The following is a 144,179-nucleotide window of genomic DNA, read 5'->3' on the forward strand; positions in this document are numbered from 1 at the left end:
GGGGAGACGGGTGTCCCTCCCCAGAGGACTGTCTAGAGGGGAGACGGGTGTCCCTCCCCAGAGGACTGTCTAGAGGAGAGAGGGGTCTCCCTCCCCAGAGGACTGTCTAGAGGAAAGAGGGGTCTCCCTCCCCAGAGGACTGTCTAGAGGAGAGAGGGGTCTGTCTCCCCAGAGGACTGTCTAGAGGAAAGAGGGGTCTCCCTCCCCAGAGGACTGTCTAGAGGAAAGAGGGGTCTCCCTCCCCAGAGGACTGTCTAGAGGAAAGAGGGGTCTCCCTCCCCAGAGGACTGTCTAGAGGAGAGAGGGGTCTGTCTCCCCAGAGGACTGTCTAGAGGAAAGAGGGGTCTCCCTCCCCAGAGGACTGTCTAGAGGAAAGAGGGGTCTCCCTCCCCAGAGGACTGTCTAGAGGAGAGAGGGGTCTGTCTCCCCAGAGGACTGTCTAGAGGAAAGAGGGGTCTCCCTCCCCAGAGGACTGTCTAGAGGAAAGAGGGGTCTCCCTCCCCAGAGGACTGTCTAGAGGGGAGACGGGTGTCCCTCCCCAGAGGACTGTCTAGAGGGGAGACGGGTGTCCCTCCCCAGAGGACTCTCTAGAGGAGAGAGGGGTCTCCCTCCCCAGAGGATTGTCTAGAGGGGAGACGGGTCTCCCTCCCCAAAGGACTGAGAGTAGAGAAGGCATGTGGGTGGAGGGGGCCAACAACACTAACCCAACATTACCCCAAACCCCCCTCATGAAACCCTGACAAACAACTGATCGCTGAGACCCTGAACAATACTAATGACAGAGCGAGATGGAGCAGTGGTGTGACAATTACCAATCCTGCTCCTCTTCATGGCAGGGTCCTAATTAACGGAGACGATCGCTGCGTAGGTGTCCCTCTTAAAAGCCTGACTGTCTCACATTAACAAAAGACTCCTGCTAGGAGTTAACTGGGGTTACAATAATGCGATCTCTGACTAGCTGACCTGCTGAGTCTCTCCTTTAACATTGTTTCCGATTCATTAACAACATTCATTAGAAATGTATAATTTTTCCACTTTAATTGATTGCTCTTTATTTTATCACTTTCAGCCTCAGAATAAAATTGAAGTTTAGTTTTAATGTTGAAAGGACAATAAATGAAAAATTAATTACATTATGTTGGCTATGTACCAGTACCAAATGGATGTGCGGTGGAACAAGGTAGTTGAGGTTTATGTAAATATAAGTGGTGGTTAAGTCACTAGGCAACAGGATAGATAAACAGTAGCAGCAGGATATGTGAGGAGTGTAAAAGTATGTTTTTTTTGTTTGTGTGACTGTGTGTCTGTGAGTGTGTGCACAGTCAATACGTGCTATGGGTGAATGAGCCATTGGGTAGTATAGCAATCAGTCTATATCTTGAGTGGCTACAGCATTTGACATATCACAGTCCATCCTCTGAAACTGTCTGGTGCCGCCGTCTTGGATGACGGGGGAGCCTGGCGTCAGGGATGAACTCTGCCGTTCACAGAACCATCTGAAGCGTATTGTGATCCAGGGAGTTGCGGTTGCCGTTCCATGCCGAGAAGCAGCCAGTCAACAGTCTGCAGCAGCTGTAGAACTCTTTGACAACCAGAGGGTCCTATGCCAAATCTGTCTCCTCAGTCCTCAGGGGGAGTGTGTGTGTGTGTGTGTGTGTGTGTGTGTGTGTGGGGGGGGGGGGGGGGGGGGGGGCACGTTAATTTCTCTGTGATATTACTGTGTGTTTTCTTGTGCGTGTGTTTATGAAGAAAAAGTCTTGGAAGACCTGGTCTCCATCCCACACAATGGAAACACAGCATGACTCACTGTCATTTCTAAGGGTTATTTAACAAGAGGAAAAGACATGCAACACTTACTGGAACTAACTAATTACGTGAAGGCAAACTTTGATGTGCTGGTAGCTGTTATACTGCACATAAACCAGATTTGTCTCTACCAGAGGGTCCCCTGTTGATTAGGCCTTAGTTGGTTCTATTGGCTTTAATGTGTCATTATCTGAACTTCTTGTGATATAAAATATAATAATAATAGAGTAATAGAATTACATTGGAAGTAACTCGTTAATATTCCCTAACCTACAGTATCTGCTATGGCGCCATTTGATCTTTTACTGATCATTATATTGATAATTTAGATCAAACTCTGCGGTGGACAAATTTTGTTTTCATTTTTCAAGTCACTAAGAAAGCAACAAGCAGCTTCTTATGTTTCAGCCACATTTTAACAGAAATCAATTATGGTTATATTCTACAGAAGCAACAACTTGAAACAGCCACCCTAAATAATCAAAGTATGGCCTAGCTAAATCATATGAAGCTATGATACACTTAGGTTTAGTTGTCTGAGGATATCAACATGATACTATGAGTGAGTAATCGGGAGAATCGGGAGGATTCCCTCTGGCCGATATTTGTTGGGCTGTTGAGGGTTGTTAATTTTATCATCGCTTTAGTCTCTCTATAGTTGCGGCAGCGAGGAGTGGGCCACCGGCCAGCCGATTTGCATTAGGACCGGCCCACTCTCCGAGGACGGTTCATACCTCACTTTCTCTCCATCTCACCAAACCACCAAACCTGCGGCCCTAGCCTCTGTCAATCACCTGACCATTACAAGTTTACATCGGAGATGTTGACAAGTGACTGCATAACATGTTAAGAGATGGATAATAAAGTAGGAAATGAATCGAAAAGGGAAATGTTAAAAAAGAAAAAGGCGTTGTAGCAAGTTACGATCAACTTTTAATGGAATTAACCTTTTCTTTATTAGGGCTGTCAAATTTAATACATGTCGAAAACTTGGCCAAATATAGAGAATTTTTTGTCGCCGTTAATGCAGGTTTTTGAGGCTCAGAGCCATCCATAGTTAGTGCTTGGCTTTAACGGCAGCTGTCAGGATTTCAAAACTCTCCTGCACTTATTGTTTAGGCTACCTTAATTGGCAGTCGACTTCACGTGTATTTTCCTCAATATTGTGAAGTAAGCATTCGTGTCGTGAATGCTTGGCTCTAGTTTATGAGTCCTGTGCTACACATCCTTTAGTTCAGTGGATGCGTGGAAATGTGAAAATCTCTTTTTGCGTCCTGCAACCCCTCCTTCAAAAAAAAAACATCAAACGAAAAGGCCGGTTGTGCCTCCTTTAAGTCAGACCCATTTCACTGTGTGGCCTCGAAACGTTGTTTTGCGTGAATCCACTTGCTAACTCCTTGCTTGTGTGTGAGTAAATTGTCATTATTTATTGTTTTTGCTAATCTAAGCTAAGCATTAGACTAATGCCGTCACCATTCGCGTTTCCAACTATACATATTCTAGCATATTAGAAAAACAATTCTAATAGTAGAATTAACCAACAACTTGCGTGCTCTGAATGAATTACATATCTCCCATGATTAATGTTTAATGTAGGTAAACATCCCTTGAAACCTTGACTATATGCCTTTGGCTATTCAAGTAGCCTGTTTAATTGGGTATTATTTAGAGTATTTGGTTGAGGCTAACGAACCATTAGGAAAGCAGTTTACACGCCCCCACCTGAACCCCATTCTAACCACATCAGCCTAAACATCAAAGTACAATATCTTGAAAACCTTAGGTCTGATTTGTGTTGGATGAAATGCCATGCTCTCTTGATAAGAAGAGCTAATATGTGTTTTATGCAGTAGCCTGACGTAGCAGTTGTTGTATTTGGTACATTTATCAAGAGAACAAGAATTCAGAACTCTAGGATCACAGACCAGCAAACTTTTATTTAGATTTACATGGGCTATATATAGATGCTGCCAGTTATTGTGGTAAGTAATGGACTGACATTTAAGAATGTATTTAATTCCAAGTCAAGCTCTGTCTATAGTTTACAGTAAAACACAGTATGTAACATAATGCACTTATTTTTAAACAGAAAAGTGTGTATTATGGGCAACATTTGAACACATTCTAAAATTTTAATGAATGGCAGGATATGAGATTAATCTGGATTGATTATTATACTAGTTTCACATCAGTACTTTTTATGTTCTTGTTATTTGAGTTATTTTATTCAAAGGTGTTTCTGTTTTATCAATATTACATTTTTTATATAATATTTTTAATATGTACACACCTGTGAAAGTGCCAGGTTTTTGTGATGGTTGCACATTTATGCAACCAGGTTATTGTAAGGTTTTTATTTTTCATTTCAGTTTGTTTTTCAATTGAATTGTTCACGTTATAGGTCACATTAAAGATGGAAAAGTTTCTGACATATATCTTTGTCTCATTCTTTTACATCAGAAGAACCTGGTATTTTAACAGGGGTGTGTTTACTTTTTATATTGTTGCAGACTCAGGGGGATGGTGTTCAACAACAAAAACACAGAAAGCACGGTTGGAATGCAGGTGGGGCAATTATTAGGGTCGGGTATACACAGGGTGGAGGAAAATAAAGGGGAGTCCGTCAACCAGTTCATCGTCTTTACTCCGTTCTCGTCGTTCTTGGTCCTTAGTCCCGAGGTAACCGGCACTCACACTGATAGGGTAATCATTACGCACCCTCTCCATACCCCTCTCTCTCGCCCACCCTTTTCCATTCCTCCCTTTATCCCCAAACACTCAGCGGCTTAATGCTGCTCAGCTGTCCCTCGTTGGGGCAGGAAGTCCATATAAGGCCCAGGGGTGGAGCTGCCGGGCCCCCAGGTATCTTCTCTCATTCACCGCACCCCTCACCTCTCCCTGCCATTTGCCACAATATCCACTGTACTATTTCATGTGAGTTCTTTACCTTTGTTTTATAATGTTTACAATATGTTTTCTCCCCATATTCAAAGTTAATTAAAGCCACTGATACATTTTTAGTTACCCCAAAACTATTGGGCAGGTTCTCCTTTCCTGTGCAGGTTTGGACTGTGTAGTGTTGGCTTGTGTCTTTACGCGTGCTTGAGGTCCATCACAATGAAATGTTTAGTTATCAACAGTGGTGGGGAAAAAATTTGAAAACATGTCTATGCCTTCTGATTGGCTGATGTGTGTCCTTGTCTACACGGCTCAGTCAAAGTGTCTGGACGACAGAGTAATGAAAGGAGTGTGTGTGTGAGTGTGCTTGACTGACAACTCCTCTCTTTCTCCTCTTAATTTACACACCCTGGGGTTTGGAGTTGATTACCTCAGCTACGGAGTGCTGAATGACAGGGGTGCAGGGGGACGTGTTTTATTGTGACATCAGACCAGGATAAGGAGCAGAGAGGGGCGGGGTCACTCGGGTAATGATGAAGGATCATGGGTAATGAGTTCACGAGAGATGCTGATGCCATCTGTGTCAAACAAACCCAATAAAGGGAGGGCTATATCTTTATTCCCACCACTGAATTTGGCCCTTGTGTATACTTGTATTGTACTGATGCAATCTGTTTCCAGTGTTGACTGTCTAATTTGCTTCAAGCTTGAATGTTTTTCGAGAAATGACACAGTTACTCTTGTTTTAAAGGTCCTGCTAGCAGGGGAGCGGTGAAGAGGGGAGAGAAGAGGGGAAGTGAACACAGGATAAATCAAAGTAGCATCCCTTGGGATGACAGGTCAGCATAATTGATCAGCAGCACAGTCTCATGGGGAAATCTTGTCCGACAAGGGGGTGGGTTACACCTGTTATCAGGGTCATCTGTCAATCACACAGCGGCAACGATGCAACGCCATTATGAAACAGTACTACAACCAGACAGCCAATGAGACGGGATGTGGCAAAGGATAAAAGGAAAACAATGTTATTACCAAGGTGACTGGGACGGTTGCACGTTGCCATGGCGCTGAGTTGATGGATTGCTGGTCGGCTCGCCGTGGTGTCAGAGGACTGAACTTGATTACCTATATATTACCTCCCTACATGTCAAAGCCACTCCCCCATCAGACCTTGATAAGACGATGGCCTTGGTAAGCAGGCGTTTTTAAGTGTAATAGCTGGTATTATGGTAAAGGGTGGTGAAATGGCGATGGGGGAGAGTGGTATGGGGTGAACAAGGCCTAGTATTCCTGCATCAGAGGTCCGTCCGTGGCCAGCATTGAAATGAGCTCCAAGCGTACCTCGATAATTTGCCCATTGTGGTTGTCACTGGCTGTGATCGGTCTGCCATTGACTCGACGTACAGCTGCGCTCAAAGTCTTTCATTAGCAGTGGAGTCATCCAGAAGCTGCTGAGAGACACACGCGGCGCCGACGAGAGATGGATGAGCGCTACAGCACAGTTACAGGCCCTCGGGGCCCAGACGAGTGGGGGGACAGTACTGAAGAGCTTTCCGTTAATAACGCTGGGCCAAGGCAGGGCAGCGGTTGATAATGTAGAACAGTTCAGATCATCTGCTGCACTTGAGGTGCTCAGGATGCTGCATGCCCATCCCCCATGTCACCTGCACTGCACAAGGCAAATTAGTTTTTGGGGGTGTAGTCATCATAACAGGGTGGCTCTGTGTCCTCGCCGTCGTACATGACAGAGATGACATATATAAAAGGGTAATTGCGTTTCCCCCGTCTTCCTATCAGAGGAGAAATATGATTGTGGAGCGGTGTTCCAGGGAGCTGTCAGAGGGAAGGTGACAGGCACACACAGCCCAGCTGAAACAGACCTGCCCCTTCAGCCTGGTCTGAGAGTCAGAGGTGGTAGGCGTACATGCCGAGGAAGGAGACCGCGCTGTCCCAGTCTGCTGTTATTTCCTCCTCTCTTGTCAAGGACCTCTCCTATCAAGGACAAGCTTAAGCAGAGGGCTCGTGTTTCCCAGATGTCAGGGGAGTTTAACAAATCCAAGAGAAAAATGACTTTGGTATCGGTTTTTGCTTGTAGTGAAAATGGCGCACCATGTTTTCTGACAGTGTTTTGATTGGTATTTTTTATGGTTTGAAAAGGACTCTGCCAGGCCTTGATCACGTTAACTGTTAGAATATCACTCCGGACAGAGACAAACGTTTGCAGTGTTTGGAATGGTGTTTTTTTTGTGTTTATCCTCCTACTCCGTGTTGAAGGGCTCTGTAGATATCAGGGCAAGCCTATATGTCTGGTGCTCCCTATTAAAAGGCCTTTGACATCGAGTAGGAGGATTAAAGCTACCATTCCAAACACCAGAAAGGTTTCTCTCTGCGGTAGCTGTTCATAAAATGTTGTATTTATTCCTGGTTATCCATTATTGTGTGGTTGTATTCCTTGGTGTACTATTTTTACCTGCGTGAAGTTGGCCCCCCACCCATCGCAAAACTTCCGCAAAATAGTTTAAATCGTTTGTGCCATCAACATTTTCATTTGTGCTGCTTTGGTATTTTATATATTAGACATTTAATTATTGGTGATGACGTCACTCAGCCTCCCAACATGCTCCAAATTGAGTCAAGATAGGCTAATTTGTTTGTGCTTCGTTTGTGCTGGTTTGTGGCGTTACAATTTGTTTGTGCTGATGTCATTTTTTAGATATTAAATAATATTTTATAGGTCATTCTGAGGTGACTCAGCCCCCCAACATCCTCCAAAATCAAAAAAGTCTTGTTTGTCTGTGCTTCATTTGTGGTGTTAACATTTTTCTTTGTGCTTCATCTGTGTTTTATATATTAGACATAAAATTTTAGGTGTCACAACCAGCTCCTCAAAATAGGCTCAATCGTGTTTGTGCCAATCTCCCGTGAGATTGACAGACGGATCGGTGCAGCTTCTGCTGTAATGCAGTCGATGTATCAGTCTGTCGTGGTGAAGAAAGAGCTGAGCCGCAAGGCGAAGCTCTCGATTTACCGGTCAATCTACGTTCCTACTCTCACCTATGGTCATGAGCTTTGGGTCATGACCGAAAGGACAAGATCCCGGATACAGGTGGCCGAAATGAGCCTTCTCCGCAGGGTGGCTGGGCGATCCCTTAGAGATAGGGTGAGAAGCTCGTTCACCCTGGAGGAGCTCAGAGTAGAGCCGCTGCTCCTCCACATCGAGAGGGGTCAGCTGAGGTGGCTTGGGCATCTGTTTCGGATGCCTCCGGAACGCCTTCCTGGGAAGGTGTTCCGGTCCCGTCCCACCGGGAGGAGAGCCCGGGGAAGACCTAAGACACGCTGGAGGGCTGGCCTGGGAACGCCTCGGTGTCCCCCCGGAAGAGCTAGAGGAAGTGTCTGGGGAGATGGAAGTCTGGGCATCCCTGCTTAGACTGCTGCCCCCGCGACCCGGCCCCGGAGAAGCGGAAGATGATGGATGGATGGGTGTTTGTGCCACTGAAATGTTTGTTTGTGCTGCTACAGTTTTAGGTACTACATTCCAGTTGGATAGTGCACAGGCTTTACTCTCTTTCCACTATAGCTCTGTCACTATCGATAAATCAGTCACAAAAAAAATACTTTATCGGCACAAAAGGAGTACAAATGATTGAGCCTATTTTGAGTGAATTTGACCTATGAAATCTTATTTAATACCTAAGAAATTATAGCAGTACAAACATTTTTACTGCACAAACCAGCATGAAAGTTTAAGCCTATTTTGCCATAGTTTTGCCCTGGTTGGGGGACCATTTTTACACAGGTAAAATACGTTCAATTGCTTCTGCTCCAGTTGTGCTGCTGTCATTTTTTAGATATTAGTCCTACATTTTTTTTATAGATAACTCTGAGGTCACTCAGCCTCTCCAAATTCACCCATAAAAGTATTGTTTGTTTGTGCTTCGTTTGTGCTGGTTTGTGCCATTATAAGTTTCGTTTGGGCTGCTTTGGTGTTTTAAATATTAGACATTTAATTATAGGGTGTGGTGTCACCAGCCCCCCAATATCCTCCAAAATCGGTCAAAATAGTCTCATTTGTTTGTGATTCGTTTGTGTTGCGTCAGTATTTTATATATTAGACATTAAATGTTTGGTGATGTCACCCAGCCCCCCAACATGCTCCAAATTTAGTCAAAATAGTATCCTTTGTGCTTCATTTGTGCCGGTTTGTGCTGTTAAAAGTTTGTTTGTGCTGAATCTATGTTTTTAATATTAGACATTTGATATGAGGTGAAGACGTCACCAGCCACCCAACTCCAAACTGACACAAAATAGGTTTCATCGTTTATGGTCTGTTTGTGCTGGTTTTTCCAGTTCAAATTTTCGTTTGTGGTGCTATACTTTTTTAGACATTAAAGAATTCTTTCACTGGCCATTCTGAGATCACTCAGCTCCCCGACATACTTCCAGTTCACCCGAAATAGTCTCGTTTGTTTGTGCTTCGTTTGTGCGTTAAAAGTTTAGTTTGTGCCAGCCGCCCAACCTGCTCCAGATTGACTCAAAATAGGCTAAGTCGTTTGTGCTGGTACAGTTTCTCGTATAACCAAATTTTCTACTGGATAGCGCACTTTCTTTCCACTCTATATATGTCATTACTTCAACTGATTTCGTAAGAACGTCACAAAAACTATATTTTAACCGGCACAAACGAAACACAAACGATTGAGCATATTTTTAGTGAATTTGTAGCACGTTGGAGTGCTGAGTGACCTCAGAAAGATCTATAAAATATTATTTAGGACAAAAAATTACAGCAGCACAAATGGAGCACCAACGATTAAAGGTATTTTACCTGCGTAAACATGGTCCCCACACAATGCAAAACTAGGGCAAATAGGCTTAATCGTTTGTGCTGGTTTGTGCCATTACAATTTTTGTAGATATTAAAGAATATTTTAAAGGTCAAAATCACTCTAAATAGGCTGAATAGTTTGTGCTCCATTTGGGTCTGTAACATTTTTGTTTTTGCGACTGTCTTTATAATGGATAATGACAGAGCAAAGCTAAAGATAGTGGAAAGAGTAAATCCATTAACTATCCAGTAGGAATGTAGGCTATTTACCAAAAACGAATGAGTATTCTTTAATATCTATGAAATGATAGCAGCACAAACAAAAATGTTAAAGGCACAAACCAGCACAAACAGTGCACCAACGATTGAGCCTATTTTGGGGAGGTTTTGCGTTGGGTGGGGGGCCAACTTCACACGGGTCTTCTAATTTTTTATTTACTTCTATCTGCATGGATAAGTAAGCATTTTACTATTTACACCTGTTGTTAATGAATGTGAGAAGTACTATTTGATTTGTTGTTTATGATAATAAGACCCAGGGAAGACAGTTTCATAGGAAGAATTTGTTAAAGTTCCTATGCTGTTGTTTTGCTACATCACACTACAGTTCTCTGTCACCATATGGTTTATTGAAGAAATATTTAAACTCTAAGGTTCTTCGTCAAGTCTCCAGTAAAATACCCATTAATAATAACTCATCCTGATTTGAAATAACTCCTGAATTGAGTGAGATGAAATAAAACAACTCCTCCTTCAAAGTCATCCATCAAAACACTTCATCTCATCACAAACAAATCAAACACTCTCTCGAGAAATGATGGGGAATTAAATAACACTACACAATTCATTATAATAATAACTGATCAACCCTTTCATCAAATCTATGAGTGGTTAGTTCCCGAGACCTCAATGAGCTCCTCCTTCCGAAGGCGAAGCTCTACTCATTGATTCAGACCTAGCCATGTGTTTGTGTGTGTCCCGAATCCCATAGCTTCTGGCCAAAACAAGTGCTCCAGTTAGGGGTTAGGTTGTCCTATCTAGTGCCCCACTATCCCATTTGGGATCCCGACCACAACATTAACAGGGCGGCAGCTCGGCCTCGGGTGCTAGTGATGACTAAGCCAGAGATCCATGAGCCACTGATTTAGAGATAAATCCATTTCATTTGCTGAGGCTGGCGTCGGGATGAGATACGGCCGTAACTTTATCGCCCTGCTCCGCCACGCAGAGTTTGCACCCATTTTAGCTGCTGTAAATCAAACAGGAGGTTAGAAAAATTTCAGCACACAATCAGATAGCAGAAAACCCGGTCCCTGTGTAACCTTGATTGTCTATATCGGTTGTATGTGTGTGCACATCTGTGTGTGTTCGTGCATGTGTAGGTGCATGGGTGTGCGTAGGTGTGTGGGTGTGTGTGTGTGTTGGTGGGTGGGTGGATGGCTACATGTCTGTGTGTCTGTACGTGTCCACCCTTCTTCTTTATTTATTTTTCATGCTCATACTTCAGTGACAATTCAATCTGGAGCGTTTTGAACCCTGGAAGTACACCTCCTCTCCCTTTATGCAGCCTGAAACAGTAAAACACCAGCGCACAACAGGACAGCCTGTAGCTCCCTGTCATTAACATTCTCCTGGTCGTGCTCGTAAGACTGGCTCATTAGTGGAGGGCTATGCCCCAGCCTGCTATCTAACAGTCACTAATTAACTGATCCACAGACAGGTGATGGAGGTCAGAGGTTACAGGTCAGAGGTCAGGAAAATAGTCTCTGCTGTGATGGATTGCTGAAAGAGCCCCGTTTTGTCAGTTTGAATGTTGCTCACACACACAGAAATACACACATACATGTCTGTGGTTGCACACCAACAACAAGGAGCTGCTCATTCCTTGGACAACAGGGGTGGAGGGTGGATAGTTTCTGTTGTCTGTCAGTAAAGTGGGGTCTCTCAGAAGAACAGTATTGTACTAACAGGAACACATGCTAACAGAAACACATGCTGCAGCAAAACACAATGCAACAGGACAGTAAAGTAAGACAACACCACACGGCAGCACAACAACACAGCAGAACACAACAACAACACAAACTCCAATAAACCCCACAAACCAGGTCTGGTAAAAGAGCTTCCAGACCAGAGCAGACCAGGTTTTCTAACGGTGCCCATGTGGCCTATCAAACCCAGCAGAGACCCTGTGATCAGACAGAGGATCTCTGGAGGAGAGAGAACACAATGTCAGAGGCGATGGATGAAATGCCACCATAACAACTCTCAGACGATCCTTCACAAAGTTCCAAGAGCACGAAAAACTATGCAAGACTCCGGAATAAAACATCAAACACTTATTGAATGAGCCAGAAGGCATACAACGAACTACGAGTCTCAAGAGAGGTGGGTAACACGCACAAGACGTGTGCTTGTGTGTGCGTGCATGTGTGCGCCTTTGCACTTTCCAGCAGGTAACCTCTGCACTGCTTCCCACGTTAGGCAGCAAAGAGTTTGAAATGAAAGTCAGTAACCTGACTGCCAGGCATGCAGAACTGACCCTGGCTGTAAACTGGAGGTATTTAGCCCCTGGTTAACCATTGAGGAATGCGGCCCTGCCTTCACTGTAATTCAATAGCTGCCCTCGGTTAGCTAAATGAGATATGTGCCCTATCTATTGTAATCTTTCAATGCCTGCATATCTTCCAAACAAATGCTTAGTGTTTCACAAGTTTGCGTATCTTTGTTTGTTGAACACTGCTGTGAATGCTGTTGTGTAATTGTGCTGTTATTCTCCCTCTTCCTCTCTCCTTTGTTAGTTCCTTTCTTCATCTTGTTTCTTCTTTTCCTTCCCTTGTTCAATGTTCTGGGTGGATTCATGTTGTGAGGCATTGTCATGTAGTACACCAACAGGTTAGGAAATAATAAGAACTCTATCACGTTCTATATAACGAAGAATGTTCTGAGGAACGTTCATCAAATCATAATGTTTTCTGTCACATGCTTCGTTGGGCTCTGTTCCAGCAATGCCTGTCACACAAGGATATGTTCCTATGAGATCTCTTTATTTTCCATTATGCTTCACTTGCAGAATCACAACGCATTTCGAAGTATGAGGAATTACATGGTAAGAGAAGTATGAGGTATTACATTTCCTTTGAAAAACAATTATCATTTGAGTCCATAACTACTACTTCCTCTTGCATCTAAACTTTACATCCTACAGTAACCTCGGCATATCATTTCAAAAGGTGACCACAGCCTTTTGGTTGCCTATTCATTCCAGGCCTCAGAAGGGTACGCATTGTGTGTGTATTGTGTAGAAGTGTAGGCAGAGAGTTGTTAAGCTCCCGGTCTTCACTTCTCTTTGTTAAAGCCTTTAGCTACAGAATACTCATTAATAAGTGCTGCGCAGGAAAAGCAGTTGCCTCTCAACATGATCGCTCCCAGTCTGCCTGCCTCCCAAATAAACAAGTGCCACTGACTGACTGTTGTTGATCTGTTGGGAGAAAAAACAGCCCAATCCCAACCGTACAGCCAGCAGCAGCAGTGTATTCAAATGAGTTACATCAAACAACAATAACCACCCACACAAGCTGCTATTCGCAATGTGACAAAACAAAACAAATTGTGTGCGCGCGCGCGCGCATTGTGTGCACGGCAGCAGAGAAGTTGTTGGATTTGTTGCAACTACATATAGTATCTTTACGGAGGTGTTGCCTTAAAACGTTGTCAAAGATGGACACTGGAAACAAGATTCTGAAACTGACAACGACGTCTCCACTCTGTGGTGAACTGCTGGGCTGTAAAGCGATGCTAGCGAAAACGTGTTGGAAAAGTCTGACAACGACGTCTCCACTCTGTGGTGAACTGCTGGGCAGTAAAGCGATGCTAGCGAAAAGGTGTTGGAAAAGTCTGACAACGACGTCTCCACTCCATGGTGAACTGCTGAGCTGTAAAGCAATACTAGCGAAAATGTGTTGGAAAAGTTCTTACAGTGACTCACTTGGAATCGTGTCGGTATTTAGGAGGGTGGTTAAGGACAGAGTAGGTGTATGGAAAGCGAGCCGACTTCACGACTCACGAGCTCTGTAAGCCTCTGTAACCTCGTGGGTGCACAGTAACACCCTGCCCGGCCTGTCTTGACGCCCCTCTGGCCTCAGAAGGTCTCCGTCAAGGTAACTACTCTCCCTACCAGCATAGGACTCGACAGGCATCCAGAGTACACCATTAGTGAGTACACTACCAGTGAGCCAAGGTCTGTTTCTACAACCAAGACTGATATTATAAAGCCTGGTGTTTCATTGACCACCCTCTGACCCTTTAGAATAGAGTCTCAAAGGGTTCTCTAAGGCCATACACTTAACTTAATACCTTTTTTTTTGTAGATGGCAGTGTTGCTTTTCATTCTTTTCATGTATAGTTTGCTTTTGGTTTTTAAGTTCCGTCTGTGTGTATTTTGTTTTAGAATTTTTTTCACTGACAGTCTCAGATCAGAGATGTATCTTTTTAATTCCTGTTGAATTAGTGCTGTATTAGTGAATTATTCCTCTGTCCAGGGGTAGTTAAAGCACATCATCTCCATCTTGTGAGTTAGTTGGGCCAGATACCACAGGTTCTGGTTGTTTACCAGTGATGTCGCAGAGGATCCCTCATAAACATCCTCTGGAACACCAATAGGGAACAAGTTTCAATATGAACGCTCCAAATTAATGTTCAACTGTAATAACTAGATCAATTCTCTGGAGCTTTCCGGACCAATTACAGTGTTTTGATGTTCAACACTCTTATTAGATATTTGCTGTTTAATTACATTACCAGCAGGCTCTGACATAAAGTGTTACGCTGGCTGTGGAGTGCTTTGTTTGCTTCACAGCCATACAAAATAGTTTTGTTGTTAAACAGATAATCTGAACCATATTCAGTAGGACCAACTTCAGTCCATGACTTCACTATTCAATTTACAGTAAATGAGGCTGCGTATGGTAGGAAAATGCAATATGGATTCGGTTAAGTTGTTAACAGTGAGACAACACTCATCTGTAAGTGTGTTTGTCACCATTCCAAAGGAAAGGGCACCATAACCAGACAGAAGATGACTACTGATTTAAAACAGGCTTCCTGTGTCTCCCAAGCTTTCCGTGGTGACAGGAAATGGCAATGATTCCACTATGACATCATGGGAAACCGTCTGGGAGATTCTGGTGACATCACGTAATTAAATATGCATAGCGGTCTGTTTTATACCACGTCGTCATCACATTAGAGTAGTGGGTGAGATGCTGCCTCACATGGAACTTACTCCTCATGAATGTACAATGTATTTGCTATGTTATTCCCTCTCCAAACAACATGACTGATGTTTGGAGAGCCTGTGTCGTGTGTTTACTTTTCAGAAACCGGCTAAAGAGTTCAGAGGGAGATAACATCCCCATTTACCCATAAAGACCATCACCAATGAGTGACTCTGAAAAGGAGTTTGACATACAAGGTTGTTGGGTTAAGCAGGTTTGTGATACGGAGCAGAGAGGAGTATGATTCACTGTCATTCAACTGACAAAGCCTCTGAGGCTGAGCTGAGATGAGGAATGAGCCTTCAAGAAAGAGCATTTTAAAGTTCCTATAAGCTAATTATAGCTATTGTCCAAAGGAAACTGATAGAGGGAAAGGGTGATGTGGTCGAACAGCTGACTTTGGAGGTTGTCTGTCCTGTCTTCTTCATGCTCTGTGGTTTGACAGCAGTAGTTAGGTAGTCTTTCATGTCTTCCCCGTATCGCCCCACAGAGTGTTGGCAGTTCCTGGGTAAAAGGCTGGGTCACCTTGTCTGTCCTGGTGGGTTTGACAGGTACGGTAGGTACTAAACTGCCAAGCAAGACCTTTTCCATCAAACACTGGGGGTTTGTAGACACTGCCTGGACCAGTTGAACTTCAGTCAGACAAGCTCCAGAATTCAAGTTTAATATATGCAGCAATTTAATTAATTTACGCTGGTGTTTGACTGGTGTTTTCGTGCTAATTGTCTAACCTTATCCCATTTGTTTTCAAACCTTCTCAGATCAGATACATTTTGTTGAATAATGTTTAGCTTAGCAGAGCTGAACTGCTGTATGTAAACTGTTTAATTAAGCAACCATGGGGGGATGTGTTGGTTACACCCAAGGCTGGGTCGTTTGCATCATCTACTCATGATGTTTTCTCTTTTTTCTCTTTACCTCTTCCCTGAAGGAGGAAACCAATTTCCACATGCAGTCCTTGCTTTACAGAGTGGTACCCTCCTGACCTGCAGAGGCAGGGAGAGGAAGTGAGAGGCGGGGAGGAGAGGTAGGGTGTGGCAGGGAGAGGAAGTGAGAGGCTGGGAGGAGAGGTAGGGTGTGGCAGGGAGAGGAAGTGAGAGGCAGGGAGGAGTGGTAGGGTGTGGCAGGGAGAGGCAGAAGGAGGCAGGGAGAGGTGTGGGGACACACAACACCCATTCATCAACCGTCTCCTCTCTCACCCCTGTTGCAGTGGGGTTTTATCCAGTTACCAACCTCTTAACATGAAGTCTTGTTTATCGGAAAGTGCAATTCATTTCAGGCACCAGCCGGTAATAGGTTCAACGGAGGTGGAGGTTTTGCAGGAGGAGAGGGAGAGGAAAACAGGTTTAGAAGGGGCATTAGTCCGATCCTCTCTCAACCCCGTTGGACGTGATGGATTCTGGGCCAGGGGGCGAGTGACAGGGTGGGCGTAGCCTGAGACTGGGGTTAACATGGACATTTGGGTTAGTCACGAATGGAGCCCCAAAGCCCATGCTGCTCGGCTCTGCCTGCAATGACCCTGCATGCAATGGCCTGATATAACCCAGGCCGCTCTCCCCCCACGGTCTGCCCTGGTCTCACTAGTCACTCACCCACTACGGTCTGCCCTGGTCTCACTAGTCACTCTCCCCCCACGGTCTGCCCTGGTCTCACTAGTCACTCACCCACTACGGTCTGCCCTGGTCTCACTAGCCACTCACCCCCTACGGTCTGCCCTGGTCTCACTAGTCACTCTTCCCACCACGGTCTGCCCTGGTCTCACTAGCCACTCTCCCTCCCACGGTCTGCCCTGGTCTCACTAGCCACCCCCACAGTAATACTGAATTTGAACTTTTTCAACATAAGATACATTTTGTGCATGGCTAACATTCACTTGAAATAAAGAGAATGAACCCTGTGTCTAGGTTCTCTATTTTCGCACATTTTCAGCATTCACACATACCAGGGACTGCCATTCACACTTTGACGGCTCCATCAATTCACAGGAACTACCCATATTAATTAGGACAGTCTCCCTCAAGAAACTGGAGGACATTTGAACAAACACAACTAATGAAAAACAAGACGTGAAAAAGAACTTGCTCATCTGGAAGTCTACCCAATGTTCTCTCTTCACCACAGCAATGTCTGATGGTATTTTATTTCCTTTACCATAGTGGTCCATGGATCTCTCGACTCATAGTCCCTACGTTCCCTGGAATGGGTCTAAATGGGCTATGACCACTGACCTTTGACCAGTCTCCGCTGGCTGAAGGTTTCTTGTTGTGAAGGTGCTTGAAAAGACCAGTATCTCTGTAATAAGAAACCTTGTCCCATCTCTCCGGTCAGGTTTACTCGTAAAGTGGGCCAGAAACTGCGTGGTCTGTGTGGAGTCAAATGTTGGGCATTCCCTGAATGAGTTGCACACCCAGGATTATACGTCACAGAGCACGCGGAGGACTTGACTTACGAGCAGAGGTCCGTTGCCTAGCTCACATATACCACATTTAGCACACAGCCAGTGTTGGGTTTGGGAATTACACTTGAGATCTTGCAAGTCTGATACCGAGCAAGCTGAAAATCATTGTCTAGTTCAGGACCATTACAGTTATGTTTCCTGTCAATAGGTGCAAGCACAATTTAACCCCTTCAAATTACAGTTGAAAAATGTTACTCTCTCACCCCAAATTCTCAGATATCTTGTTTGAAGTATTTGTTCCTATTTCCAGGAACGCAATCCAAACAGGATTTTCGGAAAAACCTGGTAATTATTTGCCTGGCTTACCCATACATCATTACTTGCCTGGTTCATGTCAAACACCGTGGCCACAAAAGTAATATTTCAGCACAGTCTGAATCTGACTCCCTCCACAACAAATTCCAGAATTCATCCTCAGTCTAACCAATCTGATGGGTTCCATAAACTGAAGGGTTGAGAGCCAAAACACATGCGGTTAAAGTGAAACCGTCAGGAGGACCTCCATCCCCACCACTGGGGGGTGGCTAACTGTAGTCTATGCTTGCTATCACACCCCTGAACTTTCCCTCTGTGGTGATTTTTGATGGTTGGAAGCCATCATTATGGATCCTGCGGAATTAGAGCAGATACCCATGACCCCTGAACAACCAAGGAGCTACGATGGGAAGATTAACCCGGTGGCCCCAGAACATGCGAGTTAGCCCCACGTTTCACATCTATCCGCTACGGAGGGTGGCAGTCAGCACGCTGATGCCTGCCACGACACCACCGCCGGCTCTATTGATGGTAGGCCTGCTTACACTGTCCGGCGCCTGTTGGATAATCGCCGGGCGAGGCTGGGGGTACGGTGTCTGGTGGATTGGGAGGGTTTCGGGCCTGAAGAGAGGTCTTGGGTTTCTGCTCCGGAATGTCCTGGATCCTGCCCCATTTCTGCTGTTGGGTCTACCTACACACACCATCACAGAAACATTCTTCATTTACTTTCATACTGTGGTTGTGGATGATCCAGTGGCAGTGATTTGTACAACACCTCATCATTCTGACGTCACCTCAGACAGCTTCAACAATGGCAGCCTCAGACTGAAAAATGAAGCTATCACAGAGCAGCGAAATAATTCGTTTTGAGTTGACAAGCAAGGGAATGATGGCAATATTACTATCAATTTGCAACCTTATATCATGTAACGGGAATCCAGCCAGAGTCAGGACCATTATGTGAAGACACAAGCCAATTAAACTGGAAAGGTATTTTAGTAAGAGGTTAAAAAAACAAATGAAGCACTGTGACTAATTGGATTGGTGTAGTTATTTATAATGGTGGATACCAGACTAACATTGGATCTTTCTCAAATGAAAATGGATGGCCCTCCCTTCAGCAAACTACACTGAACAAAATTATAAACGCAACACTTTTTTGCCCCCATTTATCATGAGCTGAACTCAAAGATCTAAGACTTTCTCTATGTACACAAAAGGCCAATTTCTCTCAAATATTGTTCATAAATTTGTTTTAGTGAGCACTTCTCCTTTGCCGAGATAATCCATCCACCTCACAGGTGTGGCATATGGTTAGACAGCATGATTATTGCACAGGTATGCCAATAAAAGGCCCCTCTAAAATGCAGTTTCACAGTATTGGGGGGCCCAAAAACCAGTCAGCATCTGGTGTGACCACCATTTGCCTCACGCAGTGCAACACATCTCCTTCGAAAAGAGTTGATCAGGTTGTTGATTGTGGCCTGTGGAATGTTGGTCCATTCCTCATCATTGGCTGTGTGAAGTTGCTGGATATTGGCAGGACCTGAAACACGCTGTTGTATACGCCGATCCAGAGCATCCCAAACATGCTCAATAGGTGACATGTCCGGTGAGTATGCTGGCCATGTAAGAACTGTTTTCAGCTTCTGGGAATTGTGTACAGATCCATTATCATACTGCAACTTGAGGTGATGGTCGTGGATGAATGGCACAACAATTTTGTCACGGTATCTCTGTGCTTTCATAATGCCATCAATAAAATGCACCTGAAGAGAACACCTCCAAAGTGCCAGATGCCATCGAATGTGAGAATTTGCCCACTCAAGTCGGTTACCACGACGAAATGCAGTCAGTTCCGTGGTCTGTGGTTGTGAGGCCGGTTGGATGTGCTGCCAAATTCTCGGAAACGCCTTTGGAGACGGCTTATGGTAGAGAAATGAACATTAAATTCACGGGCAACAGCTCTGGTGGACATTCCTGTAGTCAGCATGCCAATTACACGCTCCCTCAAAACTTGCAACATCTGTGGCATTGGGCTGTGTGATGGAACTGCACATTTTAGAGTGGCCTTTTATTGTGACCAGAATAAGGCACAATAATCATGCTGTCTAATCAGCATATTGATATGCCACACCTGTGAGGCAAATGAGAAGTGCTCACTAACACAGATTTAGACAGATTTGTAAACAATATTTGAGGAAATAGGCCTTTTGTGTAGAGAAAGTCTTAGATCTTTGAGTTCAGCTCATGATAAATGGGGGGCAAAAACAAGTGTTGCGTTTATAATTTTGTTCAGGGTATATTTTCCCAAACACTCAGGACAAAAGGTAACAGCCACATATACGCCCCAAAAAGTATTTAGGTACAGGATGTTTAGGGCTCACAGAAGGAGGGAAGATATTATTTTTTCCTACAGGCAGGGCTTGCATTTCACAGCTTGGTTCTAGTATAATGATGTTAATAAAATGTTATTAAAAGTGCACTCCAGTCTCATGATCACTTTTTTCAAATTGCCAAATTGTCTAAAAGTGCTCTCACAAAAAATCTGAATTCCATTCAAAATGAGGTTCAGATGTGCAGCGTGTCGTTTTTGAGAAGTTTTTTCAATAGGCTAGAACTGATGATCATTCCTATTGTGTTCTTAACCAATGATTCGTTTTCGCGGTGGGATTGTTGCACTGGAAAGAGATTGCAGATGGATGATAATGAGACTGGAGTGTCTCTTGAAAATTATGACACGATAGCATATTCCTCAAATTGAAATGAGCACCAACGCACCATCCATCTCTGATGCGCCATGGCTGCCTTTTCCTTTGAATTAACGTGAACATATGGGCTATAGTATTAATAACTGGAATCAGAATCATTTTAATTAAAATATATTGACCTACGGTAGAACATGCTGAAACATGCTGAAAAACTCTCCACAAAGTGTCTCAATCCCATAGTCACAACCTGTACTGTATAAAAACACAGACTGTGGAGATTCTAACGCAGTTAATTCAACTCCTAAATCAAATGATAACATTTTATAATGAAAAATCAATATAAGGTGATACTGGCCAATTAGCTCTGTGCACACAACATAAGCCCTAGTGCTGGCTGTTTGAATGGTAGGCAGATTGCTGTGTACACACAACATAAGCCCTAGTGCTGGCTGTTTGAAAGGTAGGCAGATTGATGACTCCTTTCAAGTTGATGTAATTACATTTCTTCACAAACAAAACCTTCTCTATCTGCCTGTCTCTCCCTCTCTCTAACCATAAGTGATAGTTTCATCTTTTGATGGGATTTGAATCAAATTTGCTTTCAGGTTGCAGAATATCTGCTTGTGTGTTTGTGTGCCTGTGTTTGCAGGTGTGTATCTGTGTGTGTCTGTGTGAGTGTAAAAGATAGAGCATGTGCGTATTTGTGTGTGTGTGTGTCTGTCTGTCTCTCTTTCCCTCTTCCTCCCTCTAGCAGGATCACAATCTAGGACCATGCTTCAGGACTACCTGGCCTGACAACTCCCAGCCCACCTGTCCAAAACCCACCTGGTGGTGTTGCTGATCTAGATTCTTCCTGATGACACCTGCTGTTGCTGGCTGCAGTCCACAGGGCTGTGTTACTATTTCTGTCTCAACCTTAACACTCATTTATGACAAATGGACTCAGGCCCTCTATATATCACTTTGATTGATATATATATATCACAGTGTCTTGTCTTGGAGTCACCGTCTCATTGGGAAGACAGGCATGTTGTATGTTTGCATGCTTATGACGCCTGTATGTGTGGTTGCAACATGTGTAAACATTTACAGGATGTGTGTGTTTGTTTTTATTTGTGTTTAGGTGTGTGTGTGTGTGCGCTTGCATGTGTATGTGAGTGAGTGTGTGTTTGAAGAACGTACATAGCTTCTGCTTCAGTCAAAAAAAAATAAAAAGATTTGAGAACAACTGGCTGAGTCATTCAGTGTTCTTTGAAACGATGAGCAATGGGCTCAGTTTATTGTTTGCCGGTAGGGAGTCCGGCATGCTCTGGGCGTTACTGACACAACTGAGCAGAACAAGTCGAAAGATTAGTTGTATTTTCTGGCGTTAAGAAACCAACTGAACAAAGTAAGTCAGATGTTGTTCTGTTCTCTGGCTTTACTGACACCTCTGAAAAAAATGAGTCAAAAGATTGTTTTCTTTTTTCCTAAAAGACAAAAAGATTGAGTAATAAGAATCAAACATTTTATGGCTACGTATAGTATATCCTTAAGCAGACCTGTAAAACCAAGTAGTTGGGATCCTACAATAGCCTGGTAGCCCTAACATCTCTGTGTCATCAGTAACACACAAACACTGACATACACGCACACGCACAGTCTTTTGATCCTTTTGAGGATCGGAATCCTGACCCCGAAATGTTTCCTGTTTCCTAGCCCAAGACTTAACCATAACCTTAAACTAACCATAACCCTTGCCATAATAACTTCACCATTATGCCTAAACTTAACATAGTCCCTATGCCTAACCCTAAACCTAACCAGTAATACCTTAAAATGTAAGAGTAACTCCAATTCTAATAGTATGCCCAATTGTTTCGCGAAGCCTTGAGCTGGAAATGACCTTTTCCCTAGTGGGGACCTGCCAAATAACCTTTTGGGGACCGATTTTTCAGGTTTTACTCTCAATGTGGGAATGTCATGTCCTCACATGTACATATAGGTGTGGATCACAGAAACACACACACACACAGACAAAGAAACCCACATGCGGTGACACAGAAAAACACGCAGACAGACAGACCAGCTGACTACAATTTTTGTTAAAACAATTCAATTTCAGTTGTTTAAAGTCAGTACCTGCAGGGAGTATCTGTCGGGAAATTGTCCCTGGCTACCTCGGAAGGCGACCATTGACATTTTCACCTGTTTGCACTATATAATTTATTTTTTATCTTTAACACAAATTTGGCAAAAAGTCTTGTTCATCTAGATAAAACTATTGAAGTGTAAAACTGCTCTAAGTGGTCATTATGTAAATCAGTGGTGAGCATCCAGCAGCAGTTCTCATCCCAGCCTGGAAATATACACACCACCCGCTGAGGAGGTTAAACCACCTCGGAGTATTGGAAAAGCATTTAAAGCTCCCTTAATAATGATTCATAGAGCCAGGCCAGAACACAAAATAGGCTCCTCAAGACTCCCATCCATCACACATATGAAACATGACACTCCATAATGCTTACATTGCATTCATTACTGTAACACTAAGAAGTATTGTTTGATGTGGTTGTTTGTTATTGTTGTTGGACAGCTGGAATTGCTCTTGTTCTAATCAGTTCTGTTTTTCTCATTTTTCTGCTTTGTGAGTGCAGAGAATAAAACAGTGATCATATGCCCAACCTTTTGTACAGAGGTGTGTACCTGTGGCTAGCTGCTAGCTTTTCTCAAAGGCCTGCATGGAAAAAAATAACCTTGTATAGAAAGTAAAAATTGGTCCAGTCCATTACAATGGACTTCTGAGTTGGATGTTTTACATGTTGATATTATCTCAGTGATGGTGTGACATCATTTCTTCATGGGTGTTCAGGCATAAGATAATGGAGAATATTATGGGGTGATTGGTGATTGATTCATTGAATATTGTCCACAGTAGAAGACTTCATGTGGGGAACAGATGTAGAGAAAAGTTCCACAGAGGGGATGAGAGAATGTTTCATCTAATTCTTCCTCTGTCTCTCCCTGGGGACCTGGCCAGTTCATAGGAAACAAGAGGACATTCTGGTGTTGCCTTCACAAATCAGTATGTTTCAAAAAAAGAAATCTGTCCCAAACATGACTCACAAAGCAGTTCTTTTACACACACAAACACAAATAAACACTCTCATATAGTGTGTCCTCACACTCCTCAATCTCCCCACCCCCCTCAAGTTAGTCTGCAAGTAATTTAGAATGTCCAGATTTCTGTCTTCCCATTTATCAGTTATTCTATATGTATGTCTGTCTAATCTGCCCATATGTCTGTACATCACATTTGTCTAAACATCCCAGTTAGTGTTTCTGTCTGTACATCACATTTGTCTAAACATCCCAGTTAGTGTTTCTGTCTGTACATCACATTTGTCTATACATCCCAGTTAGTGTTTCTGTCTGTATATCACATTTGTCTATTCATCCCAATTAGTGTTTCTGTCTGTATATCACATTTGTCTATTCATCCCAGTTAGTGTTTCTGTCTGCACATCACATTTGTCTATACATCCCAGTTAGTGTTTCTGTCTGCACATCACATTTGTCTATACATCCCAGTTAGTGTTTCTGTCTGTACATCACATTTGTCTGGTGTTTCTGAATGTCAGTTAGTCTGTCCATATGTCAGGCTGTCTAAGTGTCCGTCTTTTTCCTGTGTCAGTTGGGCTGTTTCATTACTACACAGTCATCTGCCTGGAACCTGCCTGCTCTGTGCTAAGGCCTGATGTTATGTGGTTACAGAGTGTGTGTGGTAACTGTGTAAGGCTGTATAGGTGGTGTTTATGTTTTAACCACAGGGCTGGAAAAGGAATGCAGCACAATCCTCTGAAATCACCAGCTAATCCACCAGGCTACACACAGACACACAGACACACACCTGATCACTAGCCCTAATCTGCCACAGTGCTGGGTTCTGCAGGTGTTTTCCTCTCTGGACAGTGATGCAAGGCATTCCCTAAAACCACACAATTCTGTTTTGTTTTAGTCATAAAATAACATGTGGTAGCGTTAGCTTAGTTGGTTGGGCAACGGTGTTTGCAGTTTCAACACCATATGATGTTGCTCTCAGTCTCCAACCAAACGTGGTAGACAGACACTGTAAAGGCCATGAAACAACAGGAGGTCCAGAGAAAGGGGTTGGTTAAAGGCCAGTGGGCTTTTGCCTTTCACAGCCTCTCCTCATTTACAATAACATGCTCTCCATGCTGTACAGTGAGCTCATGGACATGCATTAACACAGGCGGTTCCTGTCACATGCTGGAAGCCAGAACACTTTGAGCTGGTCTCACATCATCCAGAGAAATATCACACCCAGGTTTTACATTCCAGAGTTTCATCCCAAAGCGAGTGACGAGGATGTGACAATGACCCGGGACGTCTCGTACCCCTCACTCTCCACACACACATACTTGAACTAACCAAAGGCGGGAACGCAAACACACACTCAGGCACAAACACACACGCAGGCAAGCGCACACAAACACTCAAGGACAGATACACACACTAAAACAAGTGTGAAGTGAACACAAACTCAACACGTTTCACAGGTCCCTGTGGACACCAAGAATACTCTCGCCAACTATTTCCAAGCCTCCGCTAAACCATATCCTACAGCACCCTCCCTCCCACTAGATTCCCACCCCTTGTTGTTTTGATATTCCTCCCCCATCCTCCTTTTCCCCGGCTTCCTGGGTCAGTCGTATCCCACCATGGTCTGTGTGTTTGTGTTGGAACTGTTTAGCTTAGCTGTATAGACCATCTGTAGACTGTCCCTGTGCACTGTAGGCTTTCAATTACATTGCGTTCAAAGGAGCTTATCAGCGTAGGAAATCTTTGTTTACATCGCCAAAGCGAGCGGAAAATGGGAAAAACAGAATGAAAATAATAAAAAACTCAAAATTCAGCAAACAATAAACAAATGTTTCTAAAAGATGAATGTGTTTTAAAAGTTGTATTATTTACAATGCACAGTCCACAATGTGCAAATAACGTCTCAATGGCTACAGGAAATAAACAGACACATTTGAATTATAATATTAGTTATGTTATTCGCGCTCCACTGGTTGCCCTTCTCTCCAAAGACATTTGGGAGATGCCAGAACAACAAGTGATCAAGAGGGGAGTGGGGTTCTGGGGACTCTGAAGGACTGGCACACAAAGGTACCATACAGCATTGCATGCATATTCATATTTAACCCAACCATGCATTTAATACCACCCCACAACCTAACTGCCCCCCTCCAAAGTATCGTACTTTGTTAGACTGCTTGTGTTCATCTACAACTGTGTCTGACACACCATAAAAAAGTATTTCAAGTAAACAAATAGATATGAAACAGTAACACAAGAAATATATTCATAGTGATCCTAATAAGAATGGACAAGGAATAAATGAACAATTATATAAATAACTTCTAACTTGTGAATTTACAGGGAGTACCAGGACAGTTAGTGTGCGATGGGATGGTTGTTTAGGTTTATGTACATACAGGTAGGGCTGTCAAGAAATCAGATTTTCACTACACGATTATCGTGGCTGAAATAATTATAATATCGGTAACGATATTATCACGGTATCTATAGAACATTTGAAGAAAAAAAATCTTCAATTTTGTTTAATATGTTATTTTCTCATTTTTGGCAGATTAATTACACTCAAAATAGGAGTGTATGGAGGTAGAGAGACTCTGTAACCATAACTGTACAAATACAAAAATAAAAATGTACAAAAAGAATGAATAATGAAAAGTAACCAGATTAACTGATAAAAAGATCCAAAAGGCCTATCACCGAGAGGAGTTTTTGGAAAAAAACATAACATTTTTGCCTAGTGAATAGGCTACTTAAAACACTAGTCACTAGTGTTTTAAGTAGTCTGGACCGATACACTGTCTACGAGTCTGGAGCGATACACTGGACCGATTGGTCCAGTGTATCGGTCCAGACTCGTAGTTTAAGCAAATGCATCGTTAGTACATGAATAAGCTACATAAAAACCAAGAGGAGTTTTAGGAAAAACACAACGTCCTTTAAACCATGTGAATAGGCAAAAACAGCACGTCTTTTCGGATCTCTCCCATGGGTTCTAGTAGGGCCAACAAGTTGATTTCAAGTTGATCGTTTGTCTATAGGTGACGTGAATAAGGTATCGACAAACCGAGAGGAGTTTTGGGAAGAAATACAACTTAAGTTTCGCCCAGCAATTCATTGGAATGAATTGAGCCATCACCCCCATTGCAAATATACTGAATGTACCGTACGGTGGCATGCTTTGGTAACATGATTCTTGCCGGCTAATACCAAAGATGCTTAGTGTGGGCTTGGGATATCATACTTTGCATCGGTAAATGATGGATACTATAGCACTGGGTTATTCCGGTTTCTGCATAACTGGTTTAGAGGCAGACAGGTGTTTTGCGGATCATGGAAATCAAATGACTAAATGGGGTCAGCCCTGCTGTACACGTGGAAGCTCAGGTCATCATCTGGGCCTGTGCCTGAGCTCAGCGGAGGCGCTGGGGAATGCGGGGGTGACTGGTTAGGGCGGTTGCTGGAGCGTTCTCCCTGTCACCACTCTAAAGGTGCGATGTGACGTTAGTCTTTGAGAAACATGGAAGGAGGAAAACCTTCCATCAACATTTATCTGAGGGGACGAGGCAGGAGAGCGGAGACCATCAGTTCTGTTGTTGTTTCTGTAATGTGTTGCCATGACTACAGAATCTGCAGAGGGGGAAAGGGGTTAAAAGGGGAGACCTAATATGGTAGGTCTTATCCACGGGATGAAGTGGTGGTTTTAGTGGTTGGACAAAATAGCACACAAAGGAAAACCAACACAAAAGACATGAACACGTAACCAGGCAAAACATGCAGACCCAGACAAACACACAAACACGTTTCACTAAACCTGTGAGAATCTTTTGGAGATCACGGTGGATTTCTGATGAGAATTCTACTCTTTCTAACCCCATAACATTAACCGTAAACACTAAAAACACACTGTAACCCAAACCCTAATATTAACCACCAGCCAATATAAGTTGACTTATGTGAGGTGAAAATATTCTCACTAGTTCTGATTTGACATAAATTGCTATACTAGTGAGGACATCTGAACCTCACAAATATAGAAGAACACACACACAGACACTCACACCAAAAACAGTTTGATAATATTTATAATTCTACAGATTTTTTTCCAGTCCAGACTCTCATCCAGCTGGTCATCTAGCTTTTAACATGTCAGCAAAAAAACACAGCAGAAGAGAGATATTGATTTAGAATCTTTGTGTTTGCATTGCAAATACCAGGCAACTAAACATTTTACGACCCAATATGCAATATAGTGATGAGAATCTCAATGGAAAAATATCAGCTCCCCTTTCTTCATCCATCCTGTCCTCCATCTCCCCCTCTGTCTCTACACCACTCAGAGGTTGATTTACTTGCTTCGCACCAACAGAAGGTGGGATGTGATTTCTAATGAGATAGTAAATTACAGTGTGCCACTAAATGGACATCAACCCATTGCATTTAAATGAGCTGCGATTTGGCATCGTTTCAGTCTACTAGTTAAACCAGCAGCAGGAGCAGGAGGACAGCTTAGGCTGACTGTGACCTGGAGACAGAACTGTCAACTGGAGACAGAACTGTGACCTGGAGACAGAACTGTGACCTGGAGACAGAATTGTCAACTGGAGACAGAACTGTCAACTGGAGACAGAACTGTGAATTGGAGACAAAACTGTGAACTGGAGACAGAACATTGAACTGAAGACACAACTGTGAACTGGAGAACAAACTGTGAACTGGAGACAGAACTGTGAACTGGAGACAGAACAGTGAACTGGAGACAGAACATTGAACTGAAGACAGAACTGTGAACTGGAGACAGAACTGTGAACTGGAGACAGAACAGTGAACTGGAGACAGAACATTGAACTGAAGACAGAACTGTGAACTGGAGACAGAACTGTGATTGTCTCCATCACTGACATGGCTGTGAAGTAATGTACTCGTCTGTAGACATCGACCCATATATAAACACACACACTCTCTGTCTCTCACACACATACATACCCACACAGGAAGTGTGAATCTGTTTCCTTTCCTCTGGGTGGGAACTGGATGTGGGAATAATAACAAACGAGGGGAATCCGTCTCCCTGACCTCTGAGTAGCGCAGGTCAAGGCGAACAGCTGTTTATTGATGCCAGATTATTGGGGGAGAACCACAGTCTGTTTATCCTGAACACAATTTAGGATCATTATGGACTTCCCATATGGTACTTATGCTAAAACAAGACTGAGCTTTGTATGATTTCTCGCAATTCATGGCATTCTATAAGGACATGTTCTCAGGTATTTGTCTTGATTCAGACATTATAATTAATCTGCTAATAACGCTATCTGACGAGTTGAGTGTTTAAATTGCTCTAACTCCAACATTAACCTGAATGCCAACACTCTACTGATGACAACACAAAGTGGTACTTTGACAAGAACATATTAATCTAGTAATGTACTTTGTCCTAAATTAATAGTTTTTCAGTATTATTATACTGTTTTGCTCACTTGAGCAGTTTTGTCCACACTGAATTTACATTTTTAAAACAGATGGAGTTTTCTTTAACTGCTTTAGTATTCTTCACAAGTATATGGTCATTTTTCATTTTTCAACTCTTAACACAAAAAAACACTAAGAAAATGTTGCATCGACTGAATAAAACACATTAGATCAAAGGTTAGGTTTTCATTTAGAAAGACATTTCATGTTGAATTACATGATTTTCATAGGAAGTACTTTCAGACTTTTTTATAGGATTGTGAAAATAACTGTTACTATAACGATACACAACAATTCAGACTCACAAGGTTAGTGTCAGTAGCGTAGTGCTTTTATACCCAGAGCCTCAAAATACCAATCCAATGTTGCATTCACTCTTTTGCCAAAATAAGCTTAGCATTGACATTGTGAGTGAAACCAATGAGAAATGATTGTTTTTCAAACAAAGAACACTGCTGAAAACTATGGTTTAAGTAAGCAATAAGGAATGAGTGGGTGTGGCATTTGGCCAAAAAGGCATGACACATCGCAGAGTGCCTGAATACAGAGCTTAGCCGTGATATATTGGCAATCACAAACCCCAGATGCCTTGTTGCTCTTATAAACCGGTTATCAATGTAATTAGAGCATTAAAAAGTAATGTGATGTCATACCACAACAATCAGCAATCAGGATTCAAACTACCCAGTTTATACCACAGGTATCACACCAGATAACCACCAGGTTACTGGTCTAATTGTGCTGGTATCCAGCTAACGCCAATAAGGCATTTCATGGGGTTTGTGGTATTTTGCTGTATCCAGGCACTCTGCAACGAGTCGTGCCTAAGAACAGCTAATAACCATGGCCATATACAAAACCCACATTACGCTTAAATGTATCAATGTTCTATTGATCCGTCTCACATCTCTTTTATAATGCCTATTATTTGTTGACTTCTTAAACCCCAACACTAACCTTTGCCTTCCTTCCTGCCTTTAGATCACGGTGGGTGACCCCTCTGGCCCGCGTGCCTTCATTGGCCCGTCCAACCCAATGCTGGAAACCAGCGCAAACACTCTCGGCCCTTTCATGTAACTGGGCTGTGGTAGAGTTACAGTTCCGACCTGGCTGCTGTGATTGGCTCTGACTCACAGTAAACAACCCCGAAAGCCACCCCCCCCCCCCCCCCCCCCCCCCGTGTACGGAGGCGGGTGGAGCCGCGGCTTTACGTGTGCCTATGTTTGTGTTTGTGTGTAACGCGGATGGAGGAGGGGATTGACCTTTTTCTCACCCATCGTAATGAGCGGCTGGGAGGGCCGGTACTGTGCCACCACCTGTGATGGTGTCGGGTTGGCAGAGAACCAGGGGGCTGCAGAGACCTGTGAAACCCAGAGTCACATGAATGGACGAGGCTGCACATGGTTACGCGCCCTCAATCAGGGACAAACATGTTCATCCACCCTGGAGCAACACGCACAGGAAGGCACTCATCCACAGGCAGACACTCACGCTACACTTACACCCCCCCCCCCCCCCCCCCCCCACACACACACACACACACAGCCCCCACCACCCCCCACCACCACCAGCACACCCAGACCCACTGCAGTGAGGTAGGACAAAGATCCAGAATGAGGGCTCTTCAGAGAGGCAGGTGGGTGACGGGTTCTGAAGAGTGTGTCTATTGAAGGGGATTATGCCTCCGTCACGGTGGAAGATCACAGTAAAGAACAACTGAAGAACCCCACCCCTTACACACACACACACACACCACACCCCTCTCCCTCTCACTCACACACTTAACCCTACCCTTACACACACACACACACCCACCCACACACACACACCACACCCCTCTCCCTCTCACTCACACATTTAACCCAACCCTTACACACACACACACACCCACCCACACACACACACCACACCCCTCTCCCTCTCACACACACACACTGTGCTGACAGCTACTCTTTTTGTTCCGCCTGCTTCAATATCATTGTGGATGCCCTCTCATCTCAGCTCACACCAACCTTCCAATTAACATGCCCTTTCAAACAGACAGGCTGACCTTGAAACAGATGATGCTCTAATGTTCATTCACATAACACACACACACACACATCCACACAGAGACGCACGCAGACAGATGTCACACACGTCTACTTTCATTTGATCCAATCCACCTTTACATATTACCGGTTTCCATATTGTAGTAACTTAGATCATGTGATCACTTGAAAACATCTGTTTTTTTGAACACTTCACGTTATAATGTGAATATCAGGTTTGGCACTGGGAGAAGGGTGATGGTCGGGTCTGGTGATGGACAGTGAATGTAACCTATCATCAATTTATCCATCATCTAACATCTATCTATATCTGTCACCTATATATAATCCACATCTATCCAACTAACTGCATGCAAACTGCTTGTAAAACTAATAAACATTGTTCAAGGTGCTGAGGGTTACGACAGACATCAAAAGTGATGTTTTAAAAACAACTGAACACTCGAATCACGTGTGGATGAAAACTAAACTGACCCTTCAAAATACTGAGGTGGCTGACTTTGATGTCCTCTCTAGACTAAAATACAGAGAGTAGATAGGGATTCCTTCTGGGTTTCATCACCTGCAGCGTAAGACTAACAGTGAATTGATGACAGACAGGCTGATGCTGGCAGAGATCATAGCTTTAACTGGCTGATACTGGGAGATCACAGCTGTGACTGGCTGATACTGGGAGAGATTACAGATCTGACTGGCTAAAATTGGGAGAGATCACAGCTCTCACTGGCGAAGAGCAAGAGACAATAAACGGGCAGAAAGAGTGGATTTGGGGATGGCATGAGGCTGTGTCAGTAACCTAACCAACAGAAACCCATGATGTACCTGAGGCATATCCTCAGGTGTTCCTCTCTCTGTCAGACATCTAGTCATGCAAACCAGGAGAGGAATGAACACACTCTTCTCCTAAAAACTTAAAAACAGATACAAACGTTCTCCGTAACTATCCTCGGAAGGCTGGTCGTTATTTCATGAAGCAGCAAGTGGAAAATAAATTCTGTATGCTTGAGTTCTATGCTGCCAGTCAAGAGGTTTATCAGCCAATACAGGGACACCGCTCAAGGCCTTCACAGGGCGTATTGACACGACGGATGAAGCTGTGATAAAGCATGTTTCACTCTTTCAAACCTGTGTCACTGCTTCGATATCAACTCTTTGGTTCTGACTTATAACCCCTAATGTTACGACGGGGAACTGTCCACAATGTGATCTGTAGGAATCGGAGACCATATTGAGGCAGACTAGTTTGGAGCCGTTTTACCCCGAGACATCAAAGCTAACAATGTGTGTGAAATTAAAGTGTGTTTGTGGGTAAACACTGCGGCGTGTAACTCCACCTTAAAGCAGCTGGGGAGAATGTGTGTTAAAGGGGACACAGGTGAGCCACTTTAAAGACTGTGAAGATCAAAGGTCAAGATGAAAGGGTGAGTAACAATTCCTGAGTGATGTCATAGTGGCACTCGTTTGTGAAATTATAACTAGATCTGGATTTATAATCCAATTAGGCACCCCTCCATGATTAACATCTATAATGAATACAAATTGATGCACACATTTTTTCTTTTCAAATCACATACACGATTTGGTTACAAGACATAAGCAACCTTTTATTAGCACAACTTCAGCAGAAAGTCAAGCTCCCATGTAAATCCTATGGAAACAATAAGGATGTCTAACCTGAGGTAGATTATTCTCCTTTCATGTGGATTTTTGTTGTGTAAACCATAACAAAGCGGACACCCCACCACGTATTTTGGTAAAAAGTTGAAAACATGTGGCTTAGTAAATAAATGAATAGGTATATGCATGTAAGGATTGACCATCAATGAGATCAATACTAATAAAGACTCAACCATCAATGTTAAACCATGTTTTAATACAATACTGGATTCGTTCTGTTTACAAACACAGAGTAAACCAAGCTTTCATTTTGTGTTCTGATTGGATATGACAGTTAAACAAAGCTGGCATTTATAAACAATATATTCAAGAATCAATGGCTATATAATCATTCAAGAGTACAACAATTGGTATAGCATCTGCAACACACTAGACTATAGACCATACAGGTTTCTCACCACAGCAGCCTGAGGGGAATTCAATATGTTATATATACTGTATATTGCTAGTTTCTCTCATAAATGCCTTCCTCACTAGGATGTGTTTTAATGGTTGTTATTTATATTTGGGCCGGACAGGTTTATTCCATACGCCCACAGAAATCATTATGTTTCCCAATAGGGAGGGCCAAAGCGTTCTCCGTGCTCCGAGGGCATGCACATACTGTATACAGAGCGCACACATGCACACATACACACACGCAACATTCCTCCGGGCCAGATGACTCAGCTGCATTATAATTTCCTGTATTTATCGTGCTTCTCTTCTTCTGAGTAACCTTTTGAAGGGTTAGTAAAACACAGAGAGGTAGTGAGGTATGGAGACACCATACTCACCCTGCTACAGAGACTTGCTCTGCTAAAGAGGCAGCATGTAGGAATGTTGCACTGTAATGTCATCTGCAATAGTGGAATGATAGTTTCATGACATGTATTCACCAGAAATTATTATTGGCACATACAAAAGCATATCCTAAAATACTGAATTTCCATTGGTCAACGGAAGCCAGATGGGCATCTGTAGTCAAATGGGAAAGCTGTACCTCTCTTGTACAAAATACGCAATCATCTCACCTGATGCCCCTCTAACTGCTGGCTGGGGCAAGTGAAATCCTTTATAAATAAACTCTGTCTATAACTAAGTGAAGGAGACCAAACCTACTGTCAAGGATAGTTTCTTTGTAACTAAATGAAGAGGCTAGGAGAGACCGTACCTACTGTATTTCTGTATGAACACTGTATTGAAGTGTTCATTTGTTTAAGCTACACAGCATCATGAAGCCTACCTAATCCATCATAAACCTAACTGTCAGAGCCTGTGTTGCCTCCAGCAACTTTACTAGTGAACAATGTATTCCCTTTGATACTTCCATTGTGTGTGTGTGTGTGTCAGTTTCCCATTGAGAGTTCATCTATATTCAGACCTGCGCGCTGCTCGATTGAACACACGCATGCGTACAACCTGACAGTTAAAACAGCTCGTCGGCGCACAGACATCTTCTCACACACACGCACAGGCGCGCGCACACACACACAAACAGCACCAACATCTGTTCCCATTTCACTGCCTTTGGCAGCCCCCGGCAGGTTGCCGTGGAAACATCAGGAAGTCCCATTGTGAGAGTTCTGGAGAGCCACTGAGACAACCAGGAACACTCTCATTCTCAGGCTACTAACATGTTGTACTCCAGCTAGAAAATACCAATACAACATAAAAATCCTATGACAAACACACACAGAGTTGCGCTAATATACACATGGTCTCAAATCCAATGAAATTAGGTTATGCCACCAGAGGCTCCAAAGCGCTGATAGGGCAAAGGCTAATCTCAGTCTGAGTGGCAGAGCCGGCTATGGATAAATAAGAATAATGGAAACAGCAAAACACTGAAGGGGCTACCTGGACAACATAATGAGATCAAACACTGCACTAAACCCCCTGGACAACCCCAAGTAGGACTGCAAAGAGACTAGCTCGTCGTCCACCTCCACTTCCTAGAGAGATCACAGGAGGGAAAAGGGAGGGAGAGTGACAGGGGAAGAGAGGGAGAGAGGCTGTGTAACGGGTGTGTTGTGTTTCGGCAGAGAGGAAGACGTCATAAAGCTGAGAGTGAAGGTAACTTTCATACACCTGTCTTGTCAACTGCCACCGTTGGCATCTGTGTGTCTGCTCATCAGTGTCAGTTTCTTTACTTGTCTGGGTCTAGTACCCCTTCCTTATGGTATAAGACATGTTTTAAAAAAAAAACATATCAATCAAATGTCTGTTTGCAAAGCAACAGACATTCCATACCACAGGCAGCTTGGCACATCCGCCTGATCCCGAAAGCTTACAACACTCACAGATATCAACCTGGTTGGGCTGTGATTCAAATCTTTTGGGCATGGGGCATTTGAAATGGGCACTGAAAAAGGTTCATTTTAATGCAATTGAATTGATCTTCAACTAATTACACCAAAAACACATGAAGTAGAACCAAATTGCCATAACTCACAACAACAAACAAGCAGATCAGTAAGTGTAGCTGAATAACATTTGGGCATCATATAACAGTCTTTGTCACGAACATTCGCCCATCAAAGGCATCTTAGGCACCTAAACCACACCCATAATTCATGAACGTGTGCTGTTTGATCCCGTTAAACAGCAGACGGTTCCAAACCACTCCTAACTCAAGCCGACTCATCACGACCAGACTGACATCCGTGTTGTGCTTAAATGTACGCTTGCAGGATCAGGTGGCTATGAGGGGCTATCCCACAGGTCACTTCGACAGTTGACTATCCTGGCAGACAATGTAAGCTTGTTTATGTACCATCAGTACATACAAGCTGTGCCTAAATGAGTTCTGGGAAATGCCAGTGACCTAATTTCATGGCAGGTCCCAACACTGTAGGCCTACAATGGTTTTTCATCATTCTATACGCGCCGCAATTAGCCAAAGCCATTTGATGTTCCCAACACTATTCCTCACCAGTTGTCTACAGCAAAGGGACAACAGAAAACCAGGAGATCTTTTGGGGCTCTGACATGGAAATGAATGTCCTGGAAACCAATTGGCTCCCTAAAAACACAAGGAAAAATATTTCTTTGGAGGTACAGCAAAGTACAAAAAAATGTAGATTGCAATGTTGCCAAAATGAAACTACATTATGATATACTGTCAAAAACAATATCAAGATAAATAACTAGAAATGCAGTATATATCCCTATATATTTGTTTTATTACCAGCAGAAATTGTTTTTTTCTTTATTTCCCATGACAGTCAGTGATAAGGAAATGTTCCATATATATTATTCCCTTGTTGTTTCAAGCTGGGCTGAGGTGTGATTGAATATGCACTACTTTTTAAAGCTATACAGAACTGTCCGTCAAGTCACTGAAATGGCTGTCCGTTTGGTGGTTTCACCAATAGAATTACAATGAATTCTCAATGTGTTTATATAGTTTTACTCTCCACTGTTTCATTCTGATTCAGTCTGATTCATGTCTCCAGTCCCATTGGTAGGCAGTGTGATTGCAGCAGCACAATAAACAAATCAAACACACACAAATGATACATTATTCATATTCATAATCCTGGAGACGTAATACATGTAAACCATGTAAAACAAGACAAAAACAAGAGTACGTAACCATATGCCACTGTTATGATCTGGTTTTAATGCATTACTCATAAGATATACAGCTCGTCTGTCTGATAAAACAAATCAATTTATATTACACACAAAAACAGAAGCCAACAAGTACATAAAATAACAATACAAAACTCATATACAATAAATAAAAGGCACTGAATTATAGACATAAAATAAATCGATTCTATCACATATAGACAGACTCTGAACAGGGCTACTGTGCTCTTTTATATGAAGATGAAGCTCCCTATGACGATACCCTGGTGTATAACTGGATACAACGACCGAGGCATCCTACCCCGACACAGAGCTCCAAACATAGTACAAAGAACACTACTTAGAAAAAAGCGCACAATTTGGGACACCCCCGGATCTACTGTTTGTTTAGTCTTTAACGGTGGCTCCGGGACAGCTTAAGCCTGGCTTTCAGGACACGTCATTGGCCAGTGAAGAAAATAACATATTGGTTGTAAAGTAGAACATTAATATTTAAGTGCAACGCTACAGCTCAGAGTAGAAAGCAAGGTCACCTTATACCTTTAAGTGCTAAGAAGAGTAATTTCATCAGTCATCCGGCAAGAATAGCTTAACAAGCCCAACTTGATACTCTTGCAAATAACAAAGCAGTGCTTCGCAATGTAAGGTTTATGAGGTGATACTAGTCTCACTACCCAAATACTCCTGAAACATACAATTAGCTAACATATGGTAACTATACATTATGGCAGGCAAATTTCGAAACTAACTGGACACAAACTAGAAAAAGTAATGTGCAATTAAATACATGCCTTGGATTATTTAAATGAAAATCTGTAAAACCTGACATATACTAAATTGCCCTTATTTTTACGAAACTAACACACCAATAACTGAAGTAACAACATTGCAGTTGCATAGGTATTACTATGTAACTACATGGTAATAACATTGTTACCAAATCAGCTATTGTTCCATTAGCAAAAGAATGTCTATTTGCATTAATTTACTGAATGGTATTCCGTGTGTATCCACTGTAGTTATTACACATGCTTTTGTTCCACTATGTAACTAATGTTAGGTAATTCGACATTTGAAAGTCACTGGTTAATTGCCATGTTAATAGCTAAACATAATAACCTCATGGAGCCGCTAAGACAGGAAATACCAGTGTTGAAACAATCTTGATCTGATTATTTATGTAGGTTAAGACCTGCAGTATATCCAATGTAAGGACAATATTCATACATTTCACATACTGAAAATAACAGTATTTAAATACAGGACGAGCATTGTTACAAAGGTTTTTACCACGTCCAAGCTTAATTAAAGGGGCAATCTGTTTACGAGCTCAGTTCAACTGTCACACTGCATCAGAACACAAAATATAAGCTTTTCTTTAATTGTTTGTAAACATTGTCATTTTGTAAACAAACCTTGTATAGGCTCAAAACATGGTTCAACGGTATTTCAGATATCCGGGATAGTCAGGCCTTGTGTCCAAAGTTCTGTCGGTGAATGGAAAGAGTGGTTTCACAGGAACGTAGGAATAACGTGTGATTGTTTCAACTGCAGATTTGCCCTTTAAGTCATTATATCAAGATAGTTCCAACGCCAGTAATACTTGTGAAGTCTATGTTAGTGGCACCATGTAGTTACATGAAACAACTTCGGGTGACTTTAAAACGTCAATATAACACATTAATTACACAGCGGAAAAACATAATCTGTAATGACATCAGTAACTGCACATGAAAAATAAATTCTTCAATTGAATACAAACTGTGTGTAGAACAAATTGAGAAATAACTGATTCTGCAAACATCTTATTACCATGTCGTTACATAATGATACTTATTTAACTACTATACTTATACTACAGTTATTACTGTGGCTGATAAATACCAACAAGGGCAACTTAAAACAAAGTATAACCTTAGATTCAATGATAAAGAAATACCCCCCCATACAGATCCAATTTGGCCATATTTGGTATGCTTCACATCCAAAGCATTGCTTAAATGCATGTACAGTTCACTTCCTCAACAATTATACAAAAGAAGAAAAACAAATATTTAAAAGAAAGGTTCACTGAAAGCATAAAAATGTTGTGGCCCATGGTTTCCAATCACTATATGTAGTAAATCTTAATAAAATATGTACTTCATATAGATGGTGGTAGTGCAGTGGTCTATAGTGTATCATTGATAGATTGCTACGGTCACAAAATCATTTCTAAAACCACAATACTTTCACTCTCTTTAAAAACAATAAAAAGGCCTTCAGATAAAAACAAATGATACTGGCTGGGCGTAGCCAGAGCCAGACAGTCTGAGAAACGTGGGACCAAATCTCTTCTGACCATGCCGTCTCACCTCATCCTTCACGACTAATGTGTTTTCCGCATCCCGTTCGCCTTGTAAATAGAGCTTGTCTGATGAATGGGCAAGCAACGTTTTATTCCCTGGCCAGACAATCAGCCAGCGACTGACTGGAGAGATTCAGTCTGTTTCAACACTGGTACCAGGCCCCTCTGGTCTCTGACTGGAGAGATTCAGTCTGTTTCTACACTGGTACCAGGCCCTCTGGTCTCTGACTGGAGAGATTCAGTCTGTTTCTACACTGGTACCAGGCCCCCTGGTCTCTGACTGGAGAGATTCAGTCTGTTTCTACACTGTCTGGTACCAGGCCCTCTGGTCTCTGACTGGAGAGATTCAGTCTGTTTCTATACTGGTACCAGGCCCTCTGGTCTCTGAATGCAGAGATTCAGTCTGTTTCTACACTGGTACCAGGGCCTCTGATTGCAGAGATTCAGTCTGTTTCTACACTGGTACCAGGCCCTCTGGTCTCTGACTGGAGATATTCAGTCTGTTACTAACTGGTACCAAACCCTCTGGTCTCGGACTGCAGAGATTCAGTCTGTTTCTACACTGGTACCAGGCCCTCTGCTCTCACTCTCCACTGGCAATAATATTGCACAGACCCCTCAGCATTTAATTTGTGGAGATCATTATTAATAGTGTGGGAGGGAGATGAGTGGACTGAAACAAACCAAGGGAAACAAAACGTTTCAGCCTGATACAGGGAGGGGGGGGGACTGAAACAAACCAAGGGAAACAAAACGTTTCAGCCTGATACAGGGAGGGGGGGGGACTGAAACAAACCAAGGGAAACAAAACGTTTCAGCCTGATACAGGGAAGGGGGGGACTGAAACAAACCAAGGGAAACAAAACGGTTCAGCCTGATACAGGGAAGGGGGGGGGACTGAAACAAACCAAGGGAAACAAAACGGTTCAGCCTGATACAGGGAAGGGGGGGGGACTGAAACAGAGACATGGAGCCGAATATGGGGACATGGGGGGGCAGGCAACAGGGTTGGGATATTTTAGGACCTCGGGCAAACAGGCCTGGCAGAACTCTCGCCAGAGATCCACAAATGTACGCACAGATAACCAAGTTACACACACACGCACACACACACACACACTACACAAACATTGAGAAACATGTAGCACTATGAAAGCATCTCTCATTGACAACACTCAGAGACACATGAGGAAGGCCTCAGACGGCAGGGACATGGCAGGAACCGGGAGTCCACAGTCTAGGCCCGTTCAGTCTCTGACTCCAACCTGCCGGATAGACAGTGGACCTGGATATCAACTGGCCTGGATTCTGAACGGTCAGAACATCATTTCAAGTCTGTGAATCAGAGATTTTGTCAATTCGTTTCAAACCTTTGAGTCCGGGTTATGATCTCAGAGATACACAATGTTCTCCTCTTCCCCCTCCTCCCCATCTCCACTCTGTGTCTCCAGGGAAATGAAGGAGGAGAGGCCCAGCTGGGGGTCCCCGTGATGGGGTACAGCCTGATACTGTCCAGCCGTGGTTGCCACTGATGACCACGTCTCCCTCACGTAGGTGTCTGTGTTTACATCTGTATTGGTGTGGAAACAGATTGGTAAAATTCATACGCAGCACTATTACGTCATTTATCACAGGGAGTCATTAGCATCGTACACTCAAACAACAACCACCATGAACCATTTATCTCAGATACAAGTCAGACATGAACAATAAAAATAAAGGAGAATCCCAGAGGCAAGAAGGTGTTATAAAGGAGAACCCCAGAGGAACGAAGGAGTTATCAAGAACCCCAGAGGAAAGAAAGAGTAAAAAAGAAGAACCCCAGAGGAAAGGAGATATAAAGGAGCTCCCCCAGAGGAACAAATGAGGGAAAGATAAACAAGAAAGAGGTATAAACAGGGAAGAACAGAACCAAAGTATAATATAATAACCCTAGATAGATAAAAAGATAGATAGACAGACAGATGGATAAAAAGTTAGTTAGTTAGTTAGTTAGATAGATCAGGAAGCAATCAGGAAGGATTTGGATGACTGTCCACAACAAAGACCCACTATAACATCTTAATTGTTCAGCCTCATCCATCTCCTCTAACTGAATACGGTACATCAACAACAAACAGCTAAGTCTGTTTCTGTGTGTGTGTGTGTGTGTGTGGGTGAGAGTGTTTATGCGTCAACCATGCAGCTTCAGGCCGTGGTGCGCTGTTTCCAGTGAATAACACTATTTACCCATGGATGACCTCGCTCTTCTCCTTGACTCTCCGAAGAAACACTGACTTTAGTCTCAGCCATCATTATCATTAGGATAGAATGACACCTGGCCCACCAGACAGGATTCTCAGGAGGAGCAAGAAGGGTGTGTGTGTGTGTGTGTGTGTGAGACAGGTGTATGGCCTTGGACTTGAAAGTGTGTGAAAGAGACATGAGACCATTGCATCAGGGAGGGCTGTTTGGTCCATGAGCTGGATACTAGTGGGAGTTCAGGGGTGCTGTTGTGGCTCTCACCCTCTGTGCTAATAGATGGACTATAAATGGCCTCATTGTGCTCCCACAGGAATGTGTCCGCATCTGTCTGAATTATTAGGGAGCTCTATGTCAGCTAACCACTTTGTGTGTGTGTGTGTGTGTGTGTGTGCGCGCCCATGGGTCAGTTTATGTGCATGTGTGCATATGTTGTATGAGTGTGTTTGTATGTTTGTGCTAATGTTAGCCTTGTTCTTAGGCCTTTAAACTGGGCACTGATACGTGGCTTTGTACAGTTAAGCCACAGGACCACTCTACTCTAACCTGTTAGCCTCCTCACAAGACACCCGTAACATAGATCTGTATTAGGTGATGCATGTTGTTGTATTTCACATTTTACTGTTCTATTAGTCTGTCTGCATTTGTTGTTGTTCTTACTGTTGGTAGAAGTAGTACTAGTAGTATTGTATTATTTTTAGTAGTAGTAGTAGTAACATAAGTACTTATTAGTAGTAGTAGTTGTAGTAGAGTAGTGTAGAAGTAGTAGTAGTAGCCAGAGTGTTAGTAGTGCTGTAGTAGCAGTAGGGCAGTGTAGTAGTATGTATAGTACTAGTAGTTCTAGAAGTACTAGTATTAGTAGTTTAGGAAGCGTAGTATTAGTGTAGTATAGTAGTAGTTCTGTAGTAGTAAAAAATAGTGCAGTGTGGTAGTAGTGTAATAGTAGTTGTTGGTGTAGTGTTAGTAGTAATGTAGTATTACAAGTAGTTATAGTAGTAGTAGTATAAGTAATAACTCCTACTAATTCTACTACTACATTTACTACTTCTACTACTACATCATACTTTAACTACTACACCCATTTGTACACCCATTTGTAATCAACAAGAACCATTTACGGTAGAATGATCAAATACATAATACCAACATTAATAAAACATTTCATATAATACAAAGTTAGAATATGCAATATACACAAAAATCAATACTACCCAGACAAGATGTGGTGATGGTTGTATGTATAGGACGGGAGACCTCTGAGTCTTGTGTAAGTCATGGGGTATTGGGTGGGTGTGGAGCTTTTCCTGTCTATATTCTACAGGCACTCCTCTGGACAAGCTGTAGCTCATCAGTGAGGGTTTGTGTGGAGCAACTCACTATACCTTCATAGTCAGCACTGATCTCCATAGCTTTTATCTGTTCTCGGCTTTTATCTTTTTTCTGCTTTTATCTTTTTTTTTTCTTTTCAGAAGCAACACAGTATTTTGGTGCCATTGTTCTTTTCAAAAGACCACACTTATTCAACAGCTAGGCCACATGGGAATTACTCACTGGATTTTTTTTGGATCAAACGTAATTTAAGGAAATGAAATCCTTTTTTCTTTATTGCTGTGCAGGAAGACGTTATGGAAATCCTGAGAGACGGAAGGATCCCAAAGGTCCTGTGTGACGGGGCAGAGATCCTTGGTGAAGGTGAGGGGGACATAAATAGAATCAGACTTCTGATAGCTCTGAGCAACATGCGGACAACTTACATCTGAGATATGATTCTGTGTGTGTGTTTGATTGGATGTGTGGACTAAATGTGTTATTTACCAAGGTGAGATATTGCATTCCCTTATAATATTCTAGTGTGGTATAGAAGGGAAATGGATTATGGGATCAGACCCAGAATACACTATACCACCAAAGGCAATGTATTAAATAGTAATGAATTGTATTGTGGTCAGATCCATAAAAAGTAGGAAGGTGTGGCAACCCGACCCCCCACAGGGGGAATTGTATAGGCCCAGACCCTTAAGGTCCTTACTCCAACGAAGTGCCCTAAGTATGGAACAGGTTGCCATTTGAGACGCGGCCAAACAACTGTTATATACTGCCAACCAGCCAGATAACATGGACCTCTAACACAACAGGACCAATGCATTTCCGGCCCTGTCTGGGGTCACAGAGGGAGGCATTAGGGGCTTTGTCAGGTAGAGGGGGGTCAGAGCATCAATTCCCAGTTAACAACAGACTGGGATTCCCTGGGGGCGGAGATGGATGGGGAGAGATCGTGCTTTGGTCGCAACTTTCAGGAAACCACGCGGAAGTCTATTCCACTCGGTTACTATGGTGATCCTCATTACAGGCTATTAGAACACACCTCTCTGGTGGAGAATCGACACGTGGCCTGGCTCCGACATGGTAATAAGCTAGCTTAAAGTCAGTGTCCAAGTGAGATCTGACAGTAAAAACCTGAGAGGCACAGAGATGCAAACAGACACGGGCTCACACATCAGCCGTGAAATACAGATTCATATATGAGCGCATCTCTCATCCCTCTCTCCACGCCATCCCTCCCTCCCTCCCTCCCTCCCTCCCTCGATCCTCCTACTCTGACGATGACAAGTCGTGCTGTAATGAGTTTTGTAAAGATTTCTCAGATCGATGTTCCGATCCGTCAGCCATAAGCTCTGAGCTGTGATTCACACGCTGTTGTCCGCCCAGGACTTGGCGCTCGATAGATAGAGAACACATTGATTTTTCTCCCTCTCTCCTCGGCGAGAAGGGGGACGGGCCAGCCTGGCGGAGGTTTGAGGTGGGAGTGATCCTTTGTCAGGAGACACTGATTAACTGGGAAAGAAGGGGCCAGCAGGGCCTCACACGGGACAACGGGGACAGCCTTCAGGCTAATGGGAGCTGTGTGTGTGTTGTGTTGTGTACATAGGATGTGTTTGCTCTCTCACAGGTAGCAGCTAGTTCTTCCGCTATCATGCATTATCAACAGAGCCAGGTGTTTCGCCACCAAAACAACCGAAGCGGCCAGTCCTGGTTATCGCAGCTAGCGACAGAAAGAGACAGAGAGGGAGATATTCCCCGGGCTTTGAGAAAAGGGCTTTTACAGATCTCCTTCATTATTACATGAAGGATTAAAACAACCTGTAATATTGCTGACTATGTGGTTGAACTGTAAGGTATTTAGCACCGTTTAACGGCACACTGTATCAGGTATTTCGGATACTAGAATACACAATACGTGTAACTGAGACGGTTTCACCCAGAGTTGGTGAGCAGGTCTTACCGCTGGGCGTCACCTCAGGGCACCGTCCTCCTGGAGGAGCGAACAAGCACCCGGTGTCAACGGTGCCCGCCCCCCAGCCCAGGCAGGCGTGGGCGTCGGCAGGAAGCTGGAGCGTCTTGGAGAGGGCCTGGGGATGTGCCGTTTGTGGGTGGCTGAAGCCCAGCAGGGTGTTCAGGCTGTTGTGGGCTCGGGGGTCGTCTTTGTAACCCAGGGACCCACCTCTCTGCTGCTGGTGCAGGTGGTGGTGAACGTGGCGGTTGTTGAGCACCGTTGCTGTGGTGAACGCCGCCTCGTTGACAAACACTGAGCCGTCGTAGTCAAAATGGCCGCCGGGCTGACCAGGAAGTGAGTCCTGTGGGTAAAGAACAGGGACGCCACGTTAGAGGCAACCATGAGGAAAGCATGAACAAAAACACAGAGAACAAGCAGAATACCAAGGCTTAGTTAACATTACTACTAGCATGGCTGTGACCACCTTATCAATTCCCCAATAACGGTTCCATGTTTCAAGACACTGACATCCACATCCAAAATCACATTTGAGAGGTGATTTCCTTAAAGTAGGTGAATTCAAAGTAAACTGAATGTAATTAATCACCAGACCACAGGCGCCTAGAGCCGGGTTCCCTCTCATGGGAAAGACGCTGTATAATCTGCCAGGCAGACAGGAACCCATCAGAGCGGATCCCTAGAAGGAAGGCTTTCTATCTGCCCCTTGACCCTCCCTCTGCCTGTGGCTGAACATTAGCAGGGAGAAACGGAACACCATGTCAGTACGGAGACTGAGGTCTGTTCCACATGACATCCCCTTTCCCTTTGTACTGTGTTACTTCTGACCAAGGACCACAGGGAACCAAACACGGCACTGCTTCCTTCCAGATCAGCGTGCGGTTATTTCTGTTCACTGTCAGCCAGTAACCGGAGGAGGACTGCAAATTCTACACTGACACAGATCAAATGAGTTGGCCATGAAAACACGTTGCCTTGTCTGGACACAGTCGAGACACGTACGGTGTTAAACCCACGGGCCTGGATGATCAACCAAAACAGAACCAGACACACCAAACCCACCACTGTGGAAATGTTCCAACAACGTTCACCACAGTAAGCTGCCTATACTAAAGAAATGAAATGAAATGAGTCTTCCATGAGTGAATGTTGAAAAGATAAACGACCGCCACGACACTCACAGTCATATCTGCACTTTTAAGAGTCGGATAATAATACTGATCAATGTGGTTTACGCGACAGAAACAACAATTAGTTCTACTAACAACTTACGGTTATTTGTCCATATTGCATATAAGACCACGTATGTCCATCTCATATATAAGAGCCCCATTTATTTAGCTCACTGTGTGTTGAATCATTTCACCTGGTGGACTGGACAACACAAGCCGCCCCCCGATGGGGCCTGTATTAGGGGCCTGTATTAGGGGCCTGTATTAGGGGCCTGTATTAGGGGCCTGAATGCTCTACATTTATTAGATGATTGCATGGTTTCAGCATAGCCTCTCTCCCCATAGGGTCCCATAAAGAGGCAGGCAGAGGGCAGTGTGTAGGAACAATGCCCTCCTTATCCTCCCCAATGCCTTTCCTCTCTCTCCCTTTCCTCCCCGTCTCTCTGCCCAACTCTCTCCGTCCCCTCTCTGCTCTGGGGCATATTTTTACTGCAGGTCTGCCCCGCTCGCTTTTCAAACAAAGTGTCTGCGTGAATAATTAAAGTCATTTTGGAGAGGATTGATTGGTTTGTGGCGTTCATGTGCTTCTGCCTTTAATTATTTTGTCGCTAGAGCTTTTATTTCGTGCCGGTTTAATTATCATCAATCATGAAGTTGTTTATTAGCAGACGAAGCTGCTGAACGTTGAGATGGATGGGACTGAAATTGCTCTCATTACCGCAGGTCGTATATCATGGGCCGGGTGGAGCTGCTCTGTGTGACTGAGTGGGCCACCGTAGTGTGCCTGATGGATATACTTGGTCCTGGCAGAGTGAGGACCTTCTTAATAATGAACTACTGACCCGGGGTGAAGCCTGGTTGACTCAGCACACACCTGATGTCCAACCAAAGGTATGACCATGAAGACCTCACACACACCTGATGTCCAACCAAAGGTATGACCATGAAGACCTCACACACACCTGATGTCCAACCAAAGGTATGACCATGAAGACCTCACACACACCTGATGTCCAACCAGAGGTATGACCATGAAGACCTCACACACACCTGATGTCCATCCAGAGGTATGACCATGACAGGCAGGCTCCGCTGGCGGCTGTGTCTCCAGCTCTCTATCAGTTTCTGCTGGGTCTCCAGACGCTCCCGTTCCTTCTCCACACTCCTCTGGCCCTCCCTCAGCCTCTCCAGGCTCTGCTGGTACTCCCCCAGCTGCTCCTCCAGCTCTTCCCGCTCCCGCCTCAGCCTCTCGGCCTCCAGGAGGCACTGCCTCTCCCTCTCCTCCAGCCTGCTTTCCATCTCCCCCTGCTGGCTGTGGCGAGCCTGGCACTCCCTCTCCCAGCGCTGCCTCTCCTGGGCCCGTGGAGAAGGGTTAAACACAATCAGTCCCTATTACAAGCCGGTTACCAATGCATTTAGAGCAGTAGAAAGTGATGGGATATCATAGCTGTGGTATACAGTCCCGTGTACCACAGCTCTCGGCCAATCAGCACCCAGGATTTGAGTTATTGTATTGCACTCGGTTGATATATTACATGTAACAGGGCTGCAGACAGAATGGGCCACATCAAACCTCCCCACACCGGCCTGCCTACCTGTCTCAGCCGGCTCTGGAGCCGCACGGCCGCCGCCACCTCCTCCCGCCGCTTCTCCAGGTTCCGCTGCTTCTCTTGCTCCAGCAGGGCGTTTCCACGGAGACAAGGGGTGTGTGGCCTTGTTGGGCGGGGGGAGGGGCGATCAATCTCGCGGAGGAGGTGCTTCTGAACCTCGTAGAAACTGTCTTGGATAGTTACTGCTGCCTGTACAGGTGAAACAGAAACACCACACAAATGTGAAGGGCTAGTTACTGGCTGGCTGCATGACTTCCTGGTTGGCGGACCAGCTGGCTGACTGGCTGGATGGCTGACGTTCTGGTTGGTTGGCTGGTTGATTGGCTGACTGGTTGGGTGACTGTCTGGTTGGTTGGCTGGCTGGCTGTCTAGTTGGTTGGCTGACTGTCTGGTTGGATGACTGTCTGGTTGGCTGGTTGATTGGCTGACTGGTTGGCTAACTGTGTGGTTGGTTGAATGTCTGTATGACTGACTGGATGGCTGGCTGACTGGTTGGCTGGCTGACTGTCTGGTTGAATGGCTGGCTGGCTGACTGGCTGGTTGGTTGGCTGGCTGACTGTCTAGTTGGTTGGCTGACTGGCTGGCTGGCATCAAGGCAAATATACAAATGCATCCAAACTGGTCCAACCGTCTATGACCACAAGTGGCACCAAGCCCAGGTAAATGGGGAAAACAGAAACAGGTCATTTGAATACCAAAAGGGATCAGTCAACATTGGAACAGTCAATGTCGACTTCCTGAGAAGCAGTCTACATTAAGGCCTGACGTTGTTAAGCCCAGCAGACCTGGAACACACGTATAGACAAACCTAACAAACATATACTATCAATACATAACTGTGTGTGTTATAGGCTACACACACACATGCACACACGCACAAACATATCACTAAACTTACACAAAAACATACTGTGCACACATCAGACAGAATAGGCTCTATCTATTCCAGCTAAATCAACACATGTAGCACATGGTCCTCTGTGCAGAGCAGGATGAAAGCCTCTCCTCTGGTCTCACGCCCACTAACAACATGATAACTGGATTTCCGTCTCCAGCAGCTTAAAGCCTGGCTGCCTACAGCTTCAAGCTTCAGACAAACCAGCTGATTGTTGGATCTCTATTTACCGAAGCCGTGGAGCATCACGTCAGACACACACTGGGCGACGCACAAAAAGCAGGTCCATGGACAGGTATGCATAGTCAAGAAGCAGATGAACAAACACACGCACGCACACAAATATACAAAGTACACCTGAAATAGGATGTGTCTGTCCCTGCTTGGAAGTCAGTGAGTGTGTGTGGGTGTGTAAGAGGGTAATTCACGTTCCATACAGATGAGCTCACCTGCAGACTGTAGAGTAACTGGGTCAGGCTTTGGACACTCTGAGACACCTGTTATTGAACAAGACAAACACAGGTTACCACACATGACAATCGGTACTGGTCTGGCTCTCATCTAGTCTGAGTCACGTGGCATCGAACAAGACAAAACACGGGTTACCACACGACAACCAGGACTGGTCAGGCTCACATCTTGGAAGGAGACGGGAGTAGCTTTTCAAGACCTCATCTCTCTAACAATTAACATTCCCTAGAAGAACCCTGAATAAAAGAAATGCTATACATATACAATACATGCCAAGGTTCTCTACTGCGGTGTTGGCGGATAAACAGTTGCTTTTCAGAGCGTTATAGAAATTGGTCCCTCTTTATCGCTCAATATTAATGCCATTTAGTCGACATTTTCCTCCAAAAGCTATGTTGCACTATCCCACCGTTTCACTTTCCTAGATGGTACCATTAGCTTCTTCCAGCACTAAGCTCCCGTCAGGGTTCAATGGGCGGGTAAGAGAGCAGTAGTAGTCCATTTGTCTTAGGGAGTCTATGTGGTTATGGGCCTGTAGCGCCACATGGTGGTGTGGTGTGGTACTGTCTTTGCACTCAGTACCACACGGCTTCCAGTCAATACCCCTCCCTCCCAGCAGTCATTGACCCCACAGCCAGGACACACATTGAAATGCTAACGATAGCACAAATGTGACCAAGGAAATTGCCGTACAATTATCTATTTTTAATGACATGGTCCCTCTGAGAGCTAAATCGACCTTATTGTGTATTAGTAAGACATTAATAATTTAGTATGTTGGAGCTGAAATGTAATTAAAAAAAGAAGGTGGTGAATTATTCAAACGAATGTTGGGATTGTCAACCCAACGCCACCGCGGAAGAGAAGAAAGGTGAGAGGTCAAGACAGACAACACTTCAGCAGCTCAACGACCCCAGGGCTTAAACTGCAAAGCCCATTAACAATTAGGGTCTTGTGGTGTGACGCTAAAGAGCCGGACTGTGGTCACAACGACTGGCTGCACTAGAGTAGGCAACCCGGCACAGACGACATACATTCCGGTTGATATTACTGGCGTCTTCGGTGTTGGCATGAGTCTGGGACTGCAATACCAGGGCCTGGGAAGCTGTCCATTCCCCCTCCCTGGTATCAGGGTCTCCTGGAGAGGCTTCGCTGTCAGAGGTGGTTTCCAGTGGGGTAGTGGTGCTGGTGGGTGACACGGGAGGGCTGCAGGATGGGGAGCAGGTCCGTGTGGACAGAGCGGTCCTTAAGTTCTCAGCTGGAGAAAGGAGAAACGTGGTTAGAGATAGACGGGTAGAGGGAATCAATGCAGTGTTTGAATGACTGTAGGGAAAAAAGCCACAGACAGACAAAAAGACACTCAGGAAACAACAGGAAACGTGGCCAACACGTTGAAAAGGAGACGCCTGAAGTTTTCAAATTATCGTATTTCTATGTGTAATAAATCACTGTGTTTCTTTTTTTAAATATAAACCCTTAACATATTGCTTGAGTCATGTATTTCCCTACTTAGTCCTTTAAAATACAAACTCTGGTGGACTTTAGGACAGCGATTTGAAGACATGATTGGCTGATAATGTTGTCTACAGCTCACACCCTGCCCTCAGCTGAACAGTGGTCCGTCTATTATAATCCAACGAAGACATTCAGCGTGTTAACAGTACCACTCCACCCAAACAGGGCTAAAAGTCCACTTTGGTCATTTATTTTTGGCCAAAAAGACCATTCTCACGATTCTAACAACATCCGTTTTTCTTTTTTCGACCGTAAAGTGTGCAAACGGAACCCCCTTGTGCCGCGTCTGGGCCTGGGACTAAGGGATGTCCTCTCACCCTCTCTGAGGGCAGCTTTCAGCAGTGCTGTGGCCTGGGGCACATCCTCCGGGTGTGGCTGGACCAGCAGGCGTGGCTCATGCTGTGCTCCCTTAGCCCCTCCATTCAGGGCAGACAGCTCAGCAAAGATCTGGAGCTTCTCCTCCAGACTGGAACAGATCTGATGGTCCTGACCACTCAGACTCTCTGATAGACACACAAAACACTCATACTGTAATCATACCACAGAATACCGCAGCCAGTCCGTCAATATCAAAATGATACATACGTTAATGGAGTTAAATGAACAAACACACACTCAATCCACACTCAATCCACACACACAGCTTTGCAGTTCTGCATATAGTAGCATGTTCCTTACCTTGTAGCCGATGTATTTTCTGGACTCTGGCTTCAGCTGCTCGTCTGTCTTCCTCTGATTCACTAGTATTGTCCTCCTCTTCCTCTGGACAGCTGTTTAAACAGAGGACAGGCAGAATTAAGCACCTACACACACACACACACACACACACACACAAACACAAACACATACACAATCCTCCGCCCCAGGATCCCTCCCTCTGACCGACCTCTCAACAGCCTCTCTAATGAGTCTCATCCAGGTGTTGCGTTCATCTTTGGACGCGGTGTGGACCTCGTACATCTCCGGGCCGGCGGCTGACGCGCTGATCAGAAACATCCCTCTCTCCTCGTTGGCGACCTCCCTGACGATCAGCTTCTGCAGGGAGATGACTGGAGGCTTCTGGTCCTGAGGTGCACAGACACACAGCAGGACAGACATGGTAAAGTGGAACTATAAAACACAGCAGTTCTCCATAACACATATTAGTCCACACAGAATTAAAATATTAACTTTCACCCTAGCCCCTCTGATATTGTAACTGAACTGGAAACAAATTCTTATTTAAAAAAAAGGAAGGGGTGTTTTCATTAGCTTTTCTTTTCCTGATAAATGTCTGTTGTTTCTCCTGTTTGTCTTTTTATGTTTACAAAGAAGAAAAAAAGCACTGCTATATTTCTTGTGTCCGCAGCTGGTCCAATTTTCAAGTAACATTAGCTCCTGTGATGCTCCTACATAACACGGCTGTTGTCTTGACTGAAGCCAAAACAAAACACTTTGGCATTCAGCTTAGTGCTATCATTGAAATAAATATTCATATTAATAAGTACATTTTCTATGTGACAATAAATCTGCATCACTAAAATAAAATACTCAGAAATGTACCTGACACATATACTTGGAAAACTAATGTTGATAGTTGGCCTACTACTATTTCACTGTTTTGATTTTATGTAATCTCTGATCATTTCTTACCAACGTTAAAGGGTTAAATACCCCATGACAGTCCATCTTTAAAATGTGTAACTAGACCTACAGTACCAGTCAGTAGTTTGGACAAGAGGAGTTTTAATGAATCCATCACAAGACCCTTCGATAGACATACCACAGCAGCAAATATATACTTCTGGTCTTTCTCCTGTAGGAGGATCAGTATGTCTGTGAGGAGCAGAGCCAATACGTCTGCAGAGATAGGAGACAACGAGACAGTTTTAAACAATGCACTCCATAATCAATAAGATCATTATTGTGAAATTCATTGAATGATTGGCTGACAGACTGATTAACTTATTTGCTGACAGACTGATTGACTGGCTGTTTGTTGCCTGATAGACCAGGGGTTAGACCTTTGAGTCGTCCAGTTGCAGTCTTCCACATTAACAGGCCCTGGTGTCGGAGGGTCCGACCAGGTCCTGGAACATCCTGCTTCCGGAAGGTATGTCCGTTCTTCAGTTTGGCAGAGCTGCGGTTCTCCATCCTGTTTAGGACATCCTGTAACCTTTGACCCTGCTCGAACTCACTGACCCTCAGGTCCACTGCTGCAATCACCTCCTTGATCAGAACCAAAGCCCTGGAGAGGTCCCTGTGCTCCTCACTATCCTCTGATAGGGGGAGGTGGAAGGAAGTGGGGAGTCAAAGTGAGTTTGAGAGAGAGAGAGAGAGAGAAGAAATAATACATTTCAACCACAGTGAACGCTACACATCCAGTTAGCAATAATAAAGAAGTGACATTTGAAATACAGCCCATCGTTGTCCGTTAGATTTCATGTTATGTCTGGATGTAACTGTTAGATTCTCACTGATAGCTGATAAAACCACCTTGATTCCGCCATGATAAAACCACCATGATAACTGTCATGATAAAACCACCATGATAACCGGCATGATAAAACCACCATGATAAAACCACCATAATAACCGCCATGATAAAACCACCATAATAAAAACCACCATGATAAACAACTATGAAATAAAATTACCCCGATAACCGCCATTAGAAAAACCGCCATGATAAAACCTCCTTGATAACCACCATAAACCAAGGTTTATAAGGGGCAGACAGACTGACCTTGAGTATACTGTAGAATCCTCTCCAGCAGAACAGGGTACTTAGTGATCCTCTGGGTCACTAACAAGATGCATTCTGGGATCTCTCTTCTTCGTACCAAATAGTTATTACTTTGTTGCTTTAGAAACACACATTTAAAAAATCCATAATTAGCCACAAACGTCATACATAAAAATGCTCATTAAGATAACCTTCAAAATTATAGAAATCTTAAGACTTTAGTAATCCACTAGGCAGACAAGCTCAAACCTTGATGAAGGTCTGAAAGCGTTTGTTGTGCTGCTGTAGCTCTTTGAAGAAGGCGACGGCTTCAGTGTGATGGCTGCAGAACTCGCCATACAACTGCTTCATCCTCTCTGCATTTTCTTCTGAAAACTGCACCAGAAATTATGAGATCCAATGTCCTCAATTGCATAAACAGAACCACAACACCAGTCATATCCCTTGGCCACAAAAAATACAGCATCAATAAACAAGATTATCTGTATATATGCATGTTTCGTCATTAAGACTTGTCTGTATGGTCCTTCTGTTTCCACTGTCCTGACAACTCCGGCAAAGTTCAGGTTTTGTGTTTATCTTCCCCTGGTCATAAGTTCTCATCTCCCAATCAGCTCAGCTGTTACAAATCGTTACGACGAGGCACCTGTTGCACCAGGATATCTCCAACGCGTTCGATGACGTAGTTCCTGTCCCCGTGCGGACTCGCGCTGCAGTGGCGCCGTTCCCTCATGGCGCCGAAGAAGTCGCGGTGGAAGAGGAGGAGCTCGTCCAGACAGGGGAAGACACGACCCACGGCGTCCGCGTCCAGCTGAACCTCCTCCCTCATCCCTCGCCGGAACACCTCGGCCATGATGCACAGGGTGTGGAGGTGATGCATCTCGGTCTGCATCAGCTCTGACGGGACACACAACCATGGGAGTCGGATCCTGAGGCACTGACCCACAAGTCACCTGGCCTCACGGTCATTATTTGCTCAATTTGAGCCACTATCTCACTTAAACCTGTTAATCACGCTGACAGATACACATACAAGTTCAGCTACCTACATTTCCAAAGATGACCAAGGTGCCCTTAAGCAAACCCCATGCCACAATATGAATTGATCAGCTTTTATATGCTACGCTCCGTAACATTTCTCATCGCTCAGAAGTCCTTCCGAACAAATGGACTGTCTGGTGACCCGTGCAGGCGGAGGGGGGTGGGCTCTGATGGGCTCCCTCACCGTAGATAACATCCTGCCTCTTCACCAGCCGTTTCTCCTGCTTCTTGGAGAACTTGTGTTCCACCGTCAGACTCCAGGACTCAGCCTCGTAGTCCAGAGCGTCGGCAGCCAAGTCGATATGGAGCCCGGCGTCCACACAGTCTGTTTGGGTGTTGGAAGGACAGGGGGGGACAAACTGTTAGAAAGACAGAAACCTTTCATCATCATTCTTCTGTAGACAACGGTCAACCGTACATGTCCTGTCCATCCCGGGTCAACGTCCGTCCCTGTGGGTGCCTACCTTCTCCGAGGGAGGAGTCGGTGGAGGTGGAGGACTCCGTGACCTGCAGGATCTCCTCGGATTGGCCAGGGCCCCACCTGCTCTCAGAATCCACCTCGGGACTCTCGTTTAGTCTGCCGGAATAGTGACAATGGAAATGGGATCATCCCAAAAAAAGGCCAGGGTTATCCCAAAAAAAGCCAGGGTTATCCCCATGACAGTCTTAATGTACAGAGAGAGTGAGGTAGAGGAGAGATAAAGACAGAGTGGGAGACAGAGGAGAAGATGGAGGCAGGGAGTTTCTGACCACTTGTCTTAAAGAAAACGCAACCTTAACAACAACATGGTGAAGACAATCAATATTAATCTATTTATTTATCCTTATGTCAATAATTGTCATAACTACTTACACATTTTTCTAGCCCTGCGTATGGCTTATAACTGAGCAAAACGTGAGTAATATTAACTTTTTTTAAATGTTAGTTTTAGCTTTTGCTATATATTATAACTCCAGTACTTTCTACCTGCTTTCACAATGTAGACAATGTTTCACATGTTTTATACATTTAGAACTATTTTGTGATTAGAGAGAGAGACAGAGAGACAGAGAGATGCTGAGCTGACTTGTCAGTGGCGGAGGGGACACTCCTGGAGAGTGGGCTGGGGAGGGAGGGCGTCTCTCTCCTGTCCCTCTGGTTCATCATAGGTAGTGAGGCTGAGGTGGACATCAGACAGGAAGAGGGACTGTCTCGCACTGTGAAGTCTGGAGAGGAACGGTTCTTTTTTCAACATTCCTTCCTCTGTTTGCCTCACAGGATGACCAAAATATATGTGACATCAACGACCCTTGAACCCCGTAATGTGCAACACTCACTCTGCGGGAGGGATGCCGTTCGGTTCTTAACCATGGTAACCGCATACTTATCCTGGAGTTTCTGTCATTTTAAAGAAAGATTAACAAAAGACACGCCAGTGGGACATTAGAGACCTTAAAAACACAACATTCCACTGTGAGCCAGTTCTCAGCATAGAGACAAGTTATTGGTAGATGTGTCACAGCACTACCTTAACCATTAACACTCCCTTAGGTTTTAATATGTGGCTGGGGATCAGGGCTAAGGTGTGCAGGACAGCTCATACCAGCTCTCACTCCACTAACACTCATTCTGTAAACTGTAAACACACAAACACACACACGCACACGCACGAGACAGGCAGGCACTGAGGCTGGAAGTCACCTTTAGACATGGGGGAGCCGAGTCCTTACAACCCTTGTGGACCATGACCGTACAACCTGAGGGAGGATGGAAAAGCACGTTCCATCAGCAGGAAGAAGCACTGACCACACAGGGAATACATTGCTACAGCATACCGCATTACAAATGGACCAAAAGCAAAGGGAGCCTTTGGATAGATGGGTGTGCGTACGGCTCATTAAGCTGGAGACATACACCGCTACAGTTCAATTAGACTCTGTTTTACTTCTCCGTGGGTGTTGGCAGATCAGTGAGACACATCCTGTATGTACATGGCGTTGTTGGACACACACCGGCTGCTTGTTCTGGCTGATGAGAGACCACTGACGACGGCTGGTGACTTACCGGCACAGTGCAGAAGGTCCTTGGCTGTGGCCGGTTTGTCGCAGACCAGGCAGACGATGGGACCAGCGCAGGCGCCCGTGGTGAAACGATGTCCATTCTGCTGTTTGTCTTTTCCCTCCTTCTCCTTCTCCTTCCCCTTCCCCTTGAAGAACCAGGGCCGATACACAGGGCTAAACATCAGGCAGCACCCACTGTGACTCGGTCAAAACCCTTTCTGCCAAAATCCATCCCAGGGTAAACTCCTTCTACTACGGCAATGTAACAGCGTAGGCTGTTTACAGGCTCCACTCGGCCAGTCTTGCCTACGGTCAGTCAGGTTAGAACACAGTCCAGACACAATCGTAGGCTGACTCCATATGAGGCCATATGAGTGGGAACATCCCCCGCCTTGTTTTAGCCCATTGTAAAGTCCACTGTGGCGGAAATGTGTGTGTGTGTTTGTGTGTGTTTTTGTGTGCAAAGATTGTGGCGGGGGGGAGGGGGGGGTGGTAGAAGGGGGGGGGGGGGTTCCCCGCACACAAACATACGCTAATTCAATAACAAAGGGTTGATGATTAAAAGGAAAGAAACGACACAAGAATTTTAGTGACGTTCTGGGTCAAGGTTATTTCCCAAGATATTTCCTGCTTTTGGTGATCACGAGAGGCAGAGATCCTGAGGTAAATATTACAGCATAATGTCAAGGGTTTGGGTGAAAGAACTCATAACAACAACAGCCATCCTCAACATAACAGTACATTGTATTTAGAAAGATCTAAGGCTGTTAATACCGAGCTCTGGAATTTCATATTAATCCCATTAAAACATATTTGCTGTGACAGTTGACAGTGAATGATATCAGTATTTTCAGGTTTTGTCATGCTGTCTAGACATTTTGTTTCAGGGCGTAGTCTACATTCCGTCTGTGTTTATATCATCTTACAAGCCCTTATTGTGTCACCTTGTTCTTGTTGCGAGTGCTGGACATTCGGCTCTTGAGGAAGCTGAAGGTACGAATGACTTTGTATTTTTCTGACTCAACCTTTGACGGGATGTTGTATTTGTCCCACTCCTCTTCTTCAATTCTGTTTAACAGTGTCGACAAACAGAGTTAGAAAAGTCAAATCCAGAATAAAGTTTCAAGGTTTTATAAACACAGAAGCATCTTATGAGCTTTCTTTTCTGCGGTATAGTCATCTTTGTTGACCAACAGCAAAACAATAATGACTTTGCACTTCATCCCCTGTCACTGAAGAAACAAACATTTGGGAAATCAGTAAATAATTTGAAAGAACAATAACAACTAAAAATGTAGTAAGCACAGAATTGGGTTAGTAGGTCAACTGGCCAGTGACTGACATAACAATCTGGATACATTACACAGCCAGAGGACATGCAATATAAACCCTAACCATGGATGTAGAATGCAGAATCAAGATAAACAAATAGCACAGACCATAAGAATCCTCTTTTACTCCAGATTATAGGAAGTTAGGCAACTTCAGAGTAATAGAGTTCACTGTAAGATAACTGTGGGTTAAGGGTTACACAGCATTAGACTACAAGTGCTACTCTAACATGTTGCATTTGTTGACGACAACAACCTACAAGGGCAGTCTGCCAGGGTTATTGGTGCCATGCTAGTGGTGCTGAATGGTGAACACTAGACTTGCTATAGGGTTAGACATCAGGATGCACACAGTGGAGTTAAAATGGCCGACCTGAAGGGGTTAGAGCGGCAGGAGACGGGCTAATGAGCTGGCTGTCAGACCAGGGGTTACTGTGGGGTTACTGTGGGGTTACGGGTTAGGGGCTACCAGCCCAGAAGAGGGCCATGCCCACGTACTCTTTGAGGAACTCTGAGAGCGTGAGGTGCTGGAGGGACTCTGCCAGCTCAATGCTGCCCTCGTCGTCTGCAGACTGGGCGCGCTTACGGAACCTTACCTCCCTAGGGATACACACACACACACGCGCGCGCGCAGACACACACACAGCTCTGATATGTGTACAAAAACACTAACACATGGACACCAGCACGCGCACACGCATGCACGCACGTACACACACACACACCCACCCACGCACAGCTCTGACAGAAACACACAACGACGTCAGGTACAGGAACCATGCTCCAGGGGGCGCTACACATCTGCGACTAGAGTGTGTTCAAGAAAACCCCAACAGATGAATGGGGGAAAGGGACAAAAGCAGTTGGCATAGTTCCTGAAAGCATCTCATCACAATGAAGGACACGGTGAAAAGGGAGTAAAGAGGATGCATTTTCTTTGTCCGTCCTTTTTCTGTTTGAGCTATTCATCCCGAGGATATTCCACGATGAATCCTCCCTGCGTCACAAAGTCTCAGGGCTTTAGCCTAGCGCCATCTGAACGCAGGTCCTGTATTTCAAATATTTGCATTGGACGACATTTGCATTGACAAATAAACGCTGAGCACAATGGGGTTACAGTGCGGTCGATGACAACAACTCCATGCATACCGGCAACAGGTGTCGCAAAGCTTGTGTTTTATTTGGGTGAGTCCCTGAGACACAGGGTTAGTATATCCCAGTACGCCCTGGCTCACTAATGGTAAAGGCTGGAGTCAAACAACCAAAACAAGGACTTGATATAAAGACGAGGGGAGATGAAGAGCACTCAGTCGCCCAGCAACCAAGTAGTCAGTGAGAGCTCCTAGGTCGATTAATCAAGGGGGAGACTGTAAAACTGCCAAACACACTTTAGACACACTAGGACAGGAGATACACACCTTTTTTCTTGAGACTGCTCCGACAGACTGAACGCCCTCTGTTCTGTGGAGAACAAAACAGAGCATGAATCCTCTGTGTGATTTTACATAGCGTGAGTGAACTTATAGATGCACATTTGCGGATTTTTCCACCAGCTCCCCTCTGCCCCGGGCTTTTTTGAGGATGTTGCTGCAGAATGAAGAGGTAGCCAAGAATGGGAAGGACAGCCAAGCCAGCTAAAGCCCCCACCTGTGCCCTCAGCGGAATTATTATGTGTGTTACAGAATCACACACAAGCACACTTTAGACAGGTAGCCACAATGTTGCCATGCCTGGTTTTACAGCACAGAGAGCATTTCTAAGGTGAGCTAATACTTACTACCAGGGTGGAGTAGAGACAGAGATTTAGACAGAGAGAGGGCCTGAAGGAGAGATCGGCTTTGGCTCACACTGTGGAACACACCATCTACAGGGCAGAGTGGACACAGCACTCACAAAGCCACTCAGAGGAACACAAGTCACCAGAGCCACATGGGGGTCAAATGCATTTCCTGGATTCCCTGCCCTCTGAACTTCTCATCCAACGGGAGAATGACATTGTTGGACAGCTAAGTGGTTAGAAAACTGGGCAAGTAAGCAGAGGTGTTGGGTCTGAATCACTGAGCTGACAATGTGACACATCTGACACTGTGCCACTCAGCAAGGCACGTAACCTTGGGGTTTTATATGAGTAGTTCTCAGAGAAGAGATGTCGACAATGCCCAGGGAAGACCTATGGATCGTAACGTTGCAATATAATAACATCCTTTGGGTACATAAACAGCAGCGTAATGCATCGTCTTTGGTTTTGTAGCTAACCATTATTGCTGCTTTAAGTCAAGGAATGAGGGAAAATTCACAGAGATTTTACAGGAAAGATGTATGTCATACAACAGATGGAACAAGAGTATGCTGGAAGATCAACACTCTCAGGCGGATGAGTTAGTTATCTGTTAGTTACAGTAGATGACTATATAGTAGTTACATTTCTATGGTTAGTGACAGCACAGACAGCAGCCTTACCGCAATGCAGTAGAGTAGGACTACTGTTTACTGTAGCAGCCAAACTCCCACGACCAACTAAACAAGTGAGTCATTATGCATGGTCGGTTCATGACCTGTATACACAAACTGTCACACTAGAAGTGCTGAGGTGGGATCAACATTATTTAGACAGGTCCTTGATGAGCATTCTCTGCTCGCAGACATTTTGCGAACACAGGTCATGGTGAAACAGTACAGGACCAAACATAAGAGGAAGAACAAGGCAATGCAAATTATAGGACTGTCAATAACGTTGTTATCAGAGAGGGGGGAAAAAAACAAGAGATTTTTCTATTCCAATGGAGTGAATGAAGTTGGCAAGATGTCTGTCTTTTAAACTGAAAAGGTCTCCCGGGACACTAACCTGGGCTGAGGTCGGAGGGGCCGGGTGTGGCTGCGGTATCGCGGGAGAAGCGGGGGGGTAGCAGGCTGATCTTGGGGGAGGTGTAGGAATAGGAGCGGTGCCTGGTCCCCTGGTCACCCATTTCCTGGGACACAAACAATGAGTTCAATACAGTGGAAAGCAGCTCCACATCTTCAACTACAGTGTATATGCAGCTCCAGAAGAAATTAAGAGACCACTTTTTCTTTCCTTTCCAGAAAAGTCGAAAAGTAAGGTTTTGAGTGAGGAACAGAAGGGTTAAAATTAGGGGACCACTGCAAATTGAATGCTTCTGCTCCTCACTCCAAACTTTCCTTTTCAACTTTTTTGTAAAGGAAAGAAAAAGGTGCAGTGGTCTCTTAATTTTTTCCGGAGCTGTATGTATATATATATATAAATTACACAGTTATATATCTACCCTTTCTCAACAATATATATCCATTACACACTTCCAGTGAGTGTCATCAGTCACTGCTAGAAGACGTATATGAAAAGCTGGAACATGAGTTCAGCACCGATATCTGACACTGCCGCCGGCGTAGCAGTGTATTGGCCCAAATCCACTGAGGGTGGAGGAGAATGTTTCTGCACGGTACCTTTTGGTGTTTTGGGTCCGTGGAGGCGGAGTGTGAGCGTGTGCAGGCGAGGTCTGGGGAGACGCTGTCCACTCTAATGCAAGTGTCAGAGCTCAGGGGGGAGATGAGAGAGAGCGGAGACTTCACCAAAATCACGTCCTCCTCTTCTTCACTTTCCATCACTAGAGCTACCAGACTGGGGCTGTCATGGACCATGTCCACACAGAGAAAACCTTCCATTAGAAGAACATGCTAACTATGTACTGTTGGTAACAGGTTAGAGCTAACAGTACAGTAGATATTCGGTTTATTATCACTGTCCAGTTGCACACAACTGTGACACAGCACTTTTTGCTTCATTCAGTCAACAATACAGATAAGATATCTCAACACTCTGAAACTAGCATTAAAATCAGGAGTGTGTGTAAATGTACTCAGCGAAAAAAAAGGTAATTACGATTATCTTCTCTTCGCCTACAAAAATAAACCAAATGGAATGGGTAACAGGCAGTTGGATGGACGGAGCTGGATACCTGAGGTCCTGGGAATCTAGTGGTGGACTCCCTCTCTTATTGGCGTGGAACGAGTGGGAGAGGCTGGTAAGTCGGACGAGGGCTTGGTCCGCGGGGGAGAGCAATGGGGAGACAGAGGGGGAGACGGAGGGGGAGGTAGAGGGAGACGCAGAGTGAGAAACAGAGGGGGATACAGAGGGAGAGACAGAGGGGGACTTTGGTTCCACTAGTCCAAAGGGAGGTACGAGAGGAGGGGTGTTGGAGGCCTGGAGGAGGATGGTCTCCGTGTCCCACACTCTCCTGTCAGTCACAGAGCTGTCCGTCGTTACCCCGGCAACCCCAACCTCAGCCTTAAAGTCGTCCACATAAGAGAGAAAAAAGGACAGTGATTGAGAGAGCGAGAGAGAAAACAAGAAGAGAAGAAATAATTCAGTAAAGTATCTGGTCATGCAGCGCTGTCAGTTACCATACTGTTATGGTACATTTGCTGTACCTCTGTGTAGAGACTCCTGCCATTGATCATGGAGGCTAATTTGTCTGCAGTGGCAGAGTGAGAGAACTGGCTCTGTGTTCCTCTTGCAAAATCTGTCTGGTGATTCTCTGGCGAAAACAACATAAGAGACAGAGAATAAGTACAGCCAAGAGCGTGGTGGGGAAATCATCATTCAAACATGGGGCTGAATACACACAGCCACAAAGATACCCAGTGAAGTCCTTCATAAACAAAGAGTTATATTTAAGAAAACAACATTGGTAAAAAACTAAAAAACAAAGATGTTCATTTAAACTAAAACAAGCTAGCAGGAAATGATTGTTTTAGCATAGATTCATGACTGTTCCTCCTAGCACGGTCTTTAGAAACAATATTTCACTTAAACCAATAGTAGTTGAGAAGAGACTAGCATAGTGCAGTGTTACGACTACGGAATGCTAGAAAGCATAACTTTCCTTTGACATGGTAGCGGTAGAATAATAACGGAAAATAGTCCTTCCTATTTCCCATTTATCAGCTGGTTGGTTGGGCTCTGATCGGTCTGTGTCAGAGAGCCAACATTTTGACTAGTCTATGACTGGTTAAATGCCAGCAGTCAGGAGTATAAAGGAATATGAACAGAGAGAGAGTCGAAGAGAGTGAGAAAAAGAAAGAAAGAATACATTTCAGTAAGGATAGGTAATTCTTAATGCGCTAGAACCATCCACTTAAGGATCTTTCTTTCTCAGCCATCCATTTTCAGTGTTTGAGAGCTGCAAAATCGACCGTTACCATTTCTCTGGCAGTTGGACAGTCTGCTGCCAGCACAATCACAGTTTCACATTCTACTGTGTATTCCCAACCCCACTTTTAACTTTGGCACATATTATTTTCACTATAAGCTAATATGTAATTTTCAGTCACAGAGTGAGTATTCCATTGGGCCTATGGACGTGGGCGTAGTAGAAAATGCCGCTGGGTATATAAAATCTGGTCCCCCAAGAAATAATACCATATTGAGATTCCAGACCTGCTACTGGGTATTCCCAAACCTACATTTAGTTCAGCACATAGAATATATTTTTTTACTTGAATCTAATATTTAATTTATATGCATAGTTTATTTCATTGAGGCCTATGGAGTAGAAAGCACTGTTGCAACATCATTCCCCAAAAAGTAATGACACAATATAGTTGTTTTACTACAGTTCAATATTGTGAACATACCAGAAATAATAGTTTGTTTTAAGTTTGTTTCTATACAGCTTAAAACATATGAGCATTTTGAGACACACCTGCAACAGCATCTACTATAATGTGTATTTGAACAGTATTTAAAAATACAGTAAAAAAGCTGCTATGATACATTCAGCATCATATAATGAAACAGTCCAGCACTCCAAACAGTACACATGGTTGGTTCGTAGCCCAGACCAAACACACCCAAATAAATTCGTTTTGGTCCTGATTATTTGACAAACTGAAGTAGGAGTGCTTACTCTTGGGTGTACTTATGGTCAAGGTGAGAATTACTGATTTTGTGTTAGTCATTTACAACATTACCAATGTCTACACTGTATTTCTGATCAGCTTGAAGTTCTTTTAATGGACAAAAAAGTAGCTTTTCTTTCAGAAACAACGTCTGTCAGTTTGCATTGACTAGCAATCTTACACACTGGCAGTACTGTCCGTCCCATCCTAAACCACCCTGGCCTAGCAAACACTAGTCCATTCCCATTCGGTAAGTGAAGAGGAGGAGTAAACAAGTAGTGTTATTGTTTAAATGTAGTCTTATTATTGTTAGAGGCAGGATTCTACACAGTGTCTGTGAAATGAATTACTGATGGCAAATCCAAGTACTGTATGTACAAATCAGAAAGTTATACATTTCTTCTAAATAAAATGTAATCGAAATACCTGAGAATATGTACATATGAGTGCATTTAACATTTCTATTTCCACTGCACTCCAGTTGAAATTCAAACTGTTTGCCACATTAAGCCTTTTTGCTATCCTAGACCCATCATGATGTGCCATTGCATTGTCAGCTGAAGTCATGTCTAACTATGAGCCCTTATTGTCGGAAGGATAATATAAACACACTTCTGTTGTCAGAGATAACGCACCAGAAAAGTCAGCATTCTCCAGCCAGGGTTTGATGTGTGTGTGTTAGTTCACAACGCCAGAGCTAATATCAGGGAAATCCTGTGCATCACAGAGGCATTTCCTCAATGTGCTGCTAGTGTTAGCATCATTTCCCTCTGGTCCACTGAAATAAAGACAAAGGCTAGGAACTAACCAAAGCTATACCACATGTGCATTTTTCTACGGGCACAAATAAAGCATAGTGTCAAGAACTAGCATGTCGGTGGGCCGAGCCAACCAAAAGCTAGCTATACATATTTCAGCTAGAGAATTCATATATATTTGCCCTTGTAGTCTTCTAAATAATGGAATATCTAGAAGCTTTTAGAAAGTGTGAATTCTACCCAGCTTGGTGCACGCCGAAATAAGTGCATTGACAGTAAAAGACAACATTAGCAAAAATATCACCACAGAACATTTTCTATGGCACTGAAAGAACATCTAAACAGATGGTTCAGATTTATAGATCCAGTGAGACATGTCTCCTTTCATCTGTGATAACCCTGTAAAGTTAGCAGGAGCATTTCATGGTTCCTACAAACTCACACCCGCCATTAAAGGATCTCCCCTTTTAAACACCTCGTTGAGGTGAGTAACATTACTAGTTCCCGTCAGTTTAATGTGAGTTGAAGTCAAAGTATGTTTGGAACATACTGGGAACGAGCTTATTGGGAAATCATTGGTTTAGATTTTCCTGGAGAGTTTGGTGCATCTTTTCTGGTCTAGTTCAACCTCCCGTGACACTAGCAAATAATGAGCCACTCACTGGTGGGTCCCCAAGGCAAGCATATTGTTTGACCTACTGTTTTCCAAAATGCAAGTAGTGGGAGATGGAAGTGGAAAATACTGTTCTAATGGCAGCAGTTTCATATAACAGAGATACCACTTATGGGTTGACAATACTGACCACTAAACGCAGATGTTTTGCTGATATCAGAGAAAACCAGGCAAGCTTCTTGATGGTCAGCATATAAAAGAAAAGACGGCAGGTGCCAGTTTTGTACGCATTCTTGCAACTGAATAAAATCCAGTCAAGCTCCTGTGCTGATTCATCCTACAATATGTCTATTAGCATATTATTTTGCAACTAGGCATTTTTTATCCCATATATTTATGGCATATATTTTATCCCATATATTATTTTTAATTAATCACAACTTTTTAAGAGAAGACAAGATGAAGTGTTTATAAAATAATTCCCTGAACATTTGGGCAGACTTGGCTAGGCTGTCATGAAGGTCAAAGAGGTTTCAACAAAAAGCGTGCGCTTTATATAACGTGCAACAGGTACTGGCTTTTCCTTCTGCTTTCCCTGACCATTTAATCTGACCAAGCAGCCTTTGTTGACGGAATCAAGTAATAATCAAGCATTAAGGCAGATACAATCGTTTTTCAAATGTCCTGCCCACGAGGAACCCAATCTGGCTCCTCCCAAAACAACACAGCACCGCAAACATCAGACACAAACACAACTTTAAGAAGATATCCACTCTTTACCCACACACACACACACACACACCAACAAACTAAGACAAACCAGACAGAAGCATATGCACACGCACAGTCCAGAACTGGAAAACACGGATGCGGAGATATGACATTTGATAACTAGGTAGCATTACAGTACGTGAACTCAAGAGATTCCATTACAATATTTTTTAACAAATTGCTACTGAATTCACTGCAGATGACGAGGCCCTGTAAAGCATTCCTAACAACAACAACAACAGATAATTTAAGGAACCAGTAAATCCAAATCAGTAGCTGTTTTGGAAGAGGAAAACATTTATTTGGGTTTGAATTTATGTATCATAAACACTCTCCATAAGGTGTCTAGTCTATGTTTGTCTACAGTTAGAAACACCAGAATGATAGATACCATCCTTTTCCTGTTTTCTCTTTTTTACCTGAACTGGAGGCCCTTCTCTGAATACGTATTTTAGGAAAAGGGGGGTACCGAGTAATAACAGGGGGATGTTTGGCCAGTCCTGTTGTGTTCCTATGGTCCCAGTGAAGCAGCAGAAGAGGAAAAGGTCAGCCAAGGCCAGAGAACCAAACTAACGATGACAGGAAATGCCACTATTCCACAACCTTGACTGCTTGTGTTGTGTGCGCTCTTATAAAATGCAGAGCAGAATTGGCAGACACACAGACACAGACACACAGAAAGACAAAGAAGATGCACACACAGACACACACACTATCTCTCCCATCCCTGGTGAGTAGCAGGCAACAGAGTGGGGGACCTGGAAGCAGTTATACGGCTGACTCTCAACAGCACCAGACTCTCAACAGCACCAGACTCTCAACAACACCAGACTCTCAACAACACCAGACTCTCAACAGCACCAGACTCTCAACAACACCAGACTCTCAACAACACAAGACTCTCAACAACACCAGACTCTCAACAACACCAGACTCTCAGCAACACCAGACTCTCAGCAGCACCAGGCTCTCAACGGCACCAGACTCCAGTCTCTTGAGTTTACAACAAACTCTCCATTCTCACTGCCATCTCCCCCTACAACGCACAGGAAATTAGCATTCCCCATTGCCACAACAACCCCCTCAAACTCTGGAGCAGACTTTTTACTGGCACAGTGTCTGATGTGTGCGCGCCACTCTGTGTCTGTGTTTTGTCAGAGGGGAGCACGAGGCTCCAGCCTGGGGAAGGACCATCTTAAATGTCAGCATTCGTAGGGCCTATGACATTTGAGCTTGTTAACATTCCACTTCAATTACAGAGGTCCACTGTCTGTCCAACCAAGGGGTTTGGGGGAGGGGGTGAGTGAGAAGACATGTTTAGAGAGAGTGTAGGACACAATGGGCTGAAGGCGGGGGACGGAAGGTGGGAGATAGGGGGAGAGAGGCAGTGTGCCATCCCAACAATGCGGAACAGGGGGGGGGGGGGGTCTGGACCCATTCCTCCCTTTGTCCGGGTGACAGGGCAGATTCCTGGGCTAGTTAACAGAGAGAGGCTGAGTCATTGTGGTGCGGACCATCCCCTGGGCTAGTTAACAGAAGTGCGTTCAGCCCGACAGGACTGACTGTTCGTATGCGACACGTCTGCTTGTGCTTGAACTGTATTCTCTACTGACAAAAACAAAGATCTGAGAGCATCACGATCTGCTATCACCTCCCGCAGTGAGCCTGGAGACACGCCAGGCTGCCCAGGGTATAATGTTGCCTTGACACTGGAGAGAGCATCAAGCTGAGTTGGCTGTCGTCTGCTTTCTGCTTCAAATACTTGACTCAGAGCAATATAAACCAAAATACACTCACCTAAAGGATTATTAGGAACACCATACTAATACTGTGTTTGACCCCCTTTTGCCTTCAGAACTGCCTTAATTCTACGTGGCATTGATTCAACAAGGTGCTGAAAGCATTCTTTAGAAATGTTGGCCCATATTGATAGGATAGCATCTTGCAGTTGATGGAGATTTGTGGGATGCACATACAGGGCACGAAACTCCCGTTCCACCATATACCAAAGATGCTCTATTGGGTTGAGATCTGGTGACTGTGGGAGTTCACTGTACCATTTCTGTACAGTGAACTCATTGTCATGTTCAAGAAACCAATTTGAAATGATTCAAGCTTTGTGACATGGTGCATTATCCTGCTGGAAGTAGCCATCAGAGGATGGGTACATGGTGGTCATAAAGGGATGGACATGGTCAGAAACAATGCTCAGGATGGCCGTGGCATTTAAACGATTTGCCCAATTGGCACTAAGGGGCCTAAAGTGTGCCAAGAAAACATCCCCACACACCATTACACCACCACCACCAGCCTGCACAGTGGTAAAAATGATGGATCCATGTTCTCATTCTGTTTACGCCAAATTCTGACTCTACCATCTGAATGTCTCAACAGATATCGAGACTCATCAGACCAGGCAACATTCTTCCAGTCTTCAACTGTCCAATTTTGGTGAGCTTGTGCAAATTGGAGCCTCTTTTTCCTATTTGTAGTGGAGATGAGTGGTACCCGGTGGGGTCTTCTGCTGTTGTAGCCCATCCGCCTCAAGGTTGTGCGTGTTGTGGCTTCACAATTGCTTTGCTGCATACCTCGGTTGTAATGAGTGGTTATTTCAGTCAAAGTTGCTCTTCTATCAGCTTGAATCAGTCGGCCCATTCTCCTCTGACCTCTAGCATCCACAAGGCATTTTCGCCCACAGGACTGCCGCATACTGGATGTTTTTCCCTTTCCACACCATTCTTTGTAAACCCTAGAAATGGTTGTGCGTGAAAATCCCAGTAACTGAGCAGATTGTGAAATACTCAGACCGGCCCGTCTGGCACCAACAACCATGCCACGCTCAAAATTGCTTAAATCACCTTTCTTTCCCATTCTGACATTCAGTTTAGAGTTCAGGAGATTGTCTTGACCAGGACCACACCCCTAAATCCATTGAAGCAACTGCCATGTGATTGGTTGATTAGATAATTGCATTAATGAGAAATTTAACAGGTGTTCCTAATAATCCTTTAAGTGAGTGTAAACCAGTAGTAGTGACAAATAGAGATTAGTTTGATGTTTGCAACATATGCTTCAGTTGTTGTACAACACAGTTTCCCAAAAAGTAGGGACGCTCTGTAAAATGCAAATAAAAACAGAATGCAATGATGTGCAAAACATTCATTCCTATATTTATTTAAACAAAATCAAATGTTGGAAAAATACATGCCCGTTTTGAATTTGATGCCAGCAACATGTTTCAGAAAAGGTGGGACAGGGGCATGTTTAGCACTGGGTTGCATGACCTCTTCTTTTAAAAATACTTTGTACTCAGCGTTTGGGAACTGAAGAGACCAAATGCTGTAGATTTGAAAGTGTTTTCCCATTCTTGCTTTTCAGCTGCTCAACAAGAGTGTCGTATTTTTTCTTTCATAATGGGCCAAATGTTTTCAATGGGTGACAGGTCTGGAGGCCAGTTTAGCACCCGGACTCTTTCACTACGGAGCCTTGCAGTTGTAATACAAGCAAAATGTGGTTTGGCATTGTCTTGCTGAAATAAGCAGGGCCTTCCCCAAAAAAGATGTCATCTGGATGGCAGCATATGTTGCTCCAAAACCTATATATTGTTCAGCATTAATAGTGCCTTCACAGATGTGCACAGATCATGCATTGTGCACTAATGCACCCCCATACCATCATGGATGCTGGCTTTTGAACTGTGTAGCCCCTACTCCAACTTTGTGGTAACTGGCATCAAATTCCGGGTGGGCATATACTTTTCAAGAAACAATAACATTTATCAGTTTAAACATTTTATATGTTGTCTTTGTACTATTTTCTAATAAATATAGAGTTTAAATGATTTGCACATCTTTGCGTTGTGTTTTTATTTCCATTTTACTCTTTTTTGGAAACAGGGTTGTTCATGCACAATGATTAAATAGCCAAAATATGAATGTTTTTTTAACTATGCAACTTTTAGAAACACTTTTTAGTGTGGCTCAGTTGATAGAGCATGATGCATACCACACCAGGGTGGAAGATTTTATTCCCACGGAGTAACAGGATGAAAAATGTATGCACACACTACTCATTTATTAAGTTTGGGCTGGTATGTATGCATACCTGATGAGTCAAATGTATTTCAGAAGAACTGACGAGCAATTTGGCATCCACATGAGATCACTCCTATTAAAGTGTTGTGATTATGAAAGCCATTTACACAGTGGCAGTGCAAACACTGATGCTGATCCAGAGAGCATGCTGCGCCCCGATGAGTAACAGTATTCCGAGAGAGAAGAGAGAAAAGGAAAGACACAAAGAGATAAAAGAAGAGGAAGAAACAAACAGACCTAAACAGATTAATAGAGCTTACCTTTCATTAATGCTGGAAGTTCCTCATCATCATCATCCAAGGAGAGAACAAGCTGCTCTTCAAAAACCTATTTGACAAAACATAAATGAGAGTCACAGACCAGGCACCCGAGCACACACACACAAACAAACATACACACAATGACAATGAGGGGAAGGGATGAACGTATGTAGGAAGTCCATTACCAGAGCAGTGCTCAGAATCTCCACAAAATGAACATTAAAGACATCCTAACTAGTTGCTTTGCCTTGGTATCAAACAGGCCTGCATTCTGGGGCCACAAGTCAGCATGGGATCAGACTCCCAAATACCCAACTACTACAAGTCTGCACCAATACCCACTCAGTTATGGTTATTATTTTGTCCTGTGGGGTAGATATGTGGATCTAGCTGTTTTTCCTCATAATCCTGGAGTATTGGACGTTTACCGTTACAACAACTAACCCACTTATACCCAACCTTTAAATAAGTAACAACAGACTTTTAAATAAATAATATTCATTCCCAAAGATTTTTGGATGCTCCACCAACCCAAGGATGTCAGAGCATATAAATCTGTTACCCCTCGAACCGAGGCTCTTGTCATAAACCTGCAATGCAATACAGTCACACCACTAGAAACAAAACAAATACACAACGAGAAACTAGCTCCACGACATACAGATAATACAAGAGCCCTGACTCAAGCCTCTAGAAAATTGGAACGGAAATGTCACCCCACCAAGTCGTAGTCAAGAAGTATTTAGATTAGTGTTATCGAGAAGCGCTCAGTAAAGTGCATTATAGAGAAGCACTCAGGTGATGCTGGCCTGCACTTCAGCAGTGATGAATTCATGAACTTGATCGTTTCAAAACACTCAACCCTAAATAAGCATACTTTTAAACTGTTTAATCATGTACCACCACTTGACATGTTAAATAAAATAGTAATGACTCAAGTATATTAACCAAATGGACCCCAATCCAACGAAACTACTTTAGGGGCTATTTTAATTGCTTGGCCTATGTTAAACATAATCAATTGCTTCCTATACTCTGGATCCATCAACCAATCAATCAAATGTATTTATAAAGCCCTTTTTACATCAGCAGTAGTCACAAAGTGCTTTTACAAAACATCCAGCCTTAAACCCCAAGGAGCAAACAACAGTAGTGTTGAATTTCAGTAGCTAGGAAAAACTCCCTAAAGAGGCTGAAATTTAGGAAGAAACCCAGAGAGGAACCAGGCTCAGAGGAGTGATCAGTCCTCTTCTGGCTGTGCCGGGTGAACAAAAAAAATTGCTTCCTATACTCAGGATGTACCAAACCTTCTAAAGTGGCAATAATAAAGCCTAAACTCAATTGAGGTAAATTAAAGAATTATAGTCCAATTATGAACCTCCCGTTCCTCTCAGAAATTCTGAAAAATCTATTTCCCAGCAACTCACTGCCCAAAGACAAACAATACTTACAAAATGCTCCAAGACAGTTTTAGACCCCATAATACTACAGAGACTACACTCATGAAGGTGGTAAACAACCTTTTAATGTCATCAGACGAATGTTCTGCGTTGAGGTTCTGTTTTGTTCCGTTTTTTTGTTGCTGTTGTCCTTGAAGGTAGCCTGTTCTGATTGGGTTTCGTCCTTTGTTCATGAATGTAGTTTGTCTTTCTTTAGTCAGCCATTTTGTTGTTTTCTCGCCTGCCCTAGGTTATTTTCATTAAAGCCATCGTTGTTTCGTTACCTCTTTGCCCAGCATCCTGCTTACCCAAAACATGACATCTGCATCTTGACCTTACAGCTGCCTTCCCTGATCATCCCTTCTTTAAGAGAGATTAGAGAGATTAGGATCTAATTACGATCTAAAGCAGACACGTTCTTGTCTGCTTTAGATCCTATCTATCAGAAAGATATCAGTTCATAAGTGTGGATGGTCTGTCCTCTGACAACTGTAAATGTGTTCTTTGGTGTAAGGCTGGGTTTTCTGGGACAACTTTTGTTTTCCCTATATTCGTGCCTCTGGGTGACGTCATCCGGAAACACAATGTAATTTAATTCAGACGGCACACATTTGTACATTTCAATGAAATACAGAGAAACCCCCAAATTGCCTACCCAGGAAGCCGGGGTTTCAGACATAAGAAAACTGATAGAACATGTTTTACTTTTAAACTCAGAAAGAAATGAAATGCCCATTTTAGGTACCAAAAAAAACTAACATTTGCGGTCAGATCTCAAAATGAACTTTGACATTGGTGCTACCCTGGACCCTGATCTCTCTTTTGATCAATTTGCTAAATATATTTCAAGTGCCGCTTTCCTCCATCTTCAGAACATTTGTGTTAAACATTTTGTCAAAAATAATGATGCAGAAAAGCTAACCAACACTTTTGTTACTGCAATTACCTTTTCTCTGTTTACTCTGATAAGACACTTAATAAACTTAAATTAGTGCTGAATAGCTGATAGAATCTTAACTAGAATGAAAACATTTGATCACATTACTCCAAAACAGGCCCCTCTACACTGGCTGCCTATAAAGACAAGGACTGATTTTAACATTGCTTCCAATTATCTCTCTGAATTGGTTCTGCCGTATATATATGCACCAACGCTATGGTCACAAAACACAGGTCTCCTTACTGTACCTAGAATTTCTAAACAGCTGGAGGCATGGCTTGCCCCCACAGAGCTCCATTATTGTGGAATGACGTGAAGATTAATATGAGAAATGCAGACGCAGTCTCAGACTGATCTCTTCACTAGGGTCTATGACTGACTGTAGTCTGGCCCAGGGGTGTGAAGGTGAACGGCAATGCACTGGATTAACAAAACCACCCTAGCGGTCTTTGCCTGGCTGGCTCCCTTCTCTCCACAGGGCTCCCTTCTCTCCACAGGGCTCTCCTCTCTCTGCTGGGGTGTCCTTTCTCCAGTAATATTTGGGGGCTGAGTAACTGGTCACTCGTGTTACCCCATGTCATCCTTAATGCCCGTGCGATGGAAGTGAACCTCGTGGCTGTACTCTGTCCTGTCTCAGGGCGTTTTGTGGTTGGTTGGTGTCCCTTTGGTCTGGTGCTTGACAGTGTGGGGAGTTATTTCCTACCTCATTGGCTCTGTCTGGTTATCTTTGGACGGGTCCACCGTGTCTCCAAACCCTGTCTCAGTCCCTAGTTTTGCGCTGTAATAGCTAAGTGCCAGAGGACCAGGGTCAGTTTGTTCTGTCTCAGTCCCAACTGTTTACCTTGGATTAGTTTATGTGACAGGGAACTAGGATCAGTCTGAATTATAAGCAGAGGTATCCTTTTGGATCCAAAGAAAAAAATCTGAAAGATCGAGCTTGTGCCAGATTATTCCTGCTGTCACTGCCCACAGCCCACCTGGTTGTCCCTGTCCTTGTCTACTTGGTCGTCCCTGTCCCTGTCCTTGTCCACCTCATCGTACCTAACCTTGTCCACCTGGCCGTCCCTGACCTTGTCCACCTGGCCGTCCCTGACCTTGTCCACCTGATCGTACCTAACCTTGTCCACCTGGCCGTCCCTGACCTTGTCCACCTGGCCGTCCCTGTCCATGTCCACCTGATCGTCCCTAACCTTGTCCACCTGATCGTACCTAACCTTGTCCACCTGGCCGTCCCTGACCTTGTCCACCTGGCCGTCCCTGTCCATGTCCACCTGATCGTCCCTAACCTTGTCCACCTGATCGTACCTAACCTTGTCCACCTGGCCGTCCCTGACCTTGTCCACCTGGCGGTCCCTGTCCATGTCCACCTGATCGTACCTAACCTTGTCCACCTGATCGTACCTAACCTTGTCCACCTGGCCGTCCCTGACCTTGTCCACATGATCGTCCCACTCATTGTCTACCTGGTCGTCCCTGTCCTTGTCTACCTGGTCGTCCCTGTCATTGTCTACCTGGTCGTCCCTGTCCTTGTCTACCTGGTCGTCCCTGTCATTGTCTACCTGGTCGTCCCTGTCCTTGTCCACCTGGCCGTCCCTGACCTTGTCCACCTGATCGTCCCACTCTTTGTCCACCTGGTCGTCCCTGTCCTTGTCTACCTGGTCATCCCTGTCCCTGTCCTTGTCCACCTGATCGTACCTAACCTTGTCCACCTGGCGGTCCCTGACCTTGTCCACCTGGCCGTCCCTGTCCATGTCCACCTGATCGTCCCACTCATTGTCTACCTGGTCGTCCCTGTCCTTGTCTACCTGGTCGTCCCTGTCATTGTCTACCTGGTCGTCCCTGTCCTTGTCCACCTGGCCGTCCCTGACCTTGTCCACCTGATCGTCCCACTCTTTGTCCACCTGGTCGTCCCTGTCCTTGTCTACCTGGTCATCCCTGTCCCTGTCCTTGTCCACCTGATCGTACCTAACCTTGTCCACCTGATCGTACCTAACCTTGTCCACCTGGCCGTCCCTGACCTTGTCCACCTGGCCGTCCCTGACCTTGTCCACCTGATCGTCCCACTCTTTGTCCACCTGGTCGTCCCTGTCCTTGTCTACCTGGTCATCCCTGTCCCTTTCCTTGTCCACCTGATTGTACCTAACCTTGTCCACCTTGCCGTCCCTGTCCATGTCCACCTGGTCATCCCACTCCTTGTCCACCATGTCGTCCCACTCCTTGTCCACCTTGTTTATCTCTGTCCTTGTCCACCTGGTCATACCTGTCCTTGTCCACTTGGTCATACCTCACCTTGTCCACCTGTGCATCACTGTCCTTGTCCACCTGGTCATCCCTGTCCTTGTCCACCTGGTTGTGCAGCTAATTTTGATTCTGCCTAAAGACTCTAGACACATCCCATCTGGATTCATTGACTCAATGGTCATCCGAAGGATGCAAAAACATTAATGTGGACCAAAAAGGTAATGTACTCTTATAACGTACCCCGAACAACATTAATGTTGTGGCGTATTTGCAACACCAGAAAACAATCTTTCCTCGGAGTCAGTCCAGGCTAATCTGACAACAGAATGTTTATGAATGTGTGTTGTTGGAAAGACCACCTATCTCACCTACCATTGCAATTGCATTTGACTCAGTTTGTACGATACAGAATGGATCACACACACAATTACGCACACACAAACGTACAGAAACACAGAAAAACTGATCAACACACACAACTATTTGATGCAGCAGGTCATTTCATTTCAAAAGCAGAGTAGACTGATATACTCACACTATCCACCACAGTAAGGTCTACGATTGGCGTCCCACTTCCCAGACCTGCAGAGGACAACAACAACCCTTAATAACATCCTTATATGCCTCTCCAACACCCCTCAAATGAGCAGTGTGATTGGCCAGAAGAGCCAGGTGACCTCTCCACTCATGTCCTGTCAGTGTTCCTCTGCCACACTCCAGCAGCATAGCTGAATCCACAGGACAGAGTTTGTTTCCTAGTACAGAGCTATAGCTAGCTGGGGGGGTTAGGTCGATATGGAGCTAGACTTCCTGTCTCTCTATGGACACATCGATATCAAGCCTGCCGTCACTATGGTTACTAGAAACAATGTGTGTGTTTGATATTTTGAGGCGTGTGTGTGTGCTTATGTTCCTGTTTTACTATTTGTGTGTGTGTGTGTGTTAATGTGGGTAGTAATGTGTGTGTGTACAGGTTTTATTATAATTTTGACTCCCAAAAAGCCTTGCAAGAAATGTTAACTGAGGAACATTTTACATTGTGGGTAAAACAAGGTAACCTTTACCCACGTTCTAGGTAAAACAACAATGTGTGTATAATGTCCCTAAAGAAAAAGCAGCCCACCCAGGAGAGGGGAAATGAGTCCCAACCAAACCTCACTCACATGCCTGGTATTCTCACAAAGGGCTTTCTGTGTGTGTGTGTGTGTGTGTGTCTGTGTGTGTGTGTGTGCGCGCATGTGCGTGTGTGTATATGTGTGTTTGTCCCTACAGGCGTGCTAAATCCAACTATTCACAAAAAGAGAAAGAGTTGGAATTTAAACTAGAATGTTAAAGTAAAACACCCTGTTCTCTCCAAGCATCTGTGTAGCTTTCCTAAGAGGCGTCCCAGACTATCTGTACCAGACACAGTGAGACAGCCAAGACAGCCATTATGGCAGACGAAAGGGCCATAGAGTTGACACAGAATCAAACTATGGTAAACGCCTCTTCTGTCTACTGTGTGTGTCTGTACGAGTGGGTGTTTGTGTGCATGCTCGTGTGTGTGTGTGTGTGTGTGTGTGTGTGGGAGAGAGAGTGTGCATCTATACTTTTATACCAGTTCACATTAGGTCATCCAGTATTGTCTCCATTAAGAAGTTTTTACCAGGGAGGCCTTTAAACACAAAAAACCCCAGAGAGGAGCTTTTCCCAGAAATACACACATACACACATAAACCCCAGACACAGACAAACACATTCCCCACAGCCTTATCTTTTTTTATCATCTCGACTGGTTAATAAAAAAGGTATTGTGTGGCTCAGCTGGTAGGCCATGGTGCTTGCAACGCCAGGGTGGTGGGTTTGATTCCCATGGGGACGGTAATAAGACAGCATGAGAATATATTACTCTAAGTCCCCTGAGAACACTGTAAGGCCTCCTCAGACCAAGGCACCGTGACTCCTCAGACCAAGGCACCGTGACTCCTCAGACCAAGGCACCGTGACTCCTCAGACCAAGGCACCGTGACTCCTCAGACCAAGGCACCGTGACTCCTCAGACCAAGGCACCGTGACTCCTCAGGCCAAGGCACCGTGACTCCTCAGACCAAGGCACCGTGACTCCTCAGACCAAGGCACCGTGACTCCTCAGGCCAAGGCACCGTGACTCCTCAGGCCAAGGCACCGTGACTCCTCAGACCAAGGCACCGTGACTCCTCAGACCAAGGCACCGTGACTCCTCAGACCAAGGCACCGTGACTCCTCAGACCAAGGCACCGTGACTCCTCAGACCAAGGCACCGTGACTCCTCAGGCCAAGGCACCGTGACTCCTCAGACCAAGGCACCGTGACTCCTCAGGCCAAGGCACCGTGACTCCTCAGATCAAGGCACTGTGACTCCTCAGGCCAAGGCACCGTGACTCCTCAGACCAAGGCACCGTGACTCCTCAGACCAAGGCACCGTGACTCCTCAGACCAAGGCACCGTGACTCCTCAGACCAAGGCACCGTGACTCCTCAGACCAAGGCACCGTGACTCCTCAGGCCAAGGCACCGTGACTCCTCAGATCAAGGCACTGTGACTCCTCAGGCCAAGGCACCGTGACTCCTCAGACCAAGGCACCGTGACTCCTCAGATCAAGGCACTGTGACTCCTCAGGCCAAGGCACCGTGACTCCTCAGACCAAGGCACCGTGACTCCTCTAACTCCTCTGTGTACTGTGTGTGCTTTGCCTCACAGGACCAACAACGTAGTCAAACTGATCTGGTGCCAGGCTATCATCACCAGACAAAAGACAGAGTACTAAGTCCTGAGGTGTTTCACGCTCACCTCCATCCCTGGAATCACTTCTGTGGACCTCCTCTCTATCACTGTCTTCCAGCTGAACATCACCCCTTAGTGCTGAGATCTGTGACACAGACAGGACAACCGGCCCTTAGTAATCAGATACTGATCTACAAACAGTACATAGCCCATACATTCAATGTCAGTGTTTTGATTATATTATAAAGGTGTGATGACAGGAAAACAGAGTAATTGAACAAACGTAATTCTCACTTCCTTCAGGCCTAAGTATTTCTTTAAACAGCAGCAGTAGTTACAGTTTCTCCATGAATGCTCACAGTCGTACAAACGTTATAATCAAACACAGCAGCTGGTTGCTACAACAGCATTATGCAACCTAATCTTTCACCAGCCATATTATTATGTCACTGTGAACTTACTGTTGTTCAACAGCTAGGTAATAAAACTGTCCCATTTGCGGTAATCATTATTTTTACGACCGTTTGAGTGTATGTAAATATGCTGTATCTTTATGTGCTCACCCTGTAGTTGCAGGAATTACAGAGTCCCAGTCCAGGTGTAAAGAGGCTTTTAAAAGATTGCCAAGTTTGCAACTGGGACTTAATGAATGAATCAACCTAAATTAATTATAATTCACATTTTCCGATGCAGGAAGATGTTCTTGCTGTAGCAAATTGGCTCAAATTCAGATATGTTAACTACAATATCTGCAACACATTCTGTAACTAAACTAAAAATGTTAGCCACATAAAACACTAATAGTTTTTCATCATAATGAATTAATTAGCTAATTACCCATGTACTACATCTGGGCTTCCCCACATGGTCCAGTTTTTTTTCTTTGTTTAGCTTTTTTTATTACAATGTGGTATGTTATACTAATCAACAATGGCACATACAGATCATCTGCAGTGATAAAACTAGCTGTAAAATGCCAGAGGACAGCTCTGATGCAAATGAGAATACCTCTGATTTGTATTTGCCTCAATGACATTCAGGAACTGAGCTACGACTCTAAAGACATACGTGAAAAAGAGGGCCTAGGTTAAGATATTGGGAATGAGTAAGCTTCAGTTGCTTTTGTTTTTCACCCAACATCTACACAACCTTTTCCTCCCTTTCCACTCACCTCCCAAACCACTGGGCTCACCTGAACAGGAGAAACCTGGGGAACCCCCGAGGACTACCCCTTACCTGTGTGAGGATGTTGTCATCTGTCAGTTTCTCTCTGAGGACCAGGATGTTGTCCAGAATGTGGCTATCAGTGCCACCCAGGAAGGTTAGGGTGAGGGAGCGTGACCCAGGACAAACCCTTAGCAAACGGGTCCTGTCGGCCCACAGACACCACGTCCTGGCAGGGGGAGACCCCTGAGATGAAGGAGGGCTGTATGGATGTGAAGTCGGGAAAGTATGCTTTAGTCATATTATCGGGGTCGAAACAATCACTCACACTGATAACTGCTCTTGGGTTACTGCCGTAACATTGAAACTGGTTCTTAGAGACAAAAACATAGACAGTAAATTACAAACTTCGTAAATTCATAAACATTATGGTGATCTTTCCAATGAGAGGGCGGAAACCCACGTGGTGAGTGCCGAAAAGAGAGTATGGTCTCCGTTCCTCTGAGCCAGCTGGAGGGGCGTGTCCCCCTCCTCATTGGGCAGGGTCAGTAGCCTTTGGCCCCTGGGCAGGGATATCAGGAAGCGCGAGAGGTGGAGCAAACCCAGTCGCACCGACAGGTGGAGAAGAGTCTCCCTTGGCTGGTGCTCTATAGAGAGTGCCACAGAAAGGGGTGGGATGGAGAGAGAGACAACAGAGTGAGAACGGGTGGAGACGGAGCAAGAGAGAAAAGAAGGGGAAAGGGTCAAAGCCAAACAAGAGAGGAGGGAGAGACAGATGGCAAAATAACACAGTGAAAAAAGATAAGAGACAACAATGTGTTCCCCCCACACCCGCTCTCTATACATAATCCTGCTGAGATGGTAGGGCTGACATGAATGCGAGTGAATACACTCGGACTGCACACAAGGGAAATGGCATCTCCAGCTAGCACACACCAACCCTACATGCTGTTGCTAGCATACGCAGACATCCCCTATAGGACTCCTGTAGCTAACACACAATCCAGACTGGTGTCAAGCTGAGTGAAGTCTAGACTATATATGGAGAAGGCATTCCAACCAGGGAGGGCTGGCACTTTATGCAGGTGTTATCTGTTATAACAGCTCGTTAGCGTTCCACATGTGTTGTAAGTTGTATTGCAAAAACAGGCTTGTAACTAAGGGCGGGGTCGGTGAGAACAAAATCAGTCTTGCATTAGCCTTGTGTAAATGTACCTGTTTGATTTGGGCAGCTTTCCTAGGCCTGTCCTCTGTAGTGTGCACTCCTATCAATCAGAACTCTGTGGGCCCTGTTCAAACGTAGAGCACTACATGAGCAGTAGTGTGGCATTTGAGACGCCGTGTCAGTCACAGTTTGTCATAGGAGACGGTAAGTGTGACCGTAAGGTTCCCTCCCTCACAATGACAGCGGAGGAAGCCATTAGCAGAAACGCTCAGAAACAAACACCACACACAACCGACTGTGTAAACCTGCTGAGCATGTTTTAATAAAGCCAGTGTTCTGGATGAAACAGGTGACTGCAGGGTGGGGTAGACACAATTCCTTCCTATTTCACTGTGTTTTGATTGGGAGAAAACACCCTGGATGACTTGGTAGTGGCTGCCGACACACTATTCCTGTAGGACAGAGGAGTAGAGTTGCTATGGTGAAGGCTCAACAAATACAGTATACCATCCCTGACTGGAACATTCTCTCCGTAGATTCATCGAAACAGACACCTCTAATGCAGCACAATGACAATGAGTACGGTGTCACTTTGACCACAGTGATTTGTTCTCTACCAATTTGTGTCTCTCCTCACTTCAAAACACACACACGCAGATTGGGGTTTTCTGTTTCCGAGGAACCTTTTCCTGAAATACCCAAATCATGCTGATATTTGCTTAAGGTGTTTCAAGTGCGATTCAAGTGTGATTCAAATGCGATTCAAATGGTACAGACTCATCATCCATGGTACAGTTTTCACAGATAATGCAACAAGAAATGTAATATAAAAAAATGTATAGCTAGGAACAAAAATAAATAGGAACTAATGTCCCTCAGTTGTGGATGATGTTTTTATAGATTTTCCTTCAAATATATTTTATTGAACACAAATAAATATGCAGTACATTAGTTTTTTTTAATCTCTTACATTCTGACGATGTTAGCATTCTGTCACTGATAAACAAGGTCCTTAAACATGGTCCATAAACATGGCCTTACCACCAAGACATCAAGATGAAGGCAGCCTCTTTTTCTGAAGATCTCAGCTGAGATGTTGTGTAAAGGTTAGTGGCCAATCAAGGTCTTGTAGATTAGGTCATTCAGGGAGATTCTGCAGAAGACCACGGCCCACTGGGAACCTGACAACACTGTCTTTCCCCATCCACAAATGTGACCGGCACCAGGGTGCAGTTACTGAGAACACAGTCATCGATGAACTGCATCTCACTACTGTCTGGATTTTTGGGGCTTTTGTGAGCCTCCATTCATTTTCTGTTGGCAGGGTAGATTGTGCCTCAGAACTAAGGTCTGTTTTTTTTAAGGGTATAGGATGTTGGGTTCTTGACAGTAGCTTTGAGAGTTCTGCGTAAGTTCTCTAAAACAGTTAAAATTACTTTCACATTTTCAGTACTGAGGTTTTTGCTCGTGAAGCCATTGGTCTGGGCCACTTTTCATCTATCCCACACTTTAAAGCATGTCAGCTAGTTCACTGTAGGTCATTCCAAACATCTGTGTTTTATAGTTAAGCACAAGTTACTTGCCAGAACCATTTGATGGTCTACCCAGAAGTCTGCTTCTTACATTACACAAATAAGCAGTAAGTCCTTAAGATTACCCTGTCTAAATGTGTGATGTTTTATATCGGATGCCGGTGTTCGAATCGGAGAAGCATCCTTGATGCTGGGTATACATTTGTATTGTTGGAATATCATGTCAGTGATGGTGAAATTGTGTTCTGCACACAGGCTGAGAGGCACTACGCCTTTGGAGGTGATCAGCTCAGCGCCATGATCTCCAGTCACACCATTACAGGTTTGATTGCTCCTCCGACCTTTCTTGTTAAAAAAAAAATCTAATCTTGGAGTTTGGTTTTAAGTTCTGGTCAAGTGCCTAAAAGAAGAAAGTCTTGCCCGAGACCACCTCATTAACTGAACCCTCTTCAAATAGCCTGGTCTTTCGGAATGTTGCTAAATCCACATTGTAGCGCCTTAGCTCATTAGCAATAACTGCCTCTCTATGCCGCTGTTCGAATCTGCGGTTCAATGCCGCGGTTCTATGCTGCGGGTGGTTTGTACCATACCTGACATCCATTACAGTCCTTAGCTTGTATTTCTTTCAACCTTGAGGTTGGATGTCCTGACAGCCAGGTGCAGTTTCCTGTCCGGGCCCAGTGTTAAGTTGAGGCCAATTTTGTCTAGAGCCTTCCCTGGTTGGGCTAAGCAATGCTGACCCTGAAAAGGTCTGCTTGGATGCATGTGCGCCCGCCAAAGCCAAGTGTGACTCCCAGCAATGACCTTTAACCTGTAGCGACAATTGGCCTGAGCTGCTACATATCACTGTAGCGGATATTGGTTCTGGTGAACGACCAGTACCTCCTCACAGGAGATTGACACCACTGGTGCCAGGCTATTTCTGCATGCAGCACAGGTAATAGGCCATCAGGAAGTGTAGATGAAGGTACAATACCTTTCAGGTCAAAGTTCAGTCAATTAATTTTTTTTTATTGACTTGTGTCCAGTAAATGATCTACAAATTCCTTACAGACATCAGATTTACTGTATGCCTCATTTGAATATGCTTTTGTGTTCTGCTTGTAAAGAGAGACAAATACAGATAGAGTGAGAGAGAGAGACGAAAACAAAGAAAGAGAATGAAAAATCGAGAGAGCAAGAGGGACAGATGGAGAGAGGGAGTCCGAGGAGAGAGACAAAGCAAACTGAGAGTCCTGTCCCCTAATAGGGACTGACAATCAGGCACACAAACAATACAGGCCCTTTCTGAGGAGATGACAGAAATTCAACAGCACGATTTAACAAAAACAATCAGCACTCTTGTATAAGAAATTGCGGCTGAACTTGGGTCTGTGGCAAGAGAGCGAAGAGACATTTCTCCTCCCTTCTCTTCTCAGCATGATGAGTTAAACTCCTTTCCTCTGAACGCTTTCAATCACTAAGTGTATTTAGGCTTCATCTGGATCCAGCCATTCTGGTGCATCTGACTGCTGGTCGTGGGGTTAACCTGTCTGACAAGGTCGTGCTGCACTTGTAAAGGCACTGTTTTTGCAATCGAACATAAGAGGGCGTGGTAATTAAGAGGTATTTTCAGTCGTAGCTGATTACCAACTGCACAACCTTGTATTACAAAGAGTGACATAAACAATAATCTGATGTAATTATTCATACTATATCACCCCTCCCCAGACACAAATCTAGCATTGCTATTCAAGCTAACTGGTTGTTTGTTTATGTTGAAATTGACTTGTTTATTGCGTTGAACATTGGGGAGTTACCCAAGTACTATTGCCTTCAAAGAGGAAATATTCATGACAAAATATTGCGTTGTTGCCCAAGCCAGCTTTTCGCTCTTTCGATCAGCATTGTTATCATTTTAGTTGCTATGGTCACTGGGCAAACGACGATGTACTGTTGACAGTGATAAAGCTGTCCGTAGTCCTCCAGTTAGCACTTTACCTGTCTCCATGAGCGAGCACACATTAGCCACGTAGCTAGCAGAATCACTTAAACCTTTCAAAAGAAACCAGAGAGACAGTAGAGCATCAGCGTTTAGTTTCATTTCATTTTCATTTTCTACTTTGTATATACATAAACAGTCTGCTGATGCACGACCTCGCCAATGTAAAAGGAAAGTTGTCTGCCTTGTCCTGACACAAAGAAACGGGCCAATACCAAAGAGACTGCCATTCAAAATAGAAAGAAGGAATTCTATATCGGAAAAGCAGACAACAAGGTTTGTGACAACTAAATAACGACGAGTGTTCGCAAATGAACACAGACTACATTTGAGAAGGACACTAGAAATACGCCCCCCAAAAGATTTCAAATCCACACCCTGAGCTCCTTGGAAGAGTGCGTGTGTGTGTGTGTGTGTGTGTGCAACAAGAGGACCCTATCTATGGTAAGTACACGTGGTGATGTTCAGACCCTCAGGAATACATAAGGGACGCTGTGTGATGTTACACCTCACTATACACAGAACTGTTGCCAATGACAAGCTCTGAAAACCATCTGAGTAGTGATACTTTAAAGTGGCTGTGTATCCTGTAAAGTAGCAATACTGATAATATTTTTAATTGGGGAAATAATATAACTTTTCTTTGTGATCATGGATAACTGTCTCTCGGCATATCCTCCTGCCTGGAGCTGATTGTAATCCATCTGACATAGGCCCTAAGGTGCCAGAAAGCATCAGGGGTAAGCTAGCACACTCGCTGGAACTGCTCCAACTGGGTGGTTCAAGGTCAGATTTCCTCCCCACGACAACGCAGAACACACTGACCCCACCACACGGCCAGGGCTCCCCCACTGCCACACACGGCCTGTTTTGTGGGGCCTTTTCTGTGTTAACCAAGACGGATGGTTGGTTACCTTCTGCAAGTCGGCTGGCCTTGCCGCGCCACTCCGAAAGGTTGTCAAGGTTTGCCACGGCCTGGGTTATCTTCGCATCCATCTCCCTGAGACGAATGTCCACCTCCGGAGACAGCCTGGGTCTGCCACCTCCGCCCTCCCCCTCCAGGTCTGTGTCCTCCAGACGGATCCCTTTTCCTCGGCCAGCGCTCCCGTCACCCCCTCTGTCCCACTGCCCGGGAGCTGCTGAAACCCTCTTAAGGACCTCCACGTGGCTCCGGGGACCCAGACAGTCGCTGTTGGCCAGCAGGTACTCTGACACTTCCTGTGGAGAATCACAAATGTATTCTAAGGACGCTCTGCCTCCACAGGGCTTGAGTCCACGATACGCTGTGACACAGACGGTCTCCTGGAGATCATGACCTGAGGAGGAAAAGCAGAAAAACAGTCATCTGAGAGTCAAATATGCCAAAAATGTGGTGTCCATCTGGTAATGACATCAGCAAATGTCCTGCTGACACAGAAGTTGTCCTAATATGGGTACCATACAGCAGTACGCATTTTCATCTTACAAATACGATTTCCATTAAAGCCTGAGAAACACCATCAATGACTGACTGGATCTTCATATGGTAAGGCAAACTGATGGGACTCACCAGGGACAGTGAAGCATAGAGACTTTCCATCCCCCGCTCTCGTAGCTATGGTAACATGGGCTAGTCTGGAACCTTCTAGAACCACATAGAACTCATCCTGTTCTGGTTCCCGGTCTATATCTGGAACCTGCAACAAAGCACGGACCTCCACCTGGCCCTGAGTGTGGGAGAGAGAAATAATTAGTAATTACATGTTGAATAAGCTGCGTTTTTTTGTTAAGTTAGCAGCTTCAGTATTTGAAGATCGCAAAAACAGTCTAGCTTGAGAGACTACGGTTTGAATGTGTGAAAGCATTAATTCGTTGTATTCGTTTTGTAACAGGAACGGAGAAGATGGACACCCCATCAAGACATTCCAGTGACTGTTTATCAAAGCTGTCTGTCATAACGTATACTCTCCGAACAACTATAAAGAAAACAACGCTGAAAAACTCTTTCTCCTGCTCGCTTTGGTCTGAACGTACGTTTTCTCCTCTTCATTACACCTTTTTGTCATTTCAGATGGATCCTCCATTTCCTGGATTGTAAGAGGCTCTTTGGAGCTAATGATGAAGGAAGACAGAGTGGGAGGGGTGAAAGAGAGATATACCCCTTGCTCTGACTGTGGGAATGCTCTTCTCCATCCTTAGCCCTTACTTCACACTGCAATAAACTGCCTCTTCAGTTACAGCGTGAAGACAAGCTAGCCATCCCTCTTCCTCACGTCTTTCTCCTTAACTGGCCCCTCTTTCTTGACAAATCTCTGTTGACTGATTCTTCCCTATTTCCCCACTTTTCCCACACTTTCTCCATCTCTTGATTTCTCAGCCCTCTCACTCAATCTATCTTGGTCTGTTCATCACTTTCTTTCTTCTCACTCTACAGTCTCTCCTTTCTTCCTCTCTTTTTCCTCCTTCACATGGGGGATTTGGTTTCCTTCCATAATTTGTATTAGTGGAGGTGGAGCCCTCTCTCTCTGAAGGAGAGAAGGGTGGAATACAAATGACAGCAGTAATTCGACACCCACATGAAAGACATCCAATCACACGGCAGTATAGACACTGAAAAAAGGTGAGGATGGCCAGACCACTTCAACACGTCACAGGGAACAACCTTAACCTGTCTAGGGGTTATGCACAGAGCTTTTCTGATCTCGAACAATGCTTTCCCACACTCATCGTCATGACGAAACACAACATAGACCTGACTGTCTATAAGGTCAACGCAACATATACCAACAAAGGAAAATGGCCAACAGATGGCAAGGAAAACGTCACGGACCAATAAGAACACTATGGCAACCATATTTAAAACTCGTTTTCCAGAGAAATAATCGGGACAATGCATTGGATAAAAATAGATAAACCAGACATACAGTACGTTTTCTATCTTGGTCAGACTGAAAAGTAAACCTCCGGAAAACCGAGCCTGTGTCTTTGACACCAAAGGGCCAGGGGTAAGGGAGAGTAGAGTGGGAGGGTAATACGCCAGACTGACGTGACAGTGTTGACCTTTGCCCTGCTCCAAGCTCCAGACCTGCCACATAATCACTCTGTGACACTGAATTATTAAAGCTGAACTCAGCTCCCCTCCCTATAAGGCGTGGGCCTTGAGGGCTCGCCCAAAACACGGTGCTTGTTCTGTATGCACACACGGGGGCACTGAACCAACTGAAACAGTCACTGTACGTACTGAGGTGAAAAACACATCAACAACAGCCCAGAAGACCCATCTGTGGACTCCAGAACACCAGGCGTCATTAGATCACTCCCACCAGAGTGATCTCTCTCCTGAATGATTCACACACACACACACACACACACACAGGTGACGTCAGGGGAGCCAGCACTGATCAGGTTTACTGGGACAATAACAACAACAAGCTCACACTAAACAACCAGGGTCCTGGACACATGAGGCCAAGCAGCCTCACAACCAGAAGGATGCGCTGACTTGACTCACCAACACACACACACTGTGCAAAAAGACCCACAAACACACACACACACACACACACACACACACTACAACACGAACACGCGCGCGTGCAATCATTCATTAATGTACATCAACCTAGCCTATTTTCCATGGCAACGTACAATAACGGATGAGGGATGCAGGCAGCCTGTGTAAGTGTTGTGCCAGTAAACAAAAGGGCCAGTAAACAATATCCCTTGTTTAAACACCTGAGCCAGTGGGGAAAGAAAAGGTGTCAGTGTGCCCTTGACCAAGCCATGGCACCACTAAATAGGCCTGGTAGTCTCACTGGTTAAGACGGCCCGCTGAATGACTAAACTGTACAATGTACATTAACAACTGGTGTTCTACTGATCATTTTCAGGTGTGTCAGAGATCTGAAATGGAGAAGCATTATCTTGATGGGCCTAATTAAAAACAAATTACTTCATGGATCAGCTTTGACTAAAGGTCATTCGAGGCCAACATAGAACTCTGACAACTGCCATACCAACTTTAAGAACATACATGTCTATAATAAGTCAATACGAGTAGCCAAGATAAACAAAACATTTCAAGGTCACTTCAAGAGTATCGATCAAACCTTTTGAGGAAACCAACGGTTCTGGAACCTCTGGAATAATAATAGGTGGAGATATTTGAAATATTCAAGTCGATGATGAAGACAAACATGACAAGGCAAATGGAAACTTGTGCATTCCAGAACAGGAATCCTGAGAAGGAATTTAAGGTGGACGTCTGTGAGTGTCTGAGCAAAGGAACAGAAAAACATGGTATATTACAGAGCCCATCAGTGAAGCTGCCAGAGTCACATACCTCAAGTCAAATCTAGCACAATAATGATACATCAATGTAAAAGTCAAAATGCACTAAACCTTTCCGAATCATCACAGGCATTTCTCAAAGATCATAGAGACTTATGGACAAGAATTCGTTTGTTACTTAAGTTGCAATTAACCTGCATTTTTGTGCAAATCAACAAACACGATTGCTCCACAAATGACACACAAATGTTGTGATCTAAATGTAAGTATTAGGAACCCTGCTTCTTAGGCTATAGTTGAAGAGTTGTAAGAACCTGTAAAGGGTCCGTAAGTAAGCATTTACCAGTTAGTCTGTTATTAATAGAGAAATCTGACTTATAGCCCTTGTTGGTTGGTACAGGAGATTAAATCTGTATTAGTGGGACTGATATGCAAGGTAGCCACACGCAGTCTGTGGTAGGCGTATGTTAATTTGTTAATCCTGTTGTTTTAATGGCATGAAAAAGTATATAGTATATTATAGTTTTAAAAGGGCAAATAATGTCAATTTCAGACTGAAAGTTGCTTAACCAAACGAAAGATAAATCAAACCCCACAAAATGCTATTATGCAGTAGTTTTAAGTATCTAAGTAAAAGTAAGTTAAGGACTGTATTCTGCATCACCCAAATAGTTTGAAAACGTTTAATTTTATTCTACTGCCTCTGACTCTACAGACACTAATTGAGTTGCTTTATTGTAATGATGTCTTGTAAACTGAGTGTAAACGTGTGTACCTGGCAATCCATAGTAAAAATGATGAAAATGAAATGATCCCCATGGGATTTTATTTTATAAAGACATGGCAAACACATGGCCTTTGTTATCTGGCCCACGAAAGGTTGTACTAATCATTAACCACACAGTTTACAGAAGATACCAGAGCCGTAGACTGGTCCTTAAGCAGATCTACAACCTTTATTAAAGCAGAATGGCACGTGACACACACACAAACACACATGCTGTCAACTCAAAACATACTGGCATTATTCATGAAATTGAGAAAATGGGAATGCAAAAAATAAGCCGCATACATTCATTTCTTAAACATTTTATTGAGTACTACAATTTCTTGCTGCAAAACATAGGTCAAAGAAGTCAAAGACACCCCTGAGGAATATTAAAAATAAAATCAAACACGTCCCCAAATTCACTGTTAGACACTACCTTGAGGTCAACAAGCTCTTTGGAAGGGTTGTACAAAAGAAGCACTTAACGAGCACAACCAACACATTGAAGCACCCAACTTTGCCGAAGTTATTGGAAGTACAATTGGAATTTTGTATTGTGGTGAGATGGCCATACACAATCACCATGTTTGGTGACAAAAGAGGACTGCATACACCGAAAATCAGCTGATACACACAGTAAAATATGGGGATCACTGATGATTTGGGGCTGTTTTGCTACTTGTGGTCCAGGGGCTTTTGTTAAGATTGATGGCATAATGAATTCCACTAAGTACCAGTATATTTTAGCCCAAAACCTGGTTGCCCCTGCCAGGAGATTGAGACTTGGCCGTGGATGGACATTTCAACAAGACAATAACCCAAAACATACACGAAAAACCAACAAAGTAATGGTAGCAGGACCACAAAATGTATGTTTTCCAACGGCCAAATCAGTCTCCAGACTTGAATCCAACTGAAAACCTTGTGGCCTGGATTGAAGAGGGCAATCCACGCACGTGCAAACCCATAAAACGACCAAGGTTTTTTACATTTGCTGTAGAAAGGAGCTGTCCAAGATTCCTCCCAAAGTGAGCGCCAGCCTTGGTAGACATCTCAGAAAGAGGCTCATGTAGTCATTCACCTCATTGGACGGATCGTAGGGACGCTGACACTTTAGAAATGTATGTTCTGCAGAAACAAACTGTACTGCTCAACAAACTATTTTTGGTTGGAGAAATGGTTAAATTGTAATGAAAGTGCACAGCTCCCCATTATGTTTGTGCCCAAAATATGACTGTTTCTGTTGTCATTTCTTCTGCATTCACTTTTGCTTACGGGTTGACTGCATATATAATCTCAATTTGCAAAGGCTATACTAAATAATACTAAATCATTCTCCCTAGCAGATGTAGATGTATAAACATTCTTGTCATTTAACCCACAGCACCAGCCACCCAGTCCTTGATCACAGGGATTCCCAGCCTGGGGCGACAAAATTTCACCCCAGGGAACCTCCAGGATTAAAGGGGTATTCCCATTAATTCACTCCAATCTATAAAAACACAAAAATCAGCAATGATTTAGGCTAAACCTTCTAAAGCTGAGGAGGCAAAGAAATTGGCATCGCTTGAGAAGTAATTTTATATAATTCGAGACTATCAATTGATTTAAAACCTTTCTTTGATAGAGAATATCTATAATTAAACTGATTTTTCATACAAATTATCAGAAAAACCCAAATATCAATATATAGTAACAGAATAACACTTTTAGGTAAATTAGGTAAATTATAAAACTGTAATGAACTTAAAAAATGTAGGTCCCTCAAAATTAAATGACCTAAGGAAATCTTTCACAGCACCAAGCGGCCAACCGTAGTCTAGGTTTGAGGCTTAACTGTGCCACTAGCTGACAAGAAGCTCAGAAGCCTCATAGGAGATGCAAATAAGTCAACACTATATAGGTGATGGGGAGACACCGTCCTGATCTCACCACACACTTCTTCATGTTGCTCGGGTGCCTGCAAAGCTCGTCATTCAAACTCAATACATTTCAAACTGAACATTCACACAGAACAAACCACAAACCACCTCTTTAGGCCATACTCAGGCAATTACACATTGAGAACTTCTACCGAGTATTCAATGCTGCCGTTTGTCCATTGTACTGACTGTGCACTTTCTGTTCATGAGAGTCAGAGCAATGTTGTCTTTGTGCAGGTCTGCTCCGCCATAAAACTTTAACAGGCTAGTTAGAATAACACAGCTTACATCCACAAAGCAGTGCATTGAAGTCTGGCTCTCATTCAGAGGTGAGAGCAGAAGGGCTGCAGAGCTAGGACCATAAGGGTGTAGACTGCACCTCAGCCATTAACACAGATGTTGAGGTTCAACCATCTTGGTTTGCTATTTGCATACAGGCCTGTGCCAGTATGAGTTAAACTTGCGTATGGTAAAACATAGTAGACTGTAGAAAAAGTATGTTTAAATATATTCGAAGAAACAGCAATAACTATACAGTCTTGTAATAAACGCCACTTCTGCTTACAAGAAAATGTAAGAGTTCTGCAACCCGAGATCATTGTCTAAACAAAACAAGAAAACTGGGGAATGAATCATGAATGCTACAAGCTCCATGTGACCCACTGGCTGCTCACTGTGGCCAGAATCACAGCCCAAACCTCAGGCAACTAGGCTCGCAATAATAGAAAGAAAATGTCCCACTGAAACATCAGTGACATAGTAAAACAAACAGATACCCTACTATCACTTTCTCTCTCTCGCTCTCTCTCTCTCTGCCAAAATCTGGCAAGGCTTTAGCAACTGGCCCACCCAGGACTCTACCACACAGGAGAAAAGGGAGATTGTGAGAGACAATTGGGGCAGGAGAGGAGAAAGAAAAAGGGAAGGATAAAAGAAAGAACCAAAGAAAAGATTAAAGCAATAAAGGAAATGGGTATGAGAAAGTCCTTTAACCCCTAATGAAAAATGATTTGAAGCCTTACAACCTCTGAAGGCACACCCTAACCATAAAGACCTGAACATAGACCTAGAGCTACCATACAGCCGTAAACCTACCATACAGACAAAAACCTACCATACAGCCCTAAACCTACCATACAGACAAAAACCTACCATACAGCCCTAAACCTACCATACAGACAAAAACCTACCATACAGCCCTAAACCTACCATACAGACAAAAACCTACCATACAGCCCTAAACCTACCATACAGACAATAACCTACCATACAGCCCTAAACCTACCGTACATCCCTAAGCTATCATATAGACCTAAACCTACCATACAGACCTAAACCTACCATACAGCCCTAAACCTACCATACAGACAAAAACCTACCATACAGCCCTAAACCTACCATACAGACAATAACCTACCATACAGCCCTAAACCTACCATACAGACAAAAACCTACCATACAGCCCTAAACCTACCATACAGACAAAAACCTACCATGCAGACCTAAACCTACCATACAGACAATAACCTACCATACAGCCCTAAACCTACCATACAGACAAAAACCTACCATACAGACCTAAACCTACCGTACATCCCTAAGCCTACCATACAGACAAAAACCTACCATGCAGCCCTAAACCTACCATACAGACAAAAACCTACCATACAGACCTAAACCTACCATACAGACAAAAACCTACCATACAGCCCTAAACCTACCATACAGACAAAAACCTACCATACAGCCCTAAACCTACCATACAGACCTAAACCTACCATACAGACCTAAACCTACCGTACATCCCTAAGCCTATATAGACCTAAACCAACCATACAGACCTAAACCTACCATACAGACCTAAACCTACCATACAGACCTAAACCTACCGTACATCCCTAAGCCTACCATATAGACCTAAACCAACCATACAGACCTAAACCTACCATACAGACCTAAACCTACTGTACATCCCTAAGCCTACCATACAGACAAAAACCTACCACATAGACCTAAACCTACCATATAGCCCTAAACCTACCATACAGACAAAAACCTACCATACAGCCCTAAACCTACCATACAGACAAAAACCTACCATATAGACCTAAACCAACCATACATCCCTAAGCCTACCATATAGACCTAAATCTACCATACAGGACAAAATCTACCATATAGACCTAAACCTACCATACAGACCTAAACCTACCATATAGACCTAAACCTAACATACAGACCCAAACCTACCTTACAGCCCTAAACCTACCATACAGACCTAAACCTACCATATAGACCTAAACCTAACATACAGACCCAAACCTACCTTACAGCCCTAAACCTACCATACAGACCTAAACCTACCGTACAGACCTAAACCTACCATACAGACCTAAACCTACCATACAGACCTAAACCTACCATATAGACCTAAACCTAACATACAGACCCAAACCTACCTTACAGCCCTAAACCTACCATACAGACCTAAACCTACCGTACAGACATAAACCTACCATAAAGCCCTGAAACTACCATCTATATTAAAATTAACATTACCAAGCTCTCATTCTCTATTTTAATGGACCCTATTTCATTACCACTTGAGCCAACTAGTAATCAAACATGCTCTCTTGAGCTCTTTGTCACTCTCTCTCTGTCTCTCTCTCTCTCACACAAACATACACACACACACACACACACACACACACACACGCATATCAACAGGGGCTTCTAGTAGTCTCAGTAGGCCTTGCCCATGTGGAGAACAAGCTGCTGGGTGTAAAGGTTTATATCCCAGGGGAGTGTAACACACCAGGGTTAGATTACACCTCCAGCTCAACCTCAACACTAGGCCAGGCAGCCAGACTGCAACTGGAGGGAGACTGGGGGAACTGAGAGAAGAAACTGAGAAAGGGAAAACGAAAGTGCACAGAGAAGACTGACGGGAAACATTACAGAGAAGCCAGAAACACAGCAAATATCAGAGCATGTCATTACTTACATATAGAGGCACGTCTCCTGTGTTCAGCTCCATGTTGGAAACATCTAATAAAACAAAGAAAAGAAACGGCTCATGTAAAACGTTATTAGTAAAATACAGTACCGCGGTAATAACCAATTTGTAACAGCAAACATGTGGCAAACAGCAGTGTTCTCATTAAGACCATGACCATCATGTAATGTATTTCATCCCAGATCATTTCCAGGCTGCTCTCTAAGTCCAACGCTTTATCAGTTCATTAATTGGGCAGTAAGAGCTTCAGAATCACAAGGCTCTACATTTCGTGCAAGACACATACTAATCCTCTCATCATCCTGGCATGTCGGAACATGAGATATTCTATAAAACCTTGTTATTCTATTAATATTATCCAATCCATCCCTCCCTCTCTCCCTCCCTCCACACTGCTCTATGTTTTACCCATGGGAACGAGCCATCCAATCGGTCTGTCTGTGTGTGTCTAGAACATTTTGCCGTAAGCTTCCCAGAATGAGAGAATCCAGCGCGATCTCTTAGGGTCTGCATCCCGTATGCACGCAAATGCACACCATCTACGCATCAATGTGTCAACACACTTTTGACGCTGCTAGCGTGGACCTGGAGGGGGCGCTGCAGGCACAGACCCGAGCAAGACTCTTGACCCCAGCTTTTGACACATTTTCCCTTGACCTGGACCAAAACAAATTCCCCCTCTTGTTTACGTGACTAGTTGTGAAAATGTTTACTTCCGTATTAAGGTTACTATAGCAGCGTACATCTACTGTGTTCTTTATCATTAATTCTCACTAGGATATGTTTCAAGAAAATGTTGTGCTTTTTAATAAATGTGAATACATAATAATACATAAATGTGTTAAATAACCATGTAGGCCTATATGATCAAGTGGACGAACAATGAAAAGGTCCAGCAAACGTAATTAAATGTATTGACTTGGGCGTCAGATAACCAACACATTACCCACATGTCACTGCGTCACAATACAACATAACTCTATGAGATCATATAGGAGAATCAGCAGAAACTAGAATGCTTCAGTGTGCTGTCTGTCTGTGTGTCTGTCTGTGTGTCTGTCTGTGTGTCTGTCTGTTTGTCTGTCAGTGTCTGTCAGTGTGTCTGTCAGTGTGTCTGTCTGTCTGTCTGTGTGTCTGTCTGTGTGTCTGTCTGTCTGTCAGTGTCTGTCTGTGTGTCTGTCAGTTTGTCTGTCAGTTTGTCTGTCTGTCTGTCTGTCTGTGTGTCTGTCTGTCTGTCTGTCTGTCTGTGTGTCTGTCTGTCTGTCTGTCTGTCTGTCTGTCAGTGTCTGTCAGTGCCTGTCAGAGTGTCTGTCTGTCTGTTTGTCTGTCAGTGTCTGTCAGTGTGTCTGTCAGTTTGTCTGTCTCTTTGTCCATCTGCATGTGTTCGGCACATCATTTGCTGTGGTCCTCTTTTAACTTGGCATCCAGCTGCAGAAATTGAGGACACTGTCCAGTAAGTATAATTTCAGCAATCTGCACACAACTGATCCATTGTGACCTCACTCTCAGCTGTGAGACAAAAACAGAGGAGAAACAAAAACAGAGGAGAAAGCATAACAAATGCCCATGACTTGTGATTGTAGTTTCTCAGAAATTACACAAAAAGGTACATTACACAAAAGGTTCCTAAAAGGACATAAAAAAACATAATGAGATTCACACACACCTCAGACAAGGGGTGTCAAAATAATGTTGTGCTTCTGTCTATGCACAACGTGAAACTGCCTAGCTTTAGTGGGATTTTAGCGAGCTGGAAACGGCGAAGAATCTGTATGAATATAGGTCCACTATAGTACGCATCCAAGGACTATAAAGTAGATTGAGATTGTTTTTCCCTCAAAATGTTCTGTCATCGTTTCATTAACTTCTTTATCTGATTCCCTGTGTGTTGTGTTAAAGGGATGACACAGGAAATGAATATCCCTGGTCCTTTTTTACTCACTGTAACAAGTGTAGTCAGAGGATATCCTTATCAACAGAGAAAGGGCTTCACGCCACAGGCTGTGGCATGGTTCTCATCATCCTCTAACAATTGCAATTATCTGGCATTGTTATTGTATGTCATATCATATAATATCATTATAATAGCTCAATCTGAATAGCTGAAAACGGATCTTCGGCAAGACGGATTGAGGGGTAACACTTGATTTATGTAAGGTGGTTGTTGCTGTCTGAAATACAATAACCTACTTGTTGATGTTGGGCTCACACGCAAATATGTTGATTCAACATCCAATCATATGACAGGAATTTGCAAAAGAGTACGCTCATCAAAATGTTCACACACAAATATATTGTGAGTTTGCTTTCCAAAGCATATTTGTGGGAAAATCCATGTTCCTGCAGCTAGTCGCCTTGGTAGCTGTACGTAATGGGAATCAACTATTCTTTTTAGTGTGTGTATGATCCTGGCCATCTCCCGCAGGTTTCTGAGTCAGAGTGACCTGTTAATTGATTGAGAAACAAACGCCCATTCTCCATTCCGCATAACAAGGGGAGCTTGCGCTGTTATGCAGCTCAACTAACAAGTCACAATAATAAAGCAGTAAAGGAGACTGAGTCGATTTTAGATGCTCTTCTTGGGTGTTTTACCCCCATTTTGGTTTGTTGCCATTTACGTTAAAAAAAAAGAACACACAACGCAACACACGCGTAAACTTGCATGTGTTGCGTTGTGTTGCATGCTTGCGTTGTGTTGTCCTGACCTTTGCCCTCACCAAAACCTCAGCGTGTCCGTGTGACCAAACCGGGTCTAGTTGGCCACAGCCTGAATGGCATCACGCTTTTCCCAAGAAACACCTTCCAGTCTGAGGAGCCGGTCATATTCCAGACCCTTAGTTAGTAACGTGGTTCCTTTACATTTGATCAGTAACGACACGTGGTGCAAGAAGACACTCGGCTCATAAATATCAATGCCTACGGTAGAATCACAGCCCAGGTGGACACAGAGCCAGGTAGCCCATCCTGTGTGGGTACGCATAAAGCATCGGGTCATCACTTCTATTCCCCACCGGTACTGAAGGCCTACGGCTGAGATGGAACCGGGTCGACATTCAAACTGACGAAAAGTCTTAAGACGGCTTTCAGGAGAAAATATGTTAAAGGTTGGACTAGTTTTTTTTTTTATACTTAACCATGTGCTAAAGTTTCAAAAACAATATTGTTAGGGACTTATTACACAGGCCAGGGGATGTTACAGGCCCTACACTACTCATTAGGCCTACTTCCACCCCTGTCAAGCCTACAGAGTATATACGAACATTACACGGAAAATTCAAAAATGTATCCGTATTAAAGCAACCTCTTTCCGGCTGATACTTTCAGTGATCCTCTTTCTCCTGCCACCCGTCCAACCCATCCAAACCCTTTCAGTATTTGATTGCATTATTGTTCTTTTGTTAAACTTTCACTTTTGCAACCAAAGCTGATCATCTGAACGCAATATTCCATTGGATAAAAAAAAAAAACATTTATAATTTTTACATTGTGAAACAGAATTTGCATTGTTACGGCAACTTTTATTATCTTTAGTACATGTTCTATGATTGATTTTCTAAGTCAGTAATTATAGTCTTAAAAATATATACATATAAAAGTACACACATTGCTCCTAAAAGTTGCATAAAAATTGGGAGATTAGTCCCTGACCTTCAAATTGACGCAAAAAATACTAGCTGATGTGAACACATAACCAATGAATTGAGTCAGTATTTACAGCAGTGTTACATTACCTCAAAACTAGAAGGACCACTCATTTTAACATCTGGTCATGTGTCCAAAATGTTGTTCTTTTTTCAAATAATGTTCTAGAGGTCAATTGTGGATAAACCGGTTTTCTCTGAGATTGGTATGACACATCATCCACGTCAACCGTACTCTACCTGAAAAAGTGATTTCACCATACCAGTTCATAACTACAAAATCTATCGGCTCAGTGTCCTTGAAACATTTGGCATTTGGCTAATTGGCCCTAGAGGTGTGGCTGTGATTCCCAGCAACACCTTGCTAAAAGCTCAGTTATGCAATATAAGATGATTCATGGCCCTGGAGAAAGGGACACACAGTGGAATGATGACTATGTAACAAGGCTGCCAAGTGAAGCAGAGTAAGTCTTAGGAAACAAACACACCTTTCAGTCACAATCAGTCACCCAGGTGAAGCCAAGCGCGGAAAGTGACCAGACATATTTGTCAACATGATTTATGATGCTATATGCAGAGTTCTAGATAGTGTCCCAATTAAAAACCACATATCAAATGTCTCTACGTAAGTACCCCGTCATAAACTGAAAATATTTGATTAGATTACTGTTTGGAAATGGGGTGTCTTCATGGCTGTAGAAACCATATGTCGTGTATGTTATTAGAAAAAGTGTCAGTTTATACTTTTCTCCAAAACACAATTCAAACTTTTACTCTCATTCTACACCTCTTCCCTGTCTTTCCTAGTGAACCAGAGAGACTAGGGGGGGAAAAACAATAACCTCTTCATGCAAGGTCAGTCTAGGACAACACTGGGATATAACTTGACAAATGAGGAAGTGAAACAGTTCTCAGACAGTCAGCATGAACACTATGCCCTTTACACCACTCTATTGATCCTTATCCAGGGTTTAAAAGATAATGACTTAAACAACATATAATAAGACACTGAATTAATACGGCAGCATATGTTCCTTATTGGATTGCAATAGTTCAAAGTTTCTTTGTTAGTTTTTTATTTTTTACAAAAACCTAGCCAAATGCCCAGAAAGCATAACTCGGAACCATGTATTTCTTCGACGAGCAGTGTCATACAACTTATTGTTTTTTGTAGAGGGAATAAAAATAAATACAGATGCAGAAAGTATGTCGTTCAGCATCTTCTGTATCTGTCTATGCCCAAAAGCTTTCAAGAAATTTCAGGCCATACAATATAAGTCCTACATCCATTATGTCAAATAGATAAATGGGCATGCTACCTTTCATATATTTGCTAACTAAAGTACGTTTTTGCAAGATTTGTTGTATTTCACATTACCTGAGTCCTCCCGCTCTGCCAGCCAGACCTGTGGAAACGCTTCCTGAGTAGAAAGTTCAACGATCTCTTTCCAGCGTTCTTTTTCCTAAAAATCTAATGTTTAACTCATTTTCCCAACATAGGCAACCGGAAGAATAAAATAAAATATAGAAATTAAACCAATAGTCTTTGTTACACTTTGAGAATCATTTTTTTGTGTAGTCTACCGATTGGTCAGAAGAATCTACGCACACTAAAGAGAAGCGGGTTTCCCAAAGCACCCCGACAGCAGCCTCTGTTCTGTTAGCGCTCTCCTCCACGGTGCACGGTGGTCCAGCCCCTCCTCTTTCCGTGAAACCGCAGGTCTCCCCCTCTCCCGTTCACACCGAGAGCAAATGACACTGTCACGTGTCCACATACAAGGATAAGAAAATTCGCTACTTGATTTAACCCTTTCTACGCACAGGTGAGCTTTTAGATTGTGGTGGTTAGTCAAACATAAAAGAGAAAAATTCAAAAAAAAGTCAGGGAAAATATACTAATTGGTAGTAATTGGTAACAGGACTCGACACCATATGCACAAAATTAGCATTTTACAGTAAACATATTAAATGCGTTTAAGAATGAAATGAACAATTAGCTAATACAACCAGCCTCCACCAGCCTTTGAAAATATTGTGCAACGTCATAAACTCCTTCTATAGAATAGAATAGTTCGTGCAACTGAAAACACTACATCTGCTAGGACAGCTACTGTCGCACTTTCTGTATTGCTCTGCTTGCTTTTATTATCGTCTACCATAAGCGCCCGGTCTTAGAGCCTCAAACCCAGCCCCCTCTTAAACAGATACTTTATCTTGCTGTTCTCCACCAAAGTGTTGCTGCACTCATGTATACAAAGTCATACTCCTAGTGCCCATAGCAACAGGGAGGAAATGAGAAGGGGACTAAATCTAGTGCCCGCCCTTCCTGCCCTTTACCCATTAACTCACACTGAGCAAATATGTAGTGGATAATCTCTTACGATCATTGGCAGCAGCAACATTAAAATATATAAAAGCCTAGCAATGAGTAAGTATATAATGCATATGGGGGCTCTCTGAACAGTTGAATACCAGGCAAGCACAACTGCAGTAATTTTAGTCCAACTGGTAACCCAAATTGCCTGCAGCAATTATTCAGCTGAATGAATGGAGAAATGTGTGAAATTTAGGCCAGAGGACTTGGCCTCTTGGATGAGAACACATCATTAAGGTGATTGCACTTGTTGGCGCCATCTGTAGGCACAATATCAATGATAACCTACTTTTAAACAATGGAACAGTTGTCAATTTTTAAGGCTAGCATGTGCAGCTGGACAACATAACAGATGACATAAAACTACATGATGCATGTCTTCCTAGACACATTACAAAAAATAAACATAGCTGTTTTAAAGACAATACAAACTGACTTTTTACAGGCCCAAAATCTGATTTGTTTCATTAGTAACTTTCATTGACAGTCACTCGTGTAGACTCGATTCTTTAGTGCCAGAGTTTCAAGTTGGTCAATACTGCCCCCAAGTGTTCATTGGTTGAAATCACATACTGTGACAATTTGCTATTTCTCGTGATTGCTTGGGCTTGTAATGACAAAAGAAGCACTTTTCATAAAAAGGTCCATTCAAAGTTGTGTTTTTCTGTAAAATGTATAGTCTGGGAGGTGGTCAATCTTGCAATTTCACATTGGCCTGTTAGTACCGACAACCCGAAAGAGAGGCAGGCAGCTTTTCGTTCTGTTCTTCAGAAAGACAGTTAACTGTTGCCGTGACAAAATGGCAGATCCACTAACTGGGTGCCGCTTCCAGGACGCCATGTGATGGTGGGATATTCAAATTTTATTTGTTTTAATACCTTTTATATATGTGTCAAATATGAAAGTATATAAACACCCACCTAATTATGCATATGAGTGCAGCTGACTGCAACACCCCCAGTGCCCAAATCTGGGGTGTCTCCTTATATATAATTATTTTTATTTTATTTTTTGTTTCGTTTTTTTTATTTAACTGGGGGGGGACATTGAGACCTGAGTCTCAATCACATGTGCCCTGGGAACACAACCAAACAAATGGCCCATAGATATAAATACATATAAAACATGCAAAAATACATAGACATACACAGTTTATTTGTATTTTTTATTGCTCCATATTAGTCAATTAATCATATTACCTGTGGCTATAATATATTTAGTATTGACACACACTAACAAGTACTGCCATACAAACATAATGTACACACCAACACTCAAACATACAGTCATACATGACATGTACACCCGTACACTGACGCTAATTTAGCCTTTTACTTTTAGTCTAGACCTGTTGTTATCAGAGTATGTGACAAATGCATTTAGATTTGTTATGAAGTAGAGAAAGTATGTATGATTACCATTCTGATTCATGGGGGCAGCCAAATGGTGTGTCGGTAAAGTCACTGCCTCATGGTACACCTGTGTATAATTCTTGAATGCAGCATACCATCTTGACCCAGGGGTTTTTGCCTGTGTAGGTGACACTTGGCTCAGCACCATCTGGGATTGGTGGGATTGGTGTCAGACAAAGGATGCCTTGCCTGGTCGCGCTCCAGCGACTCTTCGCGGTAGGTTGGGCACCTGCGAGCTCAACTGTTGTTGTTGGCTGGTGAACACTATCTCCTCCTAGAGCATAGATGCTGGCAAGTACTTCCTGGTTCAGCTAGAGTTGTGACAGAACAGCTTGGCGAGTGCTTCGAAAATGACGTGTTGATCTGCAACTCTCCCCCTGCCTACCAGGAGTTGCTGTGATGAGGCGAGGCCATGAGCAAAAATAGGAATCCACAAAACTGGAAGGTAAGGAAAAATCGCAGTCAAAATGTGTTCAAAAAGTTTTACTAGAAAATAAAATGCATTTACGTCTTTTACATGTAAAACATATTAGTTGAGGATTCTTCCAGATAGCCTTTACACTTCATATTAGTAAACACCAAGAAACAGGGGTACTGAGGGTCTGAGGTCAAGAGGTCAACTTGGCATCATTCTCACAATGGCTGAGTGTTAGTGGACAGTCACATCAGAAGGCTACATCCTGTAGATGGCGTGAGGAGTATGAGTTATAGTCACAGCAAGAGAGCGGACTAATCACGCCACTGCCCTTTGCATGCTGGGGGAACAAGGCAACGGAGGTTGGAGTTGCGTGTGATAACTGACAGATATTAGAGCGAGGCCATTTCCTCCATCCTACTGACCTGGAAGATTTTTATCCTACAGACCCCCTGGTGTCCCTACTGCGGCGGTGACAGGCCACAACCCCTGATCTCCTCATTAGAGACTCAGAAAACAAACAACTAAACAATAACAACACAAAAGAGGATCCCCAGAAGAAAAAAAATCTGTACCCTCTTTCTGCCATGGCTGGTTGTGTTGTATGAAATCATGTCATGGGCTACGCTCCTCCAGCATCAAACAGCAGGAGGCAGAGGACCAGGCACGAAAAAGCACAAAGACGCCACCAGGACTCAGGCGGTGTGAGCGGGCCTGCTGGTGACCAGGCTCCAGGGAAGCCTGTCCAGGAGATATATGGACTGGAAGAAGCAGACCTGGCGTCCAGCAGCATCCCACTTCATTCTATGCATCATGGCACTGTGACTGTACATCATGGTCAGCCCTTGTTCCTGCCTGGTCACTCCCATAACCCCTTGCATGGCACCCCTCTGCCCCTTGACCTCCACCATCACCATGGTAGGCCAGACCCTCAGCCTACCCTAGGCTGTCTTCTCATCATCTCTGCTTCTTTCCTCTCTGCATGGACATAGTTACAGTTGCCCTCCAAGAACAACAGCTTGTGGATCCACCTGGTTATTTTTACAGACGCTAAATACATTTTCAAGTGTTCGGTTGTAGATAGTGTGGTTGGTTTATTGCTATGGTTGGTTTAGTGAATCAGTTTCAAATGACAAAAATGTAATGAAAATGTTTAAATACATCTCTGTATCTCGTGGGGCTGTGTACACATTTTAATCATTGAAGAGGTTATGCCAGATGAAGGACTATGATGGAAATGTTGCTTTTAATTAAAGTTATTATAACACCTTCAAGCAGAGACAGGGTACAAAAGTGTATTTTTATTCATCATAGGAGAGGCAAATTAAACTTGCCTTTTCACCTTGTTCAGAGTTAACCTAAACCTATGAAGCAATTTATGTAAAAATATTTACCTCCTTTTTAATTTTTGGCATTTGCATTTTAGTCATTTAGCTGATGCCCTTGTCCAGAGCGACTTAGTAGTGAATGCATACCTTTCCAATATGTTTTCAAAGAATGTTCACCCCAGTTTCATATTGTATCTATGGCCCTTTTTCATTAAAACAACTGCAGTGAAAGATCCCAGTGGCCATATTCCCAGTGCATCCATGTCAAGTCATTCTGATATTTCACACTGCTCTTCCAACAAGACAGTAATGTGGATCGGTAGCAGGGGCCTGAGTCACCAGAAACGTGTTAGAGCCTGATGACAATAGGAAGTCCCTGCTGACAATTCTTCCCCCCTTCCCAGGCGATGCAGGGACATTTGCATCAACCATGGGGTTTCCTGGCCACTCGTCAGCTCGCAGAACAGTCTAACCTAGCTAAGGTTGTCAGCTTACAGCTATGAAAGCAGCCTAAGAATGCTGTACCCACTGGGAGACCTCTATAAAGCTTTTTTAAATTTTATCAAACAGCTTTTTATTAGCGTATGAAATAATATCCTGATGGCAACCCTCTGAACTAAGGATCACATGTTTTTTGGTCCTCAGAGCTTTTTTAAGTGAGGGAAATCCCAAGACATGGACAACATGTCTGAATAGTGTTCTTCACTTTAAAATAGTGTGAGGTCTCATGTAAAACTACAATAAAAGATTATCATGAATAAGTATTTATTTAATAAGTATAATATTTGCATTATTTCTGTGCAAGCATGCAGAAAGAGAGATTATGAAGAACTAGCAAAAAGGTCAGAGGTTACTTAGTGTGTGTCAATAATGGAGATTAAGGGCCTAATGAACTGCATAAATACTGCAGAGGCTGTAAAACTACTTCCATCCAGCAAGGCAGCCAAGCCTCATTACATTGTTAGGAAATCTCCACTTGGAGCAGCTTTGCAGACGCACAGTCACCTAAAAAATAAACAAACATTGAAAGCCAAGGCCATGTAAGAAAGTCAACCAACGCACAATAGAAGGTGAAAGGGATCTGTTAAATCTACCACGCCACATATACGGGTCCTTTCCTAGAGGGGGATCTTCTGGAGAGGAGATAATAATGTGAAATGAATGTGAGGCCATAACAAAGCAGAAAGGAAAGGTTAGCTGTTCCGAAACTCAAATTACCCAAAGCTAAAATGTGAAAAAATACTTTTTTAAATCACCATTACCAGACAAAAGTGTCTATTACTCAGGTATAAACTTCCCAAAGAAATTAAGCTGTGATTAAATGCATGTTAATAACAAGTAACATCTTGCTTTTGACCCTTGGTATCAGATTTCAGAAGGTAGGGAAATTAAATAATGTATTTTGCCCAGGCTTATTTATTCCTGACCTAAAATAATCACCATGTCCTGTTTTTTTTATTAAGTTATTAGTAAATTGCATGAGCTAACTGAGCAGTATTTGAAGTGCTCTTGCCTCATAAATTCTAGGGGATTAAAAGGTGTGCCCCAAATTCCCTGATCCATGCAGGGGTCTAGCTGTGAAAACACTCAAGACAAAAAACTAAAATGAATGGCGCTTAATCGGCCTCCTCTTTCGCAGGATTTGACAGATTACAGGAGAAATAGTTGGCATATCCCCCTAAATCAGATTATCATGTTGCAACTTTGACCAGTGAAGTGGAAAACCTCTGACCGCTCAAATAATTCCAGATTATTCAGACAGAAGTAACATGCTTCAAATGGTGGGATGAAGAGACTTTGCAGCAGAAAGGAAACAATAGCTAGATAAAAATAATATTTTAGATTGATCTGAATGTGACTATATGCTGTACAATCCAAAGGTATTTGGAAAGAAACACTTATTTTGTGGTTTTGGTTCTACTTCAACATATTGTATTGGAAATGAAGCAATGACTCAGAGTTGACTCAGCTTTAATTTGAGGATTGAACTGCATCACAGCCCTTTTTAAGCAAATTCCATCATTGTAGAGGACCAAACATTATTGGGCAAATAACATAATCCTAAATAAAGTATTTAGTACTTGATTTCAAACCCTTTTTTTAAAGTGATGTCCAATGAGTTGTTAAGCATTCAACTGGCTCTGAGCAGATGGGATGTTTCTGCACACTTCGGAATCCATCCAGTTGTTGCTTTCAGTGGTCACATTTTCAATAGACAAGTGAAACCAGTTCCAGGCCAGCCATACATTCCCAACCCGTAACACTAACTCCATCATGTTACAAAAACTAGGCGGTATGCTTTACACAAGCAGTTCCTTTATTCCTCTGAACTCTATCCATCATTCTGGTTCAGGTTAATCTTTGTCTAATATGTCCATAAGACATTGATCCAGAACTCTCCAGGTTTTTTGTTATGTCCTTTCTAGCTAACTGTAACCTGGCTGTTCTTTTCTTGAGGCTTAGTGGTGGTTTGCATCTTGAGGTAAACCCTCTGAGGTTATGCTATAGTCTTCTCTTTATACTCTTACAGATGTCTATGGCTACATCCAGGAGTGTTTTTGATCTGTTCACAATTGAATGCATTCTTCTGACCTATGCAACTGTAGTCCTCTGTAGTCTACCAGTGTGTTATTGCTCCTTGAAAATGTACCAAATAGTTTATTTTAACACATCTAATGTTTTGGTTATGTCTTAAACCAATGTTTTCAAAATGTTCAACTAAATGATGGCCTGCTTTACTGTCATTGAAACTTTGCTCCTTAAGTTGAGAGACATCAGCAACAGACTCCAAAAACAAATGCCATACCTGGAATTACCACTAGACCTTTTGTTAGCACTCTTGAATGAACTAAAAATGCAATGGCACACACCTGGCCAAAAGGCAACTGAGTTGCCAATTGATACTTCTGGACCCCTAAAATAGTGATGACTACAAAAAAGGGGCAGCAGTTTCTATACAGTCCACAGTTTATTGACGTAATATTAACCTCTTAGTAACTGTTTCAATTCCATTGTGCAGAATTTCATAGCCAAAAAAATTAATAAGCCTTTCATTCTATTAATGTTACGTAATTTGATAAAAATTCGATGTTGTTCAAAAACTAACCTTTGATTTAAAGAAAACAAGTGCATAAACGAAACTTTAGCATTCGACCATACTAATCTTTATTCTCACAGCTGAGTAAATATTGTACTGTGTAGCCTAATCTATTATCCATGCCTTCGTATTAAAAGGGATTAACAAAACATTGCAAAAATGTCATGATAGAACTTTAACTCTACCAGATTAGGTGTGTGCTGGGACACAGGTAAATCCAGTGCGTAAAAAAACAGATGGAAAAATCTATATTCTTAAGCTATATAAACCAGTCTTACGTCAAAGAAACGTGTAATATACAGTCTTTAAGTTTGTCATTATTTTATTCCCCGAAATCTGTTTGGAGGTTTAATGTATCTGTATATATTTTTTAACAAGTTTAAGTATTTCACGAATACAAAGCTTTTATAAATGTAATGAAATGCACCCACAGTAAATTTAAATCAGAAACGTGGAGTGAAAAACAGCGCATGCGCAATAAACATCAAAACAAGCTGTCAAATTCTTGCACCATTGGTGGACGATACACAAAATGTGTTACTATTAAGTAAGCAATTATGTGTTATTATGAATGTTGCCAAATCATCCATTACTACGGAATTATTTATGCTTAGCTTGGTTGTTTGTAGGATTCTACTGGTCTCAGCTGGCTAACAGTGCTACCTAGTTAGCTAGCTAATATTAAATACCCGAGCTGGGGCTAGCTAACAACAACACTGGGGTTAAGGTGAGTTAGTTTGGTCCTGTATTTATTATTTCAAGTTTTAACTTTATTAGTATTAGTATTAACAAGTTAGCAGGTTATTTAATGCTAAGTGAGACCGAATCTGATAGCTAATGTGCAATAGAATTGAAAAGATACCTTGCTAGCTTTCTTATCAGTTACCTTAGCTAGCTAGCTTTTAAATAGCAAACGGTGTATAGTTTTAAGGCAGACTGAACTGATGATGTTTAATACTGCCAGTCTTCGAAATGTTTTGATTCTGGATTATGCATTGCACCAATCACCACCTAATTCTGATGTTGTTTTTGAATACATTTTAGGCTTTCTCAGACTTCTATGTTATGGGACATCGGATGCGGTGAATTAACCCGACAAAACAATATCACGTCCACCCAGCAGCACTGATTTGATCCTCTGGTTCACTGGTCAATCATGGATAGAAGTTCAGTTCCAGGTAGGACGAGTTCAGTCTCGGAGGAGATGGAGGGGATATGCGTGATGCCGGATGTAAGCGGCATTAAGTCGGAACACCCAGGTGGAAGTACGGACCACACCGGTGCACAAAACGTGGCCATGGGGATCAAGTTCATCCTGCCTAACCGCTTTGATATGAACGTGTGCTCCAGATTCGTCAAGTCGCTCAACGAGGAGGACAGTAAAAACATCCAGGACCAGGTCAACTCCGACTTGGAGGTGGCGTCTGTTTTATTTAAAGGTACCTCCTAACTAAAAAAAAATTACGAAACTCTTATTCATATTAGCTACAGTTTCCTTCGTAGAGGAATATTGCTGCTTAATTTCTGTGGCCAAATCGTTGTCATAACTTTTGTTCCTTTTTTTTTTTTTTAGCGGAGTGTAATATTCAGACATCGCCCTCACCAGGGATACAAGTGCGTCATGTTTATACCCCGTCCACTACCAAGCACTTCTCCCCCATCAAACAGTCGACAACCCTCACCAACAAGCACCGCGGTAACGAGGTGTCCTCTACTCCTCTACTAGTCCACTGTAAGTACATGAGCTCATTCTAATCTAAGGAAGAACAAGATGACGTTATTATCCAATGGAATGTTATCTTCTGCTTTATTCCACCTCTTCCAAAAGACATGAATACAAAGTTTAAAGAGGTTAGCGCAAAGGCCATCAATATCACAACATCTATCTTAGATTTATCACACATCACCTAGCCTCATAAACATAGTTTACAGCTGGAAATATACCTCAACCTAACATTGAACGGTGGCTACTTGACCATTCTTTCCAGCTCTGTCCATTCACCAGCTAGCAGCACAGGGAGAAATGGTGTTCCTGGCCAGCAGGATAGAACAAGGTGAGGATGGTCTCTAAGGATTGAGCTGCTTAGGACCATGCAATAATGAATCTGTTATAAATAATAAAATATGAATATGACATTTAAACAAGATAAGAACAATATGCACGTGTATATTTCCATATACTGATCAAGAGCTTAACTTGTTGACCAGAAAAAGAAAAGGACCATGTTGCTGACCCGTTTATTGTTCTTGTTTGTATGGCTGTAGAGACAGTGATTAACCTGCAGGACGAGGAAGGCTTCACGCCCTTGATGTGGGCCGCAGCCCACGGACAGATAGCAGTCGTGGAGTTCCTGCTTCAGAACGTAAGAACAACGACAGGAGACCAATAGCCTCCACTGCTGGAGGGGGTTTTGAAGTAGGGGTTGCTGAGGGCTGAGCAAGGGATGTGGTAGGGTGAACAGTTGTTGGTAGAGCAGCGAACCTGTTCTGGCTTCAGGGACCTGTGGAGGCAGCATATTGGTAGCGCAAGTCATGGGTGATACCAAGTCAAGTGCTTCTTATCATCTCACTGAGGGGTTAAGGCAACAACAGGGGAGGCTGCCTTCATCTGTCCCTCGTCTATGACCAACATGGTACAGCAAGGTGCAGCAATGTGCTGTGCAGTCAGTGTTTCAATTTACATACTAGATAAGACCACATAACATCAAGTAACATAATCAGGGACCCAGTGGGCAGTTTATTAGGTGCATCCAATAAGCTGCTTTTACAATGGGCTGCTTCCATCTTACCTGAAATTCCTAACTTTTTTTCTACATTTTATGTATTGTTAAAACCATTATTTAAAAATAAGCATTGGTCTTTTTCGTGACCTTTTACCTTAGGGAGCAGACCCCAACCTTTTAGCTAAAGGTAGAGAGAGTGCCCTGTCTCTGGCCTGCAGTAGAGGATACACAGATATCGTGAAGATGCTCATTGACTGTGGAGTGGATGTCAATGAATACGACTGGGTAGGAATGTTCAGCTTTCTTCCGCATGACTTAATGTAGAAGTGGATATACATTCCCTAAATCAGTGATGTTGTGGGAGCTTACCGTTCTAGAGGTGTCTGCCAGGGAGACTGTGTGCCCAGATGTGAGTGTATTTGTATTGATTTCAGAACGGAGGGGCTCCTGTTCTCTATGCTGTCCATGGAAACCACGTACGCTGTGTGGAAATCCTCCTGGGTAAGGACTGACTGATCGACACACCACTCAGCAGGCATTCTGTACTAACCGCTACTGGCGGGAACTTTTCCTACATGTCATTGTCTCATATACTTTGCATGTCTGGGACTCCCTCGGATGTGCCAGAGACATTTCTTGATGTTTCTTCATAACCTGCAAGCTATAATAAATAAATCCATTGACCGCCCGGTGTTGCTGTCAGTGGTCAATGGTTAAGGAATGCCTCATTTGAAATAAATGACAGCTGCTATACTACTCACATTGTCATGTTGTATTTCCTTTTATATTGCTGTAATACAGGGTGTTATTGGTAAAAAAAAAATAAAAAAAAAAGTTTAGTTTAGATTGTCGTTTATGAAGCAGGATAAAAGTATTTTGTTTAGACTTTTTGAACTGATCTATCAGGAGGAAGAATGTGTGTTCAGACTACTTGTAGCATAACACCTTACGATGTGTTTTGTTTGTAATACACCAATCCTTTTTTGTTCCAGAGAGCGGAGCAGATCCCACCATTGAGTCAGACTCTGGCTTCAACGCTATGGACATGGCTGTGGCAATGGGTCATAGGAATGGTATACAGCTGTCACTAACTCATGATACATCACCTCATTCCCAATCATATATCATACACTTTTTTTTCTTCATTATGAACAACAGGTGCAGAATCTTTTCACTAAATAGGTATTTGTGTGCTAGGGATAAGTAAAATTTATTCTTTCTTTATCCCTGGGCTACTTTAATAGAGAACAGGATTATGCAGAAAGACTGCATATTACCCGCTAACTTTATTTTGGGATTAGATGAGTATTTGGTGAAAGAGCTGTTCTATTCAATGTAACAGTAACTCTCTTCGGTATAGCCACTCTTCAGCAATCAGGTTTGTGTTTTGATACAATTATGCAAATGAGGCCAGCTTAGAAGGATCTCTGCTGATTCTGACATTCTATGAAGATTGTGGCTCTGTTCCATGGGTTCCACTGGACCTGACTAGGATCAGAGTCAAATGAGGAAGTCAATTGTTTATGGTGCTGTGAATGCTGAGGCTAGACCTGATGTCATCGGTTATGGAATCGGATTCTGCCGAAAAAAGCCTACACTTAAACTAAACCCAGGAGCTTGTATGAGCTGGTACCAGTCCTCTGGTATAAACAGATACTTAATGTTGAAAATGGTGGCATTTTGGAGATGGAATTTGGTGATATCTAGTCAGCTGGAGGATAGCTTTTCGATTTCCTTTTCTAACTAATGTCAGTTCTGTCTAGCATATACATTTTAGATGTGTACTCAGAGTTCTAGAATTCTTTTGACTTCCAAAAGTACTTTATTTTTTTCTCTGGGCTGAAATGTCTCTCTTTGCGCAGTTCAACAGGTGATGGAGGCCCACCTGCTGAAGTTACTAATGGGAATCAGAGAGTGATCCAGGGAAGGTCCACTACCTGGGCGGCATGAGATGAAGTACTGCCTGGGAATGGAACAACAGTGTGTGCTATAAAGAAGAAAAGGGTCAAGGACAATTGTGTTATTTCAGACTATGGTTATAGAATCCTGAAGCACAGGCCTGAATGGATGGTTTTGAGTGAGAATATTTATCTTGAGTTTCAGCACTGTTTTGTGTTGACACTTTATTCTTCCGACCTTGGTTTGTTAAAATGCAAATAACATGAGCCAAACTATTTTAAGAAATGTGTGCATTTGCCCAAGCATCTGCACTAATCATAAATGGAAGGAGTTTGTGAAAGTTGTCTGATTACGATTAAGTAAACACTAAAGTTGTGGTAAAATTAAGTATATTAAATGGTTTGGATTCGGTTGTAGGATATTTTAATTTCATATTTATTATTGTTTGACTTACATTAGAACAAATGGTTTTATACCATACATCATTGTGGTAGAATATTCTTAATGTTTATTCATTTATTATTGTAAATAAACATTTGTTTTTACATAGTTTCAGTGTTATTCATGTTCTAAATAATCTTTATTTTTATTTGTCAATAACTATTCCAATTGTTATTAGTAACAGTTGTATTTGTAAAAGTTGATTAACTGCAAGTACTTAACAGATCATTTTTGAAAAAGGAAAATCACCTAGTTGTTACATAACCCTTACCAGCCATGTTTTCTATAGATACTTTTGCTTCTAAAACTACTAGTATAAAAAAACTTTCTTGCACATGTCAAATTAATGACAACCAAAAGTAATTTATAATTGTCATTACATCTATCCACAAGTAATAATTACTGTAAAGAAATGTTGGCTACTTGGAGATGGAGTATTTGCACTCCGCATGTTGCATTACATTAAATACTTAAGCAAAAACAAATGTATCATGTTCTCTGCGTTGGCTTAGTGTTTCCCGAATGGGTACAAGGACTATCTTCTGAGGGTATTTGAGAAGACTTATGAGACCATTCACATGTAAAATGTACATGAGGGGGTACTTAAAGGGTGCTCTGGGCACAGCAAAATTCCACTGGTGGCAATCAGAAATGTTCGGGAATCACTGGGTTAGCAGAAGCTGTGCCTTTATGTCATCGCATCAGGGCCACATTCATTTGCAAAACGTTCTGAATGTTGCAGACAGAAATCAAATAAGTTAGACTGTTTCTTGGATCCTGCTGAACACACGCTACATGCATTTGTTTAATCCCTGATGTTTAACTATTAGGCATCTCTAAATGGACAGTATTTCCAAAGTGTTAATTTGTTGCAATTACATTACAGGCTATCAAATGGTGGCTAGTATTTATTCCAATGCTAAATTAAACTTTTACGTGGTATTAATATTTCAAGTTAACTATCAACATAATATAGCCAATTTTATGTTGCTACTTGTTACTCATATAATAGAAACAACTAAAATGTCAATGCTATTCCATTTGGAACTAACATACTGATTTTTATTCAGAATGTTTTCTTTGAAAAAACAATTTATGAATAGTGACTAGTAAGTTTGGGATTTAGACCAGGGAAATCTTGAAATCTTGAAAAGGACTATTAGTGAATAACCACTAACAACTATTAAGATTGACACTAGTGAAAAATATTGAACCAGAGATCAATGTCAAAAATTGAAATGCAGGTAGCAATAATAGCTTAATTTTAATAAAAATTAATACCATTTTGAAAAATACCATTTTGAAAAATACTAGTTCATTGAATTACTAGCTGAAACTAGCAGCTCAGTTCCAAAAAATACAATTTAAAACCGATTGCCGTGCCCATTTATCTAGAAACTGACCAAGGGCTTTTTTGAAGGTTTTGTGGTACTCACATTCTGTTACTGCTGCGCACGTCACATTGGTGTCCTGCTTTTTAGCGCATTATATCCTAGCCTTGGAGTGCAATTAAAAACAGGCAAATTCAATATATTTGTTCAAAATACAAATTAACTCAATCTAATAACTTTGTTAAACAACCACAGGGATAAAACAGTATTCACTTAATTGACAATAGCAAATGTTTATTCCAGATACGATGGTTTCAGCCAGACGGCAAAGAAATCAGGTTTAGTAACATGGAATCAGGAGAACAAAAGAGCACGAACCTCAGAGACACCACCACATACAACCTCAGAAACACCATGTACAATCTCACACCCTCAAACTGCACAGGGACACCAGAGTGCTCAAAATAGCAATAGGAGAAATGGGGTGGCAAAAAAATACAATTTAAAAAAAAAAAAACTTCTAACGGGGGGAGCCTCCCTGCACAGAGTAATGTCCTGCTGAGGCTCTCTTGAAGGTCTGTTTCCTTTACTTTGCCTCATCCTTGGAAGCCTCGTCGAAATTCTCCACCAAATCTGAAACACCACAAGTGGAACACCACAATCCATGTCAGTCAGGGTTCAGACACAGACAGGACCCTCCAAACATACAGGTCTCAGACCTCTTTTTTCAGAAATGACCGTGTTTATCCGAAATGTGATCCCAGGTATAATTTCCCCACCCCTCCCTCTCCCCCTTACCCACGCCAACTACAATGTGAGAACGGGTGTTGCTTTGCAAGATAGAGGCCCACAGAGCACCAGAAAACAGCTGTAAAAATCACTGCGGTGAGGATCAAAAGGAGGGTCCCATTTGTTCAATGAAATCTGATCAATCTGCTGGGTCCATAGTTGGCTCAGAGGGCTTGATTGTTAAAATGGAAACAATTCTGAAGGTCTGAATATCATTTTTAGCGGGGGGGGGGGACCCATAGGGAAACTAAACTCCAATAATAACACAATGGCATAGACCGTTAACCCCGTGTCATCAGGCTTCAACCATTCCTCACGCTGAACAAGAGCATAATCGTTTGTTACGTTTGTGAAAACGTTGGGTTACAGGAAAAGGAGAGCCCTGGGAAAAGCTGTGGGTAATTGTAATGGCAACCTCATGTGTTTGGACCCATTTTCTCCACAAAGAAAAGCAAACTGTGCTTTCAGAACTCATAAACAACGAACGCAAGATTTCAAACACCAAACCCACCAACCTGACTGCAACAGACCACCCCAACCACCAACTAGTCAACAGTCATTGTTGGATCCCCTTAGCGTGACCCCATTCACTTCCCGAAAGTAAGCAAACCTACCACGGTTCTATTATCTGGGGGGGGGAAATACATGCCTAGGTGTAACTTATTCTAGAGTACAGTCACAGACTACGGGAGGAAAATAAGTTCCTACATTGTAAAATGACACGACATGTGGGGGTTGTGGAGACCACAGGATCACATCACAGATGTCTAGGATATAGGGCCATTGTTGACGACATCTACACAAACCCTATTAGCAAGTACAAATAAGCAGGTAGGAAGAACAATCAATAACTGGAGACGTGTCAAGCCAAGTCAAGAGGAAGTGGCGCAACATCAAAATGCCTGCAGGCTGACGCCACGCAGTTGAACAATCATGATGATCTCACAACCATGAGACCGCTATTCAATCTGACTCACCTGGAACATCATCATCCTCTTCCTCCAACGGGGCTATTGGGGCCTTTCCATCTCCAGCTGGGAGAAAGAAAGACGTTAAAAATGCTGCGCAGGGCAATGTATAAACAACCCATCGGCCCCCCCCCACCCCAACCCAAAGTCAATCCAGAATGACTGGGTTGACTAGTAAACAATAACATTTATACATTTTAAACCTGTCCAACATCATTGGGTATATTACAAGATAAAATAACAGATCAGCCAGGTCTTAGTTATTGCGCAGTTATACCAAGCTTCTACCAATATTCGGCAACAGGAAATAGTCACAAGATGCTATTAGTAACATTTGGATAATTTGCACGAAATATTTTACCAGGGAAGCTAAATGGAGTGAAGTAGGTAAATGGAATGGCTGTCCTATTCTGATTAAATCAACGTTGGACGTTGAAACAAGGGCCATTCAGTCATGGAAGAGTAAAATTTATTTGGTTAGCATATGTAGCTACTTCTGTACAGTAAAGAAATACCAAGTGCCTCTGTACTGTGTTTTGTAGTATTGAACTTTTTCACCAAAACTGTTACTCAAACTGTGCGTATAGGGCCAAAAGAATCAGCGAATGCTACAGCAGCTTCTTAGACAAACCCAGTGGAAGTGGGGTTGCACTAGAAAGGGCAACCAGGAAGTGTACTAAAACACAGGTTTCACGCAGTGAAGAAATTAAACTATACGATTTGAAATAGCTCAAGATTTTTTAAACAACTAACATTCCAATTACCTGTACAGTGCTCAAAATACATCCAAGGGTTTTCCCCAATCCTACTTCCCATCTCCGACATACAGATGACAACAGCAAAAAAATATATATTGCACACCACAACTGTACATTTATAAGGGTTTCTAATACCAAGCAGCCTGCTTATTCACTTATGGAAGTATATTACCTGGGGCCAAATAAAACAGATGACGAAAAGATTAATTTTGAGAATGAACCCAAAAAATATAAAACTTGTTCTAAACAAAACAATTCCCTAAAATGTACGAAAACAGTAAGCGACTACAAACAAAACATAGGCCATATTCCCCCTAAAACAGCCATGAAATCCATTCCCTACTCCCCATCGCCCCTTTTCTTCCCCAGCCGCCCACGTACCCTGTTTGGGCAAAGCCTCGGCCAGCCTCCTGAGGCTCGTCAGACTGTCTGCACCCAGCTGGTTGAGGATGCTGGGGAGCATCTCTGTCAGTTGCTTGGTCTCAGCGTGGCCAGTGATAGTGAAGGTGTTGGCTGCCAAGGAGGCCTGCACTTTGGGGTTGTTGAAATGGATCACTGTCCCCTGGTTTGTGAACATGTTCACCTGTTTAAAAACAATAATGGTTAGTTGTTGCAGACCTGAAATCTGAACAATTAGATGCCCCCCATTCTGAAGAACCACACAGATGGCAGTAAAATGCACCTTGAAGTGAGACCTGCTCTGATTTCAAATGCAATGTCACACCAATTTAAGTAGGCCGGCAACCATTTAAAAATAGATTACTATTGGGGTGAAAGGGACCACAAGCCATCAAGTCTTCCACTGTAGATTTGATTTTACCTCTTCAATACCAGAGATGTTGTTAACTCCTAGTTTCTTTAGGGAGAACTGAAGTTTTTTGTCATCTGCAGTTGCTGTTCTGTGCACAACCTTCTTCTTTCGGCGTGCGGTGCCCTGTTAAACAGAAAAAAATCATTTCGGCACATGCTGTTTTAACACCTTGCGAGAGAGGAGCTTAGAACAGACAAGTTATACTCCCAAACATAAACCTGAAGATACTGAAGAGACTGAGTGAACATCTTACCTTTCCGCCGATGCGTACTTGTGCCTGAAGTTTGGCGAGTTTTTCCTGATTCATAATTGTTTCTTTCATCTGAAATAGACAGCACATGTTGATATGCATCTGTTACCAGCTAACTTAACATTCTGAAATGTGGTAGACTGCCTCACTTGGCCTGTTTTATCTTCAACTGCAAACACTCCATTATACAGATATGTAAAATACAAGTCGAAGGCAACACCACCCACAGCCCATCAAAACAGTCTTATTCTGATGTAAATCATGAGAAAACACCAGAAAGTACAACATTACAGTTGAAACGTTTAAAAAGTGAAGTGGTTTAGGTTTGGCTTGCACAGTATAGACTACTGTAGCTTGTTACTTAAGTACTACAACTGAGTATCGTTGGCTGTTGTAACTCTAGACAAAAACAGAAGATTTCAACCAATAAATGTTTAGTCTGCTGTATTGTTTTCTGTTGGACTGCGACTATCAACCAATTCAACAGAACTATTAAACGAACGCATTAGCAGGAAGTTAGCTTCAGTCCTAGTACTACGGTTTAACTATGAGATTGTTAGCAGGTTAGCCAGACGGCCAATAATAGACAGTTGCCACTTTTGAAGTAAATGTTAGCTAACTAACTAGCTAAATAACAAACGTTAAAGTATAACGGAAAAGAAAAATAGTAAAACTTAACCACGAATACACATTTTATACATCTACATGAATTTGTGATTTTGACGATGTCCACCCAACATTTTAATCCAGATAAACGATTAATCTAGCCATTTGAGTCTGCCTAGCTAGCTTTCAAATTAGCAAGATTGCTAAATTCGATTAGCTAAGGCGTATAGCAGGGCCTTTCAGCCGGACCCCACCTCCCAGCTTGGAACTCGTTTACCAAGTCACCGCGAGTTCTAACTCCACGATTGTTCACCGGACTGATAACTAAGTATATTGTTTACCTTGTGCCGTTGGAGAAGGGCAGAAACAGTGCAGGAAAGAAGGTATTTTTAAAGCTCCTCACTGACCTGCACACTAGCAGCGAGCACACGCGGGGAGCAAGATGGAAGGGAGAGAGGCTGGAGGAAGTGACGTACCAGCAGAGGTGCAATCGTGAAAGGGGCTGGGGCCTTATCGCTGTCTTAAAGAGAGTGCCCTGCCCTATTATCAACTTCAGTTGGTACTAAAGACTTCCCAGTTAAGTGGCAGTGTTGTCGCCCAAAACATTGACGTTTCTATCTACTTTTTACAGGACGGAATGAAAGACTCCACAATAATCTCTAGCTTCATTATATCACCTAGGTATATTATTTATTAGTAGTATTTTTAGATTGTAAATTGCACTTTTATGAATTGCGTCAACTATGTGAGTATTTTTTTAATCACTTTTGGCTTCACTCCCTGTATTTTATACAGATGATCCCCAACCTGCTGCAACTCTCCTAATCTAGTATCCGCTCTCTGCACAACCCATGTGGAATTCTTGGTGTCTGGCAGCATTTGAAAGTGTCGATCTGCTGTCAACACAGGCTTCTCGTTTCTCCAAAGTGAACAATTTCTCTCCATCCTATTTTTGAATTCCATGCTGTGAATGTCATTCAAGTTTAACACAGCTCATCAGGTGCCCTTGGAGACTTCTTCAATTTGCTTCAAACCTTGATGCAATCCTTTCCTGACCATATGTTTAATCATATTACTGGGCAACCTCAACCATGACTTCTTTCCACTCTTCTCTTTTGACCTCACCCTTTCCCAGTTCCCATCCCACACACAAGGCCAACAATGCACTTGTCCTTTTCATCACTAGATTGTTTGTTGACAAATGTCATTGTGACCTCCCTCCTGGTCTCTGATCTTTACGATCTCTTTCTCTTTCATCCCTGCCCTAACACTACTACTTTTTCCTTTTTGATCTAATCAACTCTCCCCTCTGCTAAATATTTAGTCCACCCAACTCTTTATTCAAATCCTACCAATCTCTCGGTGTCCTTTCCTGCCAAACTTTTCACCTGACCTGGCTGCCCACTCCAAGGCTCATAGAACAGGGCTGCTGAGTGAAAATGGATCTTCCTCTCCATTTTATGCTAAAGACTATTTTTATCACCCAGAAAAACATTTGCCAACCTTCTCCACTCTCCTGAAACCTCCACCTCCATCCCCTCCAATGTTTCTCTCTTCAGATGATTTTGTCAACCACTGAAAATTAAATCAATCAATTTTTATAAAGCCCTTTTTACATCAGCAGTTTTCACAAAGTGCTTTTACAGATAGCCAGCTTGAAACCCCAAAGAGCAAGCAACAGTTGATGAACAGTGGCTATGAAAAGAAGTTTCATGATATATGTACCTTACTCCCTCAGTCTGAGTTCACTGGTCCTCTAAACTTGTCCATGCATTCATCTCTTTTTTCAGCTCGCTCCAGACGAGATCCTGTAACTCATGATGTCTGTTCACCCCACAACCTGTTCCTCCTACCAGATATCATTGAGAGGATTTGTGTCTGCTCCACAGGCTGTCGCTGCTGCTCAGGGAAGGATCCAGGCAAACATCAAGGTGCTGACTCGCGGCTGCCTGTTTATACTTTGCAACTTCACTAAAAGTAAGACCATACCTCACACAGGAAGCAGCGCAGGTACTAATCCAGGCACTTGCCACCTCACGTCTGGACTACTGTAGTCCTGCGAGGCCAAAACTTCAAATCCTTTAAACCATGGCCTGATCTAAGAGGCTATTTACATTTGCTTGCACCATGCAACACCAGACATGAATCTGGAATGCTGGAGCCTGCTTGGTGTTCAACCTTCCCAAGATCTCCCATATCACCTGGCACCTCTGCACACTCCAGTGGCTTTCAGTTGAAGCTTGCATCCAGAGCTATTGTATATCATCAATAGCCTTTCATTTACAAAAAAAAAGGAAAATACAATAACCTTTCAGAATACAATCAATGGTCTTTTAAGACACTGTACTGCCATGCACAGGTCAGATGATCAAGCAGCAGTAATGAGTGATTTTAGTGGAAACTGAACTTTGGTAGAGCTTGCTTTAAAGGAGTGTTTAAAGCCGCAAATAAAATGTGCAAAGTGCTGACATTGTGTATTAAAATAGATTTGTAAGCCTTTTCAGAACCATATAAACAGGCACTACAGTTAGTGAGTATGCATATGAGAATTTGTTGTGTGCACATGCTTCAGGTAATAGAAACAGACAGCAGGTTGGAAACAAGCACTACAGTTAGTTAGCATGCATATGAGACTATGTTGCGTGTGCATGCTTCGGCTAATAGAAACAGACAGCAGGTTGGAAACAAGCACTACAGTTAGTTAGCATGCATATGAGACTATGTTGCATGCGCATGCTTCGGGTAATAGAAACATAGTCAGCAGGTTGGAAACAAGCACTACAGTTAGTATGCATATGAGAATATGTTGTGTGCACATGCTTCAGGTAATAGAAACATAGTCAGCAGGTTGAAAACAAGCACTAAAGTTAGTTAATATGCATATGAGGATATGTTGTGTGCACATGCTTCAGGTAATAGAAACTTGAAAACATATTCAGCGGGTTGGCAAGGCCAAAGGGGGTCATGTACAGCCTAAATGAATTACAAGGACCCCTAACTGCAAACAGTAGTACACCATAAGTTTTTTTTTTATGTGCATTTGTTTAACAAGCATTTGTATATTTGTTTTTCTGTGATTTATATAAATAAGAGCTTCCAACCAGGACAAACATCATTTATTTGTATCAAGCTGTCAACCAAGTGTGTACGGTAGGCCGATTGGCACCATTTCATATTTTATTACTAGAGATTTGGTCTTTTGGTTCACAATGCACTGTTTTTGCTTGATGCTGGAATGGTTTTGCAGTGGGCAGAACATGTGTATGTGGCATATTTTTTGAAGGGGTTTGAATGACAGTGGGATAAAAACATAATAACTAGTTGTGTTTGTGCCTCATTAAGTTGTTTTTTATTTTGATTAAAGTCCTTCTCATTCAAGGTGGAAGGTACCCTGTAGGCATGGACAAGATACACTCACATGTATAACAGCAATCAGACAGGTATCAAGACAGTCAGTTACTATTCAACTGAATGTTCGGCAAAACAAATTACATAAATGAATTTCTATGGCATGACCATCAGGCACAGCAACATCTAAGGTTTACTGAAAATGTCGCGACAAACAAAAAACACCCAGTGGCAGTTCTGTGGCCCAAAACAGTTTGTTGCTGAGAGAGATCCAAAGAGAATTGCACGAATTGTGGAAGCTAATGTGCACAATGGGGCAAATAGGCGTATTTCAAAGTGATTTGCAGAATGCACAACTTGTCAGTCTCTGTCACTGATGGGCTTTTGCTGAAGGCAACCACATCAGGTTCCACTCCATCGTATAAGCTAAACAAAAGAAAAAGTTGTCCAGTCCTCACGCAATCACGAAAACTGTCCTAAGGATTAGCAACACATTGCGTGGTTGTTATATCTTCGAACCAAAATAAAAGATCAAACAACGATAGGTCAGTTTATCATTTGTTATTCAGGTATATGACAGAATTGGTCAGTGGTCTGTATTGTTTTGAAGGACACTCTATGAAGACACACAGCCACCTGCTTTATTTGTTTTGGAAAGAAACATTTCGAAGACTTGTAAATGAACTCACCAGTGAAGACTAGTAGGCCTACAAAACTCTCATGGAAATGAGCGCCCAAGCATGTCTCTTAATATGGGCTAAATTGATGCAACAGTAAAGCAAAGAATGATAGCCTACCTGATAGCTTTGAGTAGAAGACCAAACATAAGCCTCTGCAGTGTGCTAGCCCATAAGGACTACATCATGATCACCATGTGAAGGAAACATTCACACCTGGCCATTTTGATTTAGCTTGATAGGTTTTATTTATGTTATCTTGAATTTGTAGCCTCTGGTAGCCTACAAATGTCAAGTGATAGCATGTAAGAGGAGGGAGGATTTGGTCCTTCATCTCCCTGTACATTTATAAGGTATGATGCCTGCACAAGACATTTGCTTACCCTAACATACACTCACCTAAAGGATTATTAGGAACACCTGTTCAATTTCTCATTAATGCAATTATCTAATCAACCAATCACATGGCAGTTGCTTCAATGCAATTAGGGGTGTGGTCCTGGTCAAGACAATCTCCTGAACTCCAAACTGAATGTCAGAATGGGAAAGAAAGGTGATTTGAGCGTGGCATGGTTGTTGGTGACAGACGGGCCGGTCTGAGTATTTCACAATCTGCTCAGTTACTGGGAGATTGTGCACAACCATTTCTAGGGTTTACAAAGAATGGTGTGAAAACATCCAGTATGCGGCAGTCCTGTGGGCAAAAATGCCTTGTTGATGCTAGAGGTCAGAGGAGAATGGGCCGAAGGATTCAAGCTGATAGAAGAGCAACTTTGACTGAAATAACCACTCGTTACAACCAAGGTATGCAGCAAAGCATTTGTGAAGCCACAACACGCACAACCTTGAGGCGGATGGGCTACAACAGCAGAAGACCCCACCGGGTACCACTCATCTCCACTACAAATAGGAAAAAGAGGCTACAATTTGCACAAGCTCACCAAAATTGGACAGTTGAAGACTGGAAGAATGTTGCCTGGTCTGATGAGTCTCGATTTCTGTTGAGACATTCAGATGGTAGAGTCAGAATTTGGCGTGAACAGAATGAGAACATGGATCCATCATTGTTACCACTGTGCAGGCTGGTGGTGGTGGTGTAATGGTGTGGGGGATGTTTTCTTGGCACACTTTAGGCCCCTTAGTGCCAATTGGGCATCTTTAAATGCCACGGCCAACCTGAGCATTGTTTCTGACCATGTCCATCCCTTTATGACCACCATGTACGCATCCTCTGATGGCTACTTCCAGCAGGATAATGCACCATGTCACAAAGCTCAAATCATTTCAATGACAATGAGTTCACTGTACTGAAATGGCCCCCATAGTCACCAAATCTCAACCCAATAGAGCATCTTTGGGATGTGGTGGAACGGGAGCTTCGTGCCCTGGATATGCATCCCACAAATCTCCATTAACTGCAAGATGCTATCCTATCAATATGGGCCAACATTTCTAAAGAATGCTTTCAGCACCTTGTTGATTCAATGCCACGTAGAATTAAGGCAGTTCTGAAGGCGAAAGGGGGTCACACACAGTATTAGTATGGCAAATATTTGATTATATCTTTTCATGCAACAACACTGAAGAAATGACACTTTGCTACAATGTAACGTAGTGAATTTACAGCTTGTATAAGAGTGTAAATTTGCTGTCCCCTCAAAATAACACAACACATAGCCATTAATATCTTAACCGCTGGCAACAAAAGTGAGTACACCTCTTAGTGAACATTTCCAAACTGGGCCCAATTAACCATTTTCCCTCCCCGGTGTCATGTGACTCATTAGTGTTACAAGGTCTCAGGTGTGAATGGGGAGCAGGTGTGTTAAATTTGGTGTTATCGCTCTAACACTCCCTCATACTGGTCACTGAAAGTTCAACATGGCACCTCATGGCAAAGAACTCTCTGAGAATCTGAAAAAAATAATTGTTGCTCTACATAAAGATGGCCTAGGCTATAAAAAGATTGCCAAGACCCTGAAACTGAGCTGCAGCACGGTGGCCAAGACCATACAGCAGTTTAACAGGACAGGTTCCACTCAGAACAGGCCTCGCCATGATCGACCAAAGAAGTTGTGCGCACGTGCTCAGCGTCATATCCAGAGGTTGTCTTTGGGAAATAGACGTATAAGTGCTGCCAGCATTCCTGCAGAGGTTCAAGGGGTGGGGGGTCAGCCTGTCAGTGCTCAGACCATATGCTGCACACTGCATCAAATTGGTCTGCATGGCTTCAGCATACAGTTTGCTGAAGACAAGCAGACTAAGGACATGGATTACTGGAACCATGTCCTGTGGTCTGATGAGACAAACTTATTTGGTTCAGATGGTATCAAACGTGTGTGGCGGAAAACCGGGTGAGGAGTACAAAGGCAACTGTGTCTTGCCTACAGTCAATCATGGTAGTGGGAGTGTCATGGTCTGGGGCTGCATGAGTGCTGCCGGCACTGGGGAGCTACAGTTCATTGAGGGAACCATGAATGCCAACATGTACTGTGACATACTGAAGCAGAGCATGATCCCCCCCCCTTCGGATACTGAGCCGCAAGGCAGTATTCCAACATGATAACGACCCCAAACACACCTCCAAGACGACCACTGCTTTGCTAAAGAAGCTGAGGGTAAAGGTGATGGACTGGCCAAGCATGTCTCTAGACCTAAACCCTACTGAACATCTGTGGGCCATCCTCAAATGGAAAGTGGAGGAGTGCAAGGTCTCTAACATCCACCAGCTCTGTGATGTTGTCATGGAGGAGTGGAAGAGGACTCCAGTGGGAACCTGTGAAGCTCTGGTGAACTCCATGCCCAAGAGGGTTAAGGCAGTGATGGAAAATAATGGTGGCCACACAAAATATTGACATTGGACCCACTTTGGACATTTTCACTTAGGGGTGTACTCACGTTTGTTGCCAGCGGTTCAGACATTAATGGCTGTGTGTTGTGTTATTTTGAGGGGACAGCAAATGTACACTGTTATACAAGCTGTACACTCACTACTTTACATTGTAGCAAAGTGTCATTTCTTCAGTGTTGTCACATGAAATGATATAATCAAATATTGAGGGAGTGTACTCAATTTTGTGAGATGCTGTATATTTGTAAATTCAGAAAGGCAATTCCTGTATTGAGGTCATGAACCAGGTATTCTTTCAACCAACAGCGTTTTGCTAAACCGAATCGCCGAGACGGCAAGGTGTCGTTCTGTGACTGAGCAATGCAGTTAAAGCTTATTGCTTCCTGGTCGTTGCTGGTTTCTCAACTAACCCGGTAAAAAAAAAAAGTTAAAAGACGAAACTGTCTCAAGTATTTTCACAAATATTTGATATATTAGCTCAACAGTAAACATTAGAAAATATATTTCTCGATAAAAACTGTGCATTTTAAGCGTACATCCTTTAAAGTCTGATCATGCACACAATATATTTGAACTAGTATTGTATTGCCTTTCATTCATGTGATACATATTAATCACATGCTACCAAGTCCCCGGAGAGAGACTGTTTTGGTGACATTCATAGGATTTGTCAGAGCGAGAGGCAGGGATTGCGATCAGCAGTAAGTGCTTTCTTGGTACCCCGTGTCACGGAAACACCCTCAGATCGCAGAGGGGAATTTTTTTAACACTTTACAAGTGGGTTACCACATACGAGCCTGCTAAAAAATCACCCTTATTTATCTATAGCCCCAATGGCACCTATATACTCAACTAAATAATGTCTATAGATTGCATGATGCAGACAGGGTAAATGTTTTTTCACATACAGACCCAAATGTAGCGGGTAATCGTGGCATGTCAGTCAATAAGACTATGAAGCAGTCTGTAAATGATTAACATATTTCATTCCAATATTTTTATTTATCAGCTTAAAACGTTCATTGAACAAAATCCCATTGAATTAATATTAATTTATATTCCATGAACATGACTCCAGTTCTATCCATAGCTCAACTCAAAGACTATAGATGATTACAAGTCTAAAACCTTCATTTAAAATAGCATAAAATCATTCACGATTTTTCTATTAAATCGCATCACTTCAACAAGCATTTGTTTTTTAAAAAGTGTATATTAATTTATTAATTAATTAATCTAAAGTGAGATTAATTAATTCAAGATCCCAACAGTTTCTAACATGAAATATGCCTTATTCAATCAAGAAGGCTTGTCTTAACTTTTTACTACCTTTAACAATCTTTAGTATCATTTAGTGCATGTCGAAATACGCCTAATTGTTATGACCTTTATATCCATCTGATTTTATATAAAGACAGAATTACCTTCATGAGGGCCAATAGTTATTAACAGGATACACACTTGCCATTTGCAGCAAAAGCACACAAAAAAACTAATAAACACTCATATTCAGTGTTATATAGGCTACGTAAATTATTTGTTCCAAATACCTCGAAAATGTTTTTTGTATGACTGAAAAAACATTACATTTTAGTGTTTTGTTCTTTTTGTAACCGAAAAAAGTCATTAGAAAACAGTTCTTCCTGCGAGATTTTGTTCTTTGAGAGCTCAAGTTACGATGGCCATTTAGCGAGCGTGAGCCAACTGTCAGACCCCAATGGATTAATTTGCGCATGGGATTTCATGTTATTGATCAGCTGTTAATGTAATGTAATGCAAATTGCCAAAACAAAGAAACTTAAAGACAGTAATTTCATAACCTTTTCAAACTTTTAAAAGGTAAAGCGTGGTGGACTTGCTCTCCGCTAGATGGTGCTGGTCCGACAGAAACGGTACAGTTATTGGTGATAGGCCAGCGTAGGATAGACAGTCGTAATGCAACTCTGAGTGAGCCGTTATAACTATACTCATTGACAATCAACAGATATTCACCTATTTGGAAAAGGCATATTTTTAACCCATTGATTATCATCGTTACAATATAAAATATGGATTGTATTGGTTTGTTTTATTGTGGTGTACTTTTGTAAACATGGGCTCTCTGAATTGAATTACAACTGGTGGACACAGGAAATTATAATACATATTCACTCAAATCCTATTTGCACTCAAATTAAATTGTACATATACATGTTTATAAAAGGCATGTTATTTATTAAGAAATGGTGATGTATATTTTCTGCCCTTTTATAACGTTTTATTTCTTTCATAACATTAATATTTTCCACGGTCATTGGTAGCCCACTAAAGATTAGATATGATCACCTGTCACACCACGCTGAGTTCAAGAGATAAAAAAAGGCTACAGTAAATCTCTTTTTTCTGGGAAATCTTCATAATTTAAGCTAGCCTATACTTAACTGATCCATGATCTTCATTGGATTTCAGTTCAGTAACAGTTAGGCTAAATGTGTGCCAGTTCAAACTGTTTTTGTCCGGGTTTTTTTTATTCGCAAAAGTAAACAGCCAAGTTGACCAAATTCATGAAAATTACTGACTCCAAGTTGTTAAAGGGGAATCTATATATTTGTTTATAATCGCCTTTATTTTAAATGTTCTATTGAAAATGAAGAACATTTCTAATTTGTTAAAGTATACTTCTAAAGCCAGAAACAATCACAAGGCTGTTTTGAAAAATTGGTAGACCATAAATAATTATATTTTACGTAATTATTACGCTTTTTATATTCTCCATTATTGGCTTTTTCAAATGAACTGATTAAGTAGCATTATAAAAGCCTAGGTTTTTGGTGTATTCACATATAAAGGAATAGGAAAGCTATTCCGGAAGTGTGGGCCTAGCATATTCAAATTGTAGATGCTTTAGAGAAATGGTCAACCCACTCATATTTTGCAATGTTACAATCCAGTAATTACAATATGTTATACCACACACATCATCGAAATGATCCATAGATATTATGTAGGCCTATTGGAAACGTCACAATATTAAGGAATATAGTATATACTCATAAAGACATTTGATGTATTTTATGTTGTTTCCACTTATTTGGAAAATCATCCTGCAGAGCTATAAAGTCATTACAGAGCAGATAGAGGCCCCTATTTCTTGAGCTGCTTCCATGCTCTGTGTGACCCGTGACTGATGCGAGTTAACAGCTGACTCTTTTCCATTACAAATGGCTCGCGGATAATCTAGATAACTAACTACCGGATCACGCAAACTGTGAAGCGTGGAGAGGCACACGAAACGTAACTATTTATTTAACAAATGCACACAATTAAGGTGTAATGTAAAAATCATACATTTTCTGAAGTAGCCCATAGAATTGTTTCTAATATTGAAACAGATATTTGAAAAGCCATATATTTATAAATACTATTTGATATGTACATTTCTCTATAATTTAAATTGCTTCTTTATCATAAAGTACGAGTATGGGGAGTAATCCTACTGCCAGTGCCAGTGTTGATGCATGAGCTTTGTTCAATATGCAGTCTTCTCTGATCTCTATGATCTTAAGCGATTTTTTTTCTGCAGAAAATGTGCATGCATATCAAGATCATAACCAAATAGAGATCCAAAGTTTTCAAGTCGTCCTCAGTTATTTTTCAAAGACCATTTGTGCTTTTTTCCTCTCTTCATTTGCCCAGTGACGTTTCCTTGCCATGTGATCACAGCTTTGGTATAAAGCGTGAGGGAAGATCCGCCCTCTTTAGGATCCAGGTTTGCCCTTTTTCAGATCTTTTCACACACTTCTTACTAGCATCCGGATGGTGCGCTACTGAACAACAAAAAAGCACTACAACATATGGAAGTGGCTGGAAAAAGGGACATCTCTTACTACCGACGTGCTCCTCTCATTCCCTCATATGAGTTGTTTTGGAACAGGGCAGAGTAGCACCGGCAGCATCTCGTCTTCCTATCCGCCGTAGCTTCTGGGAGCACAGCGCCGCACAGTGCAGCGCTCTGCACAGCCAGTCGTGAGTCATGACTCTAAGCTCCGAGATGTCGGATGCCTCCATCCTTTCGGAAGAGACCGACATCGATGTGGTTGGCGAAGGGGAGGATGGGGACAGCCAGACGCGCTCCTACGTAGACGAGGTGGCGCAGATGCACGACGACCTCCTGGCTGGCTCCCCGCCATGTCTGGACAGCTCCTCTTCCCGGGATCCTTACAAACCAGCCAGTAAGAATACCCTGGTGAAGCCCCCTTACTCCTACATCGCCTTAATCACCATGTCAATTCTTCAGAGTCCCAAGAAGCGACTCACTCTCAGCGAGATATGTGACTTCATCAGTAACCGTTTCCCGTACTACCGGGAAAAGTTCCCCGCGTGGCAGAACTCTATCCGACACAACTTGTCCCTGAATGACTGTTTCGTTAAGATACCGAGGGAACCTGGAAACCCCGGGAAGGGGAACTACTGGACCCTAGACCCCGAGTCCGCAGATATGTTCGATAACGGCAGCTTTCTCAGACGACGGAAACGCTTCAAACGGCAGCAGCAGCAGGACTTGCTGCGGGAGCATAATACTTTTATCCCCGCCTCTGCATACGGCTATGGACCTTACGGCTGCGGTTACGGTATCCAGCTGCAGTCCTACCATACACACTCTGCGCTTTTCGCGTTTCAGCAGCAGCAACAGTCCAGGCATTCGCACACCGGGACAATTATCCCCGCACCGTCCTTAATGCCTACATCCACTGACTTGGCCAGGGGCAGGTTTTATCCCCAGCTCAGCCCCAGTCTGGCTTCACCTATACAGAATGCAGCCAAGTCTAGCTCGCCTGTTCAACGCTCTCCCTTCTCCATAGAGAGTATAATTGGGGGGTCGCTGAGCCCTGCACACTCTCACTGCACTTCGCGGACTTCTCCCGTTGTTCCAATGTTAGCCTCTTCCCTCGCTCCACAGTCGCCCAACCAGCCACCAAGCGTGCACCCAGGAACTGTTTTACACACGGTGGAAAACTTTCCCAACAGAATTGTGAACGGCACTAGTGGCTGTTAATTTCTATAAAATAACTTCCAAGTTTTCAAGAAACACAAACAAAATCGCTCCCTCTTTGAAGGTAGGATTATTTTTCTATGTTTTTTTTGGTAGGGTAACACGCAGCTGAATGATGGACATTAATCACTTCGTGCCTATTCATGCTGTAAAAATATATTTATGTTAATAACATTTTAGTGTCAATCTAACTTTCTCTCCACGAACTGTTTCGTTGTTTATGAATTGATTCGTTTAAATCAGTGTTTATGGCGTCTCAGGATATCGACTTAATGAAACAGGTTATAAATGATCACATGTCTAAAACAATGTATTGTGTCAAACAAACCCATGTTCTTTTTAGTTTGACAAATTGAAACAATTTTACTATTTCGATTTGTGATTTGTATTGAAAAGACACATGGATGAAAGTAATTGATTTATATGCAGTGTGTTCTTATTTCAGTAATAAAATATTGTACATTCTTTGGCAAGTATTGTATAACCGGAGTGTGATATTTTTTACACGGTTTGTTTTTCAATAAGAATAAATATTGTTTTACAAAAAAATACATTTGCCTGGAAAGTAACTTATTGACTAAGTAATAATGTCAGTCTTGAAATTAGCCTAATGTAGGCTTACTAGGACACTTTGAGTAGATCTAAAGTTTTGTTTTTCATACTGTTTAAGAAACACATTCTCCAAAACCAAAAGTTATAAACAATATTAGATAGTATTTATTTAGTGAAATATAATACGGAAAATAGGCCCTAAAAAGACAGCATAGTAATAAGTTCACATCTAGTATAACACATTTGCAATAGTACAACTACTACTCGACAGCCGCGGCTAATAATAATATTAATAATTAATCTAAATTACAGTAACGCATTTATCTTTTGACATTCATTAATATTTATTTGGCCCCAATATACAAAGCAACAGCACACTGTATAATGATTGTACGTTTCTTCAATTTTGTAATGGTGGTTTGCCCACAAATGACTGAAAATTAGAATTAGGTATATTGGTTAACAGTTTTATGAAATGAATATTTGATTTTATTAACTTACTGTGGATCCACTTCTTACATGCCTAAATTAGAAACCTTGCTATTTACTATAATATGTGTTAGTGTGTGTGCCTTACAACGTGTATACAACTCTGACATTAACATTGGGATATACATTTTCCAAATCCTTTAAGCATGTAGCCTTTAAGCATGTAGCCTCACAAAACTTAAAGTTTAGGCCTCGTTCGTGTGTGTGTGGGTGGGGGGGGGGGGGTGTGAATGTAATTTCATGCTCCATCCATGGCCTAGATGATAAACCTTGGCCTACAAAAGCCTACAAGTCAATTTGCCCTCTCCCACATTTATCCTTGTAATTACGCGTGGTGGACACAGTGTCACTGGGGTGATCGACTGTATGTTTCTACCTTAGGGACGGTGATTATTACTGGTGATCCGAGGCAGCCGGCTCAGGCTCTTGAGAAAACACTCCCCTTCGACCGTTTCATTATCTCCTCATACTTGTCACAGTTGCCACGAGAGAGGGAGATGTATTGGTCAGAGAGGCTACAATCCTTCACGTCCATAGCCCACAGCAGTAGGCTAGACATGCGCGTTGGAGAGTGTTTTACAACACTGAGCTTATGCGCTTAAGGATACATACTAATGTGTACTAGCTTATATATTAAAAGGCTTTCAGAGGCACAATGTCATTATCATGCAATTATGCATCATTACATATTACTAGGTCAAGCCCATATCTCATTCCTACTAACCCTATGTATAGGTCTATGCGGCAACTGTACACAGTGATTAGCTAACTAGATAATAACATGATGTTTAGGCTTTGGCTATATTATCTCATTTTGGATGGTGTTAAAACAATATACATGTATGTCTGTACAAAACACACGGTGAAATATTTTTATTCAAAGCAGGTGCTTGTGAGAAACCGCTGGTAAGCCATTGTTTCAGAAAGCATCATCATTACATCATCTAGGATAAGGCGTGATGGGCGGGCAATAAGCCAATAGAAAGGCCTTATCTCTCTCTACGAGGGAAGGACCATGGCTGTGATCCATCCGCGACTAATGCGCATCCTCTTCTCCTCGCCGCGTGTGCTTCCCCTGAAGCAGAGGAAATGCGTGCAGTAGAACTGGATCCACTCAGCACTGTGCGTCGCTCACAGTTCAGTAGGCCATGGGAGGACAGCGGGCTGCGCGATGATGTAACACGCAAGCCAGGCAGTAGAATAGAGCCCGAGAGAGCGTTCCTGACCAGGCCACGGCACTACACTAACACAACCGCGGGGGCGACGTGCACCTGCTTTTTGGAGACGGAGGTCACATATTTGCTCGTGCTGAATGATAAAATAACTCGTATAAAGGGTTCAATCAAGGGCAAGTCATGACTAAGCATAATTATTGCCATTTCACAGCCAAAAATAGGCAGGGAGCCACTCGTAGCTGTGAGAGATATGAATGTCTGCAAATTGAGTTAATTGTTTTTTATTAGGCCTAGCTAATTTAGCCTATACATAGGCGTAATGCCTTAGAAACTCGCTCAAATCATATAAATTGACCGGATAAAAGCCGGAAAATTGCGAATATATATATGCATTTTATATAATCGTTCTACGACTAATAGTTAGCTACTTCGCAATGCAAAAATCTCTACCAATTGGACTGTGTGTGAAAAAGCATACCTGAGCTGACCACAGGGCTGCCCAGACACTGGTTCTGGCCGCGTGCGTATTCTCACAGTGTTGTTTAGTATTGTTCTAGTTTGAAATAGCCTATTGATCTTGTAAATGTTTAATGTTATCATCTATCCCTCTTTTTATCTGTCTCTCTCTCACACACACACGGTCTATATGCACAGGAAAGTAAATATTGTTTTACACTGCTCGTAATATAATGCACAGATATATTGAAATATTTTCTTTCATAAACATAGGATACTCAAATGAAAAAATAGCCTCATATTTTCTACAAACATTTGATATTTGGTTGCCTGTATATAAAAATGCACATTTTTATTTGACTCAGTAATAAAAACATTACCTACGTTCTAAAAATTATGGGCACATGTTTTGGAAATTGGTAATACCCTACACGACCAGGCCTTTCAGACTACCCTTGGCTATCCGTGGATTTTAGGTATTGGCTAAGATTTGAGTCACACGAAAGTAGTTCAATAATTTAATGTAAAACCCTGAAACGTCTGGATAAGAAAAAGACCCATAGGACATACACCAATAAAACGCAAAAATAAATAAATTAATGTAATAAATACGTGATTATCTTCGTTCTTCTGGAATAGGCAAACATGTTTCCTAATTTTTATTTTATTTTCAACTGTCATTCTATAGATATTAGGTCTACCTGCGTCAATGTCCCAGTGTTAATCTATCCAAACAAATTAAACAATTTTCAAAAGTTGTGTCCAATGCAATAAGATATTTGCCCTTCCAGCAAACTTAACTGACTAGATGACTTCTCACCTAGTTAAGAACAACCTAGAACATATACATACAAACACAATGTTAGATCAAATTAATTTCACGTAAGAGTTCTCTTGTAAATACCATCGAGACATAATGATATCACTATGACGTAAATCCTGCCGTGGTCTACCTATGAATAAAAACCCTGAGGCACCTTCTTTATGTGTCAAAAGACGATGTGAAAAAAATGCATCAATAAATTCAAGGAGTCACACTCTCTTTCCCTTCGTAAAAAACCGCGATAGACAATGCTGAAATTATATATACACTTAATATATGGATATGAGTTCACACAAAGTGCTTTACAGACACCACGTCAAACAATAATTTTCAAACAATAATTTTTGTAACAATAGAAAACAAACGTTTCTATTGTTACATTAACGTGCATACATCAAAACAGTGAAATTACTTAGGAACGCAATATATATTATCTGAATGACTCCATGTGGACCGGCTGCTAATGGTGTTTGATTAGGTTGGACTTCTATGTAGACAGCAGATCCTACCTGTCACAAACTAGTCCTTAAAAGCCATGTTTAGATATGGTTCTTTTGTTGGCTATCTCACTTACCCCCCCCCCCCCCAACACCCCCACCCCCACCCCATTTAGCAGAGTGGAATGATGCAAATCCAAAAAGATGGGGCAAATTGGAGTAACAGGCTGAGTTTAAATCTTTTGACCCAACAACTATTGGCTGCTATAAACCTATTATCTAGGCTATATTAGAAAATCATCTTTCAGTGTTTTTGTACGTTTTATGATGGATGTCCACAAATATATCCCGTATGTAAAATGAAATCAGCAGTCCGAACAAATGAACAAGTTATGGGCCAACCTGATCGGTTAACACGTTCTTCTTAGCAAATGTCACAGATCATGTGGGTATCAGCCTGCTTGAGCGTGACTGAAGCTCTACTGTTGGAAGTTTATCCTTGGCGGGTCACACAGGTTGCAAAGAAAGAAGCTAAAAACATAACATTTAGCTCATAAAGCAATCCGGTGTTTTTTCCTTATGTGCAAAAATGTCTACTAACCCAAAAGGTAAACTAATCTTAGATCGAAGGGATTCATGCAAAGGGTTTATTTTCAGTCACACTTCGTTTAAGGCTCAATGCGACCGATGTCATTTTGACCCCGGAGGCATAAGCTTATTAATAGCGAGTGTTATTAAAATTGAACACTTTGTGAGTATTGTGAAAATTGTACTCTTAGTGAATTGCTCTCTGATTATGTTGTTGTAAACATTCAAGGCTTAGTTTTCCCCTTTTCTATTTTTATTTTACAATTTTCACAATGTTCACCATATGAGAGTGTTTGCGTAATGAGTGTGTTTGTGTATGTGTGTGTTGTGTATATATATATATATATATATATATATATATATATATATAATCACAGCATATGGGTGTTTTATTACATTCTTTCAACTTTTGTCAAATCCGCGTTTTCACATTTAAATACAGGTTGAGAACTTCTGTATTTATATAGACATGTATGTTAACGTGGACTTGTATGAAATAATTTTTGACCAGACAGACAGATTATATGCACAGATACAGCTTCCGTTAGGGGAGACTGGGGCTAAATGGAACAAAGGATCAGTTATAATAGTGAACCCTCTTACAATTAGAAACAGCTTAAAAAGCTGCTATTCAGCGTGCTAATGATTGGTTATTGTCTCTGCATTTCTAATAAATGTTAGGTATAATATTTTGTTTGTTTTATTGACTAATTAATATTCTTACTGCTTCTATTGTTTAATATTATTGACATGTGGAACAGGAACATAATCACGTGGTTTTAATCAGTAAGAAAAGGTGATTAGTATAGTTAAAGCTAAGTTATAGTTAAAAAGTATTATTGTTGTATTTTCTCACAGAACTCAGATTAGTCTAATGTTAGCCATCAGTGGTCAGTTGTAATACATTACAATGTCCAATTGCTAAACTTTATGGTAGTTTGTCTAGTATTTAGACACATTTACATAAAATAAAACAGTTTTACATGAAATGTCTTAGTAAAACTATGATAATACTGAAGAAAAAATATAATTTTATATTTTCAATACTAAAAGTATCCTTTAAATCCTATTGTTTACTCCATATGACATGCTATTAAAGATACACATATACAGGTTTTTTTGTCAATGTGGTGTATTCACATCAGGTCAAAAGAATTCCTTGATGCCATATTTTCACAATTAAAAAAAGTTTTACATTTGTCTATTTAACCCCTAAGGGGTCAATTGTAACATTTAACCTCTGCCACTTTCAGTGGAATTGTAAACAACTGGTATGTCCTTAGAACTTAGAGCCTGAAATGGTAGCTGTGACATGTGTTGTATTTTTATTAAAAATATCCAATATTTACTTAAATTACCATAAAAAAGGACCTAGATTTATTTCCAATCTTTCCCTTGACTAAGATTGTATTTTACTATATGAGGTACGAACTATCCTGTACACAAAGTAAAATTGTCTTATATTTGTGCATGTAAAATCATTCCAAGTGTTTACAAAGTTTGGCAATCATAGAACCACATTATAGGACTGCAAGAAAAATCTAAATTCTCTCTGAATCTAGAAAGCATAGGAATCTTTGCAGAATAGTAGCAACGCTATGCAACAAATTATCGAAAGTATTGTTTAAAAGTACTTTTCTCTGGAGACATACTTTTAGGTTATTATGTCATCAGGTAGTGGATTGAACTGTGGTCAATGATTTAGACCAAATAAACCTAATCCACATTGAACACCTTATTGCCGATTTAGCAAATACAGTAAGTGGTTATAGCCAGCTATGACACTGTAGAAAATTAACATTTCCCATGAACATTTAGTTGCAGTCACTAGCTCTTCAGTCTGTCAGTGCTATGCGTACTTGATGAAACTGTAATGAAGAAAATATGAAACACTTTGAATGTGCGTGTGATCTGTTGGTGTTTTTTCAGAGAAAATGTTATTCAACCTCAAAGGTTCTATAAATGCCAGGAATCCTGTATAATATATTCTAGTTTGAATTCTAGTTTAAATGTATAACTTGTTATGATATTTGTGATGATGTACTATTTAATTAATTTGAGGATTTGGGTAGGCTGAAAAATCCTTCCATAGTTCTAGCCACACCCATTTCTTGTCTAATTGTGATTTTAATGCCAACCATACTGGGTAAGTAAAAGAATACCTTAAAATACATAGTTTTATTTAATGTTTCCATGGAACATTTTATGAATGGACTTTTATGCATAAATGTGAAAGGTATGTTTTAAATGTTGGTGTACTGTCCCTCAAGTAGCAGTAATTCTGAACACATAAATATAATAGCATTTATAATTACTTCAAATAAGATTTTATTTTCACATGCAGTTTAATTACATTTATACTGATTATTTTATAAGATAAACTGTAGGATTTTGTTATGATCTTTTATATATTTATGTGATATATTTATATATATTTATGTGAATTTTTTGTATTGTCAAAGGATGAGCTTGGTTCATAATCTTTCGGTTAAATGTTCATAATAATATTTGTAAATCCTTGAATTTAAAAAAAAAAAAGAGTAGTTCAAACCTCTTTGACCTCTATATATTACTTGCTTCTCCACTTTTTTCACATGTTTAGCCTACTGAATCTGTTTTATTAATAAAACTTTTTTAAATAATAAATTATATTATTATTTTCAGAAATACATTTGCTATATACATACTAAAACGTACAAATATTTACATTGTCAAAGAAATCTAAACCATATCCATTAACGATAAAAAGACATGACATACACCAAAACCGGTTAACAAGGTTGTATTGGATATATAGTACATATTATTATATCAAAGTGATTTTTCTATTCAAAGCTCCTTCTGACATGAACTATTAGATGTATTGTTAAATACACAGTAAACTTTTAATAGCCCTCTGCAGTTTATTGCATCATGTTTATTTAGGGTTATGAATGCTTTACTTGAATGAGTAATGTACTTGTAAATCTCCACCAAATAAACAATAGGAAAACATAATATTTGAAATCAGTGTGCCTGTGTCCTTCTTTCCACCTTCTCACAGTGCTAATAAATCATTCATGATTTATATCTTCAAAAGCTGCAATCCTTAAGAGTGAAACTTCCACCTCATTTGGATACAGGCTACCTTTATTTTTTCTTGAACATCACTGAAAGCTTTATAGAATAGCCCAGTGGTATTCGTTACAATACATTTATATTTTAATTATTTGTATATTCTTTTGTTGCCGAATGCTCCTCTTCTCCTTCATACGCCAAACTAATACAATAACAACGTGCTTGGGGGTCATTGTGGCACTGTTTCTACTACAGCAGTTTTCAGCTTTAAGAGAAAGTTGGCAGGTTAATGTTTTTCAACATGAATCTTGTTCTGAAGGCAGCTTCACCCTGAAGGCAGAAATGATCTGATTGATTGCTTCAATGGTGAAGACTGCATGCTCTGAGAGGACATTTAACCATGGTTAGTGCTGCCCAGGGCCTTTGGGACATCCCAACTCTAAACCCCAACCCTAACCTTAACATTTGCCCTAGTTGTTGTCCCAACTCTAAACCCCAACCCTAACCTTAACATTTGCCCTAGTTGTTGTCCCAACTCTAAACCCCAACCCTAACCTTAACATTTGCCCTAGTTGTTGTCCCAATTCTAACCCCAACCCTAACCTTAACATTTGCCCTAGTTGTTGTCCCAATTCTAACCCCAACCCCAACTGCATAAGGTTATTGATTGCTCTGAGACTTGAAGGGCAAACATTTTATTTTTATCAACATGGTTGGGTCAATGGTTTGCATTACTTTCCTTACAACTGAATGTCAATGGTACTCTCTACTACTCACACTCACACATTTTAAATCTCACACATCTACAGTTCTGTCACATTCTGAAAGGTTGTCAAACATTAGTATTACACTACAACTAAAATACAAATTCTTAATCTATGCTTGCCAGAAAAACTTTCAATACCACAGTGGGAGGATTATTTTGCTATAAATCTGACCTTCAGGGGCCTATGATCTTAATAAGTCTTACTCATGTTTTAGTAGCATGTTGCATGAATCATGACACAATACGGTTGTATTTAATTAGCTGTGCAGAATAATAGTACATTAGAAAGTGAAAATGTTCCCTTCACTACTCCACAAAATTTGTAAGGAAAGTAAATCTACAAAATGGCTAGTGCTCTTCTTTGATTAACCCAGTTGATGTATTTCAGTGACTGCTGCACATTCAAGTTGCACATCTTCGCTATATTCAGAGCCACATTTAGAAATCCTAGGATTCTCCCCGGTAAGCCCCTGCTTTAATCCGATCCAAAAGTCTAGGCACCCCTGATCAAGGGTCAATCCAATGACACAAACCCAAACCTTTTTGAGTTGGGGAGACCTAATATGTTCAAACGTTGCTGCTCAGTTTGGAATTAAATATTTTATCATGTAATATAAAATCATGAAAAGATCTGTTCAGTGTTTAGCATGTTTTGTTGTGTGTGTGTGTTCACTGGAATGAAGACAAGTTGTGTGTGTGTGTGTGGGTGCGCACGTTTGTGAGTGTATGTGGGTATGTTTGTGTATGCGTGTGTCTATGTGTGAGTGTATAAAATCTAAAATACACAGATAGAGAAAGGAGTGGATGGGGTGAAAACAGAGAAGAGTGGAAGGGGGAGAAATTAGAAAAAGCCTTAAAAGAGAGAGGGAGAGAGAACAGTGAAAGAGAAAAGAGGAGTAAAAAGGAGCGAATACCTCCCAGGGAGGCGTAGAATCCCTCCATCTGCTATTCAGCGAATGGAGCACTCGCTACACTTATCCCCTCTCTCTAAAAGGAGCTCCGCTTTCCGCCCCATTAAAAAGTTTGGGAACTAATGCCACCCCTGAATACTAGTCTAATTAGAGTACTACCCCAAGCTGCAAGAGCCCAGCTACACAAGAGAAGGCTGAGGCTCTGGAATGGATTCTGCCATTTCCCTTTTGTAGAACCCATCTTTTTGTGTTCTTTTTTGCTCTTTCTTGTTCTTTCACGTTTCGACTCTCCTTTCTGTCTTTCTTTCGTACTCCGTATTCTCTCTCGTGTATTGAGAGATGAAATGAGGAAACCTACTAGAACTGAAGAGATCTTTCATCGCAGAGATACTTTTGATCTGGGAGACAGGTCCAGATGGACTATGAAAATATGAATGGTGTCGGTCTCCATGAGGCCCTACAGGATACTGCTACCGGCCTTTTGGGGGACAGAGAAGAGTAAGGCGTTTATTTTGAGAAAAAACAAACAAGCACATGTGATATAGTTCCATTTCTAACCATAACTAAATACAGAGTAGAAAATGGCAGTGGATAAAAATACATTACCAAAACATGCCTTCTGTAAAACTCCATAATAATTATTTGTAGCTCACACAGTAAAAAAGTGTTTTGTGCTTGAAAATGATAAGAACTATGAAAACTGCATGATCCACTTGGAGCAATGCAATGTGCTTGGACATTGTGGACAGGGATGGTGGCAACTTTGGATCTGAGTGTTTCCGCACTGGTCAACTCTAAGTTTTTAAGCTTTTCCCAAACCCTAACCATAAATGTAACCATTTGGAATCAATATCTAAACATAAAACTATTTTCTGTTTTACCCTATCCTTAAACCTAACCCATTTTCCTTTCATTTATGCAGAGTTTGACTGACAGCTAAGATACACCACCACATGGTGTAATTAAAACTTCAAGCAATGCCGTGATTCTGTTTCTACAATTTTGGCAATGGCAGTCATTTTATTTGGAGATAGATTGCAGGTTTATATGTTATAAAATCCTAAATAAACTTTGACAAGACTGCTTAGGTCAGGTAAGTTTGAGTTATGCATTAAAATATATATTCAATAAATCTAAACTCAATAATCCCAACATTGTTGACTGAAGAAAACTGTTAATCCTCAAAAACTAGCTAAATTCCCTAGATTTCACAGAATGGAGACATTTCATGGAGAGAGTGATGTTTGATGATGCGATGAAAGGTTGTGGCAGTCTGGAAATGGGCCTGTTATGGGTTTTGGTGGTCCAGACAGGTAAAGGAGAAACATTCAACCCTGTGCACTAAAAGAAAGGGCACCTATTTTCTAAACAATTTATAAGCATAATCCTATAGGCCCTGGTTAAAAGTAGTGCACTTCATAGGGATTAGGCTGGCAATTTGGACATATTTTCTAACCTACCCAATCCACGCCACCACCTCCAGTGAATCCTCCACAATGCCCTCTGACCTACTTAACGTTTCAGACTAAGAGGTGTTTTATTTGTCCCGCATCTAGATGTCTCACCTTGCGTTGAACTTGTTAACTTTAAGATTTCGCTGCAGAATTATGCCGCTTTCGCTCACCGACTGACTGACCGACCACGCTTTCTTCTTTCGCTCTCTCTCTCCTCTTTCCCCCCTCTGTGCTTGTTTTCCTTGGCATGCTCGACGCTCGTACAAACAACCCAGAACCCGTAGGCTTATCCATCAGGCCTGTGCAGAATGTGATGATAAAATAACAGGCAGGCTGAAACAAACCATTTGTTACAACTCACAGATTTATTATCCTGTCCACTTGGAACAAAGAACAGAGGTTACCGAGGCATCTCCTACTTAAGCTACAACAATAAATATAACACAAGTTGTTGCCGCCATTTACACCATTAGGGCCGCCCACCATTTGGAAAGTCCCGGAAATTCTTGGGCCTTGGGTCCTAACTCGCGGTCATCCTAAAGAGTCCTGAACCCACGCCAACCACCAGCAGCTGTCCGATGTCACAGCTTGAAGCGAAAAAGATTTTCCTGCCGATTTGCATCCTACACATCATTTAACATCCCTCAGCTCACCACGGCGAGCTCCTATTTGGAGGGGTCCTGGCGGAACGTGTAGCTGGTGCCGTAGCTGGTGGACTGGAGTTGCCGGCTACTAGTCTGGGACCTGGTTAGTTACATGCAACAACGCCACTGGGCTGTAAACACTTCATCGACCTCAAGCAACCCGTTCATCATAGTGACACCCGCAGGTAATGCACACGGCCCAACTCCACTCCAGCCCAGCTAACAGCAGACAGAAAGCAGGACCCAGGACATTTCCTGTCAACCCCAGGCCTTAGTACCTAGCACCCAAATACAACAAATGGCTGCCAAAGGTCTGATCAAACCCATAGCTAATTGCGGCTATATCCTCGTAAGCATCTGTGTAAATATAAATTCACTTAAATGTCAAAGGTGACATTTTGAATTTATTTTCAGAATGTAGTGCTCTGTAAAAATACCAGTTCAACCAATTGCTCAAAAAGCATTACTCTGATTTGAATTTAAACTAATGTGAAATCAATAAATGTCTGCAATAATGTGTTAAATTATTTTTTTTCCTTGAGTAACTCAAAACCATGGCCATCATTGTTGCTTTTCCCAGCATGCTTTCAGGTAGGTTTTTCCTATATTTTGATTTGAATACCTTTACACAAGTAATACACGGTTTCCAAATGAATACAATCTGGAAATAGTTGGACTTTTTGCAACCGTAACTTAGCAAGCTATTCCAGTTTGTATGATTTTGTCTCAATAATCAAGACTGCATAGTCAAGCAGCCATTCTGATTGCAGGCTGCAGGTAATAAAATTGTCGGGTATCCTCACGCTGACTGGAATCCAATAGGAGTTAGACATGATATCGCGGAATGTGACAGGCAGGCCTAAAGGGAAATCAGGAGTTTCAGACCACTGTGTAAGCGTATAAGCCCTCAAAAAGAAACCGTTTATTGTATATGTAATTCACTGTCAAAAATAATCAATTCATAATTTATTTTTATTTTTATTGTTTTCGGGGATTGGTTTATTTTTACACTATATGATTGTATGAAGCCAAATTGGATGGATCAACGCAACACAATGGGACATCTATTAATAATGATGTATTGGGATTACTGTGTCCTTGCATGCATGATTTGTATGTTTCAGTGTGTGTGTTTGTGTGTGTGTGTCTGTGTTTGTTTGTGTGGGCAAACTCCCAGTGGGGAACTTTAATGTTTTGAAGTTCTAGCCTGCCTCTGTACTGTCATTCATCCCCACTCTCTCTCCATGGTGACGCCCCTGTCACTCAAAAGGCAAAAAAAACATCAACACAGGAAGCCACCCATGAAGACACCCCCCCCCCACGCCAAGTGTTTTCCCCTAACTAGCTTTGACTCCCTCTGTCTTACTCGCTCCATGACTCCCACTCTCCACTCTCTTTCTTCCCTCCAGAATCTCTCACTATCTCTCACTCACCCTCATTCCCTGCCCCTGTCTGTCTCTCTTCCCCTCGCCCTTTCTCTTTTTCCTCCCTCATCCATCACGCCCTCTCCGTTTCTCTCTCTCTCTCTCAACCCCATTGACTCAACCACAGAGTGTCTGCTGCAGATGCCCAGAGCCTCTAAAAAGGACTAGCGAGACACCAGAGCTAAGCATTTAAGTGAGCTGTCATACCCCCACCTTTTAAGCTCGCGTATGTGTGTGTCTTTACGTGTGAGCATATGAATATGTGTGTGCGGACGCGTTTGCGTGTCCCAGACCATTCCCAGTCTCTTGGAGGCATGCCCGTAACTCTCCAAACCCAGGGATCAGTATCTGACAGACATGGTGTTCTCATAGCGGTAGATCGACACCACAATTAGATCCAGAGGCTTTGTGATACACACAAGACCCCTGTCCCAGGACCCGCCCCATGCCAAAAAGTGAGCCACATTAGAGGCAGCACCAGGATCCTCTGTAACACATTAGAAGGGTTCTGGGCTTTGATATTCTGGAAGATATTGATCTCAGACCACAGGTTATGTATGAGATTTTCGAGGTGAGGGAAATCCCTCAGAACTATGTGTGCTTCAGCGTTCCGGTGGTTTATGCTGTCTGACAGGTAGAGAGCTGCTGTATGAACTTTATGAAGTGCTTAAAAGCCCTGTAAAAGAACCTCTTGATCTACAATAAAGATTACCCTGCAATTTGAAAGTTCTTTGCACTGTGAACCCCTGCATTCTAACTAATAATCTCCTTTCAGAAAGAACATGTGCTATTTGTTCGACTTATCCATTTTCTAGATGAAGGACTGCAACGGCAAACACGTTTGAGTTGTGTGTAGTATACGTGCATGTGTGTGTGTGTGTGTGTGTGCGCGTGCATGCATGCAAGTGTGTGTGTGTGTGCCTGCATGGCTTTGATGTCTTTTAGACTGACAGATCCAATGAGCCCTGAAATAGAGCAAGCAAAGATTAATGACATGGTGACAGTGATTATGCCCTCTATAATTCTAACTTTGCTGTATTTCACTTCACAAATCATGGCACATTTTACATTATGGTGTTTCCACTTCTTAGACCTTTTAACTTTCCATCCATCCATCCATGAATTTATAAATGTATTCATTTATTCCTTCATCAGCTCATTTGGTCATTGATTTATTTATTTGTTTGTTCATTCGTATATTTTGTGGATGTTGTGTAAGCCATAAAATGTTTTTTTTTTTTTTAATAAAAGCTAAAATTCCTTTGGTGGAAATACCCATTGAGGCTGTTAATGAAAAATGCAAAAATAAAATAAAAAAGAGTAACACCTGAAATCTGACACGCACCACAATCTGCTAAATATGATCGTGTTGGAGTGTGTGCTTGTGGGTGTGTGAGGGACAGAAGGTCTACTTGTGGCTGCATCTATCCAGCACTTCTGCATATTATGGAGGTTTAGAAAACAAGTATACTTTCTCTCTTTTCATCCCATTTTTCATTTTTCTGTCCATCCTCTCATCACCTGCCTTTTCTCTTTCAGACCATCCCCTCATCATCCCCTTTTCCTCTCTGTCCATCCCCTCATCATCCATTTTTCCTCTCTGTCCTTCCCCTCATCATCCCCTTTTCCTCTCTGTCCATCCCCTCATCATTCCCTTTTCCTCTTTCTGTCCATCCCCTCCTGAGGTTGGATGAAATAATACCAGAAAACCATAAACCTAGTGTGCAACATCAACATTTACTTTCTGGAAGGTCAGAAAAAAGACCTTAACACAACATTGTGTTTCCTATAGGAGACAGACCAAAAGCAGCCTTTTGGTCAGGAGAAGGACAGACACACACACACACACACACACATCGAGCTCATCTCCCGTTCTAACAAAGTGTTCACAAAGCCCAGGCAGAATGCGTTTAACCAGAAAGCTCTCACCAAAGTGGAAAAAGATGCCGTTTGATTTGATACTTCCTCCCTTGGCAGTGGGAACTTCCTGTGCCCCGTCAGAACTGTTTCTGGAGCCCCCCGTCGGAGTTTGGCTTCATCTGGGGGGGGGGGTGCGGAGGGGGCTGGAACGGGTGTAAGGAAAGGCCCTGTTCTTCGGGGTGGTCAGGGCTGCAGATTTTGAGCGGATCCCTGCTGGAGATGTGAGGTGGCTCCACGGTGGTGGTAATGGGATACTTCAGGTCCATATAACACATGCAGGACACACTGGGACGTAGCAGGCTGCTGGGGGACCTCTGTGTGTGTGTGTCTGTGTTTGTTCCACCATAATTGTGACAGTCAGACATCCTCACCCGGGGGAGTCGAACCACGAATATGCAACCTTGCGAATATGCAACATTTTGCCTATCCCCACTAGGAAATGACTCAGTTTGTCTCCTGGGATAGGTTCACGGTGGTTACAGCTGGGGTCAGAGTTGGAATTAGGGTATGGGATTATGGGTAGGGGGATTGGGGTTAGTAGTTAGGGGTTCGTTTTAGACATAAGGAGTTATGATAAGGTTAAAGGTTTTTGTGGTTAAGTTTAGGGTTAAGGTTGGGGAAACAGGATTGTGAGTGGAAATACCTTTCTGTGTTAGTTCACTGTCAGCGACAAGCATAATTCCCTTTTGCTCTGCATTACGGAGTGAAAAAGCTGCACCAAGCACTTACCCTCGACTCATGTGTATAGTGAGTATTAACAACTGTTCAGATAGTAGTGTTAGCCTACCAATTGTGTGTGTACCAACACAGCCACCAACATTCCACTCACTCCCATTGAACCAGTCTGGTTTGCTTTCATCGTCGTGTTTCTGCTCCCGGCTTTTAGTACTTCACTTACGGGTTTCATTTTAGCCCCTCTTCTGTGCAGCCAGCTTGTAGAAGTGGCTTTTACACACCCACACACAGAGTCAAACAAGCATACACTACCCAATTGTTAATTCAGTCACAATCCTGAATGATACAAATGGATTCCCGATTTCTATTCTCACAGAGCTTGTATTGTGAGGATTTGCTTTTCTGTATGCTTTTCAACGCCACCTCAAAGCAAAGGCTATTTTTACAGCATTAGTAAAATGTGCTCAGGCTCAAATCTCCTTTTAGCCATAACATGAGTTTCAGTAAAAAGTATGCTTTCACAGTGAGATTAACAAAATTTAACAAGGCCTACCAACATTTAAATACTTTTGTGTGAAATCTATAATATCGGCCATCAAATTCCAAAGTAACGTGGCATATTGTTGCTAGATCCCCCCCACGGATCACTGCAGTGTGTATACGATACGCTGCTCTGGGTGTATTGCAGACACGAGTTGTTTAATCTAATTTCTGACATTATTAGCTAGCTGGCTAGCTCTAGTTTTGACACAAACAGTGTGCATAGCTTGTTTCATAAAGTTGTAAACATAGTGGCCCAGAATGTTTAAATGTTGGTCTGCATGTTAGCATGTTTTCTCCTTTTAGCCATAAGATGAGTTTCAGTAAGAATGATGCATTCACAGTGAGATTAACAACACTTAACAACACGTTCCAACATTTAAATACTTTTGTGTGAAAATCTAAAATATCGCCCATCAAATTCCAAAGTAACGTGGCATATTTTTGCTAGTCCCCCCCCCCCACGGATCACTTCAGTATGAATAAGTTACGTTGCTCTGTGTGTATCGCAGACACGTGAGCTGTTTAATCTTATTTCTGACATTAGTAGCTAGCTGGCTAACTCTAGCGCTTACACAAACAGTGTGCATAGCTTGTTTCATAAAGTTGTAAACATACTGGCCCAAAATTATTGAATGTCGGTCTGCATGTTAGCATGTTTTCTCAACAATAGTTTCCTTTTGGTCAGCCATGCATACTGAAGCAGTTTGTGGATGAGACAGCTGCTAAACTCATGTTACCTAATCAGCATCAGTAGCTAGTTAGCAACCTTTTGGTGAAACACATTCAATAATTAGTTGGCTTTGATGGTTAGCAGCGTCCCTTACCATATTCCATTCAGTTGAGTATGATGTTTGACCGGCTGATTCTGTGATATCTTTAGTTATATCCCATTTCTTATGTAAAATGCATCCCAGTGCTCCACAAAACACAGGAACGTCATTTTGTCTGGGTTGCAGTATGTCAAAATGTACATAAATAAGCTTTCAATTTGACGTGTCAGCTACCAAAAATGTGTTATAGAATGTTGTGGCCATTTATTTTGGGATAGCTTGTCATAGCTTTGGGTTGAATTGTGGCTGGTAACAAGCTTAAAAACAAGTACTAGAAACTGCAGTCATTTGCAGTATTCTCAGGATTG

At 42.6% G+C, this 144,179-nt stretch overlaps 4 protein-coding genes and 1 long non-coding RNA gene across 11 annotated transcripts; 3 read left to right on the forward strand and 2 right to left on the reverse strand.

Moving 5' to 3' along the window:
* Positions 1-39,354: 39,354 nt before the first annotated feature.
* arhgef28a (Rho guanine nucleotide exchange factor (GEF) 28a) lies at positions 39,355-97,781 on the reverse strand. 5 transcript variants are annotated; one of them, XM_010899271.5, is made up of 38 exons: positions 97,396-97,781; positions 92,365-92,408; positions 83,950-84,106; positions 83,315-83,716; positions 78,186-78,369; positions 77,795-77,984; positions 76,625-76,703; positions 74,352-74,398; positions 69,197-69,263; positions 61,231-61,337; positions 60,759-61,087; positions 60,247-60,427; positions 59,633-59,756; positions 58,565-58,651; positions 58,206-58,248; positions 57,286-57,387; positions 56,401-56,524; positions 55,461-55,602; positions 55,098-55,153; positions 54,734-54,794; positions 54,484-54,622; positions 53,881-53,993; positions 53,601-53,741; positions 53,022-53,272; positions 52,625-52,750; positions 52,376-52,493; positions 51,654-51,908; positions 51,413-51,489; positions 50,537-50,715; positions 50,329-50,420; positions 49,968-50,153; positions 49,170-49,393; positions 48,114-48,161; positions 46,755-46,958; positions 46,210-46,512; positions 43,979-44,330; positions 39,825-40,024; positions 39,355-39,719 (listed from the first exon to the last, which is right to left on the reverse strand). In XM_010899271.5, the coding sequence occupies exons 2-37, from the start codon at positions 92,395-92,397 to the stop codon at positions 39,846-39,848; spliced, it is 5,502 nt and encodes a 1,833-aa protein (XP_010897573.2). In that variant the 5' UTR covers positions 92,398-92,408; positions 97,396-97,781; the 3' UTR covers positions 39,355-39,719; positions 39,825-39,845. The 5 variants fall into 5 exon arrangements, with proteins under 5 accessions (XP_010897573.2, XP_010897572.2, XP_010897574.2 ...); XM_010899270.5 differs by having other exon boundaries at positions 39,355-40,024; XM_010899272.5 differs by lacking the exon at positions 58,565-58,651 and having other exon boundaries at positions 39,355-40,024.
* Positions 97,782-105,119: 7,338 nt separating this feature from the next.
* On the forward strand, positions 105,120-111,540 carry ankra2 (ankyrin repeat, family A (RFXANK-like), 2). Of its 2 annotated transcripts, XM_010899277.3 has the most exons (10): positions 105,127-105,190; positions 105,273-105,370; positions 105,688-106,082; positions 106,217-106,375; positions 106,632-106,697; positions 106,909-107,006; positions 107,526-107,651; positions 107,801-107,867; positions 108,359-108,439; positions 109,229-111,540. In XM_010899277.3, the coding sequence occupies exons 3-10, from the start codon at positions 105,800-105,802 to the stop codon at positions 109,282-109,284; spliced, it is 936 nt and encodes a 311-aa protein (XP_010897579.1). In that variant the 5' UTR covers positions 105,127-105,190; positions 105,273-105,370; positions 105,688-105,799; the 3' UTR covers positions 109,285-111,540. The 2 variants fall into 2 exon arrangements, with proteins under 2 accessions (XP_010897580.1, XP_010897579.1); XM_010899278.3 differs by lacking the exon at positions 105,273-105,370 and having other exon boundaries at positions 105,120-105,190.
* On the reverse strand, positions 111,306-115,711 carry btf3 (basic transcription factor 3). Of its 2 annotated transcripts, none has more exons than XM_010899279.4 (6): positions 115,627-115,711; positions 114,617-114,685; positions 114,373-114,486; positions 113,934-114,135; positions 112,804-112,860; positions 111,306-111,670 (listed from the first exon to the last, which is right to left on the reverse strand). In XM_010899279.4, exons 2-6 carry the CDS (start codon positions 114,683-114,685, stop codon positions 111,624-111,626), a joined length of 489 nt encoding a protein of 162 aa, XP_010897581.1. In that variant the 5' UTR covers positions 115,627-115,711; the 3' UTR covers positions 111,306-111,623. The 2 variants fall into 2 exon arrangements, with proteins under 2 accessions (XP_010897581.1, XP_010897582.1); XM_010899280.4 differs by having other exon boundaries at positions 115,561-115,672.
* An 80-nt stretch (positions 115,712-115,791) lies between these two features.
* On the forward strand, positions 115,792-117,093 carry LOC109616619. Its single transcript, XR_002197834.2, has 3 exons — positions 115,792-115,900; positions 116,015-116,219; positions 117,010-117,093. It is a non-coding gene; the product is annotated as an uncharacterized LOC109616619 (long non-coding RNA).
* Positions 117,094-125,823: 8,730 nt separating this feature from the next.
* foxd1 (forkhead box D1) lies at positions 125,824-127,626 on the forward strand. Its single transcript, XM_010899282.3, has one exon. The coding sequence runs from the start codon at positions 126,108-126,110 to the stop codon at positions 127,128-127,130; it is 1,023 nt and encodes a 340-aa protein (XP_010897584.1). The 5' UTR covers positions 125,824-126,107; the 3' UTR covers positions 127,131-127,626.
* Positions 127,627-144,179: the final 16,553 nt, after the last annotated feature.

The sequence above is a fragment of the Esox lucius genome, chromosome 14, assembly GCF_011004845.1.
Source record: "Esox lucius isolate fEsoLuc1 chromosome 14, fEsoLuc1.pri, whole genome shotgun sequence".
NCBI classification, from domain to species: Eukaryota; Metazoa; Chordata; class Actinopteri; order Esociformes; family Esocidae; genus Esox; species Esox lucius.

Coding starts and splice junctions, on each gene's coding strand:
- arhgef28a (XM_010899271.5), bottom strand. CDS start 92,397: ATGGAGCTGAACACAGGAGACGTGCCTCTATAT. Junction 84,107..92,364: donor CAGGAGACGTGCCTCTATAT/GTAAGTAATGAC, acceptor TCCCACACTCAG/GGCCAGGTGGAGGTCCGTGC. Junction 76,704..77,794: donor ATGACAACATCCTCACACAG/GTAAGGGGTAGT, acceptor TCTGTGTCACAG/ATCTCAGCACTAAGGGGTGA.
- ankra2 (XM_010899278.3), top strand. CDS start 105,800: ATGGATAGAAGTTCAGTTCCAGGTAGGACGAGTTCAGTCTCGGAGGAG. Junction 106,698..106,908: donor GGCCAGCAGGATAGAACAAG/GTGAGGATGGTC, acceptor GTATGGCTGTAG/AGACAGTGATTAACCTGCAG. Junction 107,007..107,525: donor TGGAGTTCCTGCTTCAGAAC/GTAAGAACAACG, acceptor CTTTTACCTTAG/GGAGCAGACCCCAACCTTTT.
- btf3 (XM_010899279.4), bottom strand. CDS start 114,685: ATGAAAGAAACAATTATGAATCAGGAAAAACTCGCCAAACTTCAGGCA. Junction 114,136..114,372: donor ACATCTCTGGTATTGAAGAG/GTAAAATCAAAT, acceptor GTTTTTAAACAG/GTGAACATGTTCACAAACCA. Junction 111,671..112,803: donor AGAGGATGATGATGTTCCAG/GTGAGTCAGATT, acceptor GTGGTGTTTCAG/ATTTGGTGGAGAATTTCGAC.
- foxd1 (XM_010899282.3), top strand. CDS start 126,108: ATGACTCTAAGCTCCGAGATGTCGGATGCCTCCATCCTTTCGGAAGAG.